Here is a 142,665-nt window from a genome sequence, read left to right as displayed (position 1 = left end):
CTCTACGTGACCCAGAGGTGGAGCGGGATAATACGCGGTGTCTTGAAGAAGAGTCTTGCAAACTCTCGAGACGCACGGCACTCACCCGGCTGTAAAGGAAAGTCTCAACAAACTGTAAAATCGATATCGATGTTATTTACTGATGCTGCTCTATATAACCCATTGAGGTATATAAATATTATAAAACTCCTTACAAGATTCGATAGCGCGTAGTTTTATTTCCTAAAAATCTCAAACTATTACTTATGTATTGTTGTATCAGTCATTTTAGTTGATTCCTAATTCAAAAAACCAAATCCTGGAAATTTTAAATAAATGATTTCATTATTCGTATATCATTATCAGCATGTATCATTTTTATATTTAATTGTTTATCCATCCATGAAAGCTGTTTAAAGAACGGAACACTGATTGCGAATATATTTTGCGCCTGCACGTCCTCCGGATCTCTTTCTTCAAAACACCCCATATACGGAGAATCCCCATATACGGAAGAGAAGCACGAGTGAATCTCGCGCGGAAACTCTTTGCACGTTGCTCCGTGGTACGGCATTATCACCAGACAGTTCCGCGATCTGCATGAGGTTGCTGCCGCGTCGGTTGGTACTCGAAATCGTCGGGAGAGCACATCCTCTCTGTCGGATTTGACGCAGGCACACGTAGCACGAACACGAGCACGGCCGCTCCCTGTGTCCCTCGGTGGTTCACCACCGCCACTATTCCTCTTCACGTAATCCGCGCTCTTATCTGCGGGGCACGAGTCGAGCATCGAGATGCTCCCCCGCGATAAAGCAATTCGAGGGAACTTTCCTGACGGACAAGTATATAAGAGCAGGATGCGCGGAAACACGGGGGTGAAGCAGAAGAGAAGGGAGCGTTAGTGCCGCTCGAATATCCAGCGTGGTCAAAGGGACGCCCGCGCCGGGGGTGCACGTCTCCCCGATATCGGAAAAGTATTTGCGGAAAATCCTCAGAGCGGTACTCGCGCAAGATTCCGATATTCCGTCATTCTTAATCTTCCCCCCTTCTGTGTTACGGATTTCTTGGGGATTTGCGCCATTAAAGGAACCGCGCGCTTTTTGCAGCGGCCGCTAAGCACAGACGGGGTGATCTTAACAAGTTCGCTCAAACTTTGCGAGTACCTTTCTTTTTTCTTCTGGTCTTTTTGCGATTCTCACGACGAACTCTTCGCTCGCGCAAACTTCAGTCCCGCGACTGTCGACCGCGAGGCGGAAAGTAACGCGTTATGTACAAAAAGTAACGTGTTCGAGTGGGAGAACGATTGTTTGTTAGTTCCATACGGTGTAAATGTAATTAAATCGCGCGTGCGACAGAGAAGCGTCAAATCTGATTCACAGTCGGCATACGCCACCTCCGGGGTTGGTGGATGCGCGTTGCGAGAAAAACATCAACGTGCAACCCAAGATGCCGCACGATGAGAGGAAAAAAAAGGAAAAATTCACTCCGTGTTGCACATGCTTCATCCGCGACCGCGGCACGGATAAACATATTTACGCGGAGAACTTTTTTATACGCGCGCTTGCGTTTCCATGTGTTCGCTACAAAGCACCTTTGATTAAAAACTTCACGGAGAGCGGAGAAAAGCGTGACGATGTCACCGTGCCCGGAGAAGAGAGATCGCCTAATGGGTAATTCATTCTCGGGCGGGAACAAACGACGGGAACGTCGCTGAAAAATATTCGAGTGGCCGACGCGATCCGGGCGGATCTACGCTTAGCGGAAGGAGGTTCGTAAGAGTCGCGGCCGGCAAATGATATCGATGTTCCCGCTCTCGATCCCTGTTCCGCGCGATCTGATCCTCTTAGGGTCGTTTGTCGGAGCCGCCGAATCGCAAATCTCGTCGAGGAAGTACGCTCGTTCTACGTGATTACTTTGGACCGGGAACGCGCTGCGCATCCAAATCGCAATTCCGTTTTCCGTGATGCTGATCGAGAGTATGCGTGATAAACGACGTTAAGTTAATTGTAGAAGAAATTGTTCGATGTCAATGAGCGCCCGTCGCGGTGCCATGTAAGTTTAACTCCTTGGATGCGGAACTTTGTGTTTCCAAAACTTATTCTTGATTTTATTACATAACAAATGCTTGAAAGCGCGTTCATCCTAAAACGAAAAAGATGTATAATGTTCAACTTGACAATTATATTGGTCATTGTTTTAGTTTTTTAGAGATTCAAACCATCGTCCTTCTAATATTTCATATTCTTTGCAGGTTGCAGGTGTTAATTAAAATAATTTACTTTATATAAACTTAATAAAAATTTCCCAAAAATATGGATTTTGCAATGAGAATAATTACCCGAAAAAATGATAATTGATTATCCCGATTTAACAAACGCATTTTACGAAAATATACATAACAGGACAACATCCAACGTAGTCGCCGAATCTTCGTATCTGACGATGTTTGAGATTACTCGTGCACGGCATCCAAAGTGTTAACAATCACGCTAATTAGCCGAAGACAAACGGAGACGCTCGAGCGCAAGCAACGATCGCGTCTCTCAGGATCGATCGTCCATCTGATTCACCACTGCCAGGGCCTGAGGAGGAAGCTCGACGAGAGAAGGCCGACGAGGGTCGTCCAAGCGGCGAGATCGAGCGCACCACGTCTGGATCCGGCCCCGCCGTTTACGCAAGTCTCTCGGATGCTGACGATCTTGAGGCCGCGACGTCCCAGCAGATTGTGAACGCCTCGTTTGTCGCTCTTCTGCAGGATGTGCTCGCGCGACAGTAGCAGCGAGTAGAGTTGGCTGTTGGGGCTCCGTGAACAGAAAGTCAACACCATGTCCGACGCGACGGCCTTCATTACGTGCACACTGCCGGTGAACTGCTTGTACTGCTTCTCCGCCAAGGTACCTGCAAATTAAATCAAGCAGCCGGGTAAAAAGCAGATACCGCGACGCGATATACAAGGGGAAATTCTCCCTATCGAATTTCCTACTCTGCTTTTCGAGCAGCGCGACATGAAAACCTCTCTCGTACATACAAAATCGTCGTGACTGCAGAAATAAATGTCCGTCGACGACAATTCTATTTTTATAGAGTGGTTTCATTTTTGCGAGGAACGTCTTCGTGTGGAATAAGAAGAGTACGGTGGAAACGACACGATCTTTCGTATGCGCAAATTTGTGTCTCGTCTAATAATATTTCGGGAGTTATAAAAGATGAAACATCTCGCAATTGCAACGGTAGAATTTGTGATTGGATTAACGTTCTCAATTTATTTCCGGAAAATATTTAATAAGCTTGTAAATGAATAATATGAATCTTTCTGGCATCTAGATATTTAAATAAGAATCGCAGGATGTAGGGACATCTTTAATCAGTTCTGAAAAATTGCATGTGTTGGTGGTAGAAGTGATAAATGAGACTCTTCGGCTCCAGCAGGCTTCTCGAAATAGGTATCTAAGATATTGTCGTGGCTAGAAGCACGACAATAAAGAAGGATCAGGTATGTAGTAAAGGCTTGACTTTCCAATTTCCTGCCTCTGTTGATACGACGAGGAGGAGGAACATTATCTAGCCTAAGTACGTACAACACATACCTATATGTATACCTATATGCGTAACGTTATATTGTAATGATACTGAAAACAGTATTATAGTGTGAGCATAAATAAGTAATAAACTTTGAGTTTTGGGATTGACAATTGTTTCAAAAAAATTACAAGGTTGTATACGTCAATATATATATATCATCATTATTTTTCTATTACATCGTTCAATAAATTCATGCTTCGTTAATTTCCTGTCCTAGCATCGAGAAAGTGATCAAGCACTTTAGATAATGAACATGAGCGTAGTAACAGAAACTGACGCGAGTGGCATGAGATTAAAAAGAAACCGAGATATTCCCTCCAGAGAGAGATTCGCGAGTGACGAGTAACAAATAGTGCACAATACCATTGTATTTAGTATCATTTATCACGAACGTGGCACTTTTATCTGAACACATTTAATGGACTAAGTCTCCGCTTTGACAAATGTAACTTTCAACCACTTCACCGGATTCCGAGATATAAATTTCAAGCTGCGCAACGTTTAATCTACGAAAATGTTTAATCCACGCGAGGTAAATAACGATGCCTGACCAGAATAAAGCAACTGGTATTCCATTCGGTACATTAGCAGGGCTTTATCTAACTTTATCTAAAATTGTTATTCACTCCTGTAAACAATTTAGAATCTCTCAGAGTTACTGCCGTTACATCACTCTGTCTTACTTTGCGATTGGCAAATGTTTCAGTATCGCGAGTCTTAATTCATGCATTATCACGTGATTAAGCCGAACCGGTCTTATTCGTATTACTCGTCTCGAGTAAAACGCTTCAGTAATTGGAGATTCAATTATGATTGCACTTGCTAGCATCGTTTGGATGGATCGACGATTGTCTACGGCGACGCGACGCACGCATCCTGTGGAAATATGTAATATTACGTCTCATTACATAGTTGAGAATGCGCTTAACGTTATGAAGTGAAATATACGGAAACGAGACGGCATGCACGTGTACAATCTATATGCAGCGTAATGCTCAGCGACCGTAAGCGACGCACATGCATTCCGTGTTCGCGGTATCATCGCAATGTCGGAAATATTTCAGCAGGGATAGCGCTTTAATGCTTGACATTTAGAAGCATCCGCGTTTCGAGGAACGGAGCGTAATCGGCTTACATCCATGGGGCAAGGCCCCATGAGGAGGATAGATCGGATCTACTTTTGCCGAATGAACCGTTAATCTTTGATAAATCTTTGATAACTCCAGAGCTCGACTTCTTCTCAGTGGAAACGCCGGAGTAAGTCGCGTGTGTGCCGCGAGCTGCTCTTCCGAGTCTTCTCGTACCTCTCAGCCGATTAAGCACGTACGTGGAGCTTTGCATGCAACTTTCTCCACGCTGCGGCCTGTGCGTGTAAATTGTCTCGCAACTGTCGCCGGATAATCATCCCTTCTCATAATCGTGACCGAACATGATCGAAACGTCATGTACGACGACGTCCCATACAGATGTGCGACGTATCGATCACTGCCACAAAGCGCACTGACAATTCATCGGAATGGCAGTTCAGTGAAACGTTCGCCGATGACATCGACTGGATTGTTCTGCCTATTAAGCGAATCGCTGGCAATGAAATTGAAAGGCGTCATGATATCCGTAATTGCGGATAATTAGATATTTATCTCGCCGCGCTCTTGCCGATCACGTTAAAGTCAGAAATTAATTGAATTAAAACAATGCAGCAATTAAATGCGCGCTCAATTGCGTATGTTGCGCACAACATGCCAGCAACGCTATTTCCGCAATCGCATCACTCGATACACTATACACTGTCGCGATTAGCATTCGAATTCGCTCCCGTGGCCTATCATTATATGTATGTATGTATATATATTATACATATTGATGGCACTATCATTATATTCATATTTTATCAATTACTGCTCCATATTATTGCTCCGAATTAAGCGACGAGTGACAACGCGCGTGTCTCCCTTTTCATGCCCGCATAAACAGTTACATACATAATAACGGTTAAACAGCATACCATGAATGAACAACGTACTATATCGTATATTAACAAGCAAACTAATTAACCGATTACCTTAACAATTACATTCGCTCTTCTCGGTTTTACTATCACGAGCTCAATTAACACTCTAGTGTTAATGATATACTCGTAAAGCTTGTAAAACTTTCTTTGTTACGAACTTTTTGTACGTAGGTATATTTCCATTTTGTAGCATCAAGTATTTTGATGCTACCTTATGCATGTAATATAATTTTCCCAGGTAAAAGATAACGTTGTCCCCGTCTGCGAATTTGGAAACTAGGTTGGCAGGATAACGATAAGAACTTTTCCGGAAAAGTTCGTAGAACGGCATTTATGACTTCAAGTGGACAGTCATCTCGCATCTCGATATATCAGCCTTGTCAGCGTCTCCTCGTTGTCTCGTCGAGCGTGGTCCACGGAACGCAAAGTACGTTGCACGAAAATTACGGATTCCATCGCGAAAAACTGCCCCAGATCTCCCTTTTTAGTGCTCAAAGTACGGCAGCTGCAGCTCTGATGAGATTCCCGGCCGAAGTCAAGGGAAGTTAAATTTGGTGAGAGGAAGATGTCGGAGGAAAGTTTTCATTCCGCCGTCTATAAAACGGCAAAAACATTCTCGCGGCGGATCCTCGCGGCGCAGTCCTAGTGCATCCGGTTCAAGGAGCGGCTAATGCACAGAATTGATTTAACTTTCCGTAATAAAGTCGCTTATGTATACGTATATACGTCGCAAAAAAGTAAACGTTCATCGCGCTCAATTTCCGATCGCGCGATTTCCGTTTTATTTATATGATGAGGCACGAATAAAGCTTATTTGGTACATAATTTTTTGAAAATTTTGTCAACTAAACTTATGATTTGATTAAAAGTCTGTTTATCAGGCATTTTGTATTTAATTTTTGTTATTTCTCTTCATTGCATACGTTCATCTTTTATTTCTGATCTCTAAATTTTATTATTTAATAATACCCATACATTTGCTTAAGAAATAGTAATTACTTTATTTGTATATCGAGCACCGAGCATAAAAGCACCGAGATAACCACTTGATTGTACACATTTATTCGCTAAAATATTTTGTAAAAAAATAGAGAGGAAGAGAATATACCCTTTCCATTCCATCTCTAATCTCTAGAAAGATATTCCTCAGGAATTTTATTATACTGGAATTTTTCTGGTGCCTCAATATTGAAATACTGTAAGTTAAAATTGATTTTAAGTTAGAGTATTACGAGAACTTCATGGCGGCAAAATATCGAAATTGAAAGAATCTTTTACAGTATCTTAACAGAACGTACTATACAATACTTGAAAATAAATATCGCAGTAACATTCACGTAAAATCACATTTATAATGAACATTGATTAGAACAATAAAATACTTTAAAGTTACTATGAACCATGGACAATTGTAATTGTTGATGTTACTAAACACACAAATGCTATGAAACTAATACAACCAGTAATTTTCGCATGGCTGAAAATGGGATAACCGACCAACAGAACTTATTTAATCTTCCTGCTTCAGAGACACATGGGAGTCGTGTCGTTCCGGTCGTGCCGCCATTTCCCCGAATGAGGAGGATTCATTCGCGAGGGGATTAATATGAGGAGCGAACTTCCGTTTCCCGATGCCGCGTCCTCCGAAGTTCCAGCGACTCCACAAACAGCGTTCGTACATCAATCGAGCATACACTCACAGATCCACGATGCGCTCGTCGGGCATATTATCCCGGAAGCCCAGATCGTTTTCGGTTTTCGGATTAGCGTGTACCGCCGGGTGGACCGAAACGAACTCCCGGAAACCTCAATCCGTATTACGTTTTCGTCCGCTCGCGCTCGCCATTATAACCGAGATCCCGTATTTGCTGTTGGCTGATAGCGAAGAATAGCGGGGGCGGGAAGGGTACACGGATCCGGATGCCGACGTGGAGAACGAGGGCGGATGGAACTTGCAGAGTCGGCCGGAAAGAAATTAAAAAGAGCAGATGGTCGCGTGACTTTTGAAAAATTATTTTCCGCGTCGTCGGGCGCGTTCTCCTCCGGGGGCCTCCTCGCGACGAATTCTCCGCGTTCCCCGTCATTTTCCGACAACCGGCATTCGTAATTGGATGCCTCGACTTTACTGGCTTACGACGGCTGAATCCTGGCTCGACTGACGGTTAACCGATAATCACACGGGCGACTCCACGAATTCATTAAGATCGTTATCCAACGCGCCTTGGGACTCTAATTACCGCTGACGAATCGCATTTTAGAGCGGCTACATTGATAATTACATTGATATTGATGCGCAAGGTACATTTCGCCGCGATGTATTCCCTTTCACGGAAGGATCACGCTGGAGAATCACGTTGGATTACGTGGAATTTGGAATTTTTGCGAGTGTTTTTATCATGTTACAACGTTACATTTCGTGATTTTCATGAATTAGCTGGAAATGACATTCTGCTCATTTTCATTTAACGGACTTTTCAATCTACATTTTTAATTTTTACGTCAGCGAACTTTACTTGCTAATTTTTTCCATTTTTAAGGTTCACTTTTTTTACGAAAATGTCAAACGAATGCAATATCATCGTACGTGTCCCTCCATTTTATTGCAAAATTGATCAAGAAATCTGTACGTGACAAGAGGCACGTTTGTTCTAGAGTGTCGCGTATATGACATTTTTTTTCTCGCGATGACAACATATTGCCTCGAACTCACAATCAATCTTTTTCCTACGCTCGGTAGCTGCGCGTTTAGAGGCTTCCCTCGAGAGTCACAAGGAATTCGCCAAGGAATACAATTCGATCGCGCTTCCTACGCGATCAAATTCCCCGCAGGTGTTTGACGATCAATTCAAAATGTGTATTAACTGTTCTAAGATCCGCCGCTTTAATGGCGCGTCCCTAATGCTGCCGTAATTCTGAACGCGATTTACTTGGCCGAATCGTTAATCCAATTTACTCTGCGAGCGATTCCCTGAATCTCCCAGAACTGCCAGACGAATGTAACATAATCGGTTACTTTGGATCGACTAATAATGATCATCCGTTAAAAAATTTTAAAGCGGGTTTGAAATTTGAACACTCCCGGTATATCCGTCTCCATTAAAGCAGATCTTTTTATGATAATTTCATTTCTATGTTATTAAATCCACTCTTAAAAAAGCCGTGTTAAATCAAATCGAAATTATTGTTGCCTCTTTTCCGCGACGCTGATTGGTTATCTCGATTCGCGTTGTGCGTTATGTTCAGTTTAGATTACCATCGCGCGGCTGTCTTTGCGTGGAGGTTAACAATTTGAGTGTGATAATTGTGCATATAATAAATAACAGATGAATATTATTATTCGAAAACATTATTAATATTGAAAAATAAAATAGCGCGCGCCTGTGTTGTACTGGTAACAATATAAATATCCCAGAACTCCTCGGAAAAAGAAAAAAATTTTAATGGCTAGAACTTTTTCATTTATTGTTTTAACGAATTTTAAATCATCGAGAACTCTAGGCAATATGCCAAATAACAATATAAATAGCACAGAACTCCTCGAAAAAAGAAAAAATTTTAATGGCTAGAACTTTTTCATTTCCGAGTTTACGGTATTTTCAATAGCAGAGAACTCTAGGCAATTTAAAAAATAATGATTTCAACAACTCAGAACTCCTCGGAAAAAGAAAAAATTTCTAAGGGTAGAACTTTTTCATTTCTGAGTTTACGGTATTTTCAATAGCAGAGAACTCTAGGCAATTTAAAAAATAATGATTTCAACAACTCAGAACTGCTCGGAAAAAGAAAAAATTTCTAAGGGTAGAACTTTTTCATTTCTGAGTTTACGGTATTTTCAATAGCAGAGAACTCTAGGCAATATAAAAAATAATGTTGTATTGCGCGCGCCTGTGTTGTACTAGTCCACTCTTAAAAAAGCCGTGTTAAATGTCTTCGCGTGGAGGTTAACAATTTGGTAGAGTGTGATAATTGTGCATATAATAAATAATAGATGAATATTGTTATTCGAAAACATTATTAATATTGAAAAATAAAATAGCGCGCGCCTGTGTTGTACTAATATATTAAAAAGATTGTTTGAATTAACAAGATTGATAGTCACTTTCCTTCTAACAAGGATCATATTCATTGGACAAATTACGTGTTGATGTACTTAATAGTAAACTGTGGTTCATGCGGTCGCTGGATTTAATTGCATCGAAATTATTGCAATAACTTGTTACAGGAAATAACTTGTTATAGTAAATACGATTTGTCCAATCAAATTAATATTTGCCCAGGAAGATTTCTTGGCAAGAGCAGTGTTGTGTTAATCTTAATAATTAATGCCATTAGATTGTATTAAAAGATATGTTTTATTCTTTTACATGTTTGCATTTAAGAAAGATGTCTTGTTTAATTGTAAATTTTTATACTTTTAAACGTGGAAGAAATATTTTTAATTAATTTGTTTAAAAGGTACGAATAATTGAAGTTTACCACGCGGATTATCCGATTATCCTACAAGAGAGTCAGTTGCTGCATGCGCGTGTTGGCCGATGTGTTTCTTTGGTTATAGGGAATGGATCAATAAAATCCAGAATACACAAGAGAGAACGGAGCAACGATGCGATGCGCAACAGCGCAACACACTTCCGTCGTAATTTGCGACAAATTGAAAAATTCTTTCGTGGGAAAAGCCGCGTTTTAATTTTGTTTACGGAACAAGCAGTAAAGAGCTATTTGAAGTGTAACAAAGTTACGGATTGCACGTTGAAAATGTTGCACACATTTCACAGGAAATGCTCGTCATCCCTTCTGCATGTTCCAAAGAGCCTTTTCACAGTATCATCTCGTTAAAGAGACACTTGGGAGAACGTAGATTGCACAGACGAGAAACGTTACTCTCGAGATTGGTTGAAAAATTAAGAATCCCGCTTTAATCACGAAACGGTTTTTAACTCAACTAAATGTGTGTAACACAGAAAATCAATCGCGATGAGCGTAACTTGCCTTATAATTGGAATCGAGGTCGCTTGGAACTTATCGTGGAGAAGAGCGATAAGAGATCCGATTAAAGTATGAAGAAGTAAGGCTTATCCTCAATCTTTAAACCTTTAATGATTTCTTAAAACGAATCATACTTGGAATTGTTATTTTCATTTCATGGGTTGCTATAACAACTAATTGTAGTTCTCATTTTGTTCCTTTTTTTATAAACTTTTCCTTTTTGCATTCGAGTAAAGCATTCCGCTTTACCCAGTTAATTAATATAGCTGTCTATGTACAAGTACAATAATAATTTGCACATCAATACAGTTTTTGATTAATACATTTGTCTCCAATATCAATTTATGCATTCCAATTAAATAATAATTATCTATTTGTTAAATAAATCGTACTATTAAATCATGTATAATTTTGATTAAAAAAAAATAAAATACAAGTATCTTTGTATTTTACTATTACCATTAATAAATTCATTTTACAGAATTAGGAAACTTGAAATCGCGAAGGAGCAATACGGAACCGCAATACAGAAATTTTAGCCACTTAAGTAAAATAACTTCGTAATAATCGTTGATATACCCTTACCATTCTGTGAAGTCATGGTTCGCCATAAGCCCTTTCTTCTGACGATATCTGGTATTCGGAAGACGTACTCCAGATTTCCAGCATCCTCGCTCCACAAGAGCCTCAAGGAAGCATGGTCTAACGGCCTCAAAGTTACAATCGGGCACGAGTCGATAATATACGAGCCGCTCATTGGTTTCAGCGGGTCGATTCTGTGCTCCAGCACCTCCACGACATACCACTTGCCCATTATCTGTAATCAAATATAAAATTACTCGTGAATGTAAATAATAAAATGTTATTTTTCCGAATGAGTTTCCCTTCAACGGAATTTCCAAGTTCAAGACTCCCCATTTTCCAGAAATTCAATATTGCGTATCGAAGAGAAAGGAGTATCGAAAAGAAAGCTTGATTAAGTCCTGGTTCGCGGAAAAGTAGCTCTGAATTGATTGGAAGGACTCGAGGAGAGAAGAAAGTGTAGAACACTCAATATATGCGCGGGATAGCCAGTCGGCGAGGTAATCCAGCAACTTTGGCGTTGGTAGGTAGGTATATGTAGATAATTCCATGAGGAGCTTAAAGCAAATTACGGGCGATTTATTGGCTGGGCGAACGTTGGTGATTAAGCCCGTGGAAATAATATCGTACGGGCTGAATAAACGCTGAATCCCGAACGGGCGCGATGCGCGAGGATTTCATTCTTTTCAGACCTATTGTTCCAATTTTATACCTCCATAAAATCTTGCTTTAATCGGATTGCTCCATATGATATCGTAAAGATTGCCCAATAATTAATCTCGTTTTCCCTTTACATGTAATTTAATCCGCGAATTTATTCTACATTATTCGAAGTGCTAAGAGACTAATCTCTCTCATTCTTTGTCTCACAGCTTTTCTTCGCGCTTTTTGCCTTATCGGTCTTGCGATAAACAGAGAGGATCTTAATCCCATAGAACGTTAGTTCTAAACATCGTCGAGGGAATAGGCAGTTCGTCAATCTTAGTCGTCGTAGTGACATTGACTAATGTGTGTTAGAAAATTCGATCAACAATATACCTATAGCGAACAGATTAACCTAAGGGTTAGTCTTACAAAAAATTTGGTTTAGCAGCTATCGGGAAAATCGAACGTCTAGAAGACCAGCTTCGATTGCCCTAATATTGTGCCACTGAAGAGTGCAGATGACAAAATTTGTCTTAATAGCATATAATTTTACATGTCAAAGAATTAAAAATCATATTAATCCCAATAATATTTCCGAAAAATGATTAAGGGAGTGATTTATAGAGACTAGAACTTGATCCATAAAAAGTTCGCAAATAATTCCCGTTGGCATTCCCAGGGAATGCAGTCTATATTTTTCGCATTATCGCGATAAAATTCACTTTAATCTCAGTTTAATCTAAATTTCAAAATTCAAAATTCTCGCATGTGCGAGTATAATTATTTTTATACAGTTTACACTTATAAGTACTCAACGTGGCACAGAATGCTAATGCATGTACTCATCGGGAGCACTTAGTTTCGAAGCTGATGTGTACCGCAGTGATGCGGATTATCAACTTGTTGAGCTCTCAGACGGCACGATACTCGGTTCTACCCGCAGGGAATGCTAAGGAGAGTTCGTTGAACAATGACCGCAATAATCCAGCTGGGGTACCGAGATCCACAGAGGCTGCTTGCTGCCTTGCTTTTACGCTGCCAATGAGTCCCCAGTCTCGCACTGGAGAACGTGTCTCCGCCGGCGCCGCTTCGGGAATATTCATGGGAAGCGCAAAGCGCGAGACGCCATTCTTCTTAGCTTCTTTATTCCTTCCGAAACCGAGTTCGCCTGGTAGTGCCTTGTTTTCAATCGTCAACTATTCAGGGGCTGCAAAGACAATGCACAGACATTCGCGCAAATTGGCCGTACCCTTAATGGATCTTTAATGAAGGCGAACTGTCGGGTGAACTTAGATTTTATTTTCTCTGTGTATGCAAACAGGCGAGATCGGAGAATCACGAATCTTGTTTTTATCGATCAGGTAGGCACGTATCCGCACGTGTATGTATATATACGTATGCACGTGCGCGCAAACCCTACCTTTATTGTACCGGAAAAGTGTCGTAAATCATTGTCGTCGAGGTACGTGATACTGGGTCACGGCATGTGGCCGGGGGATTAAAATTAACGAGATAATAAATATGGCCTTTGCCGAATGGGTTGCAAAAAATTTCAATTGCCATTTCGAGGGAGTCGCGTACCGCGAACAATCGCGCTCGTGGCTATCGCATTCAGAGCTGTGATGCTCTTTTTGTGACACGATTGCGGTTGCTTGTAAATGATGTTTAATATTAACTGGAAAAAATAAATCAGAGTGTACAGAATCGAGATAATTTTACATAATTGTAAATATAAACCTTGAAATTGTACATGTTAAGAATCAGATTATCAAAATTAATATATAATTAACAAAAATTGAAAATTTCGCAAATTCCTACATCTTCAATGATACCTATCTTTAACATTTTTAAATATATATGTATTGCGTACTACATAATGTATATCATTTTTTTATATAAAATTATGAGAGTAAGAAACAAGATTTTGGAGAACACTATGTTTTACAGCTGCTCCATATAAATAACCACTCTTGCATATCTTTATGCAGCAGAAAACTCCGACACACTCCTAATAATGAACTTTGTCAAATTGTTTTATTATTTAGTAGTCTTGCAAATAAGATATATATATAACGTCGATGTCTGTACGTTGAAATTAAGGAAAGTTTAATCACGCTGAGAAAAAGATAGAAGATTGTACTGAATGCTCGAGTCAGATAACCCGCATCATTATCGTGCTGGTTTTGTATTTTATATCATTAACAATAGCTGGATAAACACAAGCCGTCAACTCTCCCTTATTCAAGTTACGAAAGTAGTTAGAAAAGTTTAATTGATGTCCGCGAACAACGAATATTATTACGTGTAACATAATTATAACGTCAACGCATTCCTATGGACATTTCTGATTTGCCCACTGAATTACAATTGAACCTGGATTATCTTGCATGTGTTTCTATAATATCACGTGTATGAGAGTATGAGCGCAATATGAGAAGAACAGCATACGCACATTTAATATTCATTAAAAATTTTATTAAAACAGGAATACGTAAATTGTAATAACGCGCGGTGTAGTTACAAGTTCAAAAAGTCGGGTCGTGAATAACAAGTTTCAATAAAATTTTTATAAAAATAATTCACCACGTTTCTTCCGATAATTAACTAGTTAATTTACCTAACTTAATTTTTTTAATAAATTTCTCCCGGTATATTTTCATTTATTCCTTGACAACTTTATTCAATCCTACCAGATTTTTAATTTCTCTTTCATTAAAATTTTTTGGTCTTGCGTCCTTCTAATAAAGACCGTGTGGTAATGAAAAATTTCACATTATTTATGGCAAGAATTGTGTGGCATTCTGGTCTACGGGAATGTAATAAATGCACTTTTCTGCGAATTAAAAGCATCGCCGATATGAAACGATATAACAATTGCAGGACTTTAAAAGTCCCAGTGTCCCGCGAATAACCTCATATTCCTTTAGTAGATTTAACATTCATTTATTTTAACTAGCACTTTTTCACGCGGAAAGACTCTCCGCACATGAAATCGGATAAAAACCACTGCCGAGCCGCAACGATTTTAAAGGCCGACGCATTGCCAAGCTAACTCTGCGCTACTTGCGCGATTATAGATGCATCCACAAAAATAGTCGTATCGTCACTCTTTCAAAAGAGAGAATTGAGTTCATAATTAAATATATAATTAAAATAAATAAATGTATATGTATAATTAAAATATGTAGAGAATTTGTGTCCTTTGAGTTCTCTTGAGTTTTCTTTTCGTCTCATTTTTCCTCATTCTCTTAATGTTATCTTGATCAAGACCTTCATATCATAACTTTTCGAGGCTGATGTTATTAATATTAATTTAATGCAACGCATTAAACATTCTCTGCAATAATTGTACTATCCAAGGAATAGTCGATATTAACTCTGCTGACGTTGCGCAAATTCGTAGTTTATATATAATATAATTACAAACCGAATAATACACATTCGTTTTGTCTGGACGCGACGAGAAACGCGACGCCGAGCGATGGTGAACAAAATTGCTGGGGAATAAACCGGCGCGGGGGTGTCGCGCCAGAATAAATTTCCGTTTATTAGACACTGCTGCTGGACACACGCACACATGGCCAGCAGCAAACGCACCCGTGACTTATGCATTCGCCATCGTAACGAGAACGTCAGCGTTTTCGCAGGAATATTGCAGTAATTAGTAGCAGGCTAAATTATCGTACACGCGCGCTGCCTAATAGCAGGTAATTCCGAAAATAAAAAAACAAAGAGGAAGAGGTGCAAAGTATGCACCTCGCCTGTCTTTTTTTTCTCCTAGTTGCACGTCGTTTTCCGTTGCCTCATCGATCACGCAACCAGAACGACCATCCGAATACATATACGCATTCGGCTGCCCGAACTCGGTTCATAACGTTCGGTGCAACAACCCTTTGGGGAGTAAACGCCCCGCTCTCACGGCAGCGCGTGCTTTACGAGACTCGCAAGCACTTACTCGTATTCTCTTTAGGGTGCATCAGTCGGAAACAGCGTCTCTTTCACTTGCCGTAATAACACGTATTTCTGCAAATTGGTACACGCGACTCGAGGTTCAGAAGAGGTACCTTGGAGCAGGATCGGGGAGGATTCATCGCTTCTCGGTGGCTTCGAGACCGTCGTCCGACAGCTGGCAATTTTTCCGGGAGACATGCATTTGCATCTTTACGACTTTCGACCGTGCTCGCCGTCGTTCGCGTCGTGACGCCCCTCTGACACTAGAGGATGAGCGGCAAAAATTGCGCCGAGTAGGGTCGTGCAATCACTATTTGGAAGGGGAGGAAGGGAACACGAGAAGGAACACGACTCGCTTGTCGGACCCACGCGGCGCGTTATTGTATTTATGCGTTTATTAAATTCCGCTCGCGCGACGCTAGTCCCCGAAAATTCTTACAAGGCGACTCGCGATATGAAATACTTTCGACGGCATGGTAATGTTTCTCTTTCTCTCTCTCACACACATTCTTTCCTTTTCTCCTAGTGACATAATAATAAACAAAACGAGATAGTTTATTATTAACAGTGCTCGATAATGCATGATACGTGATGGCTGAACTAAACTGAAAATCTGACATTGTATTGGACAAAGTTTTATTTGTTGGTTATTTATCATTCCTTACGCGCCGTGCCATAGCCACGAGATGATTCTCGATATTAAAAAGCCAAAGCAAATACGCGGCGGTATCATACGACGCGGAAAGTAAATCGGTAGCACTACGGATGCAGTGGGTGTCGGTTTTTAAAATAAATTGTCGCGTTGCAACGCCTGCACAAAAGGAATTTAATTAAAACGCGGGAATTTGCTTCTCGATCGATTCGGCACTTCGTTGAAACGCACAATGACTCGTTATTGGTAGTAGTTTTGCGTGCGGGATACTTTAGCCCAGCCGAGCTAGCTTAGAAATTTATCGCTTCAGGATTTGCGTTTTTTTTGCGTTTTAAATTAATGAAAAGCAAGATATGCCGGAAAAATAAATCTTTTTTACATTGCACGAAATAAAAAGATATCTCGAGATGCTGTCGAGATGTCGAGAAGCAAAATATTTTTATGTTCCTAACTTGAAGTTCCACTCCGTTCTCGACAAAATAAAATTTCTTTAGTAGATTAACTGTGCGTATGCTAGAATGAGCTGTTTTTCCGTACTTTCGAAGATACTATTTTCTCCGTGTCCCCCTTTGGCCGGCCGAAAATAAATCGACTCGCGAACGTTTCTTGTATACCGAGCAAAACACAAGAAGGGTGCGAGGATACGGGCGGCTTAAGAGCGCTGGGAGGAGTACGGAGGTCTCCAGTGGAGAGAGGACAAACCTCCCTCTTTCTTCCTCTCACTCCGTTTAGACGACATCGCGGCGCAGCTTAAAAATGGGAAAAGGAAGAAGACTGTCAAGATACCGTAAGCCTCTCGTATATCTTTTCGTCGGCACATTTTTATATTTAAATCGATACTTCAATGGCGACGGTGACGCTTATCTTCTTTTTCATCTTAACTCGAAGGTCGATCGCCGGTCGTTGACTGATTTTCTAGTAGCTGTCACTTCGTCTATTTGTTAAATAAGGGGGCCGCGATAAAGTTCTCGATGAATTTATTTAACATAATAAATTTCTTACAGTAACCGCCTGCAATATATTATAAGATCATTCGATTTTACTTTAATTACTTTTCCATGAAACAATGCCGAGAGGGCTATGATTTATGGCCCTGTAAGCTTTCCATTATAAATTATAAGAGAGCAATACAACTTCCGATGTATCCTCTATTATGGATCTTTATACAGATTTATTATACTTAATCACTCGCCGACCGACTTTCTAATCAAATTTCCCGTAAAATCGGCAACTGAGTTCGGACTGTAGCATGATATTTGTTTTGTATTTTCCAACAAGCTGCTGCACGTGACCAATGCCAATACAATTCAATTATTTGCGAGTCTAACATACAATAACAAAAACAGAGTGGAATTCACCGGATGGATTGAATTCGGTAGATTCCATATATAAATTGCACAGAACGCAAATAAAGCACAGCACAAACGAAAAGTATTAAAATAATTATCGAGATTTCACGTCACATAAAACTTTCGCAGTCGATTCCGGATTATAACTCTGTCTAACGGAAAAGGTTTCGTTTTGCACCCCCTGCGCTTCTCAAGTAACAGGATTTACCGTTTCATGCTGTACGCGGTAAGCAAAGTGAGGGCGGTATTTGAACACTCGCTGTCGTTCATTCTTGTTCCGCGTCACACGTGGCCAAAATCGATTTTATTATCCTAATGAACCGGATTAGCCGGTGCGACAAGGGCGTAATTTGCAGCGGCAATTTGTACGGGAATGGTGTCACTTCCTGGTGCATCGTGATTTTCTCGAGCGTGACAAAACGCGTCGGGTCGGTCGGATCGGTGACAAAGCCCCGGGTTGCCCGCCGACAACTTGAATTAATCAAACTAATTTTACTTTGTAACAGTTTAATATGCGTTCGAGCGTGCAACCACGGTAGAACGAAACCGTTTGTTTGCCGTTATACAGGATGTCCCAGAATTACCATTTATTTCATATCGGTATTTTTTGATATCGCTGTTCCCTTTATATTGCGATTTAATTTCAGCCGTTCCTATTTTTGTCAAAATATATAAAACTTGCATGCACGCTTTAGGTCGCTGCTGACATTCCTGAATGACATGATTCTTTAAATTTTCCAATTTCATAATACGTTTTTACAGAACACGAATAAAGAACGGAAACATTTGATTTCAAGTTAATTGACGCGTTGAGTTTTGATAAAGAGTCATCGATTTTCTGTCAATTAATCTAGAATCAGATATAGGTCTAAGACACCCTGTATTTTCACGCAGTCGCGGGCTCGTAATTATATACGTTACAAAACAATGCGTTTGAGAATCTGGGCGACCAATGCGGTCGATCAAATTGAACGGCTGCGAGCGCAACACGAATTCATATGTAAGCCGGCACGTTTCAATGCTGTTTGCAGCCATAGAGATTGTTGGTATTCACGGCACGTGCCTCGCTCTAACTGATGACTGCATACTTTATTAACAGATGAATAAGAAAAATGTTATTTAAGCTGCTGAGAAAATTCAACGTTTAATGTAACATGCTGCAGTCACGTAACAGACATTCGATAGTATCTGTCACGATAATATAATGCGAAAGTCTAAGCGTAATGCTTGGCAGTTGCAGTGCCGAATTCACTAGAACGTTATAATAAAACCGGCATTAATTTGCACACATCTTACGCCGCGTTAATTCTACGGAAACTATTATCTCACGCAAGCGACGTCAGCGTCGGTTTGCCTTAGTTACACAAGTTTACTCCGAAAACGCTTATTTACTCGCTCACAGGCTCGGGATTTCGACATACGGGCAAAGCTGCGAATATCATTATCATTTTCAATTATATGTCTTCAGTAGCGCCGTTCCATTTCGAAGCGATTGTGTAGTAGCGTATAATGAGGTGGTGGGAGGAGGAAGCGGTAGTGTACCGCTGATGCAGAATTGAGCAAAACGCAATCGAATTAATTATCGCCGAGTACGACTACTGAGTGTTTAAATTAATGGTTATAATTATCTAGCAATTTGCAACGAAAACAATTAAATTTAAAACGGTCGCATCTACCGTAATTAAATTATTAATGATTAAGTAGGAAATAATGCATTTGTCATGACAATTAATCTCGTGTAAATTCAACGTTGCAAAAAGAGGCAAAGTAATATTTCACGCTCTTGGTTGTCTCTCGCGGGCATGTTTTGAAACGCGCGCGAAATTAATTGATCTCGCGCGCGCATACGCGCGTCTCTCTTCCGAGCTTCAACGCAAAATCAGTTGTCTTAATTCCCTGCCTTAAGCGGAGCACACGAACAACCCTTATTTATGCTAACTTATGCGGCACATTTGCATGTGCACTCAAGATACTCGCGAGTGAAGTGCTGACGCGTCAGGACGGATCTCGCGCTTTTCAAGGTTTGATATTAAAATCTTCTCTCATGTCGGGCGGAGGGAGGATACATCCCCGAACTTGCGAGAGCTGATTATGCTTCTCGGGGTCACAGCTTTCCTATTGTTACCAACGAACCGATCCCGCACCGCATTTTCGCGTTGCTCGATGCAAATCGGACACACCCTGGGTAAATGAAAAGGGTAAAAGGGTATGAAAATGAGAATCGCTTGCATCAAATACATTTCAACAGACCGATAGGTTTCCGAAGTTTCTCACTTTCACGTTTATGGCTTCACGCTTAGAACCTGTATGCTCGGGGGGATCGACACCGACCGGTCGCAAGTCGCAAGGGGGCTGCGAGAGGCACTCGATCCGTGACCAGCTATAAGATTTCGCGAAGTTGTACGATCGCACAATCCTCCGATGTCGTTCCTCAATTCCGTCGTGCCATTCCGTGCGGCCGACAACCCGTTTCCGAGGAAAAAGGACGAAAAAGATACCCTATGTACGAGGGAAGAAACTATTCTCAATCCCCTGCGTCTCACCTCGCGCCAGCGACCTGATTGGATTGGCGACCGCAACTAAACAGCAAGCCGGCAGTTCATCGATACCGATTCAGAGTGCTGTGGGGTGAATTACGTCGCATTCGGTACAGCCGAAGAGGCAGTTTTCCTTTCCAATTAACTCGGGCCTTTAAAGGTCGTTAATTTCACGTCCTTGAACGTTTCAACTCTGTACGTCTTATATATAATAGCGGGGAAACCGCAGATGCTCGAGGGACAAATAGAACATGCATTTTGCAGGTGTTCGGTTTGTGATGCAGTAGGTAAATTCCGCACAAAGTTCGAGAAGAAGGATTTAGCACGAATCTTTTATTCGATATTGGAAGAATACGCGTGATCCTAATTATCACCTTCAATCATATCGATGCTCGAATGAATCGCTCGTTTTTTCGCGTACATGCTCGCGCTTTGTATTCTTCCACCTAGCCTAACGGAACCATTAAACGTTTCATTAATCATCCGACTGAAACGGAACACCGGCAATCTGTGGAACCATTGAGAGTCGATTAATTGCGTTCCTTTCTTCTCTTTCAAGCGCCGCGGATTGATAAAGAAATCGATCGGAAACACTTGATGATAAACCGTCCATGGGACATATCGAACGGTTCCACATTCCGACCGTTCGTAACAATAACGAAAACTGTGCAGCAGAGCAAAAGTTTTTCAATAACCCTTAACAGCGACTCTTTTTAAAAGCAACGCGTCCGTGATGTTGTCGACGTCGATTTAACTAACAATTTAGTGTACCGCGATGTCCCTCTCGGCGAGGCTGATGCTCTCGAAATAGACAACAATAACGCGATGCATTTAAGGGCCGTAGTTAGAGTAATCCGACGCGATGGGACGAGATGAAGCAATTAAAACGGGAGACGGGTGATGGAGGAAAACTCCGACACGAGATTACGTACGCGGAAACGAGTTGTCTCAAAATGAAATTCAAAACAGGCGGCGATTAGCACATGCAAATACTGTGCTTTTCTTACGGGCGCAGTCGCGCGCGGGTGAAGAAGACGCGGCACACAACATCGAAGAGTCCATTATGCAAAATACGGCGCGTGGAAAAATTAAGTGGCCATCTGTAGACGGCGCGGCCCATTCGCGAAAGGTCGTAAAGGGTAGAGAGGCGCTGGATTAAAATTACCCCAGTATTATTTCTCTTCTTCGTCCGAACGACACGGGGATGGAGAGGCGCGGTTACGCGGCGAGATAAAAAATTGCCGAAGGGAAAAATTCGAACACTGCTCGCACGTCGCGAATTTCCGCGCTCGATTGCGCGTGCAAACGAGCGGAATTGCGGCGCGCGCGCGCACGCTCATTCGCCTAAAAGAAAACCCTCGGTGACTTCGATGTGTACAAATGCACCTTTATTTCCCTGTGACCGACCCTTCACGGCCTTTCACGGCGAAAGAAAGACCAAGAGAAAATAAAGCGATCCCGAAGTAGGCTATGTACTCCGATTGGAAGGATCAGAGAGTGGGACCAAAGCGAGACGTCCCAGGAAGTTCACCGATACCACCACGAATTGCTTCGAATCGAGTGCGGCTTGGACGATAGAGAACGATATAATTAAACGTCTGTGAACGACGTCGGAGAAAATACGAAAGCAGTGCCAATCCGATTGTCCTATTTTCTCTTGTTTAAGGAAAATCTTATTTATTCTAAAAATTTTGTCCTATCGAGATTGCTTCCTCTATTGAACCACTCAATATATTATAGATATGCTCTTTTTAAAGATGATTCGTTTACTCATTAGTTCTGAATAACGGAGCAACAATTATTTTTAAGTTGTTCTTTAATGTTTTATCAAACAAGTATTTACGTCGCTTTAAGTTGTCGAATTTTAAATGTCATCTATTTTTCTTTTCCTCCTTATCGCAGAAACTGCGCTTGTATTTTTTACATTTATTTTACGGATGCAAAGACACAAAAGATATAAAATTAAATATCCGGTGATTAAACACACCGTCATCAAATGTGAAATAAAAGTATTCCGGATAAATAAACGTATCTCTGATCAAGTCTCTGATATCTTGTACATATCTGCGCGTTTATTTCAACGGAAGTTGCCACAGCAGCGTGTTGAAATTATCTCAGCACGCCAATTAAACATTACAATTTATGTCATAATATTTAACATTGGTAATTTTATCAGGCCTGAGTACGTACGATTACGCCCGTTTCCCCGATATTAATTATCCATCTCGCTGGGGCGTTCTTCATTTGTATTGAATTTAATAGGCGCAATCACAGGAATGTATAATAATTGTCACATTGCCAGCGCATGGTGCGTATAGCGCCTGACGCGTCGCGCGTATCATGTATTGCAATTTACATAATGCAACAGCGGGGAATCAAGATTTAGTTCGTCCATGCGAGAAACGTCCTTGCAAATATTACAATTAACTGCACAACTTATTTACAATCAATAGCGACGTGTTCGCAGGATACGTCGCTCGTTTAAATGTGTATAACGCGGTGTGTACATTCATGCGTATCGATAAAATATTGTTGCAGTAACTGCAAATATTTTCCAGCCTCCACGGTACGCGCGTACCGCGCGCGGAGTCAGCCCGAGTTACCGAGAGACTCGCGTTACCATACACGAGCGTATCCGCTAAAGCTATTTACGAAGACCCGCGTGTAAAAGCGACGATACGCCGCCGACAACGGCACCGGCGCGGCGGCGCCGGCAGAGGACAAGTCCACCGCGAATTTGAATCTTATGCATACTGCAGCAACGTCGGTCGTCTCCCGGCATCGCGATATCAGCGCGCGGGTGCGTGTTCGTTAATCTCCGTGAAATCCGGGATTGGCGGGCGGTGATATCTTTTGAAATCGAGAGCTTTCGGCGTGCAACGCATCTCTCGCGCTCCGACGCCTTTAAGCCGCTCTCGCATGGAATCGGCATTGGAACATTTTTAATGCATACTCCTTCGCGCACACGTGCGCCCGATTGCTGTTTATTTGAGGGGGTGATCACCGCAAGATGTGACCATAGGATAATGCAAGGGTGGATTGTAAAATGGCGCCAACGAAGCTGCGCACAGGCCGGTTACGAGAGAATTGAAATAGCTATGGAGATCTTGGGAAGAAATATTTAAATGCAAACGCGTGGAAAAAGAAATTAAGAATGGACATGCCACGTTTATTGAATGTTGCCCTGTTATAATACTAAATTTTTCTCATGTATAATATTCTTTGTACATTTGCAATATTGATAATTTTAGTTCTGAATAATGTTTCTCGTAAATCATGAAATAATATTGCTCTATCCAGACAATGTGAGGGATGAGAATTGTGAAACAATTATAAATGATACTGATTGTACCACATCGACTAAGGTCAAAGGTTAATCTGTTGCCCGACAAATGCTGAATGTCGAAAAATATTGATTCGGTACCAGGACTGGTTGTTAAATTGACAATGTCAAGTTAATCCGCCCAGCGCAACGTTTGTCGAAATCCGACAACGAACGCATTCGTAACCACGCCGAATTGTCACCAGAATTTCCTATCGTCGCCGCTTGATCGATTAATTTTTCGATCCCGGCGATGCGAAATAACGACCAGCGGCTCCAAGTGTTTTGCGCGCGCCTAGTAATTTGCGCGACACGTTTTCGGGTCTCCCGGGGAATAATTAGACAGCGGTCATTTCGACACCGTACGCGCGTGATTAATAGCCAGATCGAAACTTGTCGATAATGAGCAAACGAAGCATCATTTTCATGACCGCATAAGTCACGAATACGTGATGAATTATTCGTTCGAGACTAAATCGCAACATATCAAAATATATTCCAAATGCATAAAATTCGATTCGCGTAAATAAATTATTTATAATTATAACATTTAAATTTCTCAATACCCTTCGATTTCCGCTTTAAGTTAAAAATCCATTTACTTCCAGGCGCAAGTTTTTCTTCTCTTTTTTATGTAAAAATTTCTGTACAGACGTTTTACTTGAAAGGAGTGTCCGTTGACGGGGATACCCTGTAAGTGCCCGAGTAGCGTAATCAATAGAGGAACTCCGTGAAAGGTGCAGTAAAAAAAGAACTTGTGCGATTGATTCAAGGTACTAGCATGCAGTAAAACGCGTACGGAAAATAGAACGAACTCTATCAGCGGGAACGCGATTGTTCCGCTCGTGCAGAAAAAAGCTTGCGAGCCGATGTTATCCATTAGCGGTCTGCTGACTGCTACGTGTGTGCCGTGTAATCCTTTAATCGCACATTATTTATCAAGGGCTTCCTGAGGGATAAGAAACCATCGGGCAGAACAGAGCTTCGTGCCCGTTGGGAATTCGGCTTAAGGGACTAGCGTTAAATTCTATTCTGCTCACAACAGTGAAAGTTCTTCGCGAAGTTGGATTAACGTGGGTTCATTATATCTTACATCCAAGTGAGATTCCGACGATCCAAGATCCACGATGTGCCCTTTTATTGCTCATAGAGGATTTTTAATAAAAGGAGCAAGGAATGAAAATTATAACTTCGGAGCGGATAGCCGTCTTTTTCGGCTTTTCGGAAATATAAAAGACCTCATTCCCCGTCGACTTTGCGAATTAACACCTTCTTCATCTTAAGAGCAATCTCGAGCAACATTTACGCGGAAGGTATCGTGCAACCGAATGGATTGTATTCCATAAGCGTGTTGGAACACGAAGTTCGAGTACTGTGTGTGAATAGGATGAATTAACGTTGAATTACCGCTGAGTTACGATACGATTGATTCGGAGCATCTCGTCTTCACAAATCGACCGGAGCTTGCACAAGCCCGGAACGTGTTCCGTTGAGGAAAGCAAATAGACAGAAATACAGAGAGAGATAGAGAGAGAGAAAGGGGGGAGGGCGGAGAAGAGAGGATGAGAAACGGTAAGACAAAGAGAGCGCGCGGCGAGATTTGCATTTAAACTTAGGCCGGTGCGGACCAAGTTTTCTATGGTGCCAGTGCACCATTAGCGCGGCTCGTGGTATTATTATATTTTGTATTTAACCAAACTTCGACGCGCTTGTTCGCTCGCGAGTTAAGGGGGGAGCCTGCTTTAGAACGTTGAAAATAAGGTATAATTTTACGAATTTTTTTGGAGAAACTATACAGCGGATCATTATAAAACTTTGATGCATTTATTAGTACATGTTTAAAGATAAAAAAAATTATTTTTTGATTTGAATATATCGCCTGTAGAGGTCGTCCTGGAGGCATCTTAGTGCAGCCGGCATTGTAAATTGGTGAGTATTCTCCTGCCTCTAAATTTCATCCAAACTGAAAAATTGAAATATTTTCTCGTTATTTATGAATTCCCATCGTCGATGAACCTTTAATATTCATAAAAACATTAAGTTAAACAATTATTTTTGCATGAAAAAGTTCAAAAACTTTGCCTAAAAATCGTACTTTTGTGTTCTAAGCTCCACCATTTTGGCACTTTTCAATTTTTTTCTTCTCTCTTTGGTTCATCGACGATGGGCATTCATAAATAACGAGAACATATTTCAATTTTTCAGTTTAGACGAAATTTGGAGGCAGGAGAATGCTCACCAATTTGCAATGCCGGCGACGCGGCTGCACTAAGATTTCTCCAGGACGACCTCTACAAGCGATATATTCAAATCAAAAAATAATTTTTTTATCTTTAAACATGTACTAATAAATGCATAAAAGTTTTATAATGATCCGCTGTATAGTTTCTCCAAAAACAATTCGTAAAATATACCTTATTTTCAGCGTTCTAAAGCAGGCTCCCCCCTTAAGCTCGCGCCATCTCGCACCGGTCCACGGGCTTCCGAGTTTTCAGCAGTCTCTTCCGCGCGTCATCATCCTCACCTTCTTGATGAGGGAAATCCGATGAAAAGGGAACGATGAAAAGACAGAGAAAGAGATTGAAAGAGAGAGAGAGAGAGAGAGGAAACGAGAGATCTTACCCTTTTTCGTTTGTTATATTCGCGCGCTTCTCTTGACCTTCGCTCAGTCTGCCGCGTGTCTCTCTGCACTCTCGACGCGACCTTTTGCTCATCGTCGAGTTGTTGGAACGACGAAAGCAGTTGAAAGTGTCTCGAACTTCTTTCATGTCCGTCGCCATTACAGCAATCTCAAAGTCGTTGCGTATAATTACGAGACTCGGGGTGTTAAACTGCGTGAATCGTCACAAGATAGCGGTCTTCGGTACTTCGCATATCGCAAATATTTGTAACGCTCTCGATGAGCTTGTGTTAACTCAAGATTAAGAAATTAAATCGTTACCTTAAGTGGAAACATTCCGGATCAAGAACATCCGAGCGCGAAAAATGCAACAGGCGCGGCGGGCGTCCATTTTTCAACTAGCTAATGAATCTCGAAGTTCGAGATTCGACGACGTTCGAGACTCGAACCCTCGAACGCTTCCGGTCATCCCGTCCGCCGTGATGTATTTTACGAGATTTAAATATCACGTAAGAATGAATCGAAAGTGCCGAAAGGCGTTATTTAGTCTTTCAATTATCATAAATTTATTAGCACGTGCGATCAAAATTAGCAGTTTTCGGTGTTTACGATCAAAGCGACAGATTAATCGCGCAAGGTTAGCGTGGAGTGAAAACTACTACGTGGTTCAAATGTCCGCGGCACGTCGTGCGAATCGCGTGGCGCGAATGTCGGGAGTGTCGTGTCGAGTGAATTTTTTCGTTCTAAGGGCATTATGCGTACGATAAACATCGAAAATACCGTGCAAAACGACGAGCGATTGTTGCATCGATTGACGCAGTAAACACAGTGCGCAATCGAAATCTCTTTGAGTTTCACAATTGAAACAACAGGTTAACCGCACGAACGACGGCGGTCGACGTTGTTCGGCATGAAGTTGACGCTGAGTGACTTGAATTCATGCATATCGTATGGACGCGTTGCGCGAATGTCGAGAGCGTTGTTTTTTGCGTTATTTTCTCAAAATCGTGTCGTGCATGCATACGATAAATACCGGGAGCGCCACGGAAATGACGGACGATCGTGGTGTCGTGTTAATCAATCGACGCGTCAGCGATCAGCGTGCGCGATCGAAGGTAACGAGGTTAACGAGGTTAACGCTTCGTCATTTCTCGGAAAACGCGTCTTCTGGTCGTCCAGAACAGCAGGAGTTCAGCAAAACAAGAGTGACGGACGAACGGAGTGGCAACAGTAAACTGCTAGGTGAGTAAGTTTACCTTCTTAAATCAATTTTAATGATATCTGTTTTTTTAATTAAAATTTAATTTTAGTGTAAAAATTGTTAATGATTAATTTAAATGTATCGATAAATTTTATACTTACAAGTAACACTACCCAAGTGCCACTCGCCGATTTTCTTGAAACTTTGCACACACGTAGTACATCGAAAAATATTAGACACGTGTCTTTTTATTTGTGCTAATAACGCATTTTAAGGTTAGAATACGCATTCGAAAATTTAACACTATAGCACAATGGTAACTAACGCTACTCCTGAGCGTTATTCTCTTACAGCTTTTACGACATTACTCTATTATGATTTCATTGTCTGAATGTTTGGCATTAATTTTACGAGATTCGGAATAGCAGATTCAAAATCGCGGACCGAAATCGCAGAATTTTCAAAAATTTTATTAGTCAGTTTCGAAGAAGTATTTTAGACCCGTGATTACGATTTTGGTAACAGTTATATCAATCTAGAGGTGGCGGATGAAAAATGGCAAATTCAATATGGTGTATCCAAAATGGCGGACCCAAATTCCAATTGTTTTAAATTAGTTTCAAAGACCATTTTTGTGGTGGTTTTCGAGGTCACATATACGCCGATTGCGCAACTATTAATAGGTGTCGGCGTATTTAGCTTCTCTAACTCGTCTGAAATAAAAAATATATACAATCATGTTATTATACAGAGTGCTTCCAGGTTAAATGACCAAACTTGAAATATGAATTTAGAACCTCAAAACAAAACAAAAATCTTTGGAAGCTCGCAAATGCTTCGCTCAAGAGACTAATTTCTAAAATTGTTAGGATGTAAGTTCTGTTAGGAATAAATAATTCTGAAATAATCTAGGTTTGTCATAATAGGCAAATTATTAGACTAGATGGTCAGTCTTAATTACTAAAGAGAATCATTTATTCAAATTCGAGTTTTCTGCACGCCTGCAATTGTAAACATACAATGTTAATAGTAGTTTGACAAAATTCCTCTAGATTGATATAACTGTTACCAAAATCGTAATCACGGGTCTGAAACACTTCTTCGAAACTGACTTTGAATAAAATTTTTGAAAATTCTGCGATTTCGGTCCGCGATTTTGAATTTGCCATTTCGAATCTCGTAAAATTAATGCCAAACATTCAGACAATGAAATCATAATAGAGTAATGTCGTAAAAACTGTAAGAGAATAACGCTCAGGAGTAGCGTTAGTTACCATTGTGCTATAAAGTGTTAAATTTTCGAATGCGTTTTCTAACCTTAAAATGCGTTGTTAGCACAAATAAAAAGACACGTGTCTAATGTTTTTCGATGTACTGCGTATGTGCAAAGTTTCAAGAAAATCGGCGAGTGGCACTTGGGTAGTGTTACTTGTTAGAATCTAAGGGCTTGTCTTTAGATTATTCTTTAAAATGTTTTATATAATAATTTTGCACGATTCGTCATCTCGCTGGTTTTATTCGCGACAATTCGATGCGAGGTACTCAACAACGAGCATAACAGTGAGAAGCATTGTCGTGACGGAACGTCTTTCGTGCCGCACATGCAGAGCGTGTTACGGCGGTTAACGTCAACGGAGAATTTGCGAAATGGCCGCGGCGTAAATTTCACGGCCGTTTCGCGGGGTCGCGATGGCTGACGCGCGCATAATTTATAATTTTAATAACCGCGGGAAGCGTGCGCTCGCGGCGCCAAAGTGTCTCCTCGGGACCGACTTTACTCATTCCGCCCTACGTGACGACAATCCACCCTGAGTAATGGCGCTAACGAGCGGGAGAAGAACTTTTAAAGAAACTCAGCCGCCATCCCGGCGTCCTCGCGTGGTTTCGACTTGTGTACGAACCTGTTAAGGTAACCAGGTTGCGGTGACGTACAAAACTTACGTCAAGTCACAAAAAGTTTTATCTGGTAGATGTACAACGACTTTAATGGCAAACTTCGAAATTCACGATATAAATGATATCAATATCCGCGAAAAAACTAATATATATATATATTATTTACATTTAGTAGTATTATACATTTCTATAACATTGTGGCGCATTTAGGTCAATGCGATTACACGCGAGGAAGAAGGAAAATTTTCGATATATCTCATTATAAAAAGCTATATGTATATAAATAGCTGTATCGAAATTATATAATATTTTTAAAAAGCTATATATATATATTATTAAAAATTACAAAAAGCTATATATAGCTACATAGCTTTTTATGATGAGATGTATTATCAATTACTAACTCGTGACAGAACATGTTACACAAAATGTTTCATGAATTTTACAATGTCACGTTGCTCGTCATCCATGCGTCTTTCGTCTTTGCTATGCGAACGCGCATAGAACAAGATCGCAAGACAGAGAGCAGTTACGAAAGTTTCATAATCTTTAGCCGCCTTTAAAAACTTTCCAGTGTCTCTGGGCGAGAAGCTTCTTGGACAGTACGATCTTATTAAAGTATCATCTTTAAGTTGTGCTATGCACGCCGGGAAACTTAAATGAAAATTTATAAGTAGCACAGTGGAAGTGTTTCATACATGTATACACACACAAGACAGGTGTTTTCCTTTAATTATTGACTTTCAGTTATCAATTCCGTTTCACCGTAAATTTTCCTCGGTTCATTTCGTGGCAAACATAGCGTAAATACTGTGACATAAATATAATCAGATTTTATTTGTAACGGATTGTAAAACGCACAATAACATCAATGTCAGTTTTGTAAATTTTCATCCGTTAATTAAATGAAACGATAAAATAACGAAATACCACATTAACATAAACAAATACTGGGGCAAACCACAATGCTTGGATGTCGACAATATGGCGACAAGTCGCTTTAGATGTTCTCTATTGGGATCTCTCTCTCCTGTTAGAGCGTCGACGAGCAATTACCTGTGGGTAAATTTGCATATCACCGACGAACTGGAAAATATCGCGGAAGACCGTAAACAATTTATAAACTCTTTGCGCTCCGGATTAATCCCTAGGGAAACGGTCCGAGATTAACTGTTACATCCACATACACATTTTTATATTTATTTTAATATTATTTATCTTGCCTCTTAAATATACTACATGTTTCACCGAACATTATCATTCGATTATCTTCTTTAATCGTCGCGATGTGAAAATACGTTTCCGACATGATTTGAATAGTTGAATACATTCCATTTGCATGTAACGTACATATAAACGCAAGAATTTAAAATACAAGCGCAAATTAACATAACATTCCGTCCGGCGGCATAATTTCATCATGACTGCCAGAATAATACTGGCAAGAAAACGTGTCATTTTCCATTTTCAGAATAAATAAAATAATATAAACGCGTTCCTTCGTGCTTTTCTCTTGCAGTTGTGCGTTTTTGTATTTATAGAATTTGTATTTATTATCCGAATTGATTTTTCCGCAAGATATTTCAATATAACAATATACGAAGAGAAAACAAGACGACGTGCGTTTCAGAAAAATACTTTCCGTAACTCCATTATTAATATCGTGTAGGTTTACGTGTATTTACGTGAGCGCGATTGTAACGCACGCAGCTCCATGAAACCTAGCCGGAGATCGAAGATTTTCCTTCTTCCTCGCGTGTAATCGCGTTGACCTAAACGCGCCACAATGTTATAGACGTGTATAATGCCACTAATACCAGCTATTGCATTTACGGAAGGGAATCAGGGCAGACGGGGAAGCGCGCGCATCGAATGTGGGTCATGGCACAGGAGTCCTTGCCTCTCTATCGATCTCTCTCTCTCCTACCCTCTCTCTGTTTCTCTTTCTCATGCACGATATGACGTATCTGTATCGGAATAAACGTTGGAGGTAGGATGGGACTCATGCTACGTAATTCGGTAATATATTACATTATTATATTATATTTGAACGTATGTATGTATTTACAAAAGAAAAACAGATTCATTCGATAACAGATAGTGTATGACATGTCTATTGAATTAAAAACCGCATCAGAAAGAGAGACAGTTTAATTGAGCATTAAATATCTACATAATTTCAAGCTAATCGGAGCTGTATCATTGTAGTCGAATGACTGGGTGTATCTTTTATTTCATAAGAAAGGATCAAGGTTTTTTATAGTACACCTACATTTCTGCACGCATTTCTACAGAACTCTCCTGTGACAACGAGCTTTCGGAAACCTTAACTGTTTTGTTAAGTTAATTTATTTTGATATATCTGAATACTCTGTTTTTCGCGGGCATACATGCGTATCGACTACATTTTATTTTTAGTGGACGACAGGCATTCTTGTTTTACGCTGCTGTAACTACGTGCAATTGCTGTAACGGCCACGGTGCAAGGTTCTTTCATAGGCACGAAATCATTATATAATCGATGCGCGCTATTTTTACCTTCGATTTACACGCTCGTCGAATTTACGGTGTAACTCGCTGTATCGGTACACGGATCGTTGTATAATTCTCCGAGGCAAATCGATTTTGTTCGAATGAAATAAAACAAACCACTCTGTTTCCATTATGGAAAATAATTAAAACCTCATTTTGTAATTATTTAGTATATGTTTAAGCGCATTAATTAAATACTAGCTAATTCGTAAATGGACATTTAACTCATTTTCTGTCACCAGTAAATTAAGGGGGGAGCCTGCTTTAGAACGCTGAAAATAAGGTATATTTTACGAATTGTTTTTGGAAAAACTATACAGCGGATCATTATAAAACTTTGATGCATTTATTAGTACATGTTTAAAGATAAAAAAATTATTTTTTGATTTGAATATATCGCCTGTAGAGGTCGTCCTGAAGAAATCTTAGTGCAGCCGCGTCGCCGGCATTGCAAATTGGTGAGCATTCTCCTGCCTCCAAATTTCGTCTAAACTGAAAAATTGAAATATATTCTCGTTATTTATGAATGCCCATCGTCGATGAACCAAAGAGAGAAGAAAAAAATTGAAAAGTGCCAAAATGGTGGAGCTTAGAACACAAAAGTACGATTTTTAGGCAAAGTTGTTGAACTTTTTCATGCAAAAGTAATTGTTTAACTTAATGTTTTTATGAATATTAAAGGTTCATCGACGATGGGAATTCATAAATAACGAGAAAATATTTCAATTTTTCAGTTTGAATGAAATTTGGAGGCAGGAGAATGCTCACCAATTTACAATGCCGGCTGCACTAAGATGCCTCCAGGATGACCTCTACAGGCGATATATTCAAATCAAAAAATAATTTTTGTTATCTTTAAACATGTACTAATAAATGCATCAAAGTTTTATAATGATCCGCTGTATAGTTTCTCCAAAAAAAATTCGTAAAATTATACCTTATTTTCAACGTTCTAAAGCAGGCTCCCCCCTTAACGGAGAATTAAATACAAGATATTTTTTCCTTATAAAAATCTTTCTTCTTCGTTATGATGTTCTTTCGTAATTAGGTTGGTACGAATTAATTTTTTATTAAGCAAAGTACAATATATTTAAAAGAAAAATGTCATATCAGGTATATATATATAATCAGGTTACATCTTGTGTTTATTGGGTTACACCCCGTACTCGAGGTTGCGGCGTGAAAGTTTAGTTTCCTAAATAGCTGCTAAAGTTATGTATTATATTATCATGCAGCTACAGACTAGTAAATTGGATAATATCAGATAATAATTAAAGAATACGACAGTATTCTTTATTATAATAAATACTAACGGATTATTATCAAATCTTTTTCCTTTCTTTCCCTGTTCTTTTTTTCTAATTCTTCTTCTGTTGAATATAATAATTCATTCCAGCATCTTTAATTAAATTGACACTTATCTCCGAATAGAACATCTTAGTTTCTCTCGTGAATATTTTACTTTATGCAAATATGACATTTCATCGTGGAATTACCTAATACGCAATATCTAATACGCAATTATTCGTGATAAACACAATGTACTAAGTCCCGTATTCCGCAAATGTACTACTACTACTATATTACAATCCAGGAGAACCATAGTTTGGTCCATAATGCAACTGTACGGATGCACGATTTCCTGGTTCTATCGTGTATGAAGTTGCTATCTAGCATCGTATTGTCTGGTACAGTCCCCGACAAATGGAAGGGCACTTGCGACACAACTAGATATCGAAAACGTTTTGAAAATAACTATTAAATTATTTTCTATTGTTTGCTTTTACATACGTGTAACAAACGTTTCGATGATTGTTGTCCTATTATATATAAAAAGCTATTCTCTTTTAAATATTAAAGCGCAAAAATAAGAATTTCGAGAAATTAGCGAGAGAATCGTAATTGAACATAATGAACAGAAAAATATATTGTGTGCATGACATTTGACCTAATTATTTAACTTTACAGATTTCATTTAAGCTTTAATTCATTAATTACTTTTAAATATATATTTTTCTTATAATAATTATCAAACACAGATTAAAACAACGATATTTTATATGTGATGACGATAATTATATAGAACAAATATTTTGACAAACAAAAACTTGAGATTACTTCTAATCAATAAGAGTACATCCCCAACATGTGCACGTGACGCAGATACGAAAGTCATGTACCTATGTCAGGTATGTAGGTCACGCGGTACGTTTTCTTGCACCCTTTGCACGGTCAGATGGACGGCTATGTGGCAGTTTCGCTTGGTTGTAATTACGCTTTGTTCGACAATACCCTCTACAACATACCAGTCTTTTTATCTCGATACATGATATGCATTAAATTATAAAAGCGTAAGCAATACCTTTGTTCCCTGCAGAATTTTAGAAATTCCAGAGAAAAAAGATATACATTTATCTATCTTTTTAATTATCATTAAAGAGCGCATAAGAATACAGCAGATTCAAATGAACTATTCGTAAACCGCCGAATCCGCGAGTCTCGCGACTGAAAATATAAGATCATCTAAGATAATGAACTTGATCCGAGCAGGATGATTAACTTAAGGTTTCCAACAACCCTAATAAATTAGTACTGAAATTTTTGCGCACTCCACGCGCGGAAGGTCGACGCAACTATAATGCAACTAATTAAAGTTGCGAAAGCTTTTCACCCGAGGCACAGGAGGGCTCCTCTCCCACTAATAATTACTGAAGTTACGTAAATGGAATTTTTTAAAATAATACGTTACGAGACAAAGGGTGTCTCGATACTGGCGGCGACTATACACCCTCATCCCCTCCGATCCGTCAGCGGCGGAGGAAGGTCTGCACGCGCGTGCACGTGTTGCAGCGGATAAATGATTCTGACTATCTAGAACTTGGTCGTTCGCGGAGTAAAGCGACGGTGGCGTTGAAAGGGAGCCTCTAGGAAAAAAAGAGATAGAATCGATATTCTCTCCACTTGGCGCGCGCGAACTTCCCTCCGGCATCCGCGTCGGCATCTCTCTCGCTGATGCACCTACGTGTACGAATTTATCCGACGCTTCCGCAGAGCTTCCCGCCGCGGCCTCCGACGTCACAATATAGAATGCATTTTCGTTCACGGCTGAGCCGTTTTGCGATCCCTTTTGTATACCGCCTTTTTCATGCCAGACTTTCGCGCTCGACCCTTTCCTTCCCCGCTCCCCCCGCTGTCCCCGCGATCGTTCATCCTTTCCTCGGCCGCTTTCATCCCCCTCACCCGCTCGCCTACTACGTTCATCCGCGGCGGGAATGTTTTACTTGGCAAAATGACGTATATCCCTCCGAATGCATTCCCGTATGCAAATCACGCCAGAGAGAGAGAGAAAGAGAGAGAAAGGAAGAGAGGTGAGACTCTGTGGCAGACTATGGGTTATCGATGAGAAACGCGAGCATTACTGGAGATACCGGCTAACAAGAGATCGCGCGTGAGAGTTTCCACGTTTCCACGTTTTTCTCGGATAGAAGTAACGTTATATATTGCCGGACTGAAATAACGCGTAGCAAATAACACTCGGTTTATCAGTTAGCTTGTAAATATGATCAGAAGCTTGAGCAGGTGCGGATTTAATGATGCATAATATATTCATTATTCTGTGTTTTCCTGTAATTAAAGTTACTTTAACTCCGGGTTTAAATAACGCGTTTTGCTAAAATTGATCACTGACTCTTGTATATTTTGTATTTCTGTAATTTAATGTACTTCCACGTTAATTTGTGTTTGATATAATGTATTACATTTACTATAAAACGTTTAAACACGTATTTCAAAGATATACGTTCAATAATATGTATCCAGAAAATTTTCTATTTATTTATTCGTATTTATTTCTATCTTTTGGATCTGGATAGGTAAATATGTACGATCGCAATCGAGAGATCATGTGACCTAGCCCGTACGCTTTTTATAAAACGTAATTGCATCGAAGCGAATAATTATTACGCAGATTTTATATACGATCTATAAGGAACTGTCATATCAGGAGCAATTTTTGCCGTGGATATTACGCAATGGCCTTTTTGCTTCCAACTACCTGCAAGGGATGTGAAGTGCCTATCAACACGGATCAAGAGGTCGCGCAAGAGAGCTTCTAAGGGAAAATTAAAGTCCGTTAAACCCGATATGGTATAATGATTCTTGAACTTTTTCGGAATTGTTGTGCGAATACCGTAATAATAGAATCTCTATTATCACAATATTCTTGTAAACCCTCGTGAACGGTAGCGTGAATGAGATATCCGATATTTCGAGATTATTTCGAATACAAGAGAGAATATTTGACGAAACTCTTCGTCAGAAATATCACAACGAAATGGCAAACGTATATTGAATATCTTTATTGCGACGCGCGATACTGTCGCGAAAGAGCGAACACCAATACATTTATACGGAATAACATGTATACCGCAATCCTCGATGAAGGATTAGTGAAGCATTAACGTCACCTGGATTGAGGACGTAGATTACTACATTCAGATATTTACCATTGCCTGATTGCATAATTAAATTTATTTCTTTCTCTTTCTCTCTCGCGTGAGCGCATGGAAAGGCAGCAAAAGCTATTCCATGCTTTAACCATTAGCTATTACCAGTGGTAAAATCCTCTTCGGATCTGCAAATGGATAGGTATCTGTTGCGTTTTATCGACGCGAATCAAATTTTCATTACATTTGAAATGTACATATTTTTTGTCACTACTCGAAACTCGAGAAGCTTTATTATGGTATGAAGAGTAACGGTATATAAATTAAGTAACGTATTACGACAACGTGATGAATTTTAGAAGTATAAATGCATTATACATTTATTGTGCATGTGTTTCGTATAGTCTAAATTCTACTGTGAAAATTTTACTATAAACTATAGCACATTCAATATAAATTGACTAGAATAAAAGATATGCAGATTATTTACTCGTAAAAGAAATTGTATAATTGATTTACGCGCAATATCATCATTGGCATCGTGATCAATAAATCGAGAACCCCCACATATTAGAAATATTTCTCCTTTATGCAGCTGCTCCTTCAATTATGATATGCAAATTTGTCTGATAACCTCGATGCAGAAAGTTTTTTTCTATTAAAACTTTTATGAAGCACATCCTTCCCTCGTTTTATTTTCATTGCGAGCATACAGGTTCTTTAGTTTAATTTATTTCGTAAGTATATATACGCATATATGCGTTATAAACTCCATAAAAATTGCGAGGCACGGAAATATTGAAAAAGCATACGAAATGGAGAATAACTCTAAAATATTCTGTCTACTTCAATCCAATATAGTATTTACGAACTTCAGTCTTTGTTGCAACGAAGTTTATAGGTTTAAGCCAGATATGTATTTGTATTATTCATCAATATCTATCATATATGCGCTTGCTTTCTCTCCCTGCGGATGGCGTCAAACTTGTGAAGCGTGAGCCTGACGGGACGTCGAAACAAGTTAGCACGAGTAACATCGTCTTACATCGCGTCTGAATATTTGACATAATATGTGTCACGATATATGACTTCCTCTAAACATGTGATATTTTAAAACTTTAAAATATATAAGCATGTTTGTTCCAGTCTACTCAATTCCGTGTACAAAAGATGTGTAAGCCAGTATTCTAGCAAAGACTAGCCAATCAGTTCCTATTTACATTAACCCTTTGACTACGAGCTTCCAAAAGCTGGACGTTCACTGTGTATGACATAGCTGATGTACAGATTGATTGTGATATGCATTATGTAATATCAACTAAATTTTCTTGATAATTTTAACAACGAGGATTGTTAAAATTATCTTTAAGTCATTGCAAGAAAGAAATCAAACGATTGTCATTGCGCGTCTAATAATTGACATTTAACGGAGTAATTCTTATAATAATTTTAATGTCATTACTAATGTAAGATAACTTATTGTTAATTAGTGTTATATGTGATAATGTGATTGCGTTAATACTCTACTTAACCGAAAGTACATTTCTATTCTTGCGACCTGGCGACCTGGTTTGCTCAGTTATGCGAATATAATACGTAGATATCGCACGCATTCAATATAGCTCATCATTCTGCCATTGTACCTCATTATGCATAATAGACAGTTTCCAGAATTCCATACAGGCGGAACTTTTTCATTTGCAGCAAACATTCTGTCATCATCATATTTCTATCTCATTTGTCACCATTACCTATGTTCTTACCATTTTTCCATTTCAGTCTTCCTTTTATAGTTTGCCTTTACAGATACGATAATAGAAAGATAATAAACAGGAAAAGAGCACAAAAAGTAACGTTTTCTTCCTTTTGAATAAATTGCATAAAACTGTTTCTTCTACGAAAAAATTCCACGTAGATATAAGTTGTACTTGCAGAAAGAAAAGTGTAATCGTATCTTGGTTACGCTTCGGAACCGACGTTGTCCTTCACATCCGTCGATAAGCGCCATCCTAGAAAGACAGCTTTAGTATCGAGTTTAACTTGCCCGTAGACATTTTACGAGTCGAATTTTATCGGACGAGTATACGTGTAAATAACAGAACAGGAACGGAAAATAGCCCGAAAAATAGCGGTCCTAAATTCGATTCCGTTTATGTCCTTAGCCTCTTGTATAAATTTCGTAAACAGCCGCTGATTGAGCAACTCGCGCAACAGATCATTGATTGCTAGCCAGTTGTTCACACATTACATATGATTTAATTAACAACGTTCCGCGTGGTACTAATAGCGGATGTAATACACCATTAAATTATCGACAGCAATTACGCGTTTGGCGAGGCGCGCGAATATACCGCGCTTCGTGCGTCTGATGAAAAAAAAACAGCTTAAATGTGTCTAACCGCAATGGAATCTGCTAACGGTTAATTTAGCACGGTTTTATTTTATAACTTCTTGCTTCAAGATGGCATGTAATGGAAAAATTCAATATTCCACGAGATTGAGCAACTATAATTTTGTTAGTATATAAGAGAGGTGAGAAAGAAAGCGCATTGCAGTCGTTATCACATTATCTACGAAGAAAGCCAAGAAGAAAATATAAAAGAAAATAGCTGTCGAGAAAATATTCGTTGTACTTACATTTATGAATCAAAACGAACAGTAATTTATGCTCGATTTATTGAAGATATCTAGCTTTCGTGTCGATAAGACATAAAAAATCATTTCTTTGACAAGAGAAGGAAAACTTTTTAATCATATGAGGAGAGAGATTCAAAGATTCAAAGCAGCAAAAAGCATAATATGACATGGCACATCGAGCTTAATGTGATCGTTTATTATCTGCCTCGTGATATTGCATTTCTGTTCATTACTCCTGACTGTGACAGATAGTAAATGCGCTCCATTTGCATGTTCGTTTATGAAACCCGCGTATCACTGCTAGTTACCACCTTAAATTGCCGATGTCATAAAAGTTGCACTCGCGATAAGGAAAAGCCATTTAAGTTGCGCGCTGCGCGATTAAATCATTTTCGTCTAAATTTCCTTCTGGCGACTCAATTTTCGAAGTTACCGTAAAATTAAAGTATACCTGTCAACATAATGACGTAAGACATGTTAAATTTATAATAAGTACGTGCTGAATACCAGAAGACACTATTATGTATTCTTATACATTACAGTACCAAGTAGCAACGTTTACATTTGATTGATTTAAAGCATCACAACTGCTTGATATCATAATTAAATTATTTAATGTAGATTCTTCTTAATAACAGAAAGTTTAACACATCAGTCTTTTTTGTGGATATAATTGAACAATTCTATTGCCAATTTAATCCAATTGCACGCTTTTTAATCTGAAGTTGTTAATGCATCTACTAGCTAACTGAAGAATTGAACACAGTTTTTTTAAAGATCCATCACGTATTCTCTTTACGAAACTAACTGTGTATGCCGTTTATTATTCGTTTTACGATAGTGCATTTTGCTTCCACGCGTTCGTTACTCGTGCAACAGTAATGCACTTCAATTACGCGATCGTTTGTGATATTCCGCGTTGTTATCGCCAATTGAAATGGTTGAAAGTCATCATAGATGAAAAAACTTTACGCTGGCAGCTCTAATAGATATGGGAATTGCAATACTTTTAAATATCGCATAAGATACAAATAATTTAAGCGTTGGGAATGATAAGACCTATGTGAGCTTTTTACTCTCAATTTAAATAAATTAAATTTTGAATACATTAAATTATTTTTACTACAAATAACTGTAAACGAAATGCTACCATTTCATGCATTTGAAACTTGAAAGTATTCAAAGCGGAATGTGAAGTATATGTAACGATAGGACCTTTTAGGATAGTTTTACTGCTTTCTCTATTTCCCTTAAAAGCGAAATAACAATATGAAAGCCGACAGAATTTATACATACATTTAGACTATTTACATCTATCCCTATTAAATAGAATGGAAAACGTAGAAGAAACGTGAAAAATTTAAAAACCATCAGCACTCGAAATGATATTATCAAATAATTATAAATAATAGTAAATAATTGTACTTGACGCAGGTATAACATTTTAGCTGCCTCACATTATTATCGTTGTACTGATGTTAATCGACTGATACCCTCAAACTTTCTTCTCTTGTAACTGTTCGAAATTTCATATCGGCGCATCGATGCATAAATGCTAACTCGACGCTCGTTGCGTTCGCGCATGCCGGCGTACATACCCGTTCGGGTAATAAAGAGCGTAACCCATCGTATATCGAAGATACATAGATAGAGTTTCGCGATATTACATAGTATACGCGCGTATGTACTGCAACGTGATGCATGCAGATTGGATTGAAGATCATAAGAGAAAAGCGCGTGCGTCGGTGATGTTAAGGTCCTACATCAGAGACGCGAGGCATCGCGACACGCGATGTCACACTACCTGCGTATTAAAACGCGCGTATAAACCGCACAAAGCGGTTAACCGCATAAAGATAAATTCTTAGTTCTATCAAAATATCGGAGTTTTACCATGCAAGAGAAGGAGCGCGAGACCGTGTGACCATTTAATTCATAAAGGGTGCGCCATCGAGGAATTCCCTCCGCGTGTCGCATTCAATAACATTCCGATTTCAAAGGTGCGTCTAGCACCGTGCCGGAAAACGATATGAATTCGCGTGGTAGCTTCGTTTCGACGTACACGTCGGCGGGGTGGTCGGGCGAAAAGTTGCCTTCTGCAAACTGGAGACTCGAAACCGCGGCGGATGCGTGGTTAAAAGCTTGTCGCTTTTCCGCGCGACCTGCAAAGCGTTCCGCGGATGCGCCACCCGAGAGGCGCGAGTTCTCCAAAACCTGCGAAATTATTCTTGCGTGAATTATTCATCTACTGCCATCAATTGTTTATTCCCGCTCCCAGCGAGTAACGTGCATACGTGCATATGTGCGTATATGTGTGTGTGTTTGCGTGCACGTAATTCGTTATTAACGTGCATGCACGAGCGCGCCAACTAAGTAATTAAGCACACTTAGTGCGGTTTGTTCCGTTCGTTGATGCATGTGGATTTTGCAGGTGTTTATCACATTTCATTAACTAATGGCGTCACATCGCTCTCGCACCTCTGAAATTTCCTCGCGATTTCTTTTACCTCTCCCGTCTGAAAACGACTCTTTTGTTATTGATTTACTCTGTATTGAAATAATTCTTTTCACATACGTATCTGTTTTATCGTAATAATCCTATCGAGATATCACATGTTGTTATAATCCGCACTATAGATTTCGAGCGCTGGTACAGTCGTAAATAAAATTGAAGACTTGCGGACATTTCCACGAGCAACAGTTTTCGGTTTGTTTACGGGAATATCTATCGTTAACTGTTTTTACCTTGAAACTAACTTATAAAAGTTTGTGAGGTGTGAAAAGCGTGGCAAATGTCACCGAGTACAAATTTAACCATGAGGATGGAGCTCTGACGATATTCAATAAAATCTATACTTCATATTACGTACGTACGTACTTCGTATTGTGTTCTGCAATACGCGCGCGCGCGTCTCTCGCGTTATGATCGACAAGCTCCAAATTCATTTCGTCGCATTTCATTCCTTTCCGCTTGACAATTTCCGCTCGAAGCGAAGCGTTCTTAGCTTGGAGCAGCGATAGAAATAGCGAAGAGCGTGCACACCCTACGAGTGTGTTAGACATGCCTTCCTTTTAAAGCACGCACAGTCAGAGAAGGGTGCCACCGATACGATTTTCACGAAACGTTCTATTATTTCCAAACCTCGGATTCCATCTGAAATTGGTCACTCCAAGAACGCGATTAATATCGCCAATAATAGATTATTACGAGATTATTTCCGTAAACGATGGCTGTGTATCGTCGAATAATTAATAATTGTTTTTATCAGATTGCAAATGTATTTCAGTGATCAAAGAGAGACGAGCCGCTTGGCACATTAGAGAACCAGGGGCTTGAAGTAGCGTTTCTGCGGGAGATACGTAAACGCTTTCATAAATAAATTAATGTTGCTGCTATGTGCGATATCATCTGTCTGTAAGAGCTCGTGATAGCACGTATTTTTTTTTCATCGTTGCGACATGGCACACGCGTGTCACAATGGTGTGCCTCCGCCTCAGAGAATACAGTCTCGCCGACGTTGTTCGCTTTGTTTTTCGGGTCAGACAACGCGGATCTTGAATACAAACGAACTCAGCAGCTTGTCTGCTGCAGAGAAGCATATTCCTTTCACCGTACGATGACGGGTAAATGTAGGAAAACTTTCTTCAAATTTCAGCGATGCGAGGAAATTCATGCATTTTGCAAATTGGACGGTTGTAATTTTACATGTGCAATTTTAGACACGAACTTACAGAGAGAAGATATAATTGCACTCATAATTATATCGCACTCACAGTCACGAACGCGCGATTAAATTTTTAGCAAGCAAACATTCGTAATTCAAACATGTTTGAGTTAACATTTTTCCTCGACACACGCATCATTTACAGTGCGTAACATTAGGTAACGTTCTAATATGGCAATATAACATTTTTGTTAACTTGCTCTCGCAAAAATTGTAACTTCCGAAAATTGACATCTCCGCCACGTAATCACGACGCCGGGGCAAATGAGAGGATTTTTACGGCCGTCTGGAAAAAGCTCACGCAACAGGAGCAACGGATTTCAATCGCTCCACACATTCGCAGTATTAAAACATCGTGCAAGCGCGCATTCTTGGGAGGACGCGTGTGCATATGAAACAGCGACTGGGTGGCACGTCCGCAGACTGTCGAGGCGTCGCGATTGCGGTCCCGGGGAATATTCCCTCGTTTTCGTACGACGTCTTCGCCGTTGTCGCGGAATCTTGAGCAGCCGCAGTGGCGGGGAAGCCCGGATTTCGCTTGTAAACGACGCGCGTGACGGAAAGTCCCCGTCGAAATTTCTTATGAGTACCTCGAGTACCGAGTATCTATGACCCAGCCGGGGGGTGGTTCTCTCGGGGATGCAATCTTGAAATGTACGTTCCACCACGAGCAGGCAGAAACGACGAAGACGGTGTTTCATCGCGAGGTATGCGACTACGCGAACGTCCGACTGCTTTATTAATGCTCGGCGCGGGCACGCGACCGTGTTATTCCGTGCTTTTGGAAGGAAACATTTGTGGAGCGCGGGCGTTCCGATTCTTATGACCCTTTTACCGTATTTCTTCTCGCGTCTCCTCAAGCCGTCATGGGATGCGGTCGAACTCCTTTCTGCGACTCGGTAAACCCGCCCGTCTGGAGCTACGTTTGTAAATGAAAGACCTTTTGATTCCGCTAAGCGAGGAAAATGAGGTAGTATAATAATGAATGCAGAATAGCGCGTACTCTTCTCGTTCTCTCCTTTTTTAACATTAAATATATGAATAAACTTTTTATCTGTCTATGTATAATATCTACATTTGTTCATTCGTTTTTATCAGAACATTTATATAGTAACAGTGATTGATAAAATTGGATTTTTGAAATTCGATTAATGCTGGCCTTATCACTGTTATCTCTTTTCTGTACGCGAAGCAGATAGCACATTATCGGATTACATCGTTAAACTCCGTGCTCACTTTTATCCGCGTAAATTTTATGCTATTACATCCGTTAATGTGTACATGCATCATGATACCGGATGGCCGCAAGAGGCTATGCCTAAGGGTATAATAAAATACTCTGTCCCTCTCTCTCTCACACACACACACACGCACACGTATATACCTCTTGGCGCGACCCGCATGAGTGAGTTAAAACGATGGAGAAACAAAAAGCAATGCCCGTTCATCTGTAGGACTTCCGGGTCGATCATGATCGATCGGGAAAGAATCGCAGGGGCTTTGCGCTACCTCGTCCCACGGAAAGCTAAGGGGTAAAAAGGGTACGTTTCTTCCTCTCCCGTAGCAACAGCAAGTTAACCGCTATCTGGAAAATGCTGAAAAACATCCTTTCTTGCGCAAAGGGAAATCCGGACGAAGCGTAGTTTGTCGGTCGCCTCTCGCGTCGCACTATCGAATCGAACCCGATCGTCAAATAAGAATGTTTGTCGCGAATTGAGTCTCGTTAGATTTTTCGCATCACTTAAGGGCTGAGACAGTGAAAGCGGATCGTAAGAAATGATAAATTCTCATAAATTTGCATATAATCGTGTCAAAAAGACGATTTATTGTATTATTTACAAGGTATTAAAATTTACGCATGTTACGCTAAATAGAGGAGATTGTAAATTATACAGTTCTAAGCTAGCTTTCCATCTTTCTGCGGAAACAAGATTTTTTCTCTTTCTTTTTCTCTTGCGAGTAATCCAAGTGAGATATCATCTTCGAACACATTCCATTTTTGTCGAGGAGGAATACGTCAAATACCTCGTGAAATCTAACAGAGCGGAAAACAGGAAGATCACTCAGTTTTACTGAAATTTTGGTATCATGCATAAATGAAACATCATTCCATCTCTTTATCGTGAAGAAGAAGACAACGAAAACTAAAATCTTAACAGAGAAGCATCTCACATATTTACAGTGAATATTAAAAATGCTACAAAATTTCAAGATCTGAGTATATCTATTCCTACAATTTTGCATTCCAAGTATATAACGGATAACTTTCAGTAGCAAAAAAAAGCAACTTGAAATTTACTGTAACCAGATTGCCGTTGAAAGAGTGGAACAAAGCACGTCTTCGTTCGCGCTGCTAGAAAATCAGATTAAAAGTTCCGTTTCGTCCGATTTGAAGTACGAGTTCATCAAACGTTAAAGTTTCTATTTTTTATCTGTTGAGTGTCGTATCTCATATTAATGAGATTTAATAATAATAACTAATTTCTTTTATGCGCACTGGTCTGCGAACTATTCAACATCCCAGCATTTATTCGCGGTGTACGCGCCGACAGTACGCTATCGAAGTGACTAATCGAGAGTTTCACGGAACATTTACCATCGTTTTTATTTGAAGTATCTTCCCGGCCTCGATTCAGCCGACAGCTGGCGATCGATCACTCATCCAGCGCATATTATGTAAGCGCTCATCAAGCTGATCAATGACGCAGACACGCCCGCTATTTCTATGAGTATCAAATAAAGAGGGGAATGAAACGTAACTATCGAGAAAATGTTCCGCTCGTATTTATCAAAAATCGATTTAACGCAAGTAGCATGTTCCCCGAGTTAATTTAAACAATTGAAACTTTTCGGGATTAATTCCGGATATTCTTAATGAACATTGCGAAACGAAGCTCATGAAATATTTCGCGATCTAATTAGAGATGTCGTATTATAAATTAGTCATTCTGCATAAAATCATTTTTGGTACCTTCGTATTATGAATTTCTGTAATTGTATGGATTATTATATAATAATGCACGAACAAGCGCGCGCGCAATCCTATTATAATAATTATTAATAATCAAATAACACAGCGCTAACGTACTTGATTATTAAATAATTAAATAACCTATGTTGCAATACGTTAAATAGTGGATTGAGTTCACTTTGACTGTTATCAATATATCACATAGATTGTTATGGTTTATTATATGATATCGAATAATACCACGTCATACTAGAAATATCAACATTGTTTGCATTCATAGCTTGTATGAAAATACAGAATCAGCAATTTTAATCACATTTTCCTCGCAACTCACGCAGTGTATAGTGAAACAAGGAATGTTCTTGGGCACTTAGGAAAAAGATCTCTCACTGATGAGGACATCACCGAAGGCGTAAATCTTCTCTGATCTCTGACGGTCATAAATCTCGGGTAGGAGCGACTTCCGGGATTTCCCTGGGCTTTAAAAGCGAATTTAAAATAGATTTCGCAGTAATCGCCTGGTATCCCGCTTTGTTCGGAGCAGATAGTTACGACGAACAGATCGTGTAATCCAGCAGTCCTTCTACGTATTGAACAATTTTAGCGAGAGAGAAAGAAAGAGAGAGAGAGTGCGGGATAATTTCTCAGGTACAGGTAATTTCTTCTAAAGTGACGTCTGCAGTGATTATTGCCTTTTTTCATTAAATTCCTTAAAAATGTGCACAACAGTTTTTACAGAACAGTATTTCCACCTGAATAATTTTCTCAATTTGATAATAATTAAATTACCGGAACGTATAAATATAATAAAATGCACAGAAGTACGATAACGATCGATAAGCCGCGTAACAGACGCGAATACAGGTATATCAGCCGCAGCAACTTATAAATCGAAATATCAAACGGCGATATGGAAATGGCGATTGCACGACCGACGTAAAAGTGTAATCGAAGAAATATTTTATATGAAATATCCCTCGCCCCGCGTCTTGACAGTCGATTCATCGCGTGCGCGCCCGTCTCTTATTCAAACGCGCAGTGAACGCGCGTCGAGACGAGATCCGAAGTCGCGAGACCGTAGGTCTTCTAATAAATCTTCCCGCAATCCCGATCGATCGTAAATCGCCGGGCTACAAAGAATAGCGGGCATTTCCGCCCGGTGGCACGGAAACATTGGATTCTTCTTCCCGGGCTTGAAAAGCGAACCTCGGCTCGGATGCGACGACGGTGGCGGGCGGTGCACCAGAGTGTTACGTCAGGGTGCAGCGTGCATCCAGGATTGCGGGGGTGGCGATAGGGAAACGCAGCATCGTCGCGATAGTTTGTGCATAAGCGCGAACACCGAGACACCGGCTCGCTTTATGCACGCCGTGTGCTTTTTAAACGGAATTTATGTTAATCCGTTCGCCCGCTCCAGGGAGATGTACCGCGAATCTATGGTACGAGAGAGGGTATTTTTGGCGAATTGGACGGGTAAACCCAGAGGATTAGTCGTGGGGTCGATATATATGAGATACAATGCCTCGATCGAGTGGATTTTGAATTTGGCCGAGGAAACGGTAATATTTTCGAAAAATTAATGACAAGCTTGAAAAATACAACTAACGAAAAAGTAAATATTAATGATATATTAGGGAATGCTTTTTCCTCAAGTACAATGTATAAAATGTGCAATATAATGTAAATTTTATATGTTCATGAAGCATTTATTACAGTTGTACAATGTATCGAGAGAACTTGATATTTTATATATCACAAAGAATATAAAATGATAAGTACTTAAAAGAATGCTTTTAATTCAATCTGCGTGCACAATTTTCAAAGAGAAAAGGTGGAATTAATGAATTCAAAAATGTTAATGTATAATCATCAATTAATGAACTATAAAAAATAAATCCGACTAATTGAGGTGCCATTACATGCTAAAACGGCTGCGGCTATAACTCACAGTAAGTTAAACAGAGAGAGCAGCTCGAGCCGCGCCCAAGTTGCAAACGCATTTAATCTGAGTTTAATTCGTAAATGAATTTGATCGGAATTTGATTTGTGGATGTGTAGCACGCTTGATGCAGCCAAGAAACAAGTTGCAGCGAATCCAGAGGACGATGTTGGGAACATCAAGTTGCCCGAACTTTCGCTGTCTTGATTTAGTAGTTCGCTAGGATGATCCAGGTACTACTCGCATTAAATTGATATATAGGATGTGTAGGATAATTCCAAACGATATTGAGAGAGAGTGAAAGCGAGCGAATAGGAAGGAGGGAGAGAGAGAGAGAGAGAGAAAGCGCACAAGAGAGGTGAACATTACGTATCTGTTAAATATCTTGGGATCTCAATCTCGAAATGAAATTCCGTTAAAATGAAATTTTTCTTAATGCTGAAGAGGTAAGCAACGAGCCATGAAGGAGTAATTCTTGCAATAAGTCTCGCAGGATTCTCACCTGCCACTAAACCATTCAGGTTCGTAAAATAACGTCACGTTACGTCCCGGTAATGCACGCGTTTAATGACACGCTAACCCATCGCAGAGACACCTCGGAGAATCTTACGAAATAGCGTCGAAGGAACAGCACACCGTTTCGCATGAAAAGAATTCCCAGGAATGTACTTACGTGCGCAGGTGGCAGGGCGCGGAAACGCAACTTTTGCGACAGCTTGCGCGTAACTTGCGGTACAACGACGTTTCCGCGTCCCGCGTGTCCAAAGTATTGATCGTAAACGGATCGTAAATGGATTATGCTAATGCTATGGAGTGCTTAAATAGTTAAAATCGTCATTCAAAGCTATTATCATCATATGTGCATCGTATGCCGCGATTTACGAGCAGAGCAGATAATAAACCGAGAAATTTGCGTACGATGTGTTTGTTTAAATCATTTGATTGAAAAACACAACAAATTGTTCTTTTAAACTGTCAGCGAGGAATTAAATGTAATATAAAATATATCAACAATTCTCACGGTTACCGTTATTATTTATGTTACGTTGACATTTTCATACGACGTAATACGGACATAACTTTATTTCTCTTTGGTGAATGCACAGTCAGTTTATTGTGTGCGTGCCTCTTTGCGCGATCATTTTCGATATCAGTAGATGCACCTTTGACGAGTGAAAACGTTGTTATAGCCAAAACTGAAAAACGATATCGCGTTGCATTTTTTGGGCGAGAAGAGAGAGAGAGAGAGAGAGAGAGAGTGAGGAAAGAGGGAGGGAGAGAGAAAGAGAGAGGTATAGAAAGAGATGGGTCGGCTTTTTCGCTTCGTGGAAAACTGCCAACGCGAGCATGATTGCAATTATGAGTGCACCGGCACGTCGTTGAAACTAATTCAACACCCGCAACAGCTTGCCCGTAACTCCAGCCGCGACAACGCGTCGCTTTGCATTCAGTTCGCGTATTTCCAACGGAATTTAATGTTAATCGGTAATAGCGGCTGAAAATTGAAAAGTCCACGATATAAAAAGAACCGGAAGAACCAGTGTTCGTTTTGTCGCGATGTTTTTTCAACCAAATCTCGTTTTCTCAGTTAAATGCGAGGAAGTGAAACGCGAGGAAACAACTTGTAGAACATTGCTCTTGGAGGATGTCTAGTGAGAAGCTTCTCAAGTCCACAGATAAATCGGAGACTCGAGATCCGACACGTTGCGCGAGCAAAGCAAGGGAAAAATGTGTCGTGAAAGCTTATTAATAATAAAAGTGACGAGGGAGTTTGATGTGTAACTAACAAGAGATTCTGCCTGTTACCATTTTCATGTGCACCACGTGACAGAGGATCGTTTATCATCGAGGAAGTGTCTTCCTTCAGAATAAACGACGCCTTTATTATACAAATAGGTCATGTCTAAATTATTGAAAACTTGATCTACTTTTCCTATTCTTGAATCTATTTCTCTCAATCGAGAAAAGAAAGATTTTCTTATAAATTATTTTAAGTAATCTCACATCAGGAAAATTGCGTGGAAAATTATGATAGAAATCTGCAGAATATATTTCGTATCTCTCTTTTTTTACACACGCGCTTACCACTTTCGCATAAGTTTTGAATACGCGACGATCCGCGGCTGCTTAAGCAGACGCACGCGGAATACGCTACGATATGGTGAAAGGAACTGCTCAAGATGGAGGATCGGATTCCGGAAGTTTGGCAGGGGCGGGATACGCGGGCCAAAAGAAAAAGTTGGCTCCTTTCTCCACCCACGGAGTGCAAATGCATGGCGTCGCAACAAAGCAAGGGTGGCAGCGTTTCGCGCTGCAACAGCTTGCCCATAAGCCGTCGACGCCGTTACCGCGTTGCTATAATTTATATTCAGCACGTAGACCCTTCGCGTAACCGGCTTACGTAGTCCGTCGTCGTTGACGGCAAAGGGTAGGCGATATGTAGGGAAGGAAGCGGCCTGGTTTCGTAGACGATACCACCTTCCTGCCCGGTAGAATGAAGGTCTTTTCAGTTTATGAAACGTTAGTCAAATTGGCCGCATGCGCAACGTCAAGAGGCAAAAGGCTTTTCCCGCCTCCTGTATGCGGCCGAGCGATGCGAGACTCGAGCAAAGTTTCAGATCCCACGGCATTAGGCAGGGATTTCCATAAATAAAGGGAAGAAGAGCGGACGCTTTATGAAATTTCTGAGGCCGCGGGAACAAGTCTGCTTCTCCCGGATATTTACCGGAGGAGCGCGAAGCTCGCGCTACGAACTCCGATGGATAAACAATTTGTCGGACTATGATTGTGCTTTGCCGGCGTAATAAATACCTTCACGTGCGCGCGAGCGAAAAGCGGATGAGCGCCGATACGTGCCTGATCGAACGGGAAATAGCGGAAGAAACAGAGGGGGCACGTTTCTCATTACCTAGGAAAAGGCGCCGATCTTCGGGAGCAACGACTTCGAATAAATGGCACGACGCGACGATTATGCTCCCCCGTTTCGTGCGCTGTGACATCGTATCATCCAATGTATGTCACGGCATTCCGCCAGGCTGTTATCAACTCGCAAGTACACTAATCCGCATTCTACTGACGTGCATCCGTCCGCTGGAGCAAGACGCAAGAGCCGGACTTGAACGTTGTTCTGAACTCGAAATCATTTTAGGAACGTAACTCCGAGAGGAGTTACGTCGCAAAATAATTACGCGCGTGTCAATTAGCAACGCTCGATACCGCATGAAGAGTGCAAAGAATAAATAAATGGATGAACGTCTCATTACAATTTCAAAATTAATTTCAATTTCAAAATTGAAAATTTAAATCCAAATGTATTGTCTTCCAATGTTTCAATATTCGTACTCGTACATTTGAAAATTATCCCTTATCGAAACAAAATCCTTTTAAGCGCGTGTAACTGTATCTCGTTATGTATAATGTGAGCATTCGCTATCTGTACAATAAATTCATGAAACCACGCAAATTGCAAGTGCGAAAAGTTTAAGGAATAATTCTGGAAATAAATTTTGATGTCGTTGGTGAATAGCCTCTCTCAATGCGCTATACAGCGGCACAATGAGAAATAGCCGTGGTTTATTGTCTGCCACGAAAACTTACACCGAAAGCCTTTTCAACGAAAAGCAGAGGAGGAAAGTTCCCTCTTTTTGCTCTTTTCTTTTTTTTACAAGCAAGATAACGCCTACCTCGCTGCCGACGTAGCTGCGATTTTGTGTGCGCCGTTACGACGCGGTTGCAAATGAAAGCGCCGCAGATGCAGTTTGCAGTTACGTTCGCTCTCAACACGTGACAGGCAAACCATTTACAGGAATAGTTTATTTCATGCTATTTCTAGAATGACAGCCAAAACGCGGACACAAGCCCGCAAATATCTTTTTGTACATGCGAGTAGCACGATCTGTCAATCTTAGAAATCATTACACTTCCCCTTTTTCAATACTAACAACTTATTTGACGCAAACCAGTCAAACTATAAATTATAAATATCGTTAATCCAGAAAGTAATAAATGTCATGAAAATAAAATATAATATGAATTATATAACTAAAAACTTGCAATTTTATAATTTAAAATTGTAACGTCAAATTTGTTCATGTCGGCTCGCTATTCGTTTAATATCAGTTATTGATTTTAAAGAACAGGGAAGTGAGAATATAATTTTCAATAGGTAAAATATATTTTTTACACAATACGTGATGTGTTTCCGAAACAATTTCAAACTTTCCTTCGAAGGAAACCCGTTTCCGTATCTACATCCTCCAGCTTCTCTCTTAGATATTATTTTCGTCCTCGTTTTCCACTTCCATAGATCGTAGACAAGCCGGGCTTTTACCCTTAGCTCATTGCGAGACTGCACAACGCAGGTCATAGACGTCCTATTGAACGACGAAAAGAGAAACGTCGAGAGCTCACTGTACGATAGACGCTTTGATAATAATGTAGCGTAAGTCCAGTTCGTGAGGAGGATATGGGAAAAGATACGAGGGAAGGTGGTCTTTCACACGTTAACTCGGCAGCATTGAAACGACGGAATGAGATAGTTTGCGAAATATATTATGAAAAATTTGTTAAAGTTCCATCCTCCATCCAAAGGAAATTACACTATGTTTTTCCGAACCGCTGATTATAAAAATTTGTCTCTGAAAAACAAACGAGGGAGAGAAAAAGCAAAATAATATATGCGCATTGAATTAAAAAATCACTGTAATTCTATGTTACAAATAATTTATGTTTCAGTTATAAAATGAAAATGTTGCTTTCATATTTATATTACTTTTTGCATAAATTTCAACCTGAATTTACTTATTCGCACTGAGTTTTTGAAAAGCTTACAAAGGTTTACCGAGTTTCCCAACTTGCAATCTTTTCTGCTTTTTATGAACAAAAATATCACTTGTCAAAATATTCCTAACAAGCTAAGCTCGAGAACAAAGTAACAATTTGATATTTTCTCGTAGCAAAAGCAATTTCCTAGAAAACTCGCGAACTACCTCTCACGTGATATTGATGAGAAATAAAATTCTGCTTTATTGAATTCAATTCATGGAGAGTGCTTTATTAAAGTTTACGATATTGCAAGATTAGTGACTTCTCAAAGAAATCCTTTCAATATTCCATCATAATACGAGTTTTCTTATACAAGTATTTAATAATAATACTGTTAATAATAATGTTGGATTATTAATCGCTACTAATGCATGAAAGACTTAGAATACGCACCACTTAGCATATTAGCACAGTGCATAATAGCACATGATTCTCTCGTTCCATTGAAATAACAAGTCTTGAACACGACGATTTAATTCATAACGACCACTTAATGCACCCCGCGTGCAACCTCTAAGCCAGCACATGACTTTGATATCTTCATACGTGTATGCGTATCGATAAATCTGTGTCATGTATCATCACGTGATAGTATGCGAATTAACAAAAGTATCGAAATGCGGATTAACATATTTATAGCTTTCTGCTTAAGTACGTTTAACTGTTTTTATCCTAGCATTACGGGCGCTATTACCGCATTACTGCGTGATGGAAAGTTAAGTACACGCGGAAAAATGGTCCGTTAATTGCGTAGGTACCTAGCTAAACCCGTGGGATTGGAATTACGCGTCTTGGATGCGATCGTTTAAATTATGACCGGCACTTAATGCACTCCGTATGTAACTATATAAGCGCCGGAGTGGCTCGACAACTTCGTACAGGCAACACGCCAGGAACTCGTAATTGTTTTGAATTAACGATACTTTAGCTTTGCCCAACCGTGAACCGTTACACGGTCCGTCCACGATTTTAGATCCAATCGGAACAGTCGCATACAACTACGTTACAAAAAAAGAGAGAAAACGAGGAACTATTAATCACAATATAAAAGTATCAAGATTTGTTAGCGACATTAAATGTTGCATTTTAACATCATCTGGAAAACCGCTTTTTATCTGACTCCAGTTGAAAGCATTATTTTTTGCGCTAAAATGCAAATTCACGCGCGACCATTAACTGGCGAAACAAATTTTGATGGTTTTTCGGTAAGGAAGAAACGGTTGACCTGCTTTTTGAGGCCGTGACACACGACGCCGTTAAGCCCGGTTTAATCAATGGACGTGCCACGTTGCAACGTACATGTATACATACAGGATAGAACATATATATTACGTATCCAAATACTAAATAAAAATGAATATTTTACAAATTTTTCAATAGTAAAAAATACGATCTTTATTTGATCTCTTATTGTATTGCATTTGCAGAATTTGAAATGTGTATCAAAATTAAAAAATCACCAATATGTCAATCATATTTAACACATTTTAAATTGTTGTTGTAATATATCAAACAGGCTCTATGATGTTTATGAATATTTTATCCTTATTTAAAATATTTATTGACGTATTAAACAAACGTCATGTCCAAATGGAAATTGACACGACAATGTAACATTGATCAAGTTTGTCTTTACTTAATATAGTACAGGGAGCAAAATAAATAAAATAATTGATTAATATGGAATAATCAATAACCGGCGTAAAATGATATTGGACGAACGTTACGCACGCTTGATAAGGACACGTATAATGGCGCATTTGCAGAATGGCGGGCATTTTTCTTTCCCAAAATGCACGAATGCCGAAAGTTATATTAAGGCAAATGTATGCCGAGCAGCCACGAGTGATGCTTATGACGCAGTGAATTATTGGCGAGCATCACGGGTAATGTTCGTGACGGGGAACATATTAAAAGCTTGATATATTATCCCCTTGCCAAGAGAGAGTCTTGCGCGTTTAATCGAAACTATCTTAAGTATCTGTAACTACTGGACACATCAGATGTCGCAAAGAATGCGGGTCTTCTTTAATTGTCTTTTCATGCGCTCGTTCAACTTGATAAGCGGGTTCAAATTTAATCCGAAACACAAATGAAACAAGAAATTTTATGCACTATATAGACGCATTATTATAATTACAACATTGTATAATACAATATATAATTATAGAAAGTACACGTATTCTATTATCGTATTCGTGCGGCGGAGCAGGGACGGACGATGGTAACGAGAACGCACGTACCTTGTCGAGGTCGAGGTCTTCTTGAGAATTGAGTTCCGGGCAGTTGAAAATGTCCGTATTGATGGCGTTATCGCCCTTACTCAGACCAGCGAACACCAACACAAGCACGCACCACTTCATCGTTCACGTTGACCCGAACTAATTAAGCGCGATCCTTACAAACCCCAATTACGACGGGCAATTAATGCGGTGGCTCCCAGCCTCGCGAGGATGTCAAAATTTCAACTTTCGTACTCGTATGTATCACTCTAGGACGTTAATTTTCCACGCAGGTATGCATCCGTTCGGCCGTATCCGCTACCATCGGCTCTGCTATATGTTAAGAAAATCCCTACGAGTATTTGTCAATTATACGTGCCTTCCCACAGTCAACATCCCCTCTTCGAGTGCTATTTCAAGCTGGTCCAGTTGGTTTTCTCATGCGCGTATATACGTGACGTCCCAGTTTTCTATGAAGATAATAAAACGCTTCTTCGCAGCAGCATCGCGATATTTGTCGTAATATTTCCAAATCAATCGAGTCACGCGACTCCACGCCGTCTCTGTCTTGCTCTCTTTTCCCTCTCTCTTTTACTCGTCCTAGTGCTATTATTATCTGACCGTTCCGCACTCGATGCTGAAACGATTTAATTGAAGGCGTCCAGCGCGCCTGGACCGTACCCACTTCTGGTCCGTGATGCCTCTTCAGCGCATCGTGCCCAATCGCTACGATTTTTCACGATTTTTCAGTGTACTTTCGATGTCGCTTTTCCGCGTGATTACCAGCAATAATCAGAGTATCACGCGCTCAAAAACGGTGCCCACGTGGGAAATCTACGAGCGCCGCTTCTCCCAGGTGTCCATCCTAGATCCTCGGAGGATCTATCGATCTCTCGCTTTTTACTCGAACGAGAACTGCGAAATACACTGTGTCACGATAGATCCCTGCTACTGCGTGATTGATTAACGAGCGAGCAATGCGACGATCACTGCCGACGATTCTTTTTCTCTCCTGCAAACACTCGTGGAAGGGGAGACTGAAAAAGACGCGACTGTCCGAGGACTATCTTCTGCGGCACTCAGTAGTAGAATCTCCGATAGTCAGACCGGATGTCTCTGCCAACGAATCCTGGAGGATAATTCCCGAGAAGCGGGCAGAAACTCGGTGATGATATAATCGAGGGAAGCCGGGAGCTCGCCTCGCCGACGAGAATTCCGCACAATTCCGCGCGAGATGAAGTTCGGAGTGTCTCTCGGTCCCGGCTCGCGTCGTCGTTTTCAATTTCCGTTTTGCTCTTCGTGGCGAGTTGCGAGTCGTGAGTTCCCTCGGACGGACACAGAGACACAATCGCGCTCACGAACGAGAGACGCAGCGTTGCTTCCGATGCGCGAAATCGTGAAACTCGATTCGCGATGATAACTCGCGCTGATGACTCGCGATGACGACTCGCGATTGCGTTCGCGATCGAGCAGGCAGGAGGGATGCGTACGCGACGAAGTCGGAGGGCACTCTGACGTTCCCAGTCTGCTGCGCTGGTCCTCGTTCGGCACGGCCGTCCGTCCGTCCTCCGTCGCGACGCTAGAACGAACGGAGAGAAACGGAGAGGGACATAGTGGGGATAACGGGGGATAACGACGGAGGGCGAAAGAGCGACGGAGGAGAGTACCGTGCTGGATCGCGAGGGAATCTGAAAACGGAGACAATATGGGACGGTTGACAGGTTGTTATTTCTCGTTCGCCATGGCACGATCATCGTCTCCTGGATTCTTGCGGCGGATAAAGACGTTGTGGCCACAAATAAACAATTACGCGAGAATACGTATGAAAAGAACGAGGGTTACGAAATAAGCCTCGTGAATAATGCACGTAATTCTCGCGCTGTAAGATCTTATTTCCGGATTTACTTGAAAGGAATATTATTTGATGTTACCTCAAGAGTATAATCTTAAAGACTCTTGATGGAGTTTAAAGACGCGAATGGCAGGTATATTTTATAAACAAAGATTACTTCTGTAAGTTATTTTAAAGATAGAAAAAGTGAGAACTCTTTTCTGTAAAGCAGAGAATTTCTGTGTGATATTTTTTTGCGTTAATAAAAAACGCAATTTTAACGCACAAAGAGAATGTTCGTAAATTACATGAATTAGCAGGATATTAAAAATCTTTTCATTTTGCACGAAATTCTTAGCTTTATTGCCAGGTAAGTGATAACAACAGGTGATAAAAGAGCGAAAGTGAATAGACAAATTACGAGATAAAGTACAAAGTTTCGAGCGTACTTGGAACTTTTCCGAGGAGCAGACGGCAGAAAGACGCAAGAGCATAAGAAAGAAAAAAAAGAAGAAAAATTACATATGAGAAGGAAACTTTACGAATACCGCTTTCAAAAATCGGAAGTGTTTCGAGCTTCAGTTTCCGTGGCGAAACTCGCTCCCCGAGCTTTCAACGACGTCATCAGGATCACATCGACCGCGCCAAACGTCCTATATCCTGAATCGTGCTCGTAGAGCCACAATGGCCGAATCGGGATTCTCTGCCGCAGACAAGATGGTGCATTCGCGCGCGGTTGCCCGACGATATCTTAATATATCTCACGCCTCGTTACACACCGTCGCCGTCGTCCCGAAAAGGCGTACAAACCACTGCAAGTTTCGAATTTCGAGGATTGCATCGTGCAAATGCGACGAGTACTCGCGCTACCAATCAGCGTAATTACGCGGTATTGTAATACAGAGCAGCGGAAGGACAGGAAGTATCTCTCTCCGGCAGATGTAGTCGTTAAACCGACAATTTCACTAGCGCATAATCCCGAGATGCAAACGGCGACAAAAAGGCGGGAAACTGCTGAAACGACAAAGCGAGCCTACGAGAGGGATGAGCGCGCGAAGTGCGAGCAACAACGGAAAATACGAGAGAGAGGAAGAGAACGTTTTATCGAGAATAACGACAAGCGAGAGACAGAGAGATAGAAAGAGACAGAGGGAGCACAGGGCTGCAAAAGGGCGCAAATCAAGACAATAAGACGCGAGAGGAAAGAGGAATGGATCGCCGGAGGGACGAGCGGTAGTGTCCCTCGTGGACCGCATCGGTACAATGAAAGTTTAATTCGTTCATTCAATCCACCGTACAGCGGTTGTAGCCCGTTGCTGCCGTTGCTGATAAACGAAGAGCGGAGAAGCGTGGAGAGAGGACGGGCAGCAACACGCTACGCAAGCCAAGATGTGTAAGATCTGGAAAGATAGTCGAGACTGACAGGTCGTATAGAGGATCGGAATGAAAACAAGTTGATCACAACAGTAGGAGTATTGGCCGTACAGCCTAAGACCTAGGCGTGTGAACCAGGGATCCCGGAGAGTTCGAGTTCAAATCTAAGACAGTCTCCTAGTTATTTTTCGCCTCTTACAATTCAGAAGTGGGATAGAATCCGCTACCCCTCGAAGACAGTTGAGATTCATCCGCTACCCCTCGGAGAGGAGGGAGTTGAGAAGCAGCTGGCCGGTAGTGAAGCCTGAACATGGGGGTCGGGAAGGACTCAGAGGAGTGAACCAACATGGAGATTGGGAAGGACTCAGAGGAGTGAACCAACATGGAGATTGGGAAAGACTCAGAGGAGTGAACCAACATGGAGGTTGGGAGGGACTCAGAAGAGTGAACCAAAAATGGATGTTGGGAGGGACTCAGAAGAGTGAACCAAAAATGGATGTTGGGAGGGACTCGAGTGGAGTGAACCGACGATTTGGAGACATTCGGGGACGAATGTAATGTCAGGCTGGCCGAGCTGTAAGATCTGGAAAGATAGTCGAGACTGACAGGTCGTATAGAGAATCGGAATGAAAACAAGTTGATCACAACAGTAGGAGTATTGGCCGTACAGCCTAAGACCTAGGCGTGTGAACCAGGGATCCCGGAGAGTTCGAGTTCAAATCTAAGGCAGTCTCCTAGTTATTTTTCGCCTCTTACAATTCAGAAGTGGGATAGAATCCGCTACCCCTCGAAGACAGTTGAGATTCATCCGCTACCCCTCGGAGAGGAGGGAGTTGAGAAGCAGCTGGCCGGTAGTGAAGCCTGAACATGGGGGTCGGGAAGGACTCAGAGGAGTGAACCAACATGGAGATTGGGAAGGACTCAGAGGAGTGAACCAACATGGAGATTGGGAAAGACTCAGAGGAGTGAACCAACATGGAGGTTGGGAGAGACTCAGAAGAGTGAACCAAAAATGGATGTTGGGAGGGACTCAGAAGAGTGAACCAAAAATGGATGTTGGGAGGGACTCAGAAGAGTGAACCAAAAATGGATGTTGGGAGGGACTCAGAAGAGTGAACCAAAAATGGATGTTGGGAGGGACTCAGAAGAGTGAACCAAAAATGGATGTTGGGAGGGACTCAAGTGGAGTGAACCGACGATTTGGAGACATTCGGGGACGAATGTAATGTCAGGCTGGCCGAGCTGTAAGATCTGGAAAGATAGTCGAGACTGACAGGTCGTATAGAGAATCGGAATGAAAACAAGTTGATCACAACAGTAGGAGTATTGGCCGTACAGCCTAAGATCTAGGCGTGTGAACCAGGGATCCCGGAGAGTTCGAGTTCAAATCTAAGGCAGTCTCCTAGTTATTTTTCGCCTCTTACAATTCAGAAGTGGGATAAAATCCGCTACCCCTCGAAGACAGTTGAGATTCATCCGCTACCCCTCGGAGAGGAGGGAGTTGAGAAGCAGCTGGCCGGTAGTGAAGCCTGAACATGGAGGTCGGGACGGACTCAGAGGAGTGAACCAACATGGAGATTGGGAAGGACTCAGAGGAGTGAACCAACATGGAGATTGGGAAAGACTCAGAGGAGTGAACCAACATGGAGGTTGGGAGGGACTCAGAAGAGTGAACCAAAAATGGATGTTGGGAGGGACTCGAGTGGAGTGAACCGACGATTTGGAGACATTCGGGGACGAATTTAATGTCAGGCTGGCCGAGCTGTAAGATCTGGAAAGATAGTCGAGACTGACAGGTCGTATAAAGGATCGGAATGAAAACAAGTTGGTCACAACAGTAGGAGTATTGGCCGTACAGCCTAAGACCTAGGCGTGTGAACCAGGGATCCCGGAGAGTTCGAGTTCAAATCTAAGGCAGTCTCCTAGTTATTTTTCGCCTCTTACAGATGTTCGGTACGGCGCGGAAATACGGAGGCCGGACCATACGGATGCTGCGGATGCCGATGAAAAGTATCCGAGCGCTTGTATCTATATTTCTCTTGCAGCAACTTCGCGTACCTAAGGACCAAAGATTAAATGCCTTCTTTAGACCGGCATCGCTAGTAATTTGCATATACGTACATGTAGAAAGAATATACCACTTATTGTGTTGCACTTATTTATGCATTTATACGATACTCTTCATATTCGATACGTCTCTATGAATTTTCTGCATATTGCAATATTCACGGTAACTTTGACTTGAAAAGGCAACTATCGCTAGTACCGTAGTAATAAAAAGCATTATTTTGCAATTTAAACATGCAATTTGAACAGGTAATTAATATGCGTGCTCGCGGAATACAGCAATGCAGCGATTCCCTGCCTGAATTTTCCGTGTGAAAGAGTACGGAGAAGTCGAAGCGCAGTATCATCCTAATTTCTCTACCATTCAGCTTATGGCATTATTAATTCTCCTCACCTCAGACGTCACGGATTCCCGACGGAGAACTATACCCAGGAATTGTTACTCCGTACTTACGGGAATGACGTGCTGTCAGGTTTGCTCTCTGGAGAAATCGATTGTTAACTCGGCCGTTCGCGGCTCGTTCGTTTTTGCAGGTCGACCGGGTTTTCTTAAGCGTACGAACATAAATGCCAGTCGATATTGCGAGGCAGCCGCGTGATTTGTAAAATTTATTTTGCGCATCACGCAACAGCAATCAACGGTGCCAGGCTGCCAGCGCGCAGTCCGATCTTGCGTTCATTTTTCACAATCCTCATCATCCGCTTTTAATTTTTTAATTTAATGATTTTTTATAAATATACGTATAAATTCCAATTGCATTTTCTGCTTAATGATAATAACTGCAAACACGTTATTTAAATTGAACTATGTGTTCGAGCATATTAACCGACTATCTTATCGCAGCGCGTTTTACGAGAGAATTCATCTAAAATATAAATAAAAAATTGAGAGGCAAACGTGCTGTTTGGACGATGAAATTTTTTCACATCGATTTATTTTGTTACGTGTTAAATATTTATATCTACACGCTCAGTGCAGTCAAACACGAAGCATATTTGCTAATGATGTTCGATGAATACAAAGCACCTGTATTAATCGATACCGAATTACACTCAAATATCAAATGCTACGTGCTTGTTATTCACTTCAACGTAAATATTTATGCGGCGATTGCAACTTTTATATTTATCTATTTCATGCGAGACAGAAATTACAAACTTTTATGGGATAATTAAAGGACGCGTTTCATGTATTGGGTCGTCCGGAAAGTTCGTGCCGATTTTTAATAGATGGCGTTGGAACATGTCTGAATATATCAATGTTATTGAAAACATACGATTTATATACATATGCTTAAAGGTGACATTTCAACGCATCTTTAGGAAAAAAGTTGTTTGAGATAAATTGATTCGTGTCAGTTTTGTACTCTTTTGAAGATGGAAGAAAACAAAGAACATTTTAGACACTTGATGCTTTTCTATTACCGGAAAGGCAAAAATGCCTCACAAGCAACAAATTCGATATGTTCTGTTTACGGAGAAGGCGCTTTAGCTGAAAGAACCGTACGTAAGTGGTTCGCTAAGTTTAGAGCTGGTGATTTTAACCTTAAAGACCAAGAACGCTCGGGCAGACCCTCTACTACTGATGATGACCAAATCAAGACACTGATCGAGAATAACCCGCGCTACACGACACGTGAATTAGCAGAGATACTGAAAATATCGAAAACCACTGTCCACGATCATGTAGTGAAGCTTGGTTACGTAAGTCGCTATGATGTATGGGTTCCGCATAATTTGGCCGAAAAAATTTAATGGATCGCATTTCCATTGCGACTCGCTGTACAAACGCAACGAAAACGTACCATTTTTGAAGCAATTAGTGACGGGTGACGAAAAATGGATCATTTACAATAATGTAGAACGAAAAAGATCCTGGGGTAAGCGAAATGAACCAGCATTAACCACTCCGAAAGCCGGCCTTCATCCAAAAAAAGTCATGCTCTGTGTCTGGTGGGATTGGAAAGGAATCCTATATTATGAGCTCCTACCACACAACCAAATGATAAATGCAGATAAGTACTGCTCGCAACTGGACGAATTAAAGACAGCGATTCAGGAAAAACGTCCAGAATTAGCTAATAGGAAGGACGTCGTGTTCCATCAGGACAATGCCAGACCTCATGTTTCTTTGACTATCCGACAAAAATTGTTGGAGTTTGGCTGGGATGTGCTACCTCACCCACCGTATTCACCAGACATTGCACCTTCAGACTTTCACTTATTTAGGTCTTTGCAAAATTCTCTTAGCGGCAAGAACTTTAACTCTTTTATCGACATAAAAAACCACCTTGAGGAGTTTTTCGCCGAGAAACCTAAGAAGTTCTGGGAGAATGGAATCTTCCAGTTACGTGAAAGATGGACAAAGGTTGTGAAACAAAACGGTGCATACATAAGTCAATAAATATTTATCGACATAAAAAAATGTTGCCTTTGAATTTTCCTTCAAAATCGGCACGAACTTTCCGGACGACCCAATACATACAATTTTCTTTGACTACTGCTCGTTTCGAAATAAACTTTCCGCTGCGTCCGGCTGCCTCCTCATCACCGTTATCGTTGATAATAATTGAGTATGAAATTTATAATGATCGCGAGCACGCAACATCGCAAAACGCATTGTTGAGTGTATCGAAATCACAGCGGCGAGTTTATAAAAGGCACGAAACTGCGATAAGCTCGTTACGTGCCCCTCGGATCTGGCGCACGCTTGCCGATCTCGTCAAAATGCACTTCTTGCCTGCATTTCGCACAAGTGGATTAATTAAAGCAGGAGGAGATTATCAACTGCGCCGAGTACTGTTAGAGCAGTTTAAAAACTGGGAATGTGCAAGCATTAGCGAGCCGATTCGCGCGGGAGAGACGCGGCGGGGACACGCTAATTTTCCCAGAGTATTCTCTTTTTCGGTGGGCCGTTTCAGTGACCTGATGAGCCGAGGGGTAAGATATATGCGTCTAATTTTCATATTCAAATCCCGTAATCGCACGTGCGAACGTTATAAATAATTAAATTTATAGTTCTGACTGGCGGAGCGAGAGAGCGACGTCTGCAGAGAGTAGCGATCGAAAATTCCGCTCGGCTCGTTTATTTGTTCGGTGCCGCGGACCGCTTATCCGACTGTCAGAATTTTATCAAATGCGTCCGGATATCATGCACGAGGATACCAATTAACTGCTGAACACGAGCGCACGCGATATTCCCCTTACCTACGTTAATGAACATTCGCGATATGTAACGGGCGAGTTATTGTTACATTTAGTTTAAAAATTGTACCTGCCAGTTAAATATTTGCTTTCACACGGAAAACCTATTTAACTTGTGAAATCGAGACGCATACATTCTTCATTTACTTCATTTAATGGAAGTTTAAATTTTTTCTGACAATATACGCGGAATTGTTTATCTCATATTTCTCATTACATAAGCCTGTTATGACTCCGCGCATTTTCGTGAGAGCTACGTTGAACGAGATGCTCGCTGCACTTGCAAAACATGGTTCCTGCATTCTGCTTCTTGTACCTATACGTTTGGCAATAATTTTATCAACGCGACGAACTATACGAGCCCGTATTAATTAATATCATATCCGAGAACAAAGCTCGATGTATGTCGCTCGATGCATCACGTAATATCATGAATATTCGTCTCCATTGCCCAGCAGCAAACCCTCATCCTATGAAATTGCGTATTGCCTCTCATTTCGTGAATGAATACGGATCGCGGGGCAAGATCCACCCATTCCCGATCTTTCTGAGACACACATGTGCTAAACCCGCGCTAACCATAAATTGCTCCTTCTGCTGACAAAGTTTTCCGAGCCAAAATGGATTAGTGTTACCGAAAACCCTGAATTCTTTTTCCAACTTCTTCCTTTTCTGTAAATATGCAAATACGCACGCGCGGTATCCTAAACCGGGAGATCTCGCAAAGGTGAGCTGATCAATCACTTTAATAAACCGCAACTATGGAAAACAGGAAGGGGGAGGGATTGAATTCCATGCGATTACGCGCGAGAGGAGATTTCCGATCACGAGGGAAACAACGGTTAAGCCGACTTTGCTCGTTCACCAGCTGCAGAAGCCTGCCGAGCGCAATTTATGCGTATCGATAGTAAGCGAGAACGTGCGCCGGAAGAGGATGATGATTATTTCCCCGTAAGTGCGCAGCATAAGTCCGCAACGACGAGGACGATGTGAAACAAGAAGATCGCAGTAACTATTTGCTGAAACGTGCCGCATCGACGTTGCAGCAAGTGGTACGGCTCGACGACTGGTCTGCCCATTACTACCAGAAGACGGGTGGAATAACGACGGCGCCAGTGGATCGACGAACCGTCCTTTTGCCTAAATTAAACCCGACGATATCTTCGACCTCGCCGCGTGTTCGCTTTTCAATTTCCACAACACATTGAACTGCCGAATTGCGACTGCGGCGAACGGTTAACGAATGCGAGCCGAATCGGCTCATTCCGTGAATGACTATGGAACAGCCCGGCGTTTCAGCAAACGCGAGAAAGTGGATGTATCGCGAAATTGAGGAAGGATTATTTCGCGGCGCTTAAGTACTCACACGTAATCCGGAATAGATCTCGACCGACAATGAAACGCTCAAACTGTTGCACGAAATTTATAATTGCGTGATCTCGGAAGCGAGATCATTTATTATATTTGTACAGCATTCCTGTTGCAGAATTTTAATCCAAGATTCGATCGTTAAAATGTCCGGCGATACGAATCGAGAAGGTTTAATAAGTGATGGACTTTCTCAGTTTTTTCTTAGAAAAACCTATCATTTGTGCAAAGAAAGCGATATTAAAACACGATACGAAACGCAAAGAAACGAAACGCTCCATGCGTCTCTCGCTCAATGTCGGACTTTCATGGACATTGTATTTTCTTGGCGCAATACCCTAATTATTCCGAAATAAATTACTCGCCGATGTAATAATTTTGAAGCGGAGTATTGCTCTGCAGAATTCGAATCGGGAATTCCCAGATTCGTGGAAATATCGATCGGCCCAGCGCGGCGTTCCACCAACTCCATGAATAAATTTACATCCATCGAACCGGCAAATCTCCACTTTTCTAATTGCAATTCCGCTTATTTGCCCGACACGTCGTGCTTCTAGCGTATCGAGGGGATGGCACGAAGCAGGGGAGCGTACACGCGTACGTTCGCTAATATTTTAATAGTCATGACGGTAGCGGGGGACCACCATTGTCGATGACGAGGAGAATTTTATCGACGTGTTGACTTTACCACCATTTCACCGGGCTGCCGACTGCCAGGTCAATCGCACTGTGAAAATCGGATATGACGTTTGCTCTGCCCGCTATCGCGGGTGTTCCCGGCAGCCAATCAGACTCATATTACATGAAAGTTCGTACGCGGAAGCACGGCATTCGGCGAAGCGCAGGCTGCATTTGTGCTCACAATAGCTCTTTTTTTGCAAAGTTATGGAAAAATGTAAGACGACGAAAGTTCTCGACTAAGTTTTTTCCCCTGTAAGCCGCGGAAAATGTAAAATTGTCTGGATCCACCTGGTTCTCCATGTTAATTTGTTTTAAACGACCTTCTTTCAGGCACAGAGTTTGGAAACGAATTTAGTGTGAAAATTATTTTTGAATATGAAATTTTAGATTAATTTCAACTCATTCATCTCTTTTTTCCACACGCATTTTGAAAATATTCTCTCTGATTCGGCGTTTAATTTAATATTTCTTGTATTATTTTAAGTGATTTACCCCCATTATTCTCTACTTAAAAATTTGTAATAATTTTCCAGAACATCGCAGTTTGCCTTCGATAACTCCGGTCGTGAGTGCAACTCGCGGTTAGAACATTGTAAAACGTTGAAGCTGGCAAAGAAATTACATTAGACCCAACAAATACGAACGCTGCTCCAGAGATACGTTGTTTAACCCAAATCCGCGCGCGAAACGGATGGAGGTATCTCCCCGATTTTCCAGCAGTCTGACTCCTTAAATTTTCCGCACACAATAGTCTCTTAGGGGAGTCGATAAATTTGCTTTTCCATTTAACTTTGGCAACGCTAGACATAAACCAGGTTTTATGCCGTTGTAAGAAAGGACGACGGTTGTGCGAGAGAGAGTGTCAATAGCCAGTGCGCAAATACCCGGACAAACAGCCTGACGACGGGAAAGCATTTTCGGCAGCGTTGTAGCTCGTCCAGGAAGCTCTCCGTGAGCCGTCCTCCAACGGCAAACACGATCCTCGTCCGTCAAGTACGGTATCCCCACGGGAGATAAGCCGGGAAATACGACGCGCCCTTAACGCGCCGCGCCAGAGATACCACGACTCGGCATGAAAAACTGATGTATTATGTATTTATTTATTTATTTATTTATTATATTTCGCTGTTGCACGCGGCCAGGCGCGCAGTGATGAATTATGCATCTTGATAAGATTCCGCGAGCCACGCATACGCAGACATATGCGGAAACGTCTGCTCGTGATCAGAAGATGAATGCGGAGGTGCCCGGTCGTGTGCGAAAGGCGTCATGTCGAATACCATCATCCGCTTATTGTAACAGAGAGAAGCAGATTTACTCGTAAATCTCTGTACCTCGAGATTTTGAGTTCATTATTTTGGCCCTTCGATCCGGATAACGTAAATCACACCGTTGGACATTTATACGTCAGATACGAAGCGACGGGGCTCGGATTCCGATCAGGAAAGATCGGTTGTCTTTCGCTCGGGAACGAGATTCAATAAGGTGCGCCGGGCGTGCACGTAACGTCGTCGCGCGGCAGGTTTACGTAACGGGGGTGGAAAAAGAGAAAAAGAAAAAAACAGAGAAACGGGCGGCACGTGGGCAGGAAGGGCGCGCAGATTCGCGCTCGCGAAACTGGGTCACCCGACAGTCGCGAAAGCTACCACCTTCGCTCCCGGCTGATAGATCGGACGGGCCGATGTACCGGAGCAAACGCGGTAATTAATATCAGTTTAGCGGCAACTTGGAGGATGCAATAAGTTAATAAGCGGCGGAGCCGCGCGAAGTTTCGTGCCTGCGAACGGAGCATCTCCGGCCGAGTGCCGTGGGTCTGAGTGCGCCTTCAACCACTTACACCCAAGTCTCACCCCTATGCACGCTGATCCCAATCACGACGGCAGTTAAGGGCGTTGCAGTACCGTAACTACGGAAAGGAAGCGTCTTGCGATCTCGCGGTTCAGATCACATCGGACACGAGGATCGAAACTCGAAGAACTACGCGTTGCCCTTTCCTTTCGCCCTTTTCGCGAGAACTCGAAGTATCTGAGGGGTTGCGTTGTTCGCCGCTGAAATCGAAATTTTCGGAATTTCGAACATGCCGGCCCTTCATCAGGGTTCTTTCTCACCTCCGTGAGACGTGCACCTCGTTATTAGCTAGTCACGGCATTGCGCGAGTGCGGGGTGGCTGCGCTGGGGCACAGGGCGCACTCGCGCAGCCAGGAATCTCCACTTCGGTCGAGCCACCCCGCAGGCATGCTTATCTGCCTCACGGGTTTCTGCCAAACTATTGCTCCCATCCTCCGTAGTCGATATCCCCTTCTCTTTACCCGCCCCCCTCTTTATCTGTCCGTCTGTCTACCCACTTATCTATCTTGCTACTTCTCTCTTGCTCGATTAGCGCCGTAGTATTGATCAGAATGCTCGCAGAAGATCTTACTTTGTCGCTGTTGAACTTACTCATGATACCTTTTAGGTACGAGATGGTACATCTGCGATGTTCTCGGTTTATAAGATTAATTCTCGTTTCTTCTTATTTAAGGTGGAAAATATTTTTGTATACTTTTATTTTTTCTTGCTCGATATTGAATTTTGTACAATTTTATTTATTCTTGTGCAATATTGAATTTTGTATACTTTTATACTATTACATCCGGTTAGGTTATTATGATTATGTCTTTATACCTTGCATACTTATACACTGTTACATGCGGCTAGGTTATTGTGATTATGTCTTTATGCCTTGCGTTTGTATCAGGGTTTGTATTTACTTTAGCTTATTTTTATTTTGCATACGTTGCGTTCGTATTTGCATCTGTCTTGCCTTAATGTTGTATTGCGTTCTTGGACTTTTTTACTTGCTATATGCGTTTATTAAGTTTAAGTTACATGCGCTTAATTAATTTTATTAGGCTGTATCTTTATTCTTTGTGTGCAATTGAATTTAGTATTTTTATTCTTTGTGTGCAATTGAATTTAGTTGTCTTGATATGCGTTTATTAAGTTTAAGTTACATGCGTTTAATTACTTTTATTAGGCTGTATTTTTATTCTTTGTGTGCAATGGAATTTATTTGTCTTTTTTAACGACTTTAATCAGAATATTTGGTTGGCATAATGCCTTTTTTCTTTATCCTGCTTTCACTCGATTTTGAACTTTTCGGTTCTGGAGTTTGCGATTTGGATTATTGTATTGCTTATTTGATTATTTACGTTCATTGTTATCCTGCTCTGATCTTTTGTGACACTAGAGGGTAATTTCCCGTTCATTAAATAAATTTAAATTAAATTGAAAATAGTGAACCGTTTTTTGCAGTATATAATTACAAATCGCTGCACATCTCGAGACAATGTATTTTGGTCACGTTGTTGGCTTACTTTTAAAATTTTGATATCATATTTTATATCAGAATTCCGATTATCCACTTGGACTGCATTACGAAAACGATTAAGCTGTTGGCTTGGACTGCGTTGAAATAGTACGTGATAACACACAGGTACACGCATTAGAAAAGCATCTAAGCATCTAAGCGTGACGTTGACGTAGACGGATATGCAAAGGTGCAAACTGCAAGCAGAGAACAATCACGAAGCTTGTCGGCTGTACCGTCGTCACCGACGACATGTCGCTAATAGGTAAACACACGTGCATAAACACACCCTTAGCCGAAGATGCATGCGCGCTTAGAACATGCCTGCATGCTCAAACCAGCCCGAATAAACCAAAATTATGTTGAGGAAACGCGCAACTTCCGCAGAAGCTTCAGATTAAAACCAACAATGTCATATTTATGTAACATATGTGAGTATAAAGCGAAAAACAAATCCAAGCAACGTGATAGATCAATATTTTATTTAAAATGTGAAACCGATTGGGTAATAAAAGTTAAATGGTTTTATTGCCCGTGATTGTTTTAATGATTTGGAATCTTTGTTCAATTATCGCGCGCTGATAATTTATTAAGCAGATTCATTTAATTACAGATTCGTCCGTGCGATGCTCCCTTTTTACGAGTGAAAACTTAATCTCTCTCTTCATCTTGATCCACCCCGATCTCATCTCGGCTCTCACCCTCGCTTTATTTTGATCGCTTTTTCCGTTCGGAAGCATCCATTATGCTCGGTTCTGCTAGTGACTTGATACTAATGGACCAGCCTGTCATGTTTCGTACAATAGCATCATTAAGATTCGATTAAAAATAAATATTCATAAAGTAGCAAGCAATAATCAAAATCATTTCATTTTGTGAGTTTTAATAATTTTAGAAAAACTTGGTCGTGCGTCTTTCATTTTACAGAAAAGAGTGAAATCAGAGAGAGATAGGGAGAGAGAAAAACTGAAATGATGTACTGGTTCAATCAAAGAGTTGATATTTCATCGATACTCGTCTGCTTCGTGTTGCGCATCTCCCAGGTACAGATAGTCCATGCGTCGATGTATGTGTCCATCGATGATTAACTCACGTCCTATCATGATGGCAATGGACGACAAAGACACTGGCGAGGATTTGCAACCTTCAATGCGTGACACGTGATGGGACGTGAAAAGGAAGGATTTAATTGAAGCGATCGTACCGAAATGTCAGGACGCGTCTGTACGTACCTACGTGTATTCGAGTAATACCTTGTGGCGAAGAGACTGAATCAGGAAACCCGCAATTAGTTACGTCAATTTCTGTTTTGTTTAATTGTATCAGTACGACAGTGCGTCGTGCGCCAATAACAACGCAACGAGAAATTCTGTCCAACGAATTCTAACTTACCGTTGCTGTACCGAATGCTGAGGAATTATAAATGGCTTGCTGACAATTTTACACAAGAGGAGATTTCCGTAGTAGGATATAATCAAATGCTTCTATGATTTTCTACGAAGAAAGATATACACGAAAAAAGCAATTACAAATCATTCAAGATAGAGTATTGATTTTTGAGATAAAATTTTAAACAGATACAAGCGAAACTGATATTTCGGAAATGTATTACGCGGGACAAAACCGTTTCTATTCGGTAGAATGTTAAAACAACATGTCAGGCTGATTTCATTTCAGGAGCTTCTCTCCGACTTCTTGTCGCGGAGTAGGAAGAGAGAGATGACTCCGTTACTACTAAATGTTAACCGTAACATTTATTAAAATTTATGATTGTCTATTGGGACACTCAAAAGACACTTGTGTAAGAGGCTGCTAAAGAGAAACTATATTTTGCAGAAAGAGATAAATTTTTTAATAACGTTTTCTAACTGGTTATTTGCTGGTGTGACCAATTTAACACAATAAACGCAAGCTCGGGCGTATCGACGGTTTTGGAATCGTGCGATCAAGACTCGCCATCGAAAACGTCGCAGTCATTAAAATCGACTAAAGAAAGGACGACAAAACCTCAGTTGCACAATAGCCTTCGCGGCTGGCAAACTCTATATAGGGACGCGTCGAAGTTCGTAGAAGGACTCGTCGGAAGGAAGTCAGGGAGAGGGAAAGCGATAACAAACCGTCCATTCAATGCGGTGGCTTCTGGGACAAGACTCTGAGAACGCCATCATCGAAATAGAGGGTATCTCGAGTCGGTGGGATGGTCTCACGCCACGTTCATACTTGGACGCGACAGGACCCATGGTTTGATGGTATATGGGGTGGATCGTGAGACATGAGACTTCGTAATACCGCTGCAGGTCCATTAGAAATCATTATTTATCACATTTTATGTAAATTCGACATTTCAAGATGGAAAATTAAATCTTCATATCAAAGCAAGGTAAGATCAGAAAATCAAAGTTTTATTATTTATGATCATCTCTATTAAAACTTAATCGAATAAAATCTTTTGATAATTAATTGCTTTGTAATCAAGTATCCGGAACGTATACGAAAAAAAGTCGATCGCGTATACGTCAAAAACTGTGCACGCTCGATTTCCATATTTGACGATACACCCTGTATAATCGAACTGCGTACGTGTATTCAACTTTGCTAAAGGAGATTCGGTTGGGAACGAATACCGTTTAATGCTTTCAAGCGCCTTCTCCTTGAGCTTTGACTTTTAGATACGCGGAGTCGGAGAGAATAGGTGCCCGGATTAAATCTCTACCGACAATCGGAGCTTGGTCTCGAAACATCGCCGAAACTTCACAGAATAGATCGTTGCATATCTGTCAGACACATCTCTTACACTATCAAAAAATCTGTCTGTAATAATTCCAGTAACTTTTCCTATATATCATATTTCTGAATTTGAAAGGAACACCTCGCGATAAAAGACATCGATAAAGAGTTATTTTATTTAAATTACTTTCATGATGAATAAAAGACTATTGAATAAAGAAGTATTTAACGCGGAATAGGATTGAAGGCAATTCGGATCTGTGAATACGTATTAACAGAAATTAAAAGAAAAAGGGAAAAGCATTAAACGACTAAAAAGGAGTATGTTTTATCATGAAGTGAGCTTTTTTCTTTGCTTTAAATAATGGATTTTTAAGTTTCAGGAGCCTATAATAACTTTTAGATTTTTAGATAAATTCGTAAGAAACTCTTAACAACTTTAAAATGCATAAAACTCTTTTAAAAACTCTTAGTATCTTAATTTTGTTAAGGAAGCAGTTATTCTAAGTTTACTGGAAAGTCAAGATTGGTAAGCTTGCCGTCATTTAAATTAAAATTATAAATTGTGATTAACTCATACAATTTTTTTTATTAGAACAAAACGGTGCGCAAGACACGCAAATTTTTACCGAGAAGATCTTTTATTCTGTGACAAATCAGATATTTCGTGTGTGCGCGCGAAAGAGAACTACAGAATCAATATTATTAAATCATATGTATATAATCGGATTTTATTATTTATATCTTGGTATTTTTAAGCTTTATAAAGGGATAAAAAATATAAATGCATATTGCACTATAATAAAAGTATTTTTTGAATTTTATGTGAATTTAATAGAGCTCCTCTTTTCGTACATATTTTGTTAATCTTCGGTACATATTACTCGAACACACATATATAATTGCTCTCGTAATTGCTTCATAAATCCTCAAAAATTATTTATAAAAATAAAAATGTAAAATTAAAAACTGCCATACATTAATATGACAAGAAGTATAAGTTCTCTTTCATTATAACAAAAAATGATGTGTCATGTAGCTGTTGCACGTATTATATTACTCTTACTAAACTATTACGCAATTAACAGCAGAATACTTGTCGATGATGATAATTAATTGGCAATAATAACTTGTATTTGGCTCATTTTTCTTTCTTCATTACATTGCCTCATTACAGAGAACTGCCTTCCCGTCGCGGCAACAAATAGGCTGTGCACTCTCCAAACCGGTAAATTTCCAAGGCTCCATATTACATATTTTCAGATATACCTATAAAAAGCAAAGAAACGCTATATAACATTGTTACTACAAAATTATCATTTTGCTTACCTTCAACTTCTCGACGCGCGTATTTAATTTCTCGCAAATTATCATTGGCGCCTTATGGTGAGAACTATAAGCCTAAAATATTAACAATTGTATAAGTTAATCACAATTTATAATTTTAATTTAAATGACAGCAAGCTTTCCAGCCTTGACTTTCCAGTAAGCTTAGAATAACTGATTTTTTAACAAAATTAAGCTACTAAGAGTTTTTAATATGCATTTAAAAGTTGTTAAGAGTTTCTTACGAATTTAACAATGCTATAGACATGTACTCACCAAAGCATTACACAATTCTTGACATTTCATAGTACCTTCCTCATTGCAACTTACGTTATACTGGAGCGTTTCTTCCACCACCGGGTCTGTTCCCGGAACGGTGAACAACGCGCAACCGCACGCACCTTCTGCGACTTCCTTTTGCCTTGAAGAGCGCAATTCTTTTATAAAGTCGTCTCTTAAAAATTGCATTAATTATGACAAACGCGTCAGCATTACTTTTTACATACTACAACCCGTCATGATCATGAGACTTCACCATACTTCACCATATACTCATTTACAAGCATACTATGATCTTACAGCGTAAAAGGTAACGTTATGATCAGTATGACGAAATACACCATCACCAATTTCCCCATCGCGCCCCGTTGCACCTTGAACCGGCTACACGTTGAATGAAATCGTCCGGAGTAATAAATCCTTACCGCGATCATATCGCGGATGTGCGAACCGAACGGTTAGCGTATATATAGACCCACGTAATCACGCCTACCTCTGCAAGTGCACGCAGCATGGAATGCACGCATAATCACGTGATACCATTGTTAATCATTAACATCCTCTTTGCGGCGTGTCGAATTTTACATCGATCCGTACCGCATTCCCACAGAGATATAATTACCACCGTCGCGGTGTAACGCGAGAATACGCGTTGAACGTGCCGCCCGCGCCGCTCGCGTATGTTTGCGACGTGCAATGCATCAGCTTTGGCGAAAAACATACGCGATATTCCCATTAACATGGACACCGTTAAACACCGTGCACCTGACACGTTGTTTTGACATTCTATCGAATAGAAATGGTTCTGTCCCGCATAATATATTTCCGAAATACCAGTTTCGTTTGCATCTGTATTTAAAATTTCATCTTAAAAATCGATACTCCATTCTGAATTACTTTTAACTGTTTGAGATATTTTCGTGTATATCTTTCTTCGTAGAAATCAAATTATAGAAGCATTTAATTATGTGTAAGAGGAAATAGAGAGCATATATGTTTGGCTGACACGTGTCTCATTTAAATGAACAGAAATATATTCATTTATCCATTTCTGCTTTCAATGCATTTTTTATATGTACCCATACAGCACGAAAAGATTGCATATATATTGCAGGAATCTTCCACCGCAACGTAGCAACATTGCAAATTCACTGCGAAATGTTTCTGCAGCATTGCTATGGGATTGCAGGAATGTGAAAATGTCCGCTTTTCGGAACATTGCAACGAAACGTCATAATAATATTGCAATGTAATGAATTTGCAATAATTATAATTATTCATTATTATATACTTTAAATATTTTTATTTATATAACTTCAATATTTTTATTTATTACCATAAATAGACAATTATATGTAATATAACAATAGTAATAAAAAATGAAATAAACATTTTCTCTATTTTTCTTATAAAAAAGTAACTGTTCTTTATAAAAAAAAACTTAAAAATCCTCTTCTTGAGATATTATTTTTCCTTTAATTATGTTAAAATATTTTTCCTTTAATTAAATAATTGAATCTTCTTCGTTTTTGTTTGTATGTTGCCTGTAAAAATAAAATAGGAATTAAAATTCATATATTAGCATAAAATTACATAAAAATATACATACTGCAAGTATGTATAGAATTATATGTAAAATGACATACTTTGATCTCTCAATCCTAACCGGAGCTTGAGCAAGCCACTTGGAAATGCATTCAGCAATTTCTGCATCAGTGGCATGATTGTGTATTTCACGAACAGCTTCTATAACAGAAAAAGTTATTAAAAATATTACAACTATTAATATGCAGTTTTCTAATGAATTTCCATAATTTTGAGGTTATAGTAATATAAACTGTGAGATAGGCAAATAGAGTGATTCTCTATTATAATTAATAGATACAAGATTAACAGCACACAAGTGCTATAATTAGACATAATATTATAAAAAAGTACTTACTTTTTTCTTTTACGTAACTACTTTCTTTTAGAATGATGCTCGCGTCGTACAACCAACATGTTCTTTAGATAGTCGAAAGAGACAAACACCGCATGCACATATATATTACCGAGCTCAGATTCTGGTCATCGCACATCATTGGTCGAATAGATTTGGACGAATCTCGTTAGGATAGGAAGACTCCAATGTTTTAATAAAATGAATTATTAATATTAATTAATTACAAAATTTGATTATGCAATGTTTCCGAAATATTAATGTCATGTTGCTACAAGTGTGCTGGTATTTTGCGGATATATATCTCTGCAATGTCTTTGTACTGTTGCATTGCAATTTGCAACGTTGCAACGTCGCTGCAATGTTGGTGCAAGCTTCTGTGCTGTATGGGTACTGTTCAATTAACTTCAGGAGAAAAACGTACATACTTAATTTGTCACTATTTCAATAATAATAACACAGGCCGACATTTTTAGACTTTTTGTCTGCTGTTTGAATATGAAATATCATTTTCGATGTATTTTTTCACGCTGAACACGAATCCGGCCGCGAAATTGCTCTATAACGTCAGGTTTTTGAGAAAAATGAGGTTAAAAGTGTCAAAAGTGACGTTTTTTGCCATTTTTATGAATTTTTCGCTGGTAAAATAAATTTTATTTTTTACTTTCGTTTACGCCATCTTAAAGTGCCAACTTTTATCTTTAAACTCGATTTTTCGAAACTCCGTAGGATTTTTTTCGCCGAGTTAACCACTCCGCTGTCAGACGAACATTTCGGCCTCCGTAGCACTCGATTTTAAGTATTTATGATATTAAGTTATTAAGTTTATATGTGCCTATGTACTTATATAATATCTTTTTAATGATTTAAAAATAAAAAAATGAAATTATAAAAAATGATTAAAAAAATGAAAATTAAAATGATAAAAAATGATAAAACAATTTAAAAACAACAAAGCTAAAAACATTTTTAAAAAATCAAAAGAGTGTGATGTAGGCTGCCTCCACGTGGTGCACTCTGGTAAACGTAGGTTTGTAAAATCGCTCCTACTGCGGCTAAACGGTCTACGAACAAAGAACATGGTGCAGGATACTGTGTTTGCATCAGTAAGGTATAGTTAATTTTTGCTCGTGTAAAGTACATTATACACAGAAGATTAAAAATGCCAGAATCTCATTTGGGGAAGCGAAATGTAACCCACCCAGAAGTAAAAAAACAGTATATACCAAATTTTATTGAAATTCTAATAGTTTTACAAATTTTGGTCCGCCATATTGGATCGGCCATTTTGAATTTTTAAAATCTTATTTCAGAATTGGATTCAGCGACCTCAAAAACCTTCATATTAAAATCATTATTATCCAGTTCTGAAGTTTTGTTCTCCAAGTACATTTTTGGCACGAAATGTTCGTCTGACAGCGGAGTGGTTAACTCGGCCAAAAAAAATCCTACGGAGTTTCGAAAAATCGAGTTTAAAGATAAAAGTTGGCACTTTAAGATGGCGAAAACGAAAGTAAAAAATAAAATTTATTTTACCAGCGAAAAAATCATAAAAATGGCAAAAAACGTCACTTTTGACACTTTTAACCTCATTTTTCTCAAAAACCTTACGTCATAGAGCAATTTCGTGGCTGAATTCGTGTTCAGCGTGAAAAAATACATCGAAAATGATATCTTATATTCAAACAGCAAAAACCATGTCGGCCTGTGTAATTATTATTATTGATGTCTATTGGAAGCACTTTTAGTAAATACAGAAACATATTATTTTTCGCATTGCATATTTATTTTTCGATAATCCTGATATTTTTTATTAAGATTTATTAAAGAGTAGCCTTAAAAGATATCTTTACATACTCAAGAAATTATTATTGATAACAATAATAATAAATTATCGTTCTTGAAGTAAGACCTGCGACATCCTGCACCTGCAGCGATGCAACCAGTCGTACGCTAGTCATGTGACGCATGACACAGGCGTGTTACCATCCGGCGATGCATCGTACGTTTCCACCGACACGACATGGCGTCTATAATAAAAGGTGCGGCAAACATTGCACGATTATGATTTAATGCAACGCGCAAATCCGACTGACAACATTCTACCATTAAGTATTACTGCAAATTCTTGTATCATACGCGATCACGTTTTCGCAGACACGGGCGAAGTCTGGAGCAGATTGTTCGACCATCGTCCGTTCGTCCAAGGTGAAATCACGTTCTTCTTGCGAGAATTTGAGGTGAGCGCGCCGACAGCCAGCACCCGTGACAACATTATCTCGATAGTAACGTCACGATGCCAATTAGACGGACCTAATCAGATTTAATCGGAGATTTGCGGATCTAGGCGCGCGAACATAACCTAGTTACGTCGAATATTTCAGGTGTAACTTGTAAACAAAGCTATCAATGGAGGCTGCAATTGTTACCTGCATCGTTATTCAATTTGCTTCGCAAAAATTCTATACTTGAGCTTCAGCGTTCAATTCTTCGTTCAACAAACGTATTTACGTGGTTACATCCATTTCAGGAAAAAAGGGCTGACAAAGAAAAGAGAGTTGACAGAGAAGTGGAACGTCTCTTTAAAATACTAGAATACACGACGGAACTGAAGGACGAGTTGGATCGTACCGAGCAGCTTGGCGATTGTCACTTGCCCAGTCTCAAAGCGAACGCGGATGTCGCGCTGAGTATGTGCAATCGCGTTTTGCAAAGAGAAGAAAATTTCGACAGCGTACGTGCAGTTTTATATTTTCAAAGAGATTGTTCGTTTCGCAGGAAACGGATTTGCAATGCTTCGATTTTACAGGACAGCGTATTGAGCAAAAACAGATCGCTCAGGCGGAAGGAATGGGAAAGATTTATAAATGACATAAGCGACAAGTGCCAGAAGGTGGATCAAACTTTTCAGGAGAAGGAAACCGAGATACGCGAGTTTTACGTTGATCTGGAGAAGAAGCTACACATTACGTCATAAGATAACACGATCTTCGCTTCGACACATACGTTGATATTTAATTGAAGAAAAGAAAGAGCCATATTTTATACATAATTCCCTTGAGAATAGAAAGAAGCGCGTACATAGAATTTTTATAAACATGCCACTAGAGTCAATCGCGGATCCCACCATAAGAATAAAGCCTTCCTCAAAGATGATCAATTTTATCTCGTGCAACGCGAGAGACAGCGATGCACCGGCTAATATCAGATCCTTATACAAATCGAAGAGATCCAAGGAGGAGAAGATCGCTAAGAGTGCCGCGTTGACACTCGCGGATCTTAGGTGGCTGAATGATTTTTTGATAAAGTATAGAAAAACTGCTACGAAAAGGATCTACCTTCACGAGCTTCTCGTCGATTCCGACGTGATATTGCCAGCGCCGAGGGAGACACCGCGGAATCCGGAGTTGGAGGCGAGAATACAGAAATTAACGGCGCAGCAAAATGCGAGGGAGTATCAGGCGATGACGAAGAGTATCGACTCGGTGCGGAAATTCTTGCCGGAAGATACCATCGCGTATCAAAGTAAACGAAATATTTTTGTGTGTGTTGTATGACATGAATTATTTTCTCCCATTCTCTTGCTACTTCTTCTAGTACGTCGATAAAAACTAATTTAATCTATCCTTTTTAATATTATTCTACTTTTCAGTGAAACAGATTAACAAACAACTCATCGCCGTCGTGCAATTTCTATTCTCCGTGTTAGCTGCCTTCGCCTTTGGATTCATCGGAGTCGAGTACATAGTCGGAAATCTAGACTTCGGATTTCGATTGCTCCTCGGTATAATATGCGCGTTAATCGTCGCGTTAGCAGAGATCTATTTTCTGGCTCTGAAATTAAACGAGGATATCGATGTTACTCCAAAATCGACAAAATTACATGAGGATTAGTATTCAAATCGTGTGTACTACTTCAATTACCTTGAATCTGTGTGTATGTGTGTGTGTATGCATGTAACAAACAGAAACGATCAGTTTAGATAATATCGTACAAGCTAATCTCTGTGTTAGCTTCGTGTTACTTATTTCGTATATTTAACTACGTGAAGGAACGCATAAATGAAAGAAGAATAACTACATGGTTTATAACGTAAATAAAAAAGTTAAATAAAACGAAAGATGTTAGGATGCCATTATCCATTTATTTTTCTTATGCATGAAAACCATATTTCCATGCTCTAATTCATAATGATACTAAATAAATAAAGTAATCAATAAAATTCTCTACTCTCCATGTAGAGATCGACGTTGGAATTGATTGGTGAATATCGTCTGATATGTATGTACAAAAATGAGTGGAAAAATATCTATGATGAAATACTCATTGTAAAAAGGATCTCGTATACATTTATATGTATATCATAGATATATCAAAATAGCATCTGTTCCTCTAGAGAGAGACAATTTTTTCTCATATAGGCCGATATTCATAGTCGAATCTTATATTTAAGACCGTCTTAAGTGTATCTTCAGATACTCCATAGCCAATGAAATGATCCATACAGCATCTTCAGATAAACTTAAAACGGTCTTAAATATAAGATCCGACTATGAATACCGGCCATTGCCTTTCGCAAACTCTGAACGCTCGTTACATCTATCTATTCTATGCTTGAACTGATACATTGACGAAACAATTTGATTGTTGATGCTTCATGCTGACAAATCTGCTAGGTTCGATCCACGGGACACTCACTCTCATCAACGAGATACTAACGAGTGCCCTCATCTTTTATTGTCGTCGTCACTGTCACTCTTCACACTGCTCTCACTTTTGTCACTGGCCGAATGGCAAGCACCGTTCTCCTTAGCAGCATCACTCTCTTGCTCATCACTGCCCGACTCGGAGTTCCCATTCTCCGCTTTAGTTTCATCACTGTCCGAACAGGAGCCCGTATCCGAGTCGCTGTCGCTGTCCGAGTCGGAGCTGCTGTCGGAGGAACTACTGTGGGACGCGTTCTTCGCCGCCATCATTTCCTTGAACTGCCTGACCGTGATCTTCCTGGGCATTATCTCGCGGAGGAACTCCAGCGTGTCGTTGGTCTGCACCACCTCCGCCAAGTGCTTGTAATCCAGGGAAGAACCTTTGTTGCTGCGCGTGTGTGCCTCTTCGGTTAAATAATGTATAAAGTGTTCCTGCACGAAACATAGCCAATTCACATTAACTATAATAATTAATTTCAGCCAGTACGCTAAGTTAATACCGAGCTGAGCGCTTGGATTAATTTACAATTTATTGCAAGAAATTTATATCCTACTGATAAAAATGACGAACATATTTTTATACAACTGATCTCAGTCATCGTTTTGCATTCACTGAAAATCGTCCCTACCGTAGCTTTTGTAACCAAATACAATCCATCCTGGCCGACGGTGTCAACGGAGGGAGAACTCTTCATAATCGTTTTCACTCTGGATATCGGCAGGCGCAATTCCTTCATCTTCGCCGAGGAGGATTGCGCCGAGGAAGCCATCGTGGTGCAATTTTGATAGATCGCGCAAACGGATCGAGTATAAATAAAATTGAAACCAAACCGCGATCGAGGAGCGAGCCGCAACCGGAGCAGACAGTCCCGCGATTTGAAGTGTGTGCTACACACTGTGTAGTAGTTCGCCTAACTCATTTATTGGTTTCAGAGGGCGCTGATGACACTGCGAGATTCCAATACTTCAACCGAAGAAACGGTATTAGAGCGTTTGAAAGGCACAAAATGAGAGCGACTATTGCGTGTATTACTGAAGGATCATGTTTATTTTAAGGGGAAGCTGGAGTTGCTAGTGAACTATTTTTTCACTATAGCGATGGTAATTGCAGTTTCGAAAATTCTCTTTATTGCTTGTGCAGAATAAAAAATCCTTTTCCACAAATGAAGTATAGATAGAAAGAAAGCCCGCTCTACAGGACTTTATATTCAAAATGGAAAAAAGTTAAAAACTTGCATTTGTCTTTTCTAACTTTTTTCCATTTTGAATATAAAGTCCTGTAGAGCGGACTTTCTTCTATCTATATTTCATTTGTGGAAAAGGATTTTTTATTCTGCACAAGCAATAAAGAGAATTTTCGAAACTGCAATTACCATCGCTATAGTGAAAAAATAGTTCACTAGCAACTTCAGCTTCCCCTTAAGGGGAAAAAAGTTAGAAAAGACAAATGCAAGTTTTTAACTTTTTTCCATTTTGAGTATAAAGTCCTGTAGAGCGGCTTTCTTCTATCTATACTTCATTTGTGGAAAAGGATTTTTTATTCTGCACAAGCAATAAAGAGAATTTTCGAAACTGCAATTACCATCGCTATAGTGAAAAAATAGTTCACTAGCAACTCCAGCTTCCCCTTAAGGGGAAAAAAGTTAGAAAAGACAAATGCAAGTTTTTAACTTTTTTCCATTTTGAGTATAAAGTCCTGTAGAGCGGGCTTTCTTCTATCTATACTTCATTTGTGGAAAAGGATTTTTTATTCTGCACAAGCAATAAAGAGAATTTTCGAAACTGCAATTACCATCGCTATAGTGAAAAAATAGTTCACTAGCAACTCCAGCTTCCCCTTAAGGGGAAAAAAGTTAGAAAAGACAAATGCAAGTTTTTAACTTTTTTCCATTTTAAGTGTAAAGTCCTGTAGAGCGGGCTTTCTTTCTATCTATACTTCATTTGTGGAAAAGGATTTTTTATTCTGCACAAGCAATAAAGAGAATTTTCGAAACTGCAATTACCATCGCTATAGTGAAAAAATAGTTTACTAGCAACTCCAGCTTCCCCTTAAGGGGAAAAAAGTTAGAAAAGACAAATGCAAGTTTTTAACTTTTTTCCATTTTGAGTGTAAAGTCCTGTAGAGCGGACTTTCTTTCTATCTATACTTCATTTGTGGAAAAGGATTTTTTATTCTGCACAAGCAATAAAGAGAATTTTCGAAACTGCAATTACCATCGCTATAGTGAAAAAATAGTTCACTAGCAACTCCAGCTTCCCCTTAAGGGGAAAAAAGTTAGAAAAGACAAATGCAAGTTTTTAACTTTTTTCCATTTTGAGTATAAAGTCCTGTAGAGCGGGCTTTCTTCTATCTATACTTCATTTGTGGAAAAGGATTTTTTATTCTGCACAAGCAATAAAGAGAATTTTCGAAACTGCAATTACCATCGCTATAGTGAAAAAATAGTTCACTAGCAACTCCAGCTTCCCCTTAAGGGGAAAAAAGTTAGAAAAGACAAATGCAAGTTTTTAACTTTTTTCCATTTTAAGTGTAAAGTCCTGTAGAGCGGGCTTTCTTTCTATCTATACTTCATTTGTGGAAAAGGATTTTTTATTCTGCACAAGCAATAAAGAGAATTTTCGAAACTGCAATTACCATCGCTATGGTGAAAAAATAGTTTACTAGCAACTCCAGCTTCCCCTTAAGGGGAAAAAAGTTAGAAAAGACAAATGCAAGTTTTTAACTTTTTTCCATTTTGAGTATAAAGTCCTGTAGAGCGGGCTTTCTTTCTATCTATACTTCATTTGTGGAAAAGGATTTTTTATTCTGCACAAGCAATAAAGAGAATTTTCGAAACTGCAATTACCATCGCTATAGTGAAAAAATAGTTCACTAGCAACTCCAGCTTCCCCTTAAGGTACTTTTTTGTACTTTGTTCTTCTCTCACCTTTTTATTAATACCTATACGCAAATAGATCGCATCGCAGTTCTACCTTACCACGAGATCGCCAAGAGGGCGTTAGTGCACACGAAATTAGTCAAATTATCCGGTGAACCGAAATTTGAAACTTTAAAATTTATTTAAATCTTTCTACTTAGTTACTTAATTTTGTTATGTTTTGAAATAAAATTTCGTCAAAAAAGTTTCTATAAAGATTTTCTCTCTGTGCAAAAGATATTCTATGCAAAGCATGAAAAATCAAAGATTTATTAATATAAAAAAATAGAGCATTGTTTTTAATTATATGTTTTTATCAAAGCAGGTATTCTGTTCAACAGTGTATAATCTATACAACAATACAACGTTTACGTTTCTTCCTGGCAGTAAAATATACCTCTTGCCACTGAAACAAATTATAATCGTGATTGAAGTAACACTCGTGGTTTTAGATTTACAAAAGAGTATAATAAAATTGTTAAAGGAAGAAGAATAACAGATAACGAACAAGAAAACTTGATAACTTTACTTCTTAGAACCCACTTTACATTTCAAACGACGCGCATGAAACAAATTACTTGCAGATATTGCACATATGTAAAACTACACGAGAAAAGAGGAGGAGGAGGAGGAGGAAAAGACAAGCAGGAGAGAGACGGGAAAGAGGAGGAGGAGAAGAGACAGAGAGGCATGTACAGGGAAAAGGAGGAAAGACAGAGTTCGATAGAACGAAGAGCGCAAGAATCGTCCATCGTGATTGAAGCTGCGATCGGATACATGTCGCGTAAAACGTTGAAGAGATGAGATTATGAGGGGGCGGAGGGCGGCAAGAGGACTAACCGACGGTAGCAGTGGTAGCAGTAGCAGCAGCAGCGACCACAACGGTGACTGCCATCTTGAGCGTGACGCGCAACTCAGAGGTCGTGGGCTCCACCAGTGACGAAGCCACTGGAGTTTTGACGTGGCTGCTACGTACCTGCCCGACTGCCCACTCCGATTGCAGCAAACTTGGTGACGAGAAATACGTAACTGGTAAGTACCCCAGCTGGAGAATAATAACAACCGGGCATGTGGACCAGCGCGCGCTCGCGACTCTCACACGCTCGGCGAAGCGATCCGCGAGGCAGATCCGCGGCAGTGCGTTTCCGTTTTGCTCCGCGACGTGCCCGCGCGACGACTCTACGCGTTTACGTCTGCTGTGCTTTTACGATGCCGTGAAATATGGCGCCCCGACGTGCGAGAAACGCGCACGTATCTCTCGCCGCGAGGCTAATGGGGGTTACGCGAGAACTCTGACATACGTTCTCGCGCGTACGGGAGACCACCGTGGGATCCCGATTCCGAATCACCGAGTACGTCAGGTTGTGCGAACTCGTCGCGCTTTTACCCCCGTTCGCCGTTCTCGCCGTTCCGCTCGCCACACCGACCAGTATATCTCGAGTGTTTATTGCTCCTCCGTAGTATTTTTAGATCCGCTTATGTAAATGACGCAGTAGCACCGTCCGACTTATTGGCGGGAAGTTCGAACGCGCGGACGGTTCGCGCCCCGTATCTCCTTGCCGCTTTGCGAAAAGACACATGCGAGCATTTAGGTCGGAACTTGTTTCTCTTAATTATATCTTCAGTAAAAATGTTATATGTGTGTACTACATATATATATATATATATATAAATGTCAAAGGCACATGACAGCTCGTTACACATGTATTTCTGATTACACACAAGTAGAGCTTACTTTTGCAATATTGCGTCATTAGATTGTGTCGGATACGAGTGGTACAATGTGTTGTGTGTTCGTAGGGCTCGCGAGGCAGACGGGCTATGGAAAGTATGGTCGAGGAAAATGGATCTGCCGTCGATCCGTTGTCCCAGGGTTCCCAGAGCAGTGACGCAGCACCAGCGATCGCAACTTCGGTACAATCTATCAATAGAACGCATCAGCAGCAAACTCATCATCTGGTAGCTTCTACCAGCATTGTGCAACTGACACTACCTTCGTCAGGAACAACACAGGTATACAGGAGGCTCTCCTGTGTATCTATGTCCGAATAATTTTGCTTTCTCTTTATTTCGAAGCATGTCGTATACATCATTTATTTGTCCTTTTAACTGTGATTATTTCTCTAAGTACAATTTAGGTACCTGATCTTGCATAATGCTGGTTACACCTTAGGAATATATGTAAAGTTTCCTCTCAAAAAAAGAGATTACTTTCATTCTTAGATTATAGGATATGTTGGAGTACTTTCTATGAATGTAAACGTTGCAAAAGGTATATACATTATGCATACATATCTGAGATGTGTTACCCAAAACGAGTTTCGATTCTTTTCACGATACCGTTTACGAATGACACGTGCATTATTCCTTTGTGTTATGGCGCAAATTATTATATACCAAGGGGATACTCGAAGCGTGCAATTTTTACATATTATATATATATATGCATCTTGTGTTTGCGTGTATGTATATTTTTATACACAAGGAATAGTGAGACCATATGTGTATGTATATTTGCAACTCGATAGCTTAAATAACGTAGCCTGTACGTGGTGACCTTCTCTGTAACATATTTCACGTTTTCGCATCCTTGTACAGGTACAATCAGTCATACAACCCAATCAACAGTCTGTAATACAGACTGCGACGAACATACAACCTGTCGCCATTTCCAAAGGAAACGTTATTCTGGTTAGCAAACCCAATTCCGTAATACAAACTGCGCAAGGCAGTTTACAGACCCTTCAGGTAAACTCCATTACGTACTGCATCTTTTTTAATACTTTGTAACATCTCTGTAATACGTGTGTGACTTTTTGTAATACTTTTTATATGTCGGAGACATATGTATATATACATATCATACATTCGGATAATTTTTATTAATATCACGTATTATATTTACGTAACAAAATATTATACCGTGCATATATATATATCTACACATTTTGAGTATATCAAAGTTGCATTTAAAATTTAAATAAGTCTGTTATCTGTTAAAGGTGGTAGAAACTGGTAGTGACGATAGTTTCTCAGATGATGACTCACCTAAAAAGAGGAGAGATATCCTTACCAGACGACCATCTTACAGAAAGATTCTCAATGATTTAGGCGGTGGAGAAATTACAGGTAAGATAACGCGTATATAATAATATTCTTTTTTAAAAGGATATTTATTTCCCGTAACACGTCCATAAAGGTTGCTGTGTAATTTACGCTATTTAAAATGTGATTAATGATATCGTTTCTGCGATCTAGTAAATGAAACTGTAACAGCCGCATAATTTGCCTGACAATCTGTCGTAAATGCACATTGCACAAGAAATGTTGAAGATATAATCCTGTCGTCCATTTTATTCGAGACATTTAAGTGCATGTCAGTTCATACAAATAGATAAATATCGGTATAAGAAACAAGCGCAATAAAGAGTGTAGCGGTTACATTTGCTTATGTACACCTTAACTCTTATAAATTTGAAATCGATCATAAAATTACTTAATATACTGTTTTTAATTTTTACATAATCATATATGTTGATATACTTTATTTACTACATATCATTGATGATAGATAGGAATGATAAATATTCAACGTGCTATTAAGGCGTAATCAGTTTTAGCGCGTGATCAAGTAAAGATGTGATATACTACTTATCCTTTATGCTTTGCGTTGCATGAGAAAAGTATGCCATACCAAGCTCGTATTATATAATATTGCGAAACGAAAAATTATTACTGTTAAACACAAAGATCCTTAAAAGTCAAGATTTATCAAGATTTTTTGAGAGGATTATTTATACAAATTGCTTCTCTGATTATTAACCTTAACGCTATATTAAACAACAACTAATTGCAAAATAATCAGATAAACGAGAATCCGAAGTTAGCACACACTTGATTCGAGAAAGACGATTTACGAAGCTCACAGCGAATACACTCATGTCCACTGTGACACACTATGGGGAGCACCAAATTGCAAACCTCAGCTTATGTCAAATTCAATATGTTGTTTAAATTGGTCTTTATATATATACAATATATAGTGTATAACAAAAGGTAAGATTACTATACGCAGTACTACTATTCACTTTGCTCTGATACATCTTTTCTCTTGTATATATTCGTATCGTATTCTCGAAAACAGAAATGATTAAAAAATAATTATTTGATTTGAAATGTATCACTTTCACAAAATACGCTTTATGGATCATTGATTTATGAACATAGAATGATCATTGTCATTTATATCAATCGGTTGCTATCTCTGTACAATTTTTTGTTTTTCATATTTTAATATTCAGAAGCTAGTTATTCGTAACGAGTACTTTTAAGTATCATTTACTATTTCCTTTTTGTATGAGCTGACTGCACGCAGCGCAACGATAAATATTATACCTATATTAATCAACAGCCAGGAAGGAAATAGTTCGACGAGATCTTTTGTTGTTCTTTTCTTTTACGTCACCTAAGACTTGAACTTTCTGGAGGCAGAACAAACTCGAGAACAAACGTGAAGCACGTATCTCTCTAATGCAAGTTCTATTTAATGAAACATACAAACCTCAATTTGGCGCTCTCAATTAAAAAAAAAAGAGAAATCCCGATACGTTACGCGCACACACGTAAGCGATACCGGTTACGAGCTAATTGTAATGGGGGATTGGGTTGATTCGGTGTTACAGACGGTCGTTTGCCCCCCTTAGAATCATCTTCCGAGTGTGATTCTAACGTGGACAGTGAAGTGTCTTCCCATTCGCTTCATTACCAAACAGGTTGGTTACTTTATCTTCCTTTTACGTATCTCTCTGGCTATATTGCATTCCGCAGACTGTCCAGGCACACAGTTTTTTTGTATTCCACGTGCCTAAGGGAATGTGTGTTAAATGAATACTTGGAAAAAAAAAGAGAAAAAAAATAACGAAATCTAAAAATCACATTCACATTTACAATTGTTTTTCATCCCTGTGTGTACTGTCTAGCGTGATATCTCGTTTCTCTTGGTATTCGCTTGGTGTGGCATTCTTGCTTATGGGATATCGATCTATTTATCATTCGAGAATCATTCGGCACACGGTGAAAAAGCGCTCATACTCTTAGAAGATCATGTCTCACGTATGAGGCAGTATAAAAAAAACATGCAAGCACAAGTATCATCACGTCACAAAGATAAAAGTCTTCTCAACGCAAGCATATCATCGTCCTCGGTGCATTATTGGTGCACGGCACATCATTAGTTAGAAATTAATGATTAATTTAAGGACTTAACCGATATAATCTTGATATAATTTGCTTTACAGTGATTCCTGCCGGTACCATACAAATTGCAACGCAAGGGGAAGGAGTTCCGGGACTTCACACGCTAACTATGAGTAATGCAGCGACAGCAGGCGGAGCCATAGTGCAATATGCACAGGGCCAAGACACTCAATTTTTTGTCCCAGGTATGCTTTTGTATCATTTTGTTGAGATGACCAGAAAGCCTTTTTTCACTTTTCAATTATTATTTTTATCAAATTATGTACATGTTGTTTTATTAGAATAATTATTACATAAATATTATATGATTCTTTTTTAACATTATCATATATAAGTCATGTTATTTCAGTAATTTAGTGTACCTTTTAAATTGTTCATTCTTTTATTAAATACGATCACAACTTTTTGTTGAACAAAATTAAATAAACTGCTAATAAGAAGATGTAGAATACTGTAGAATTCTGACCTGCAACGTAAATATTTGGAAAGTACAGTCTCTTACAATGTTCCAGCCTATACAGGTGGAGTTGTAGCGGAGGACGCAGCGCGAAAGAGAGAGTTGAGGTTGATGAAGAATAGGTAAGTGGATAACGTTCTCATGCGTAAACAAAAACGCATACTCTTTATATCACACTTTTATACTTTTGCCAGAAAGAATATTTTCACCAATAATCTTTAATGCGCGCAGGGAGGCGGCACGTGAGTGCAGAAGAAAAAAGAAGGAGTACATAAAGTGCTTAGAAAATCGTGTCGCGGTGTTGGAGAACAGGAATCAGACGCTAATTGACGAACTGAAATCGTTAAAGGAACTGTATCAACAGAAAACCGACTGAGACTGGTGTTTCGAACCTGTGCGACAGTGTAACAAAGCTGCTATCCAGTCGGAGAATCTGTACATGTCTTGTTTGTGTACATTATCCTAAATGTTGCTAGGGGTAAGCGATGGTGATGTACATGCATTCTTATAGATAAGCGTTTCTCTGTAACATACTGTATTTAAATACGAATATGAAGGCTTGTGAAACTTGCTGTTACTAAAGCGGGAAGCCAAAGGTACATGCGACACGGGGGGGGGGGGGGCAACGGAAAGCACATAGGAAATATTCTGGTGTATCGGTCTATATTTTCGCTAATATAGCGCGATAATCGAAAGCACCACGTAGCTACGTTTCAGCGAATTGTGAAAAACCGTTTCTGTATATTTGAAAGAGCTCCGACCTCGACCTCGAACATTAGTAGATCACAGTTGGTAACTTAGAGATGAGATATGTCCGGTATTCGTGTTTGTTTAGTGTCATCTTCTGTCGCCCATTCGCACTAGGCGAAGGCATATCTCGCCTCGCTTCGCCGCGCGACACGCCACACAGTTTAGCCTTTTTCTTGTATGTATATCGTGTGTGAGGAACGCGTCTTACTTCATCAGGTACTTCAGCCGATGTGTAAGCATGAGTCTCTTAGATAAAAAAGTATTTGTCTCACGTCATTCTCTCACCGTACGTAAGAATTTTCAAGAGAAGTCAGAGCGATGAAAGAATCAGATTCTTCATCTTCTTTTAAACTAGCATATCTCCATCGCAATGTTATTCTATCGTTGTTACATATTATGATCGTTGTATATAAATATCTGTCAGATAAGACAAGAGCATGTTTTCAGCATGATACAATGAAATTTTGTTATATAGATCATTGTCGCAGTTAGCGCATTTAATAGACACGATAAATAAGAAATCAAGTAAAGATCTTTTATTTAATTAAAAAATATAGGTACGAATGTCAATATACAAACGTTTATCGAAACCGTGATGAAGTAGGACGAAATTCATCGTTCTTCTGTAAATGGGCGCCTTCTACGTCTTAAAATAGGAAAAAAAGTAACGATACCATATATGTCCTTATTTCACAAACGATTAAGGGAGATGCCATGCAATGCTAAAACGCTCCGCCTCGGGCGGAGAGGAATATGCTTATATATATAATAAAATTCGCTTTAAAATTGAATATTCTTCTACAAGACAATTTTGGCATCGTGTAAGTAGACAATTGTAAAAGTAGTTCTGTGATAATGACGTTCGAGCAGCATAGAAAAACGAAAAGGATGCATCTCTGATTTCTATAATGCCTGCATATAATGCTTTTCCGTTCGTTGTAAAAATACGCATTACGCATTGGGCGATACATTGTGTATGTCGCCCTTAGAAATACGGTGTTTTACGTCTCGTCAAAATGCCCCGTTCATTAAATGCTGAACAACACAATTTGTAAAATATGAATGTAATATACATCAGGAGTGCCTTGAAGAATTTATGTATACTTGTGGTATGCATATACATATGTGTGGATATGAAAGAAGGGAAGAAATATAGAGACCACATATGCATATGTATGTATATACGTATGAAGGAAATTATGTTCTAAGTAAAGAATATGGGTAGATATGATATTTTTAAAGTATATTATATTAATATAGTTTTATGTACTTGACACACACGCAACTATATCACGAGAATTGTATTATTTTTGGGGGACTCGTGTTCCCGCGTAATCTCATCATGGTCGAATCGAAACCAGTACTGATACATAATCGGAATTTCGCGTAATGTATTGTGAATAATAATGCGTGGTTTACCATGAGGAAGTAACATTAAAGACCCAAATAAAGAGCATAATTTTTTTAACAAAAACTTGCAGCTCGTGCATTGTGAGTTTTACTTCATTACTTTACTCCGCATGAACGATTCTAATTCTAAAAAATTGTTGGACAACGATGTACTTTATTATCTATCATGAGGGATACATTACCAATGTGTTTCACGACACGTGCAATAACACTGAAATTATTTATATCAGCATGTATATCAAAATTCACATTTTGCCGATATTTCGAATTTTGTATTTTATTGATCCGTCTTAAATATTCATAATTTTGTAATACCAAGAGCATAACAAACATTGTCAATTTATGAAACATTGTTTTAAAAAAAAAAAAAAGAAAAACCGATTGAAAGAAACTACTAGAGATAATAAATGTGCCGTATCCTTTAAACGTGCATTTTATTGCTGCCATTATATAATAGATTTGTTATACTTATTAAACTTTTATTTGTTGTCTCAGTTAAAATTTCTATTTCTCATTTATGATTTTTAAAAACATTTTGTTCCTGTTTTATTTTATTATTTCTACTGATTCTCTTTATTAAAGTATTTCTCATTTTTATTGTAGGAATATTTATTAAGCTATAAACATATTCAGTTATAATATAAATTTCTACTTGCTTGCTTCTTTAAAATTTGACAAAATTGTATTAATTATCGAATTTATATTTATATCTAACTTTAAAATATCTTGGTTAACCAAGAGTGTGTCTTATTCCTCGCATAATAAAAATTATTTTTTAATAGTTTATATTTAAATAAATACAAATACACCTTTTCACAATCCATTCTTAAATAAATTATAATAAATATAGAGTATAATATTTAATAAATATATGCTAACAGATATGAAGTATTAATAGTATCTATCTTGATATCACTGTTCTCTACTTAAGATTATGTCAATCTTGATAGTGCTGGAAAAAAAAGAATAGTACAATTAATTTATAAACTTTCAAATTTCATCTTGAAAAAATAAAACTTAATATAAAATGCTTCAGTTGGTAGTGCATGTATATGTAATCACGACTTCATATACTCAATAAAGTAACATTCAAATTTACGCTTAATATATAAATTGTATAAAAAGCAGCTACATAATATATAAAATATGATTCAAATTAAATTATCAACATTCATAACAGAATAAAATATATATAATATATACATAGCGAATTTTACCTTCTATATCCTACATAAGTATCAATCTTGATATCACAGTACTGGAAAAAACAAATAGTATAATTAATTTATGTTCAAACTTTAGCTTGGAAAAACAAAAATTAATATGAAATGCTTCAGATGGTAGTGCATGTATGTATAATCACGACTTCATACATTCGTAAAGTAACATCATTCAAATTTTTGCATAAAAACTTATATATAAATTGTATAAAAAGTAGCTGCACAAAAATACATGAGTATCATACTATGAATCTAGTAATTTGAACTAAAACTAAATTATCAATACTTCTACCAGAATTATATATATATGTAACGATTCTTACCTCTTGCATCCTGGAATTCCTGGATATAGTATCTATCTTGCTATCACAGTTCTAAAACAACAGATTAATACAATTAATTTATTTTTCAAACTTCAACTTGAAAAAACAAAAATTAATATAAAAAGCTTCAGATGGTAGTGCATGTATGTATAATCACGACTTCATACATTCGTAAAGTATCATCATTCAAATTTATGCTTAAAAATATATAAATTAAAATATAAAAAGCAGTTGTATAATATATAAAATATGAATCTAGTAATTTGAACTAAAATTACATTATCAGCATTCGTATCAGAATAATCAACGATTGCATAGATCCACGTGAACAAGCTACCATACTCATAAATACGAGTGAACACGTGGTCACTCCAAGAAATTTCTATTCCCTTGTATTTTCTCCTCTCTATTTAAAACAATTATATCACTATTAGAAAAACGTATATGAAAAATAAAAATTCATATTAATGTATCGGTCAAATCGATGTTCTTCAATTTTATTACCTTTCCATTTATCTCTAACGAACGGTTTAACGATTACGAGATCGTGGAGCCCGACATACAGATCCTCACACTTCGCCATGCTTCGTCGAACTTGGCCAACTTGGCTCATCAGCCCATGGAATTTCGTTACACGACAAACAAATTTCACGCATGCGCAATAGTAAGACAAAAACATTATGGTAGATTTATATGTATCCAATATTCGAAAGATTCGATATGAGAAGTTGTTTTTTTAGAACGATATATTCATAGTCTGTTTTTATATTAAGATAATGTTAAATAGCAGTTTGATCTTGTTATAAGAATTAATTATAATTTTCACCCAAAGAATCGATGGCGATATATGTAACTAGAATTCCAAGGGCGGTATTCCATTCTTATATGAGATAGCTTTAATATATTTTCTAGATACCAATACAGCTATCTGATTGGCTAACAAATATCTTAAGAACACACTAATCCAATCATGATATAAAAACTAAATACGTAAATATGTACCGTCTTTAAAAAGCTTTTTCCTGTTGGACGTTAGACATAAAATATAGAAATTGAATACTTTATTAATAAAAAAAATAGAAAAAGTGTAAATAAAACAAATAAACCAAATCCAGTCAGATTCGCTCAAGTTGCACTCTCTGCACGCAGATTCTAGTGAGTTTTCCCGTAATGTAGAAAGTGCAGTGATTCATTTCTTATTACTCGTAATGAGCGATAAAATGCGAGAAAGCATAACGTCATGAGACTGATTCATTTCCAAGTCATTCAATGATTGATTCCCCATAACGTTGATCGTTATTAAGAATATAATAACTTTACGATGTTTTGTTAACAAGTACTGAGCAAATCGTATTTTTCCTATTATTATTATTTGTGATACCAAAAATTTTCACAGATTTTCCCCGAAACGGTCGTGCCCGAGTAGTGATCATGATATATCTCGTGACAATTGCATTCAGTGCAAAAATGCGGAGCAATACGGACAGTTAATTTATTATTATTATTTTATACACATGTCAAATGAAAACTCGATCGAAATCAGTGTGAACGAACGTCTTGTTGCGGGATTTCTGGTCAAAAATCTGTTTTTGGAAAGTTTACATAACCAAGTAGCACTCGCGTTACTTTTGTAATTTGTATCTTACGTGCCAATAGTTGTCACATGCAATGGGACAAAGAGACGTTTCTCTCTGAAGGTAGTAGTAACATGTCTACATTCAGCTTTCGTGCAATTAAAACAAAGCATTTGACAATTTTGAATATATTCATTCTTGATGCAGCATTCTTGTCAAAATTATATCAAGTGCATGAGTCTGAACATTTACTTTTGCCAGATCTGCTAATATTCGTCATTGATGTAAGAATTTATAAATATTCCAGTTTGTTGAAATCATATTTGTTATTTAATCTAATGTCTTTTATAGATAAAAGTAGTTATTTACATTATTTATTATTTCCTGATCCAACTTGGCATCTTGTTAGTTCAGAATTATAACAATTGAAAGTCTGCTGTATTATAAATATTCTGTAAAACATTGCACGAGAGTAGTAATTTCTATGATTTTGTAACATTAATATATTATTGTATCATTAAGAAACTCATACATGTTGGATTCTGTATCTGAAATAAATATTCAACATTTATGTGCTGTATTTGCGAATGTAATTGAAAAGATTTCCTTGGAGAGACGTAAAATGAATGTTCATACAGATATACCTACACGTCTATTTCTGATTAAATATTTAAATTGAAATTTTATTTGAGTTACTCTTTATATCTTATGTTATTCAAACATTATTATTTTCTTCTGTTTTTTTAACTACTTAGTTTAGCACAATAATTTCAAACTTATTAATGCAAAATTTATCAAATTTATTGGTTGGTTTTTTGTTATATGTTTCTTTTTCTTTATTACAGCTAGTTCAAAATAAATACAATGCCTCAAACGACTACTATTGAAACGCTTACTATAACCAGACCACTTAAGGTAAGTCAAGATTTAATTAACATATGCATCTCTCTTTATTAAAAAGAAATTTTATTTGACTGTTATGCATTCAATAATTTTTGTAATTTATATTACATTATCTAAAACGAATTTTATGTACATGTAATTGTATGCCAATTTGATTTTCTTTTGCATGTTGTTATTATGCAAGCATAAAATATCGTAAAGGATGAAAGAATTAAAGAATCATAGAGATCGCAATGTACATAAAGTATCAATGTGAAGCAAGACCTTGCAACTTTTCTCTCTTTTATATTTATTACAGACTTAATTTAAAAGATATATATTATCATTATTTGCGATATACAATTGAGGAATTATTACATCCAGAAGCGATATTGTTAGAAGTAAGTAGGAAAATCGAAAAGACGGGGAAAGGGGGGCGAAAGAAAAAGACGGAGAGAACAAGAGAGAACATTCAGATATTGAAAGGAAAGAGCGAAGAAGGCGGCAGAGCGCAAAGATTGGCACTCGCGCGCATTGCGCCGCGACCTTTAATGGGCGCTGATGGGCGCAGCCTCCCTGGAACCTGGAATCCGATCGCTTCCTCCCAATCCCAGTCGCGGATAGTCCGTTCTCCCGCTCGACGCGCCGTTCTCTTTGTCTCCCCTTTCTTTCTTTCTTTGCTTTGCGCGCGCGTCGCGATCCCTTTAGATTCGCCCGTAAACTCCGTACGTCGGCGACCCAAGCACTGCCATTGATCCGTGATCCGTCCGCTCGGGGGAAAAAACTAGTTCGCGGCGCAAGTACGCGGGGGTTGCTCGCGCGCGTCCCGACCAGCGTCGCGGCCCCAGCTAGCGCGGATCGGAGCCGTTGACCCGCGGCTTTAATCAACCCCTCCACTATGCGAAATCACGACCGTCGTGCAAGACCCTCGACGACGCCGCTGTACGTCGTTTCGCGACGCGCGTAACCCCGTGCCGCCTAAGGAGCCCTCCGGATTGACCCCGCCAGCGCACGCCGCGTAGATAGATCGCGGGTGGAAGCAAGTGGACGATGCCTGGCGACCGCTCCTCCGTCGCGATACCGAAGAGAGCGTCGTCGGTCGTTCGCCTCTGAGACGCGACGGGCGGCAGCTTCCCGTTCCGCTCGAGATCGTCCCTTCTCAGCGTCTCGCAGCTCTCTTTTTACCGCTGCCTCTCCACTGCCGTCGTGCGCGCGCGTCCCTACCGTCGGTTCTCTCGTCCACGCTCGCCAGCGAAATGATCATGTACACGGTAGCCGAGGATCGCATAGGCGACAACGAGATCGCGCAGGTATCGTCCGCACGAGAGATCTGTTTTTGTCCGACGAAACTTCTCGGGATTTCGTCGTGGAGCCGCGCGATCGCGACCACGTTCGACGTCGATGTATCACGGTGTGATACTTGAATAATCGACAATCAAAAATTAACAATCATTATTAATATAATTATAATAATAATATGAATCTAATTGGATAATAACAATCACAGTTAATTGTTTGCATTACGTTGAGTGCTGGTGATCCTCACAGGTGATCGCATTCATATGCGGTATCATAGTGGTGCTGCTGATGATAATGGGCCTGGCGTCCACCGACTGGTTAATGGCACTGGGATGGAGGCAGGGCCTGTTCGCTCACTGCATCGAGGAAGGCGCGCCGACACCTCTTCCCTTCAATATGCCTGATCCTCCGGGATGTTATCCAGCGAGAGACAGCGGTACTTCAATCATCTTACTGTTAAATTCAAAATGCGATCAATGGATCCATGATATTATATTTTGTTCCAGCAGCTTATATAAAAGCGGCTGCTGCCCTGTGCGTGGTGTGTCTCCTAACGGACATCGCTGCAACGATTCTCACTGGTCTGGGTCTGCGCACGCAGGACCACCGAGTCAAACACAAATATTATAGATTCGCGGTATTTTGTATGGCAATTGCACGTAAGTGTCATGCGAACGTTCGTTCTCCTCTTTTGCCGTTTCTCTTTGTTTCCATCATTTGTGTGTCTATTTTGTGTTTCAGTGGTGTCCCTCTTGATAGCGCTGATTATATACCCCATATGTTTCGCAGCAGAGTTGAACCTCGGTAAGAGAGAGATTTTTATTTGTTGTTGGAATTACATTCGATTATGTCGATTAGATTGAACAGAGAAATATTGTGGATACCTTTTTCTTTCTGTCTCTCTCTCTTTTTCTTACGTGCTTTGTACATGAAAAAGCCATAAACTGCATCATTACTTGCAGGAAATCGGACTAATTGGGAATTTGGCTGGGCGTATGGCGTCGGCTGGGGCGCGGTGATCTTTCTGGTTGGAGGGGCGGTATTGCTGTTGTGCGAAAAGGAAAGCGAGGAGATTTATTACAAGGAGAAGAAGACTGTTCGTGACGACATAGGTGGTGGTTCGATGATGGGACATCACGCCGGACGAAGTGGAACGCAGCTAGCCTAGTGGCATTGCTCCCTGCCCGATGTTGTTCTCTAGGTGATTTATTTCAATATTTCTTCTGTTCTTACAGTTCGACATATGCGCATACGAGAAGATAGACAAGCTCATAAGAATGGTTTTCGACAGAATGTTTCTGGTTAACGCAAACAAAACTATCCTCACAGATCCTTTGACCAATCTAATTTGTACCTTAATTCAAATATCTCGTCAGTTTTGTTAGTTACACGAGAACAAAAGATTGCTTTCCTCAATTAACACCAACATTAAATACCTCTTGATAACAGTTTTAATTTAGAAAATTTGATTCTTTTACTAGATTTTTTTTTAATTAAAATTATTATCAGGAGACATTGAATGTTGCGGATTGAAATAAAAAAAGAGATGAAATATTTATCGAAAAGCATTTGACTCGAAATTAGTCAAAGAATCTGTAAGTGAATTTTCGTTGTCGTTTGGAATTATCTAGAGTAGATATAATTTGTTCGTTAGATGGGTGTCTCTTTTTGAGTTATCAGTATTTGATAAGATATATATATATATAATGCTTCTCTCTCGTTGAAGAAGTAACAAGCATTTCTTCTTATTTTTAACTACTTCTTATTTAGCAATTACAACTTTTATACTGACAATTTTGGGACCATTATTAGCTTGATTCTGTTGTTACATTTCCTACAATTTGCATAATCTCTCTCTCTCGTGGATAATTTTATATACATATATATATATAAATAATTTTTTTAAATTGGAAAGTTTACCTCCATTATATAATATGACGACACTGCATTCATTCTTCGCAGACTAAGTTAATAAGCGTAAATTAAAAATTTTTTTTACTTAAATGATAACACGCGTATATGAACAACTCCATATTTAATTAATGAAATTTAATTATATTTCGTCTCTTGCGTCATAACCGTTTGATATATAATATAATTAAAAGCAGCCACTAAACACGTATATACGCACATGCAGATCCTTTAATATAGTTTTTTTAATAACTTTAATATAAAAAATTTATTTTATATTAAATACAAAATAAAACTTTTTTTATTATTTACATTTGCTCTTTGAGATTATTCATTTAAATATCTTGAAATATATTCTTTCATCATCTTTAACATCAAGTTTTTGCCAAATTTTGTGTAAATTCTGTATATACTATAGATGCTAGTAATTTATTATATTAATTTCTATGCACATGCGCACTCTTCCCTTCGTTTCTTCCCTGCCTTCCTCCCTTATATTTCCTTTTTTTCTCTTTATCTAATAATCTACATACATATTACTAATATATACATATATATATATATATATATATATATATATATTTATACTGAAATCTGCTAATTTTATTGCATGTCATAAATTTTCGATATGCGCAGTGTGAGGGCACACATCATAAGAAGCTAATAATTTATTTAATATATACAATTTGATATGAACTTATTCTAAAGAGCCCCATAGTTAATAACGTTTATTTTGTAATTTTATTATCACAAAGATTGTAAATTCCTTTTTTTTGTGACTTACAATTCATCCTAAGGAGGTGAGCTTTATTGCAAATTACAATTCCTTTTTTAAGTAATTTTTAAACGTTAAAACGCGTATAGCGTACGACTGAGATAATGTACAAGTCTTGTTTGGATCCTACCATTCAGCCGTTCGTGAATGTTTCGTTAGCCGTTAATTAAGAAAGGTGAATTTTAAAAAACAAATGGCTTAAATAAAACCTACCGTTGCTCAGTTATTGCGTGCTATATGGTATGTCGGTATAGTAGTCGTCATTCGTTTTCGTTCTACATTATTTAACATTGATTGCGAACCTTATGGAAAAGACTGTAGTAGTATGTGTATCAGGAAATATGCAGACCCCTCGTGCAGCATAAAAGCGATCAGAGTCTCCTTATCGAATGCTTGAAAGCGAAATGTTCATTGCGAAGTAAAAAAAAAAAAGCGTAGAGCGATAGCCAGCCATCGTTTGTAACGAATCGTGAACTTGTTACCTCATGTATTCCTTAAGTTCAATTCCGAAGCACAAAACGTTTAAGTGCGGGATGTAACAGAGGCAGCTCGGGCAGACGTTATTTATTGCGTTATTTGCATTTAGATACGTGTATACGTATACGTGTATATATAGATATAATATTTTATAAGTACATGTAGTTATTAGCGTTACACACTCGCAGACGTAATAGTGTCCGATGCAACGTACGTACGTACGTACGTTTGCAGTTTATACGGTATACGACGAGAACCGGTCTACGTTTTAAAGAACGTTTCATGAATTCTTCAGCGGAGATAATAATATCGAGTTGCAATTATTGCGGTACCACTTTTCCACGTGCTTCAACGGGAGCGAGATAATAACGCGTGCGAGAACACGTTTGTTAAATTTTTAAAAAGATACTTTCGGATCAACGTAACTGAAGGAGATGACAACTCGAGAGACTATTGAGAATCGAGTACAATATTATTACATTATATTCTCGCTTGTACGGTAGATTTTCTATTCTTTAACTGCTTAAACGTTTACAGCGTAGTACTTTATTAAAATAACAACAAGTATCGCGATATAAGTGAATTAGTAAGAAAATACGAGATGTATGTAAGAAATTCATAATTTCTATGTATCATGTGCACATAACGTATAAGACAATCTGTTGTGTCAGTCTTGTGTACGCTGACTTATACGTAATTTTGTCGTCTATTTGCAAAAGAGAACGGAAACGGGAACGTCTGATATAATAATTTCTTAAAGTAGAAATGTTCGCATTGAAACATATCCAAGCGCATCCTTTTTTAATGTAGAATTTAGAAAGAAACACAATAAATAAATTAAGTATTGAAGATTTACAAGGTAAATTTCTTATATTTATTAATATATAACGATAATACGTAAGTTTACGCGTGTTGATTCACGTCTCGGTGTTTGCAAATTGACAACAGAATAAGAATCGCTACATAGCCATCAGCTTTGCCACAATTTTTCTATCCCATTACCAGATTTTTGGTCGGATAGAACAAACTACGCAACAATCCATATAATGAACGAAAGACAAAGTATATCATTAACTGTATCATTAATTGTATTACTCGATTATTTAGGCATGCATTCAGCGGCAGCACTTTGTATAGTGTATTTTAAAGTACATACATATCGCACTTTACATAAGTATACCATTATATATAAGTATTAATCATATAAATTGTCACATTATTTGTGCGCCATATTCTGATGTTAACGTATTGTATTGTACAAAGAACAAAATATAACGTTAAAGCTATAAGTATATATGATACTTATACATATGTATACATGTTTGTTACGACAGGTTTTAGCTTGCAGTTGATGATAATTTAATTAGTCTACTTTAAACAATTTATTTCTTCCATCTTATTTAAATTCTATTACTCAAAAATTTATATTTATTTATTTAAATAATTATGGTAAATATAAACTAAATTCACACGAAATGCTTCTATTTTCTAAACTAAAGTTCGCGGCATTTGGCGAACCGCTGCAGCCGATGCAGCTATCGGCGGTGCGTCATTTGTCAGCTCCAGATCTCGCGCTGACGCCAAAAAACGCAAAAGGCGCGTATTTTGTATCTTGCTTTTAAGAAATTGCCATTTTTTTTGTAGTTACTGTGCGAGTTTAATAATTATTTAACAAAAGTAGTCGCGTAATCAGGAATGCGAGGAAACGGTCGAGCGTGCGTCTCGGCGATACCAAGTTCGAATGATTACTCTTGTGATGTCTTCGCAAGACAATCGCCCACGTGTGTGAAGTTAGCCCCGCACTTTTTGAATTTCATCTTTTTCTTGATTGTGCTGAATTGTGCTACGTTTGTGCCATATTGTGCCGCAAACCGCAGTTCAATATCTCAAACCGTTTTCGAAAAAAAATAAAAAACGAAAAATTTGGTAGCCCCGCACTTTTCGAATTTTGCTGACTTTTTTTATCAATTTCTTTCCATTTTACCTACTACTTTCGACAGTCGTTCATTTTTCTTGATTAGCATAATTCAGCACAATTTACTAAATTCGATTATGTACCATGGTTTGGACGGTATGGAGTTTTGCATTTTTCTATTCCTAAACCCTAAGTTCCTATCAGCGACTGTTTTGCAAAATCCAGTAATCTGACGAAATTGTGTCATTAGAAAAAGTTGTTGTGCTCGTCGATCGCAATCTGGTACAACCGAAAAAATTCGAAAATGTCAAATTTTTTATTCACCCCCACCCCTTTTTCATTAATAATTATCGACTCTCAAATTAATTTCCGATTTTTATGCATGTCTCTCGTAGAGAATGAGTAGTACAACTCAGCACAACTCGCAGAAATTATATATTTGCCTTGCAATGTGATTTTATATGTTTTTTAATCTATCTTTATGAATTTTTTTATCGAAACGGAATGAAATATTCAAATTTTTCCAACGGCACAACACGGCACAAGTCAACGCCAATTTGGGAAAAAATTTGAGCTTAATTGCGAAAAAGTGCGGGGCTACCAAATTTTTCATTTTATTTTTTTTTCGAAAACGGTTTGAGATATTTAACTGCGGTTTGCGGCACAATACAGCACAAACTGAGCACAATGCAGCACAATTAATGAAAATTCAAAATTCGAAAAGTGCGGGGCTACCAAATTTTTCGTTTTTTATTTTTTTTTTCGAAAACGGTTTGAGATATTGAACTGCGGTTTGCGGCACAATATGGCACAAACGTAGCACAATTCAGCACAATCAAGAAAAAGATGAAATTCAAAAAGTGCGGGGCTAACTTCACACACGTCAATCACCCACATATATGGATCTGAGACGTCCAATGTTATCATATACACATATACAGGGTGTCCCGGGTTTTAACCGACAAACTGCGGGAGCATATTCTACTAGTGGAAATAAGAAAAAATTCTTATATCGAGTTTGCTTAGAAATGCTTTATTACAAAGTTATAAATCAATATTGAAAAGAAATATCAGATAAGTAACAACGGAACATAGTGTAGAATTTGGAAGGTCGAAGATGTTTATGTTATGTGTATTCACATGTATTCATGTTCACTATGTTGAAACGATTCAGTATGATTGTTACTTTCACAACAGTAGCTGTTAGATTTCAATCGTCGTGTCAACTAGCAATTACTATCAGAATGCCAAAAGTGTTTTCAAATGAGGAATACACTGATATTCATTTCGTGTACGGATTCTGTGACGGAAATGCACGAGCTGCCGTACGAGAGTATCAACGTAGATTTCCTAACAGGAGAGTACCAGATAGATTTAAAGCAACGAGTTACTAATTCAGTCACTGAGATGCAACAAAATTTTCAGGAATGTCGTACCGTAACAAATTCTGTACTACGTCGATGTCTAGCTTGTATCGATGTGCAAGGACAACATTTTGAAATGCGTCACTAAATCATTGCGTAGATAATTTTTATTTTTGTGAAAAAATCCGTTGTTACTTATCTGATATTTCTTTTGAATATTGGTTTATAACTTTGTAATAAAGCATTTCTAAGCAAACTCGATATAAGAATTTTTTCTTATTTCCACTAGTAGAATATGCTCCCGCAGTTTGTCGGTTAAAACCCGGGACACCCTGTATATGGATCTGAGACGTCCGATGTTATCATATACACATATATAGCAAGCATTGATCATCAATCGAAATAAATGGGCACGGGGATGAGTATCTGAGGAAAAGGCACGTTCAGGGCCTGCAACTTATGCCTTTATAGTGGTCAGCTATAAGCTGCTAAATAATAAATATACGCGTGAGTCGCCATTACAGTGCACATTGCTGCCATTTAGGCTGCAGTCCAGTTAGCACTGCGAATGCTTCAAAACACTTTCTATCCTTTTCCTTCTTTCAAATAAAAAGGATAGAAAGCGTTTCGAAGCATTTGTAGCGCGAAGTGGATCGCACCGCAGTAACCTAGTTACAATTTTGATGGAATCGATCTTCGGACTTTGGTCACGTTAAGAGGAAGCTGGAGGTGCTAGTGAACTATTTTTTCACTATAGCGATGGTAATTGCAGTTTCGAAAATTCTCTTTATTGCTTGTGCAGAATAAAAAATCCTTTTCCACAAATGAAGTATAGATAGAAAGAAAGTCCGCTCTACAGGACTTTATACTCAAAATGGAAAAAAGTTAAAAACTTGCATTTGTCTTTTCTAACTTTGTTCCATTTTTAATATAAAGTCCTGTAGAGCGGACTTTCTTTCTATCTATACTTCATTTGTGGAAAAGGATATTTTATTCTGCACAAGCAATAAAGAGAATTTTCGAAACTACAATTACCATCGCTATAGTGAAAAAATAGTTCACTAGCAACTGCAGCTTCCCCTTAAGGGGAAAAAAGTTAGAAAAGACAAATGCAAGTTTTTAACTTTTTTCCATTTTGAGTATAAAGTCCTGTAGAGCGGACTTTCTTTCTATCTATACTTCATTTGTGGAAAAGGATTTTTTATTCTGCACAAGCAATAAAGAGAATTTTCGAAACTGCAATTACCATCGCTATAGTGAAAAAATAGTTCACTAGCAACTCCAGCTTCCCCTTAATCGAGTTTCCAGCGATTCATAATTTATTATCGTCATTCAATTTATTTATTATCTGCACTCCCGAAGAGTTTTTTCAGAATACATAATTGTTCGAACTTGTAAGCGGCGCCGCTTGTTTGAACTTTAGTTCGCCGGATAAGCGTCATCGGTATCGGGGGCGCCACAATAAACGCTGGCCACATTGAAATGCACGGGATATTGGTGGCCCTGGACGTGGAGCATCCGTGCGTGTCCGATCGCGAGCGGTTGAGCCGTTAGAATCGTGTTGTTTCAGCAGGTTTCGCGATCGCTCGTGAGACAAAATGTCGGTGGACACGCTGAGCGACTCCGAGCTACGAACGAAGTTGATGGAGTATGGCTACCCGGTGGGACCGGTGACACAGACGACTCGTAAGATACTCGTTAAGAAACTGAAGCACCTCATCGAGACCCGCGGCACCGGCGGGTCCCGGCATTCGTTGGCCGCGAGGTGAGCGTTTTCCTCTTCGAACGAGATTCCGGACTTTTCACTCGATATTGCGTGCTTTCTATACCGAGAGCGAGATAAATACACATTTAGGATAGAGGGAGAGAGAGCAGGCGAGAGTGAGAAGTTGCAGGCGATAATCGAAATTGGTATAAATTCCGCTGATCTTGCATTCGCGTGCCCCGGTACGCGATAATGGTCCTTATGTTTACTCGCGAATAAAGATGTGATGTAAGGTTCTTTCTCTAATGCACTGTAAGCGGAACTCGTGCAAGTTATGTGGATTTTAATTTCGAATGTGAAGAAAATGTGTCTAGGGAACGCAAATATTTCTTTTTTTTTTAACAATGTGCAATACAATGATGGCAAGTTTGTCACCTTAATGGCTTATTTACAATCATTTATTCAGATTTATTTTTATTCTGAAAAGCGTGTAATAATGATCAATCTTTTAAGTAAATGCAAACGTCTACGTCGGAAAATCAGCAAAAATCATCTCGATTATGTTAACACGGTGGATTGTTATCCAGGCTACTCTTTATCGGCATCTTAATACGATGTTTTCTTTACCTGTGCATTAGATACAGCAGCGACGACACAGATGACGATTCAAGCACAAATGTCGTTAAGAAGAAGAAGAGTGCATCAAACTTGCGCCGGCAGACAATGGCGAATCCTATGCCACCACCGTCGATTATTCCACCTGACGCTACCAGTGTAATAAAGAATCCAGCAAAGGATTCATCACCGTTGCATCCAGAATTCAAAGATCCAAATTTGACTGATTTTGATGGCTCAGCTGTATCTTCTTCTACCCGAACAACTTCGAAAACCACGCAGAACAAATACGTCAAGACCCAAAGGACGTCCTATGTGTCTGACGGCTTGGAGACTGGATCGGATTCGGACATGGCCGAAGACACCGCAAGCATGTACGCGCGTTCGAAGTATCTGTCCAATCTGTCCAGTCCAACTAACAGATTGTACGATCGAATGCATGATCGTGGTGTGCTTGATCACGATCAGACATCGAAAATTGGATCTATCCATATGACGAAGGATAACAAGTACAACGTGAAACCCAGTGTCTCTACGATTCAATCTGCGAAGGAAGATGCGAGTGGAAAAGACAATACGAGAGATCTTCTTGCAAATTATGAGACCCCATTCCTCTCAGAATTTACGAGAAGACTCAGTTCGCGATCGTTACATACAATTGCATCGCCATCAATATCGCCCAATTTGAAAAGTAAGTGCATCGTTTTATAATACATAAAAAAATCTGTCGTATCTTAAAGCACTTTTATTTTAGACTCAAATTTTAGAATTTTTATATTACCATTTATGCACATTTTATTTTACGCAAAGTAAAGTTTTTTCCTTCCTTTAATAATTTTGCATTTAGGTCCGACATTGCGTCATACTTTATCATCTGGCTTACCAGAGGTGAAGGAAAGGGATTCGAATGGCCATTTTTCTTCCTTAAGAGCCATGTATTCGTCATCGAATCAGCCGAGGTATATAGATTTGACTTAAAATATTATTTTGCATTATTATTATTTTATATTTGTATTGTTATATGTGATATAACATGGAGAAACGTTATTTAGCTCAAGGCACAGTATATCATCCGCCGACAGAATACGGGACATCAATAGAACGACTTACAAGCCGTCGACGAACAGGGAAGATGTGCGAAACAATCAGAACATGGTGTCAATGGGGCTCTTGGCGATTCTTGCTTTATTCTTTGTAGCACTTGCGATAATGTATCTGGGACTTGGTGGGAAAACCGAGACACTTCCAACGCTTTCATCGGGTAGGTATGCAGAGACATAATTATTTCAAAGTGAAAATTCGATGTATGTTTTACGTGATGATGGTTATTATAGTTAACAATGCTCAATGCACTATATATATATATATATATATGTGCATATATGCTCTTTTCATATTAACCTTAATTGACAAATATAATCGAGTTGTACATTCATTATAAAGCATTAACATCCTATATCTCTTATATTTTTATGAAATCAAAATTTGTGGAATTAAAATAATAATAATTATAAAGCATAAGACATGCAGAGTGTGTATTTCTCTTTCGCTATATATTCATGTAATAATAAATGTCACGTTTATCTTGAACATTAGTTTGAATATTTTATTTCCTTTTCCCGTTCTTTATACATTTATTCTATATATATATATTTTAGTCGATAATCGTGTGGTACGCATCTCGTACAATTTAATTCACTGTATAATGTATAATATACGCATGTGCGCGTATGATACGTAAGAACATTTGATCGAAACTCGGAAAAATTATCGTTTCAATTAAATAATCGCTCGATATCTTCAAATATCTATGAGAAAAATTATATTCGTAAAACTGTGTGTGTTCAAAACTTCCTTTTTGTCTCTGTACTCTGTGTAACGTGTTATGTATATACCAATTATCTTGATTTTATAGTGTCTGTCATATACCTGTATTTGTAGATAACAACATACCGCAATGTTTCCTCGATGGAGCGCCCGATCTTAAAGTACCTGGAGTAAATTGCGTAATGAAGGAAAACATAGAATCTGTGTTGCAACTGTTAAAACGTCTGCAACCGATTTTAACGAGAAAGGCGGTGTCTAAAATATGCGAAAATTCAAGCGAGAAACCGTACTTGACCGATGCGGACATCGTCAAGATGTTCACGAGCGATAAAGTGGTGGGTCGAGAGCAGAATCGAAAGTTAATTGCGTTTAGCGATGTTAGAGCCTGGATATTATTATAGATAATGCTCAGTGCACAATATATATATATATATTCTCTTTTCATATTAATCTTGATTGACAATATAATCGAGTTGTACATTCATCATAAATCATTAATCTCTTTACTCTGCCTCCAGACGAGCCTCGAGGTAAAAGAGGATCTGCATAGCGCGCAGTTCCTGATTATTAAGAATTCCAAATGGGGTATCTCGCTTATCGATATAAACGACGACGATGACGATGCACCTGTCGAAGTGCTGGACACTCTGGTAAATATACGTGAAATAAATATATGCACATACGTATACGTGTGTAAATCAATGTAAATGCAGCGCAAACGTGCTTTCTCATCGAAGTAAAGCATCCGATCGTTACAGGATAAATTATTTTCCGCTCGTTTAAGTGGAAAAGTTGGAGTGACGATCCTGAATCCCGAACTGCCGACGCAGTGTCTGATCAAGAACAAGCTCTTTACCATCTTTTCGTCTCTCCTTATAGTGGCAATCGGTAAAGTTCTAACAGATTGTTTATTCGAGAAAGTTTGTTGAATCTTCTTATCGCACGTTTCGATGCTGTTAATAAAATTACTGCTCATTGTCATTCGTAACGCTATACGCTATGTTTTAATTTAAAGTAGTTGCATTTTAAAGCGCGTTCTCTGTCGCAACGTAATTTTCTCTCTCTGAAATATTATGACCTGCAATTGCATGATTATGAGAAATTACTTTGCAACGACGTGTTTCTTTTTTTAAATTGCAAAACCGCACAAGCATGTTACGCGATCTCTTGGCATTTATCAAGATTCGGAATGTAACGATTAACTTTTTCAGTAAATAATGCTTCCTGCTTGAAAGTTATTCGTGTTGCCGAAAAACAACACTCGCGTTTTACTGCGTTACAGCAGTGTATAGCAATATTATTAGATAGAATAAGTAGAAATATAATTCTCTAATGAAAGGTTTGTAATGGTGGCTATGCATCTTCAGTTTCATTAACAGGTATTGGAACTTATAAATTATATCTTTGGTATCTAAGATACAAGAAATCTACCGAGCGAGAGATATTTAAACTTGTTAGCGACATTATAAATATCGTTGAGACGCACCATCAAAATGCGTTTGCGCAACCCGGTTGCACGCAAGAGAGCTTTCTCGCTATAAATCACGTACGGGACAATCTTATTCCACCGAAGGATCGCAAGCGAATGTCTGGTCTCTGGGAGAAGGCGGTGAGATTTTTGGACGAGAACGAATCCAGGTAGGACAACTTTCTGCGCGCCATCCTGTACTTGGGTATTCTCACGGGACGTGCGGGGGAAAATAAGCATGTGACTTTAATCTGCAGAATTCGAAGGGAGGTGCAACAAGTGGCGGGAGAGGAATTCCACGTGTGGCGATGGCTGCCGAATAACAGTCTGAACAAATCTCCTGTGCAAAATACAACAAGCTCTGGCAAGAAACCGAAGGTTTGGCAAGGACAGGCGTTCGAAACGATGGAGGGATCGGTTAACAGCTTGACTTGTTCGCCGACACCCTGCTTGAAAATCAGACACATGTTTGATCCAGACATGTAAGTTGCAAATTGTGCGAACAAGTCAGTTACTTGGAATCCAATAACGGATGTCTCATTCTTCCTCCTTAGAGAGACTGAAGACGATTGGGAAACGAGGGTGCAGGACGCGATTTTAGAGAAATGTGGGGAGGGCGTGAAGATACTCCATATTCGAGTGGACATCGGTAGTCGCGAGGGTTGCGTTTACATGAAGTGTTTGTCGCAGGAGGATGCTGGGAAAGCTTACAGGGCGTTACACGGATGTTGGTTTGATGGTACGTTGTAATCTAAAATAAAAAAATTTTTTTCCACACATTAGTATATATGTAATATTACATAATTATAATCTAACATATATACAACAAACATTTTTTATAAAATTTGAAATTAAATAATTTTAAAGATACAAGTCACATGCGTTGTATTTAAATGAAATACGATTTTTTATATTCGAGTTTGATATTGATATTGTGCACATTATATATTTAATATTATAGCAGTATTCAGATGGACGTGTTGATAATAGACGTCAAGTATCGTATTTCCCTACCAGAGCTTTCTCTGTTTCAGGTAACTTAGTGACTGTGAAGTACCTGAGATTAGAGCGCTACCACGAGCGATTTCCTGATGCTGTCCGTTGTGTAACGCCTCTCAAACCGAGTAACAATCAACGGCTGTCCATGCAAGCGCATTACTGGCAAAGTCCCGCGGAGGCGAATTAACAACTTTCTTTTTAAACTTTCTTTCGACATTTAAAAAGACGTGAGCTTTCGATTTTAACAACACATAATTATCTGCTGACTTGTGAAACTCCATGTTTTTTGTTTTGACATAAAATATATCTCTGTTGCAGCAGTATAAGTATATTCTAAACATAAAGTTGCGTGTAACGGTGTGATAAAAATTTAAGACATTGCTTTTTTATAAACATATTCTTTTAACTTTATTATTAACTTAATTTGTGTATCATATTGTACTTTGTGTCTTTTTATTGAGCGGAGGGAGGAAGCACAGAGGTATTTTTAATAGCTGATTAAGATAATAATAAGAATCAGAAATAATAGTAATATTAATAATTAAATATATTACTGAAATATTGTATAAAAACACTTTGAGTTTCATAGTATTTTTAAGAGTAGCGATACACGTAAGCATAACTCGCATCGCATTCTCTGTAGGCCTATGCAGACTGATCTGTATCAGCTGTACAAAATCTTTGCAGAGAGATATTATGTCAATCATGCATCTAATAATATGTAAAATTGCAGTAATATGATTACTTTGATGTTAGACTCGCATGATTGTCGGAACTTCTATTCACGCAGTTACATAGTCATTGATAAAACATGTTTAATAATTTAAGATTTTAACAATTAACACATTCTAATAATATAAATTATTTTCTACGATGTATTATAGAAGTGTAAAATAAAATAAAATTAAATCTCTTTGTAAAAAAATGAATTAATGAACGGGAATTGGACAAATTAATTTTGTGCAAAGGGTAATAAATGAAAAAAAAAAAACATTTTGGGGTTAGTTTAATAACATTGGTTATTCTTGAAATATTTCTGTTCTCCGTTTTATTTCGGAACGTGTAACAAAAAAATATGGACTTACTCATTTTATTTCATATCTCGAAAAAAAAGGGAAATTCATCAGTTATGTAACACCCTATTCCCTAGCGTTCTCTAGGCACTAGAGCTCCTTGTTTTTCCGCATGGTGAAATTTCTCTCGTAAGATGGCCACCCTGGGAGGAAATCTAGTAATATGCACAATAGGATGTAAACTAACAAATCCGTATAACGATATAACCTAATATAACGCGGTACTCCCGCGCAACTTTGTGTTCTGAGGAAAATGAAAATTATTTATAACATATATATCGTCTGTATTTTTATCCACTCTTAAAAAAGCCGTGTTAAATCAAATCGAAATCATTGTTGCCTCTTTTCCGCGACGCTGATTTGTTATCTCGATTCGCGTTGTGCGTTATGTTCAGTTTAAATTACCATCGCGCGGCCGTCTTCGCGTGGAGGATAACAATTTGGTAGAGTGTGATAATTGTGCATATAATAAATAATAGATATAAGATATTATTAACCAAATTTCTTTATTCTTGACCAAAACTGGCTTGTTAAATAGCACAGAACTCCTTGGAAAAAAAAATTTTAATGATTAGAACTTTTTCATTTATTGTTTTAACGAATTTTAAATAATCGAAAACTCTAGGCAATATGCCAAATAACAATATAAATAGCACAGAACTCCTCGGAAAAGAAAAAAATTTTAATGACTAGAACTTTTTCATTTATTGTTTTAACGAATTTTAAATAATCGAAAACTCTAGGCAATATGCCAAATAACAATATAAATAGCACAGAACTCCTCGGAAAAGAAAAAAATTTTAATGACTAGAACTTTTTCATTTATTGTTTTAACGAATTTTAGATAATCGAGAACTCTAGGCAATATGCCAAATAACAATATAAATAGCACAGAACTCCTCGGAAAAGAAAAAAATTTTAATGACTAGAACTTTTTCATTTATTGTTTTAACGAATTTTAAATCATCGAGAACTCTAGGCAATATGCCAAATAACAATATAAATAGCACAGAACTCCTTGGAAAAAGAAAAAAATTTTAATGGCTAGAACTTTTTCATTTATTCTGGGGATCTAAAGGATTATTTAAGATATTATTATTCGAAAACATTATTAATATTGAAAAACAAAATAGCGCGCGCCTGTGTTCTACTAGTTTAATTAAAATTCTCGAAGTAAAATCAATACGCAAAGTACAGTCATAGGCACAGAAGTTGCGACACTTTTTTTTTAACTGAGTTTATGAACACGCAATCAAATTCAGGATGCGAATCACTGTGACGCGCGCCTACTCGATGAACGATCATGAAGTTGTCAAATTTGCGTATACATGTGTAACACAGTTACATGTGCGCGTCACAGTGATTCGCATCCTGAATTTGATTGCGCGTTCATAAACTCAGTTAAAAAAAAGGGTCGCAACCTCTGTGCCTATGACTGTACATACTCCAAGTGAAACAAACACAACCAGAAGCAGGGTTGGGCATGTATTATGCCAGAGAGAAACCTGAGAGCGGCCACCAGCCTCCTGACGTTTGGCGCCGCCTGACAAAGTGTACGTGAACTAGTTCACGCTTCCCACCACAGCCACCACAGACAACAGCACACGGCGGCAACCCATCCGAGCGCTCACCGTGCCCAACGTTGCTTGACTTCAGTGATCGACGGGAACTGGTGTTTTGCAACGTGGCGCGGCCGTTGTCAGCTCGTTAAGCCTATTACACCATGCAAAGGAACAGGCAACGGGAACAGGGAATAGCCAATCGCGTTGCTCCATTTGGTCATCCGTACTCAAATCATGTAACGCGATTGGTTATTCCCTGTTCCTGTTGCCTGTTCCTTTGCATTGTGTAATAGGCTTTAGATGTAATTTCTCCGAAACCAAGGCTCATACACCCAAACCCTATTTTTACTTCCCTTTCGAACGCACTACGACTCGTTCGAAAGTAGAGTTTACATGGGAAAGCTTCCTTGTGAGTAGTTTGGACACGAATCATGTATCATTACCGAGCGTAACGACCTAGTTCACGTCCACTTTGTCAGGCGGCGCGTCAAACGTCAGGAAATGTGCCCGTGGAGGCTGGTGGCCGCTCTCAGGTTTCTCTCTATAATCAGAGAGAAGTCTGAGAGCGGTCACGCTCGCGTTTTAACTGTAACGCCTCAAACGTGGACATTGAAGTGATTGAAGTGATTCTGTCTTTATTGCTCATTGAATATTGAATAAAGATAGAATGACGCCGCGAGCGTTGGGAGCGTCAAGTGGAACGCACATGTCCACGTTTGAGGCGTTACAGTTAAAACGCGAGCGTGACCGCTCTCAGGCTTCTCTCTGCTATAATTGTGGCGGCATCTAAGGAGTACAAGGCAGAACTAGCCCGACCAATGAGAGGGCAGCACGAATACCGAGATGGAGAGCCTTGGAAGGAATCAGAGAACAAGGAGAAGCTAATTGCTCGCGCTTTAAGTCACACGTGCATTAAGTAATCAGTTCTAGTCTGTATTAAATAAAGTCAGCATCTTTATATATTTTCACCTAAACCGAAATGTTGTAATAGTTCCTCGTGCGTTAAAACTGCCTTAAATGTAGCATAATAATCAAATAAATAATACGCTCGCTACATAATACGTAAAGTGGCGCCACCATATGCATTTGGTGATATTTCTTCCTGTCGTGAGAGTCTGAACCAGTGTTGTTAGCTGAGCCGCCTTTTCGCGCATGCGCACTGCTGTATCAGCGAAATCCAGTAACGTACGTACGTTATAAAAGATGGATACTAGTACCAACGGACAGGAGCGATAGAAGTCGGATAAAATGTAAGTACAATTTTATTATTTATTAAACAGTTAAAATTTGTGCAATATTTTGTGCATTATAGATTCCATAATACACAAAATTTATATTCATAATTAATTTTATGATTTTTTTTGTTTATTAAATTTTTATCTTAATTTGTTTCTGTTTTCAAGAATATTTATTTCAGTATTAATATATATATTTATTTGTTTGTTTGTTTATAATTATTTATGTTTATTCATTATTTTATTTTAATTTGATAAATAAGTGTCTAATCGAGTTTTTCTTTTATATATACTAGTCACACAGTATTACTAATTACTTTTTTGTGCTGAGTTTTATTTGTTTCAGATTAGTGCCTCAAATGCAGTGCAATATCATAACAAGTATAATATTATATAATGTTAAAATGTTTTATTTTATTACGTATTATATTTATTAAATACATAGTTATTGTATATTTTTAAATCAAATATTTATATAAAAGAATGTACTTTTGTTTTCTGAATACTGGTAAGGTTTTAGTAGTTTTCCTTACCCTTGCAACGAATGTTGGTATTCTTTCAGTTCTGCCAAATAAAATATTTTAAAATATTTTATTTAATCAGTTATTTCAGAATCCTACCATTTTAATATATTTTTAACCTCTATATAAATTATTTCATATATAAGTTTTTATTATTTTATTATTTTATATTATTTTACTTAGCTTTACAATTTTCTTATGAATTCCAAAAATTTTAATATAATTTTTATAGAAGTATCACAATAGGGCCCTTACGGGATCTATATAACCAGAGAGAAGCCTGAGAGCGGTCACGCTCGCGTTTTAACTGTAACGCTCAAACGTGGACATGTGCGTTCCACTTGACGCTCCCAACGCTCGCGGCGTCATTCTATCTTTATTCAATATTCAGTGAGCAACAAAGACAGAATCACTTCAATCACTTCAATGTCCACGTTTGAGGCGTTACAGTTAAAACGCGAGCGTGACCGCTCTCAGGCTTCTCTCTGATATAACTCAGGACGTAATACTATACTGGCGCTAATACTTAATGCGCATGCGCGAAAAGGCGGCTCAGCTAACAACACTGGTCTGAACTGCTTCTAACGTGATTTGCGGACAAATTTATTAAATCTACCTTTTTCAATTCTCGTCCATTCCGAAGGGGATAGTCGTCAGGTGCACAACGATTGTCCCGAGTTCTTTTTTCAACTTGTTATTTCGTATTTCGTATTTAACTCACTTTTGCAATTGGCTATATCGAACCTGAAAGGGATCGAGTACCATTAAACACTAAGAAGTTCAATTCTCGTCCTACGCCGGGCCTCTCCGGGGCCTGAGGCTTTTCCAAATCTTCCGACATTTTCGCAGCGTTCAATTTCAAATCGGTGGTATATTTTGTTGTTTGTGTAATCTAACCATAAATGGCCGCTGATGTGGCTTGCGTTTTATACATGTTCTAACCGTATTATACGTTTTTATACGTAGGAAATGTAGAAAAGTGCTCGCAGCGCCAAAATGCCCAACCCTGACCAGAAGTGGACTACTTTGGAGCTTACTGGACTCGTAGAAGATGAGGATTCCCATGTGTGCTTTCAAAGGACCACCAAACACCTCGCGTTACATCCATATCATTTTAATGATGTACAAAAAGCTTTGAACAGCATTTTAGATTCCTTTCGGAATACATACGACAGAGAGTGCGTAATATCATGCATTTATCTCTTGTACTTTATTCATAAACCATGCAGAGAATTTAAAAACTAACTATTTTAATTATTATTAATGTAAATATCTTATAACCTTCAGGAATATGTTTCATTTTTCTTATCGATTTGTTATTTGTATATGTACATCGGCTGAAATGAAATTTTATAAGATAATTCTTTACATTTTTCTAATTATAATTGTCTATATTTTTAGTTTGGAAGGCTTTGTGCTCGACTTCAAAAAGCCCAAGTTGCTTAGCAATCTAGGACATACATTTTATGATTCCCCCTTCATTCATGTTGATGTGGAAGCAGACTTTTATTTATTCCGACCAACAGTTGGGTGTATTTTAAAAGGTAAATTATATTTTCGTTGATTATTACTATTTGCTGTAAATAAATTAGATCTTGACTAGCTTCTGATTTACAGGTATAGTGAATAAAACAGGTGTGGATCATGTTATAATGCTGGTACATAAAATGTTTACTGTATCTATTCCAAAACAATACAACATGGAAGAATGGCCAGGTGATAAGGTAGAAGTTGGCCAGCAAATTAGATGCCACCTAACAGAAATAAATAAATGGAGTAAGCTTCCTTTTATTTGTGGTACTCTGAAGTCGGACTACTTAGAAGGCTGTAGATTGTCAGAGAGTATGATTTATCCTGACAATGTGATTGCTGCCGATTTAGATACAGCTTCTGTATCTAGAGTCAATGAAAATGGAGAGAACACAATCAATAATTTTCCTTGTGAAAGTTCTGATGAAGAACGAAAACTAAGTCCAAAGAAACGCGCGAGAATATCCAATAACTCTGCAAAACTTAAAATTAAAAAGGAAAAAGGTACTACAAGCGTCGTCAAAACTAGTCCTATTAAGGAAATTGAAAAAACTCTGAAGAAAAATATAAAAAGTTCTGGCAACGAAAAGAAAAATATTTCAACGAAACATACAAAATCTAGAGACTCATATTTGAAATCTGCATGGATTAAAAAGGAAGAGGATGTCAGTGATGTAAATAATAGTCCTGGGAAAGAAAGAAGAAGGAAACCAAAGGACCATGAAAGAATGTCTACAGACTTTAATAGGCTTGGAATTAAAATTAAAAAAGAAGAGGGTGTCAGTGATGTAAATGATAGTCCTGGGAAAGAAAGAAGAAGGAAACCAAAGGACCATGAAAGAACGTCTACAGACTTTAATACGCTTGGAATTAAAATTAAAAAAGAAGAAACACCGTCATAACACACACATACAAATCAATTTTGTTTTTTTAATTAATTCTTAATAAGGGTAAAAATAAAACGATGTACAATTTCAATTTTTATAAGTAAGTTGTAAAACAAATTAGTGTATAAGATATTTTAATGATAAGACTAAATAGATATTGTACATAATAGATAACACTGATTAAAACTGATATCTATATGTATATTACATACTTGTGTAATATACATTACACACATACATATTAACATATATATATTTTTCTCTCGATAAACATAAATGTATTCTGCCATGTTACAATTTTTTCGAATACTGTACATTTGAAACTGTGAAACCTCACTTTTACTATTAGCAGAGAGGAACCTGAGAGCGGCCAGGCCGCCGTTTACGCCCATATTTTTGCATTGAGAAATTTGAGAAATACAACACCGAATGTGAACTTACATTCCATTTAACGAGAGAGAAAGGTAATTTCATAATGAAAAAAGATCATGTGCATGTTAAATGGAACGTAAGTTCACATTCGGTGTTGTATTTCTCAAAGCAAAAATATGGGCGTAAACGGCGGCCTGGCCGCTCTCGGGTTCCTCTCTGCTATTAGCTAATAGCAATACAATTTAACCAAACTTAAATGTGTTCACACTACTACGTTTAATAATTTTAACACATTTTAATAATATAAATTAATTTCTGTTAGACTATGAAAGTAAAATTAAATAAAATTAGATCACTTGATAAAAAAATGTATCTGAAGTGGTGGATAGGAACTAGAATAATTAATTGCGTGTAAAGTACGATAAATAATAAAAAGATAATATGTAGGATAATTTAATAACTATTAACAACATTTATTTTTCAGACAGATTTTCCTTTTTCTCATTTTATTTCGAGCGCTTTGCAGGAATACAGAGAACCAATCATTTATTTCGTATCTGTATTTCTAGAGAAGCAGAAAGTTGATTGACTATTTCCTCTAGTCACGTATTATTCCCTAGTGTTGCCGTGCTCTCTATGGTAGAACCTTTACGTCAATTTACGGTAAAATCGTCGGCTTTGTCGTAACGTAACCTAAAATTGTGAATGACAGTATAACAATTGTGTCATTTATTCCTTGAAGACTTGAGCATACTTGTATATTCCAAATTTTGAGCGATAATGGCGAAAGCAACACAAATCTTAGTTTGAGCATTAAGTCTTTAAGTTCGTATTATTCTCTTGTACTGTAGCTTACGACCCTTTTCAAATAATTGTTATTGTATCGCAAAACTTTGCAAATATTTGTTAATTTCTTGTTACCTTTCATTAAAAAATGTTTTGTTTGTCTTTTGTACTTTTTTTATAATATACATAATTTTATGTATTATTTTAGAGTGATGTAATATAGACTGTATATAAAGAAAGATAAAAAAATGAAATATTCTACTTCGCCATCGACGAGTCGATGTCACTCGCCTGTTCCAACCGAATTCTCAACTTCATTGCCAATGCCGATCGTTTACAGGTAACCACTTGGATAATAATGTGTATCTTGCTTTAAATCTAATGGTACTAATTTAAACAATGATGCATTGCGTTACAGACACAATTGCATGGGTGCTGCAACAAAGTGTTACAAATATTTAAGAAAATTGCTGAAATTTGAACAAATGGATTTTGAATTTGCTATTTGGCAAATGATTTTTCTATTTATAGCACCGCAGAAAGTATACAGAAACTTCCAAAATAGAAAACGTATGTTATATTCAATGATACGTTAAATATGTATTAGTCGCATTCTACTTTTGTCTGATATTTAGTCATTTATTTAATGCAGCAAAGGAATATACATTTATGATATTTTGCAGAAACAAAATCACAATTTGCGAGAGATGATCCTGCATTTTTGGTACTGGTTACATTTTGTCTCTGCATATCGACCATTGGGTTCGCCATAGTATTGGGCTTACGATTCTTCCAATTTGTAAAACTGCTATTTTATATGGTTTTTATCGACTACATAGCTGCTGGCTTATTAATAGCAACGATATTTTGGTAAGCATGTCCAGGATATTTGTAGTCAATCATTTTAATGAGTTTTAATTAATTTTAGAATGACTTTGGTGAGTTCTAAAAATTCGTACAAATTGTAAGAATTCTTTTCAGGTTTATAACCAATCGATATCTCAGGATAGATAAGACGCAAGATGTTGAATGGGGTTACACATTCGACATCCATCTGAACGCAGTGTTTCCTCCTTTAATTATACTTCATATCTTGCAATTATTCCTTTATAATGGTGAGATACTTGGTATATGTAGATTTATCTGTTGCCAAGTAATCCTTAATTGAACGTAATTGTTTCTTTTCTAGCTTTGATAAACAACAATACGTTCTTGGGCCGATTTATTGGAAATACTTTCTGGTTTGTAGCTGTCGGTTATTACATTTACATCACATTTCTTGGTTACGCAAGTGAGTATGTTAAGGACATAAAGTATACGTTTATTTTATTATTTCATTATCAATTTATACTTGTAAGAAAACAGTGCATGTATTTATGAAAATAGTGTAATGTAATAGTAGATAAAATTTGATTTTATTGTTTTGCAGATATTGAAATACTTCATAAAACACATTTAATACTATCCGCATTACCAATAATATTACTGATTTATATTACTACATTATGCGCGGGTATCAATGTCAGTTATTTAGTGATGGAATTTTATCGTTATCGGGCCCTGTAAACCTACTGCTTCATGCGATTGCAATATGAGTCGTAATGTACATTATAGATTTGTATCAAGTCTCATATATTAATATTGCAGTAGCAGGTAGAGTATTTAAATATTATTTTAATATTAACATTTATTTTATGCGTTAGAAAATATTTCTAATACTTTGTTTTTCGTATTTCTCGAAGAATTACAAGATACAATATTCGAAATATAGTTTGTATAACATCAAAAATAAATTTTTATGTGTATATTCTTTATTGTGATACTGTATAGTCTGTATATAATCGATTCACTATTGTTCATAATAATAAAGTAAAATAAAATCGAAGACTGTCTCACAATAACATTCGTTATATAAAATTAAGGAAGGGGAAAAATTCATAAAAATCGTGACATAGGTTTTTACATTTCTACGGTTTTATGTAGAGAATATATTTACATTTTCACATATATGTAATATTGTACATCAGGTTTATATATATCTCAAGAGAACAGTCTAATAAACAAAATACAAAGATTTGGAATACATGTAAAAAAATTCGGTATTAGCTCACTTGCGATGTAACACATACATAATATATATCACATAACGATGAATACTCTTTAGATATAAATTTTATATTACGATAAACTTATTGTGCAATCCATTATTGTATTGTACTCTGGCCCGCTTCTACCAGTGCCGTTTAACTCGCTCTTCGTCCTTTTCTAACTACCTGCCTTAGAAAGAGACGAAGATTGAGTTAATCGACGATTAAATTAACTGCACTTTGGTCGAAGTGGCCCTCTGTCGAATTAACTTGTTACATGTTACTATACACGAATCTATATAATTACATTTGTTTACGTTAGCATATATACAGGTTTAAGTCTTTTGTTTCTTACTACTCGGTCCACTTTCCTGATCGTCGGTTTGAAAGATCGTTTTCGGTTGCGTCTTCTTATAGGCGGGCGCGATCCAGTACGGTTCTTCCTCCGCAATCTTTGCATATTTCAGGATAGCTTCCCTAGGATCCTGATCGTCCTCTATCCGCTTGCTCAGTCCAAGATTTCGTATGACGTACGAACTAAGCGTTCCTCCGGAGGATGCCACTCTGCCGCCCTGTCCAGAAGTAATAGGCAGATCGGGACGTCTCGACTTGACTGGATCCAGTCTATCTTTCTCCATTTGCTTGCGGACTGACTTGGGCCTGTCCTGACGAAACAGGGGAAGAGCATGGGGCGTTATAATCTGCTGAGTGGACATTACTTCGATATGCTTCTGCTTCATGTGTGTTTTAACAACACATAGTTTAGCGCCTCTCATGCTCTTGTTAGGATCGTAATACACGTTGACGATACCGTTGCCGCAACCGACGAACACCTGATTCAGTTTTGGATGCCACAAGGTCTTGATCACGTGCGAGTTCGTCACAGGAATCTCCTTGACCAAGTCGAACGTCTTGCTATCGTAGAACAGCACTCTACCAGTTGATTTACCTTTATTCAGGGATTCACCCGTGACGATCATCGAGTCATCTGGACTAAACATGCAGTCTGTCGTGTCGTAGCGTGAGAACAGGCCTTTCATCTCGTGAATTGGTGTTTTGAACGACCGCAGGTCCCACATCTTCAAGGTGTCGTCGCAAGCTCTACTCGCCAGCATCTGCCCGAGGTACGAGAAACTCAGACTCGAGATTTCGTTGCCCTGTGCGTGAGCACCTCTCAGAATGAGAGACGGATTGACAAAGTTCTTCCTACGGTCCCACATTTGTATCGAGCCATCCACGCAGCCACACGCGACTGCCGCACCTTCTCGACTGTAAGCACAAGTAGTGGGCACGGTCTTCACGCCGTTCTGCGCTCTGCATTTGATCAGGCTCTTATGGGCGCGCGGCCTGTACAAGTTCCATACCCTGCAAGTGCTGTCTTGAGAGCAGGTCAGGTATTCTTCCTTGGTGAAGGGATGCCAGCAGCCACAGTTGAGACTAGCGGTGTGACCCTTGGTACGCGCCATATCCGTGATGTACTGGTCGCCCTTCACAGTTTCGCACTTCTCAAAGCCGTCCCGGTCCAGGACCTTCGCCTGCGCTGCACCTGATATCACCAGTATCATATCGCCAGTAGTGGAATACTGCAAGCACTTGATAGGATGGTTCTCGCAAGGCTGCAGAGTCCGGAAACTCCTCATGGACGAGTCCATGCCAGCGAAATCCCAGAAGCAGACGTCGTAGTCGACGGAACCGGACGCCAGTCGCGCTCCAGACGGATCCGCAGCGATCGCGATCACCGCCTTCGTGCCATGGGTCATCGTAACTTCGTGAGTACAAGGAATCCTCTCACTCAGTGTCATTTCTTCCTCGGCATCGGATGCTTGTTCGTTATTGTCATCATCGTCATCGTTGTCATCGCTGTCATCGGTGTTCCTCTTCTTCCCTGCTGCGTTCCTAACCTCTTCTTTATCGGAAGTCAGCTCCGGTGGTATTGGTGGGCCAATAAAGTCGTCATCGTCGCTGTCATCGTTATTGTCATGGTGATCATTATTATCTCCGTCATTATCATCGTCCTTTTTAGATTCCACGCTGTCATCGGAAGATTTTTCCCTCTCAAGCGCAGCCGCTTTATTGATATTGATGGTCTTGGTAATATTTTCCATCATTTCCTGTATGTCAAAGGATTTCGCTACTTTGCCGAAACCTGAAATGCCCATCAACTTCTTGATGTTTTGGCTCTCCTCCTCATCCTCCGGCTTGATCTCAGCCATCTGCGTCACGTTCGTCTCCTCGCGTTTCTTGCCAAACTTGCCGAATCCTGAATTGGAGGTCTCGGCGACAGCTTCCGAGGATGTACTCGAGGCATCCTTGTTCAAATTCGCGCTGATCTTACCGAAGGTGATGGTCTTTTTCCAATTCATGTTGTCACACGAATTATTTTGGTTGAGCTTTGTAAACTCCTTCACCACGTATATAGTTTACACTTTGCTTCGCAAAACCGAGCACACGCGACTAATGGCTACTGCACACTGGACGCGTAAAGGTGCTTTTTCATGTTGACGCTCGACGCTCATTTTTAGCGTCAAAACAGGTCACGTGATCAAATCACGCCAATAGTGCGCCAATAGATTCAGCGTCGAATTTCCAGCGTCGACGTTCCAGCGTCGACCATGGATGTAAGAATTACTGGATGGAGTGTAAAGTACTGTTGTAGACGAGGGGAATGAATCCTGAAGAGTGAGGGGAAATCGCTATTGTGGCCATCTTGGTTGTTCATATATATATATATATATATACAGGGTGTCCCGGGTTTTAACCGACAAACTGCGGGAGCATATTCTACTAGTGGAAATAAGAAAAAATTCTTATATCGAGTTTGCTTAGAAATGCTTTATTACAAAGTTATAAACCAATATTCAAAAGAAATATCAGATAAGTAACAACGGATTTTTTCACAAAAATAAAAATTATCTACGCAATGATTTAGTGACGCATTTCAAAATGTTGTCCTTGCACATCGATACAAGCTAGACATCGACGTAGTACAGAATTTGTTACGGTACGACATTCCTGAAAATTTTGTTGCATCTCAGTGACTGAATTAGTAATTCGTTGCTTTAAATCTATCTGGTACTCTCCTGTTAGGAAATCTACGTCGATACTCTCGTACGGCAGCTCGTGCATTTCCGTCACAGAATCCGTACACGAAATGAATATCGGTGTATTCCTAATTTGAAAACACTTTTGGCATTCTGATAGTAATTGCTAGTTGACACGACGATTGAAATCTAACGGCTACTGTTGTGAAAGTAACAATCATACTGAATCGTTTCAACATAGTGAACATGAATACATGTGAATACACGTAACATAAACATCTTCGACCTTCCAAATTCTACACTATGTTCCGTTGTTACTTATCTCATATTTCTTTTCAATATTGGTTTATAACTTTGTAATAAAGCATTTCTAAGCAAACTCGATATAAGAATTTTTTCTTATTTCCACTAGTAGAATATACTCCCGCAGTTTGTCGGTTAAAACCCGGGACACCCTGTGTATATATATATATATATATATATACAGGGTGTCTCAGACCTACCGTATCACCGGTTAATGGTAGATTCCTGAGGTGATTCTGAGACGAATGTTCCTCTTGCAAAATGTCGAGGGTGGCGTAGTTTCGGCGCTACGAAGGGTTGTAGTTATCCTATCCTTGTGTAGAATTTTCCCGCGTTCAGTGACGGTGGGTCGAAGGGGTCCCGCGCATCGCGCACGCTTCAATTTGAACAGCCGCGAAAAATTAAGGTCAAATCGAAGCGTGCGCGATGCGCGGGACCCCTTCGACCCACCGTCATTGAACGCGGGAAAATTCTACACAGGGATAGAATAACTACAACCCTTCGTAGCGCCGAAACTACGTCATCCTCGACATTTTGCAAGAGGAACATTCGTCTCAGAATCACCTCAGGAATCTACCATTAACCGGTGATACGGTAGGTCTGGGACACCTTGTATAGCACGTAATACATCTATTTTCACGTCCTATCGTGATTTAAGACATCGCGTGGAGAATTCTAAATTGTAGTAGTGAAAAGTAAACCTACACATGCCGGATTGCGTACAAATATACAAATATACCGTGATATTAACCGTCATCGCCATCTTGGTTGTTCATACCCTCTCTGCCCCTCTGGCTTCACCCCCGCGGACATACACTCCATCCAGTTATTCTCACATCCATAGTTTACACTTTGCTCCGCAAAACACGATCGTACGCGACTAATGGCTACTGCACACTGGACGCGTAAAGGTGCTTTTTCATGCTGACGCTCGACGCTCATTTTTAGCGTCAAAACAGGTCACGTGATCAAATCGCGCCAACAGTGCGCCAATAGATTCAGCGTCGAATTTCCAGCGTCGACGTTCCAGCGTCGACCATGGATGTAAGAATTACTGGATGGAGTGTAAAGTACTGTTGTAGACAAGGGGAATAAATCCTGAAGAGGGAGGGGAAATCGCTATTGTGGCCATCTTTGTTGTTCATATATATATATATATATATACGGTAGGTCTGGGACACCCTGTATATATATATATATATATATATACAGGGTGTCCCAGACCTACCGTATCACCGGTTAATGGTAGATTCCTGAGGTGATTCTGAGACGAATGTTCCTCTTGCAAAATGTCGAGGGTGGCGTAGTTTCGGCGCTACGAAGGGTTGTAGTTATCCTATCCTTGTGTAGAATTTTCCCGCGTTCAGTGACGGTGGGTCGAAGGGGTCCCGCGCATCGCGCACGCTTCAATTTGAACAGCCGCGAAAAATTAAGGTCAAATCGAAGCGTGCGCGATGCGCGGGACCCCTTCGACCCACCGTCATTGAACGCGGGAAAATTCTACACAGGGATAGAATAACTACAACCCTTCGTAGCGCCGAAACTACGTCATCCTCGACATTTTGCAAGAGGAACATTCGTCTCAGAATCACCTCAGGAATCTACCATTAACCGGTGATACGGTAGGTCTGGGACACCTTGTATAGCACGTAATACATCTATTTTCACGTCCTATCGTGATTTAAGACATCGCGTGGAGAATTCTAAATTGTAGTAGTGAAAAGTAAAAACCTACACATGCCGGATTGCGTACAAATATACAAATATACCGTGATATTAACCGTCATCGCCATCTTGGTTGTTCATACCCTCTCTGCCCCTCTGGCTTCACCCCCGCGGACATACACTCCATCCAGTTATTCTCACATCCATAGTTTACACTTTGCTCCGCAAAACACGATCGTACGCGACTAATGGCTACTGCACACTGGACGCGTAAAGATGCTTTTTCATGCTGACGCTCGACGCTCATTTTTAGCGTCAAAACAGGTCACGTGATCAAATCGCGCCAACAGTGCGCCAATAGATTCAGCGTCGAATTTCCAGCGTCGACGTTCCAGCGTCGACCATGGATGTAAGAATTACTGGATGGAGTGTAAAGTACTGTTGTAGACAAGGGGAATAAATCCTGAAGAGGGAGGGGAAATCGCTATTGTGGCCATCTTTGTTGTTCATATATATATATATATATATACGGTAGGTCTGGGACACCCTGTATATATATATATATATATATACAGGGTGTCCCAGACCTACCGTATCACCGGTTAATGGTAGATTCCTGAGGTGATTCTGAGACGAATGTTTCTCTTGCAAAATGTCGAGGGTGGCGTAGTTTCGGCGCTACGAAGGGTTGTAGTTATCCTATCCTTGTGTAGAATTTTCCCGCGTTCAGTGACGGTGGGTCGAAGGGGTCCCGCGCATCGCGCACGCTTCAATTTGAACAGCCGCGAAAAATTAAGGTCAAATCGAAGCGTGCGCGATGCGCGGGACCCCTTCGACCCACCGTCATTGAACGCGGGAAAATTCTACACAGGGATAGAATAACTACAACCCTTCGTAGCGCCGAAACTACGTCATCCTCGACATTTTGCAAGAGGAACATTCGTCTCAGAATCACCTCAGGAATCTACCATTAACCGGTGATACGGTAGGTCTGGGACACCTTGTATAGCACGTAATACATCTATTTTCACGTCCTATCGTGATTTAAGACATCGCGTGGAGAATTCTAAATTGTAGTAGTGAAAAGTAAACCTACACATGCCGGATTGCGTACAAATATACAAATATACCGTGATATTAACCGTCATCGCCATCTTGGTTGTTCATACCCTCTCTGCCCCTCTGGCTTCACCCCCGCGGACATACACTCCATCCAGTTATTCTCACATCCATGGTTTACACTTTGCTCCGCAAAACACGATCGTACGCGACTAATGGCTACTGCACACTGGACGCGTAAAGGTGCTTTTTCATGCTGACGCTCGACGCTCATTTTTAGCGTCAAAACAGGTCACGTGATCAAATCGCGCCAACAGTGCGCCAATAGATTCAGCGTCGAATTTCCAGCGTCGACGTCCAGCGTCGACGTTCAACGCTGCTTTTCAGCGTCACATTAGCACGTGAATGTTAGGTTACAGTATTTACTGGTATATTTCTTAACACACTCATTAGAACTGAATTATTGTGTATAATATCATTTTCGTAATAAACATATCGTTTTTGATAATTAATAATGAACATTTTTTATCTTTTCCATATTTCTTTCACTTTCGTTTTAATCAAGTGACGCTGTTTTTTCTGCTACCTTGACGCTTGAAGCTGAAATCATTCGACTTCTTTTCTCTGACGCTAGCGTCAATGTGATGTCACGTGACGACGCTCGACGCTGCTTTTCAGCGTCTCATGAATTAGCACCTTAATGGAGCATTCATAGTGCCTTCAAGAATCTTGAATCAAGATAGCTTTAGATATTAATACAGCTATCTGATTGGCTGACAAAAATCTCCTGTTAGTCAATCGGATATCAGGTTAGCGAGGAACCCCGCTACTGGGATTGGCTGGAACGCATGTACGTATTTTGTATTACGTACTCATCGCTGTGATTTAAAACGTTTATTTCGATTATTACTGCGGAATCCTACTTTTAAATAAAACATATATATTCTGGAATGTCATTTAACAAACAAGATATCTTCTTATACATTTATCAAGATAAAAAGTTTATTTTCGAGACAGTTTATATTTATAATTGTTGTTTGCGTTTTATTTTGGCAATTGTTGAAAAATGGCAAGCATTGGCAATTAAATAGTAATCGTCCAAAGGTCATCGTATTTTAGAAATTATAAATTTCGAGAGACTCGGCAATTATTTCCGTCTTCGCTCAGCTGCATGTTATCCGAGCAATAAAAAATATTGAACACTTCTAGTTACCATTCTTAACGATCATTATTCACATCGGTATTTTCGGCGACATTCTAAAGCGATACAATGCAAAATAATGAGCTTGTTGAGATTACTACATGCGTGACAAGCGCCTTAGTTGACAAAATATTTTGCATGATTACAGGAAAAAATATCGTTTTGTAATCCTCCTCTCTTCAATCTGGAATATTTATACATATAAATGTATACGCATATCAAGGTACAAACGTTCATCTCGCGTATTCGCCTTTTACAATATGACACGCAAATCACTCTTTCCGGATTTAATAGTGATTTCACATTCCTGCGGCATGCATCGCGATGCATGAAAACACACACAGGCGTTTCGTTCAGTCAAGCGAGTCAGTAGCGACTGAACGTCACAATATGTACGCCTTTTCTCAATCCCTGAAAGTCCTTCGCAAGGTAGCTTTATACTCTTATAATTTAATTAGGTACACTTAAACATCACATCACGTGCGCGCGTGCATCGTACACGCACGTTTACGTATTTGCACATACAACGTCAACTCGTCACTGAACTATATTTAGTCGTTCGCACCACGTTTCATCCGCAACGTTGTTCCGCACCACTGTGTGTCCTTTCATCAACGTTCACTCGTCTTTTTCTCTCTGAACACGATTATCCGAGCGCGTCTTCCCCGCAAGCACAAGGATAGCTACACATGTACACGTAGTTTTACAAATTTACGGAATCTTTTGTTAAAACGATCAGAGCGGATAATTCCACTTAGAAGCCACGTTCCGCTCGATTTGAAGAGATCGAAGCACCAATTCAGCACCGAGTCCTGTTCCGATCATCGCGAGCGTCTCGTTAGGGCCCGGCTAGGAGGCGTCGTTACCCAACCTTGAGAATTGCAGGTCCGTAAAACGCGCTACGGCAACGGCCAGGGCAATCCGGAAAAGTCCACGGGATCGCCCAAGCCCGCGTCCGCCTCCAGCAGGCTCATGATGACAGCCATCGCTGCCTCGTCGTTGCCGTCGGACGGGATCGGATTTGGCGATTCGTTAATACCGGTGCCGCCGATCATGTCCATCACGTCCTCGTCTGATGACGCTCCTGAAAGGAGGTGGATGTTACGTTGTGCGTGATATCACTAATATCGCTGACAATAACGCGTCTACGCTCGTTATCGATAATGAGAATCGCACGGTACGCTCTTCGGTAATGTCGTCGCGCGAGGGAAAAGAAAATCTCGTTAAAGCTCATGAAATCTTTGTTGCACGTCGGTTTAAATTCTTGCGAGCCTCCTTCCTTCTCTTCTTCTCTCTCTCTGTATCTTTATCTTTCTTCCCTGAGAATTTCAGAGATTTCGCGCAACGAAGAAACGACTCCTTAGAGACAGTAATAGCTATGACCTTGGTCGTTCGCGATGTTGTTGAGCTGCACGTTGTTTACCACGTGGTTGAACGTCGACGTCGGATTGCTGCCGCTGTTGTCGCTACCAATGCCACCCGCTGGTTGGGACACGTCGGCGGGTGTCCTATCCGGCGACGCCGCCGCCGTGATCTGTGACTTTAATGAGAAAACGAAATATTAAAATGTATCTTCAGCCAATTGGTCTCGATCTCGATATCGCACTTACATCGGTATCCAGCAAGCCGGGGTCCATCATGGGACCAGGGCTACTACCCGTGGACGAGTCTTCGCCGCGTCTCTGTAAATCCAGGACTTCTTCTGCTATCTGTCGACCGGTCTTACTTACCTCCACGTGGCTCGAGATCAGTCTCTCCAGTCCACCGTTACCTATGTGAGAAATCAAGCAGATCAGTTGCATTTCAATATTTGCACATCATGGTTCGATTGTCGTGCGATGAAGAATGATCCTTTCGAGTTGCACTCACTCTGCGTGAAGTAATCGTAATTGCCCTGCACGCTCGAGTCCTCGGTTCCGTTGTTTCCACCCGAACGCGAGTCGCAGCTGAAAAAGCAATAAATAGGCTCTTAATTAGGCATCGCATCACCAGGTATTTTGTTTTGTAACGTATCACTTACAAGATAGCGGAATTCTTGGCGATTAGGTACTCGATGTCTTTGGTCCACGGATTCCTGAAGGACTTCCACTCGGACTGTAGCCTCACGAAATTCGCGCCTTTGCTTCTAAACCTGTAGACCTGTAAAGGCGATAATGATCTCATCAATATGCAAGATATTCGATCACAAACAGTTTTCAATTTAACAACGAGACTGAAGCCGCCCGCACATCGTGTATTTAGCGATGCTTGAGGCGCGGATGCTGCATGGATATTGGCGATTCGAGTTAGAGGCGTAGAGGCGTGATCGCGAACGAACAATGACGACGATCGATGTCAATTACCTGAGTGGCGACACGCTCGGAGGTCTGCAACGCGGCTTTGTGCGACTCCGCCAGGTGAGGAATGTCGTCGTGATGATAGTACTCGTACATACTGGTGCCCAATAGTTCTTGAGGTAAAAAGCCCAATACGGGAGTGGCTCTATGTAAAAAGGATTATTCTTTCGTTTCGATGTGCTTGTGAGACGCGATAAGTGACGATGCGTGGAATGACAAAACCAACCAACCAGATGTACCGACCTTTGGTCGACGAAAAGAAATTTGCCGTCCATCGCGTGTCGCGAGACGAATTGTATCGGTCTTAGATGGGGTTTCCTCGACGACAACACGGCCGTTGATATCGCTGTTTGGAGCCGGCCAACCGCGACCAAACAGGACAAATTACAAGCTTCACCGTCGGCCTCACCTTCCTGCTCCTCGAGGCCGATCTTTGCGGGCGCCCAGGACTTTAGATAACCGGTGCATTGGATCACGCAATATTTCCAGTCTGAAACGTTAATGATTCATATATCTAAAGAGATTTACCAATGGAAAACGTTATTATAATTAATTGCGTTACCAAGATCAATATTGGTCGAAAAGTTACATTTTGTATCGCATTATTATGTTACATAAAAGACATAAAACATATTGTGAGAAGAAAGTAGCCAGAGCTTTTGATGACTGCTGACGTATATTTAAGTATATATGTATCGGCGATCCTTTCACCGGACACTGCGATGCCATATGAATCTCTTTTCGCCTTTGACGAGCCACGCGGCAAAGATTCGCGCCGTGTCTCCAATCGTGCGTGCAATTTCTCAGCGCTCAAAAGACGCGTTTGCATTCCCATTTCGCAAGCGCCCCCCAAATCGTTGCGCGCATATCTTTCCGGAAGTTTCTCGGAAGTAGCTTTGCCTTTTAAAAGCGAGATTGAATCCATCATTGGAGAAAGAACGAGTGAGAATTATCTTCTTTCCGAAAAGATATTGCGTCATACAACATCGATAAAAAGACACACATGCAATAGTCACGGATTAAATATCCGAATTAAATTTAATTTTTTGAAAAAGAAAAAGATTTAATGATTAACAATCGCAAGAACTTTTATTTGTTAAAAGCTTTGTCTTATTTTTCAATGGATTTTGCAATGACGATTCGTTTTAAGATTAATCTTTTCCTATGTGATTAGGTCAGGAGAATTTTACTTCTCGTGAAATACATCAGACCTTGTCGAGGGCTCAATAATCAGCGCACTCACCTACGTTTTGTTGTTTCTTCCGCCTGTGGCAGCCGGTAGTGGCGTCAGCTTCCTCTTTCACTTGCGTCTCACCGCAGCGGACGGCATCGACTTTACGCTTCATCCGACAGAAGAAGGACCTTCGCGCGCCGGGGCAGAGTCGTGAAACGTCTTGGGGAACGTCGGTTTTCACCGGTAACATGGCTGAAACAATCGTGATGACAGCAACGGTCTACTATCGGTCGTTCGTTCCATCCTTCGCGTTTCCTTATCTTATATTGCATCTCATATATATTAGGAGTGTGATTTAGTTTTGAGGGTTTTGCAACAGATGGCTGTAGTGTCAGTTTGTTCCAATAGCTGTTTCCGATAACTGTTCTTTCTTACAGTCTTGACATTATCCATCACATTTAGTAGCATTATAGCAATAGATGCAATAACAGTCGTGTTTATATCATCGTAAAAATGCAACTTCCGAAACAGCGTTTTCGACATGCGTTGCTTTTGTTTTTTAATCAAAAGAAAACTGCGGCTGACGGTTATAGAATTCTTGTGGAAACTTGTGGTGATTCTGCCCCATCAATTAAGACGTGTGAATACTGGTTTAGACGCTTTAAAAGTGGTGATACTGATGTGAAGGACAAAGAACGCTCGGGACAACCAAGAAAGCTTGAAAATGCAGATTTGCAAGAATTATTGCACGAAAATCCAACACAATCCACTTCAGAACTTGCCAGAGCATTAAATGTTGATCGTACAACAGTTACGAAACATTTACATGAAATGGGAAAAATTCAGAAAGAAGGGAAATGGGTTCGACATGAATTATCGGAAAGTGCCATTGCGAACCGGTTGAACATTTGCACTTCGTTGATCGCCAGGCAAAAAAAGAAGAGTCTTTTGTCTCGGATTGTTACTGGGGATGAAAAGTGGATCTATTTTGATAATCCGAAACGCAGAAAATCATGGGTGGATCCAGGCGAACCATCAACATCCACTCCGAGACGCAATATTCACGGTTGAAAAGTAATGCTCCGTATTTGGTGGGATAGTGTACTATGAGCTGTTAAATCCGCACGAGACTGTCACGGCTGATCGTTATCGACACCAATTGTACAAGTTGAAGCAAGCATTGGACCAAAAACGACCAGCGATTGCGAGTAAACGACGGAAAGTGATTCTTCTTCGTGACAACGCTCGACCTGACGTTGCGTTATCAGTGAAAGAAACACTATTAGAGCTTGAATGGCAAGTCTTCTCCGGACATTGCTCCATGCGATTATTATTTGTTCCGGTGGATGCAACACGCTTTAGAGGATACACACTTTCATAATTTGGAAGAAGTGCGAAAATTCGTCGACGAATGGATCAACTGAAAAGAAGAGTGATTTTATCGTGGTGGAATCCGTCTCTTGCCAGAAAGATGGGAAAAAGTTCTAGAAAACGAAGGAAAATATTTTGATTAAGGTATTCATTCATTATCATATTTAAATACATGCGTTTTTGAGCAAAAAAAACCCTCAAAACTAAATCACACCCCTAATAGTATCGTATCTCTCTCTTTCTTCAGCGCGGATTTACTGCGCGACGTTAATGTTGCAATTACTGGCGTTTTAAATGCACTCCGGCGATGGAAATGCTTCGCATGCAGATCGCATCGCAATGTAATGTCCGAGGAATTCTGACATTAGACCCGTTTGGCGACTCCTCGTCTCCTTTCCTCATTCGGCGTCAAGACTTTCGCAATGCTCTTATCTAGGCACGCCAATTCAGAGATGTTTGTCGATGGGCTTACGCGAGAGGAGCAAATGCTGCCGAGCGACTGACATTTATCAGGTGAAGGTGGAAGAGATGCCGCGGCGGCATACGGCGAATAATTTGCACTCGCATGATCGACGCGCCGGGTATGAGGTAACGTCTCTCGAAAGCTATCCTATAATTAATGGCTTCGAAAGTCTGCAAACAACCGGGGAAATTATTGCTCGCGCGCAGCCCCGTTTGATTAATCGAAAACCAGAGATGCGGCAAAACATATGTGAGATTAGTAGCGTATGGATAGCACTGAGAGTACAATTGACACCTACTTTTCGCGTCGATCAGTCGCTCCCTCGGGCTGAGATCGGACGACGAGAGCTGCTCCTTTACCTTGGCGACATCCTTGGGATGCAGAATGTCGAACCAGCTTTGACCCAACAGATCACCCTGCGAGGACACAAGCATTCTCAATACTGTCGAGCGACAGTTTGTGATCCGGAATGATCCGGATTGCTTCGAGATTTGCATAAGTGAAGATAGATCTCGATGAGCGACGAAAGAGAGAATCGCGAGAGTTAAGTCGAACCGCAATCTCGTACCTGAGAATAATTGAGAGTCTGCGAGACGGACTCGGACACGTAGAGAATCCTCCCACGATCGCAGCCCACCACGAAGACGAAGCCCTCTGCGGCCTGAAACAAGACAAGCTGCTTTTCGTTACGCTGCGCGACAATTACGGCCGGAAAGCCTATTATTTTATCAAACAGGTTTAGATTTAAAAAGCAAACGTACATTGCGCGTTCGTGAGCTTATTAACTATTTGTAATATATAATTTCTCTATTAAAAAGATTAAATTTAAATTAAATTCTAATAAAAAGATTAAATTTTAATAAGGTGGTCTGACAAAACTGAATATTATTGACATGTATTTTATATTAACAATTCAAGCCTTTATCAACGATTTGGGGACACAGTTAATTGCGAAAGAAGAGCAAAAGATGTGCAATTATCTTTTACAAAATGTAAATTTCCAATAGTTTAATCATTTGAATCGAACGTATATATTCTGAAATGCGCCATAGCAGGTGCTCAGAAATTGAACTGACTTTTTGGCTTGAGGCATTTACTCAGTCGAGTAATCGCTGGATGCCGGCGATTCCGCGGGCATAGCATGATCGCCGTGATATCGCGCGCGAGCGCATATCATTTATCGTGCACCAGCCAGACACTTAATAGCGCTCGCATTGCGTAACCATCGCGGTGCGTTCATGGGGTTCGGCATATCGTCGATCGCATGTAACATTCATTAATGTCAATGCACTTCTACGCGCGATTATAAATGCCGTCACCGTCGCGGTGCGACGTGAACAAGCGCGCGCCCGGGTTTCGCGTTTGCTTCTTTACGGCCGTTATCCGCACCGTACGTTTCTCCACTGTAAAGCTTAAGGGGGTATTCTAGTGTAGCATGTCAGAAAAATCGAATTTTTTTTTGGCATATTTTGCAAGTATATGGTATGGAAAATATGTCTGCGAGAAGATTTAGCCCGATTCGCAAAATTAACAAAGTAATAGCACCTAATAGAAAATAACCTCTGGCGCGCGCTCGGCGGTTGGACCGCGCGGCACACAACAGAGCATTGTGTTAGTATTTTAGGTAGGATCGGAAGATCGTTATTTTTTGAAGGTCGTACATTTGAATTGGAGCCTTTGTATAGTACAGGTTGTATAGTACAATGAATCTCTAAATTCATTGATTTGGACTTTTGCTCCAAAACATCTCCATGCTGGCGTGAAAGTTGTTGAAATAGCAACATTCTTGGCAGTTATAATTTTCAATAAAGGATTTATGCCAATTTTCAAACTTATGAACGTGATGGGAGTTAGTATTGGTTAGCAAGCGGTGATGTACGCAAACTCCCGGAACGAAGCTCGTATCACCCGCTCGGAGCGGCGCTCCACTAACTTCTCTCGAGATCAGAGAATGAATCGCAGGGAAGAGAGATCAGCTCTGCAGGACTTCTACGAACAAGAGGAATGTCCCCTGTATGGCCCTGGACTAGCCGATTGATCGTAAGTAACATTATCTCTATGTAATCAGTATGAAAAACTTTAAACGTGTTTTTCTCGAAACCATGTTTTTCAAATTGGTTCCCATGATATCTCAAAAACCAGTTAATCAATTGACTCAGGCTTTTGCACACATCTTCAGTATATGTGTGGCTATAGCCCCTACCACAATCAAGTCGAAATATTGTTTTTTGGAATTTCTACAGCCCTTCAATGGTGAAAAAAATGGCACAAATCGAAACTTAATTTTCTCAATGAAGTCATGTTTTAAATTTTCAACATTTTTTTTCATTCTGGTACCTGCTATAGCCACACTCATACTAATTAAGAATCTCTTTGGTTTTTTTGTTTCAGATGAGCAGAACAGCTGAAATCATGGGAACCATGGACCAACTTTTTTTTCATGTTCTTATTTAATATCATGTGCAGCGCTTATTTATAGTTATTGTCTAATACAAAAATTTGGAAACATACACCAAATATGTATGAATAAGCAGGGAAAACCCTGCCTCAAAAAACCTTATACTTTTTTCCAAAAAAATTCACCAAAATAGCATACAAATTCCGCTTTTATACTAGAATACCCCCTTAACCGCGGAAATGTCGACACCCTATCGCCCGAAAGTGCTCGCTTAGGTGTCTCGATATCGACGGACGTGATAAACGTGTATGTACGTCGCGGCGAGTTTCGTGGATTTAAGTATCTCGTAACGATCTTGGTAACGATCGTTCCGATCCTTTGCTGCAACGCGTAACGGGCGAGAGACTTAACGTTATTCTGGGGCCCGGCACAAGCCGGATCTCGCCGGTAATAAACGTACCGATTCACAATAGAAAGCTTTATGCCGCAATTATGCGCGTTTAGAGCCACGGCGTGGAGCCGGGGTCCGAGTCGGTATGCCGGGCGTGGTCATTCGCTTGCGGATATTTTCCTACGGCGAGACCCGAACGAACGGGAAAGCCCTGATAAAAGATAAACGGGTGCGCGTGTACACATGACAATGAGAAATGTCTGGGACGGACACCAGCGCGCGCGACTCCGCGCGTTTAAATGTAACGCAAACGTGTTCCCCAGGGTGGATAAAAATTGTCGATTGTTGAACATCGTTGTCCTCGCGTCGTGCGATCTCCTGCCGAGATAGAACAGAGATTTTAATGCCAATTTCATATATCAGCTTCATGAGATAAAGGTGATCGATTTGTCTCGATTTGCTTCGCATTGCCCGCTTGTAAAAAATTGAATTCGCCGGAACTGTAGAGATGCAATGACTTTTGATTGTTTTGCTCAGGACAATTCAAGAGAACTCTTTACTTTTAATCGAAAAGTATTTACTATTGTACGTACATGCAGTAAATTATTTAAAAATCCTAAATGTTGTATGTCATAAATTACCATAGCGAGCTCAAGAGACTTACTTTTTAAGTGCAAAGAAGGACTCGGAAGAGTATGCTAGCTCATTATCGTTCACCGTCGTTTATGAACCCACGAAGACGGAAGACATAAATGCGGACTCGTTTACGACGGGAGAAAATATTCTGACTAGAGTGACGCACGTTCTCTACTACCTGGAACCTCTTTCACGCTAATTGGTTCGGAATTAAAGGCGTAGGTGATTCGAGCGCCTCGACTCTAGGATACTATTAGCGCGATACTATAAATCTACATGCTTCAAACCGTTCCTTTCGCCGGCACGAGACCAAGTCGAATAAAAATCAGCAGCACGCGGGAGAAAGGGAGTTACCCGCCAGTTTCGCTCCGCTCGATCTCGTGCAAAAGGATTACAAAAGATACCAACTACCTCTTATGGGCCGAGCAAAAATCTATGTCATAAATGAATTTCCAGTTAGCGATACAAGAAACTACGGTCTGACGAATTGTCCGATCCCACGATCGTTTAGTTCGCACAACTTTCGCGCCTAAACTGTCGTAATAACTTAGAAGTATTATACCTAAAATTAAATGGAAGATGAACGCGAAAGATGAAGCAAACGTAACTTGCCGTCTTGTTATAATTTATGGAGAAGAATGTATCGATATAAAAATTTAAGCCTCGTCGAACTTGCAATCGTCAAGGAATATCATTATATTATGAGATAATAAAAGAGTTAAGTATTTATCGATTTTTTAAAGTTACGTATTGCAGGAATTAATAATATCCTTTCTTTCTCAGCCTCTCTAGGATACCATTTACATATATTACGCGAGTAAATATTACTTAAGCTTTACTCACTTGAAGTATGAGCGTCTTAAGTTCCTGGTCGCTGAGAAACGCAGGCTTATAGTGACCTTCCGTGTATGAGGTAACCGCACCGAGGATAGTCTTGAGGTGCTGTACCGCCATCCGCAGCACAGTCAACTTATCCAGCTTCCGCGACATCGCGTGACACATCGGTACCATTGCCGACAGCTCGGTGATGTACGTATTCATCTTGTCTCTCCTGCGCTTCTCGATCTCGCTGTGGTTTTGCCTGGAAATACAGAAACATATCAGTCATCAGAGCTCGTCGTGCGCACGATAGAGGCACGAATGTATGATCTATTGCACTTGTGGCTGACCCAACAAACCTCCAGAAATAGACGGCGCTCATAAAACTAAACGAGCATAAAAGCTCGATCCATAAAATTACAAGATTTGTAGCACTAGACAGTGGCTGGGAAATACCTGATCTATACCACGCGTGAATGTATAGTTATTCATAAATTTGCTAACGGTAGTTACATAGAATTAAAAGTCTCGATGGTTCACTCACGATAAGTCGGAATTAAAATCGATTCGTAGGACCATTTTTTCTCCCAGTTACGCTGTCTAACGTAACAATCTTAGCTGCATACGGCGTACACGTGGGAATTTTACGCGCACATTCTCCAGTGATATAAATAATATGTTGCCATTATAAATTGAATATATTTTTATATTCTCCCACGAAAAGAGCTCGAGCGATATATCTCGATATCTTAAATTATTATTTCCTCCCCGATAACCCCGCCTTCGCTCGTGCTCAGTGTTTCGCTGAAATAAATTCAAGAATTTAAATGTCCACGTGGCGTTTCGTTAATCTCAGCGGATTCAATCGCCGACTCGCGTAAACAAGAAACGCAAACAAGATCGGAATGTGTCGAGTTTCCGAACGACATAGTAGCGATAGTAAACGTACTGCCGATCTCAGCGGATTTTGCGAGCGCAGGTTTGGATGCACATGAACTGCTCGTGCGCTTTAAATCGCGGGTCTGCTGACTTTCTCATGAAGCCTCAGCGGGTTCCGGATCGGTCGCGTGCCTCACCGGCGTCCGGCGACACAACGAGGCCGTGTGACAATCGTAGTAACGTGGGGCGATTCAACCCGCGTGAGCGCGACGCTCTTTTCAGAGCGCGCGCTGATCTGTCCGCCAGGAATTCGCATTCATATCGCGCGCGGGGATAAATTGCCCGGTGGAAATCCTTACGGCGGTGAAAACTGGTTTCGGCCCGATTATGTCGGACTATACTCGCGATACAATTATATCCTGATCCGCGCGGGATATATCGTAACACCGATTCTATCGTAATATCCGCCGCTGGATTTTTACTCGACGGATCTATTGGAAACGCGTGGCGAACGAGAGCGACAGCTAATAAAAAGCTCTAAGACTGCTCCTTTATCGATCTGCCACCGAGTACACATCACGAGATAACGTAACGTGTATCTCGCATAATATATATATATATATACAGGGTGTCCCGGGTTTTAACCGACAAACTGCGGGAGCATATTCTACTAGTGGAAATAAAAAAAAATTCTTATATCGGGTTTGCTTAGAAATGCTTTATTACAAAGTTATAAACCAATATTGAAAAGAAATATGAGATAAGTAACAACGGAACATAGTGTAGAATTTGGAAGGTCGAAGATGTTATGTTACGTGTATTCACATGTATTCATGTTCACTATGTTGAAACGATTCAGTATGATTGTTACTTTCACAACAGTAGCCGTTAGATTTCAATCGTCGTGTCAACTAGCAATTACTATCAGAATGCCAAAAGTGTTTTCAAATGAGGAATACACTGATATTCATTTCGTGTACGGATTCTGTGACGGAAATGCACGAGCTGCCGTACGAGAGTATCAACGTAGATTTCCTAACAGGAGAGTACCAGATAGTTCTGTGTTTAGTAATACCCATTTGCAATTACGTAATTTGGGTTCATTTCGACCTATGAATGAATATGATGATGTTCGTAGACACCGACGACGCTCGGAAAGAATCTTAAATCTTTTTGATAATACTCCTACACAAAGTGTTCGACGTGCTTCAGCTCAACTGCAGATATCACGAAACACTATTTGGAGAACATTGCGTGCTGATGACAGATTCGCATATCATTACACACCTGTACAAGAATTACTTCCAATCGATTATCAGAAACGAGTCGAATTTTGTAACTGGTATGTGAATGCAGTAGAAAGGGACAATCTTTTCTCATCAATGATATTATGGACAGATGAAGCGACCTTTACAAGACGAGGCATATTCAATTCTCATAATAGCCATGTATGGGCTCATAATAATCCACATACTACCAGACGAAGAAACTTTCAACACGAATTTCGATGGAATGTTTGGATGGGTATGCTTCATGAATTTTCAGGAATGTCGTACCGTAACAAATTCTGTACTACGTCGATGTCTAGCTTGTATCGATGTGCAAGGACAACATTTTGAAATGCGTCACTAAATCATTGCGTAGATAATTTTTATTTTTGTGAAAAAATCCGTTGTTACTTATCTGATATTTCTTTTCAATATTGGTTTATAACTTTGTAATAAAGCATTTCTAAGCAAACTCGATATAAGAATTTTTTCTTATTTCCACTAGTAGAATATGCTCCCGCAGTTTGTCGGTTAAAACCCGGGACACCCTGTATAATAAAATGTACATATTAATTTGTATTTATATGTATGTGTATACATATTACTATGCGTATTATATCATACATAACATATATTCGCAAAGGATGCAAAACTTCTCAGGTATCTCAAAAATGTTCAAAGTTTCTCCAGAAGATTTGGAATACTTTTTTGACATTTGGAAAATCTGACATTTTTCGATTCTTATTTCATTCGATTAACTGCTTATACTATAGGGATGCATATAAGTGTTGCGAGGCATAACAGCTCGCTCGAACGCTCAACGATCGGACAGTTGTGCGAAGCGATTTGCATCGTATAACAGCAGGTACATTACATCGGATTAGTGACGTCGCTGATGAAGCCGGAGCAAAGAATCGCGGTAGGTCAAGGTGGCACTCACCTTGGCAATATCTGACATAATACTATGTAATCGTTGACAGTCATATTGCATCAAAAGTTCGAGTCAATGGTGCTAGATTTATTTCGTGCGTTTGGACATTGCGATTGTTTTTCGATACTTTTTCTTTTTCTCTCGAGAATCTCTGTGATACATTCACTTACTTTTTGCTGTCATCATTTGTGCGAACGGATTTGGCGTCGTCTCCCAAATCATCCAGAAGATCGCTACCAACACTGAAACAAAAACGCAAAACGTAAGTATGAGGTGATGAAAATAAAACAATATATATAATATAATGTATAAATAAAAATAATTAAGTGAATAAGATAATAAAACATTAAGAGATAATTTTTGCCATCTTCCTTTGCAAAATTAATAAATTGGAATTACAAATTAATGAGTTAATATTATGTGCGTATATTTGCGTCACATGAATCGCGAATCGATTATACTTTGAATACTTGGACAGTTAAATCCACGCCATGATTCCATCCCCATCCTGTTCTGCAAGATACAATCTCGCTGATTTACACGCGCGCGGTAATCTAAGCACGTAATTGGCACGAAATCCCACTGCGGCGACTAAATTCGGTCGAAACATCACAGGGAAACAATTTCTTTGGCATGCGACCAGAGAGGGTATTAACCCTTTGATGGTTGAATTTCGCGAAGTTTCCACCCGCGTAGAGCTTCCTCGGTTTCTTTTGTGTCGCGAGCCCGAGAAGTCGCGCGCGGGTTTCTCGCTCGCATGCGGAAACATTTCGTCGGCACAATTCTCTTCGTCGCGCAAGATTCGATGGTAAACGAAAAATACGTGTAAATATCTGAGAAAGAAAGGAGAAAAGAAAGAAACTCGCGCGTGCACTTTCATCTCGTTTAACGCTTTGACGATGAAATCGTTCTTAGATCAGAGCGTATTGTCTCTTCGGCATGATCGCATATCTGCAAATTATCGCGAAAAAATTACCTTACATGAATAATTATAAACTATTTTATCCTCAATTAATTTCTGAGGCAAAATAATGAGGACAAAAACTTAGCAAATGTAATACAAACTGGATACCGAGAGAAGGTTTGTCCGAACTATAATATGCGTTTCCGTGAAGAAAAGTCACGATTTTTTTACAACAACGCACGTGGAGTCGAAAATATCTCGGACGAGTAACAGAGATAATTGTCGAGGGCAATTTCAATCGTGTGGTCGAGGTCGTGTGGTCTCGGGGGAGAGAAAGAGGAAGAGGCAGAGATCTTCCGTTCTATCAATGATTAAGTTAGCCCTTTGACTGCGTACCCGACAGTCTTGATTGGGTAATTACTCGGGACCGCCGCGCGTTTCGCGCTAAACATCTCGCAACCACGTAGCAGCCGCATACGAATATCAAGAGGGTGGCTGAAGAAGAGAGCAGCTTGAGTTCGCTCGCGAGTTGTTCGCGGTCGGCTCGCGCGAGACTCCGGACTTGGCGGAATGCATTTGCCGGGTTTCGCTTCGCGCGACACGCGTCAAGCTAATGTGTAATATTCCGATACGACTTCCACCTGCGGAAGACGGCGAATCGGCTTCACACAACCGATCGGAAAACGGAGCGATTGTTGCCACTATCGCCGCCGAATTCTTAGCTGCGAAATGCGCGATGGACGTTGCTTTCCACGTGGAACAAGGTACGAATGTACGAAAATAAGATTGTTGTTCGTAGCAACAATTCACTCTTGTTTCAGAATCGCGACAACGCACTTGCGGTCGATATCATCCAGCTTCTATGGACTCGATGCATGTTAAATTGACGAATTCTTTCAAGATTTATGATTTGCATGCATTAGAAAAAATGTTATCTTCAAAAATATTTTTAAATCGTAAGTATATTCTTTTACGATTTCAATGTCTTAAATTTATTACTACAATTTACGTGTTTACACAAAAGACTGAACTTACTGGCAAGAAAGTTTTCGTTTCCTGGAGACTGGCGCGAACTCATCCGTGGTATCGGTCGTCGGTCCGTGGCTTGGTGTCGTGGATATGCTACGATGATGCCGATGATGATGATGATGATGATGATGGTGATGGTGATAATGATGGCCGGAGGCGGGTGCCTGGTCGGGGACCATCGTCGGGGGTGTCTCCATGTGCCGGGGCGGTTCAGCCCCCGTTGCAACTTGTGGGATGGTGACGGTGCTGCTGGTAGAGGTGGTAGAGGTGGTTGTAGTGGTCGTGCTTGGGCTGCTGGGGGTGGTGGTGGTGGTATTGGCGCTGTTGCTGCTGCTGCTGGCGGGGGTTGGAGTCGGGGCGAGACCTTCGCCACCACCCCCCGCCGAGGCGGCGGTTAGCTCTCCCACCCCGGAACCCGTGCTTATCTCGCCAAAATAGACCGTGGGGCACGAACTTCTGGAAGCAGGTTTGCGAAACGGTAAACGGTCAGATGCGACGTGTCAAATGTTATCGAAAAGCGACGATTACGGAGAACCAGATCAATGCACGGATTGATCGTGCACGGATCGATCGGCGTTAAGCTGAGTAAACGCAAACAAAAGATATCTATAGCGTATCGAATCGTATGAACAAAAAAGTTTCTATGCAACATGTATTCGAACTCTGATTATTATTGTAAGGAGAAGTAATTACATAACCAAGGGAGAAATTTAATTGTCGCGCAATATTCCACGCTGTCATTAAAATTTCTAATCGTTATCTTCTGAATGAGCCACTTGATTATTGACAGCTAGATTTATGTATTTTTAAGACTCGAAGGAATGAGGAAAGTTACGATTGCACGGGAATGCATAACGTTTTGTACATAGCTAATCATATACGGGGCGTGTAATGCATAGTTGCGGTAGCTTAGGTCCGGGAGTATTGAACTATCATCGATCTTACGATCTATGCACCCGCGATTCCGATCCAATCTCCCGATTTGTCTTGCCCGCTTGATCGTGAATAAAACTTCTCGCTGCGCATTGATTAAATCTTGATTGCTTTATCGCCTTGCCTATCTCATTTAAATGCATAAGGATATAGCAAGTTTAATATATAATTAGCTGATCGATTGGTATTTGGATGTTTTCGACTCACAAACGTAATTATTATACATAAATTTAAATAATATTTAAGAGTCGATCTTTCACAGGGAAGATTGATCCACTATTTCTGTAAAAAGAAAGAGCAAGCATAAATTTCGAGTTTTGAATTTCACTCTTCCAGCTGTTTTCTGTCTTTGAGAAAACGGCCGCGCGCACGATGTGCGACAATGAGACGGATGCGTTTTATGTCTCTCCGCAGAAAACGGGGGATCAAGGTCTGCCAGTTATCTCGCAATCAGCGCAACGGCAGATAGTTCCGTGTATTATGATGTAATGCAGCCGATTAGCGTAATTCTATTTATTCGTAGATACAACGTAGCGCATGCGGCGCGGCGATAGTAACGGCGATGACATGTCGCATGCAACGCGATAGGTGGAAGCTCTTGGCATGTCGTCGATGCATCACCCGATCTCCTTGGATGACTGTGAATCGCGAAACCAAATCAATTCTGTGAACGCAGATCGTCCCCTGGATATTTTTTCCCTTCAGTTCGTTAACTCTTTTAATTTTTGTATTCCTTTTTTAAAACCTATAGCATCATAAATCAACGAGATGTAACATGATTCATGTGACAATGATGATGATTTTTTTATCTCATATCGACGAGCAAAATTTCTAAATAATGTCCGCACATCTCGTCTCGACAGTTACGTAATAATGATGGGCACAACGATGATCTCTGTCCAGCCAGGAGGAATATGCAATAAAGATGATGGACGTCGATGACTGCGAAATTACGGACGATTGCCGTTGTCACTCTCCAGACGCAGGTACTTAAATCGACGAGTTCCGCGCTAACTTCCTTCAGTTTGTAATTTCGGGAAGAAAACAATCGAACAAATTCCAAATTGTAATTAATGTACTAAAACGTACGGGAGTTTCTTTGGCCCACCAGATTGCAGAAACGAAACTGGACTTCGCAGGCGTCGGCGTCGCCAGGCAAACGAGAAAGCGCATCGATCGAGTGGCTGATACACAGCGTAGCATGCA

General features: G+C 39.5%; 12 protein-coding genes and 1 non-coding gene across 36 annotated transcripts in view; 7 read left to right on the top strand and 6 right to left on the bottom strand.

Moving 5' to 3' along the window:
- The window catches only part of LOC105281242, a 59,369-nt gene extending 3,213 nt beyond the window's left edge, over positions 1 to 56,156 (bottom strand). The window contains exons 1-3 of the mRNA XM_011342332.3: positions 54,630 to 56,156; positions 11,144 to 11,375; positions 1 to 2,877 (exon numbers count right to left, since the gene is read on the bottom strand). The exon at positions 1 to 2,877 is cut by the window's left edge and continues 3,213 nt beyond it. Of these exons, the coding sequence (XP_011340634.1) occupies positions 2,546 to 2,877; positions 11,144 to 11,375; positions 54,630 to 54,749 (684 nt within the window). The 5' untranslated portion in view covers positions 54,750 to 56,156 and the 3' untranslated portion in view covers positions 1 to 2,545. The remainder of the gene's footprint in view (positions 2,878 to 11,143; positions 11,376 to 54,629) is intronic.
- Positions 56,157 to 67,749: 11,593 nt separating this feature from the next.
- Positions 67,750 to 73,893, bottom strand: LOC105281235. Its single transcript, XR_003406604.1, has 2 exons — positions 72,812 to 73,893; positions 67,750 to 72,610 (listed from the first exon to the last, which is right to left on the bottom strand). It is a non-coding gene; the product is annotated as an uncharacterized LOC105281235 (transcript).
- Positions 73,894 to 76,564: 2,671 nt separating this feature from the next.
- Positions 76,565 to 77,776, top strand: LOC105284047 (biogenesis of lysosome-related organelles complex 1 subunit 5). Of its 2 annotated transcripts, XM_011347253.3 has the most exons (4): positions 76,569 to 76,795; positions 76,911 to 76,993; positions 77,284 to 77,487; positions 77,563 to 77,776. In XM_011347253.3, exons 1-4 carry the CDS (start codon positions 76,777 to 76,779, stop codon positions 77,728 to 77,730), a joined length of 474 nt encoding a protein of 157 aa, XP_011345555.1. In that variant the 5' UTR covers positions 76,569 to 76,776; the 3' UTR covers positions 77,731 to 77,776. The 2 variants fall into 2 exon arrangements, with proteins under 2 accessions (XP_011345554.1, XP_011345555.1); XM_011347252.3 differs by having other exon boundaries at positions 76,565 to 76,993.
- A 44-nt stretch (positions 77,777 to 77,820) lies between these two features.
- LOC105284046 (transmembrane protein 199) lies at positions 77,821 to 78,847 on the top strand. Its single transcript, XM_011347250.3, has 2 exons — positions 77,821 to 78,278; positions 78,406 to 78,847. The coding sequence occupies exons 1-2, from the start codon at positions 77,852 to 77,854 to the stop codon at positions 78,645 to 78,647; spliced, it is 669 nt and encodes a 222-aa protein (XP_011345552.1). The 5' UTR covers positions 77,821 to 77,851; the 3' UTR covers positions 78,648 to 78,847.
- A 31-nt stretch (positions 78,848 to 78,878) lies between these two features.
- On the bottom strand, positions 78,879 to 83,466 carry LOC105284050 (chromatin accessibility complex protein 1). 3 transcript variants are annotated; one of them, XM_011347267.3, is made up of 4 exons: positions 83,219 to 83,274; positions 82,776 to 82,784; positions 80,090 to 80,424; positions 78,879 to 79,892 (listed from the first exon to the last, which is right to left on the bottom strand). In XM_011347267.3, the coding sequence occupies exons 3-4, from the start codon at positions 80,228 to 80,230 to the stop codon at positions 79,482 to 79,484; spliced, it is 552 nt and encodes a 183-aa protein (XP_011345569.1). In that variant the 5' UTR covers positions 80,231 to 80,424; positions 82,776 to 82,784; positions 83,219 to 83,274; the 3' UTR covers positions 78,879 to 79,481. The 3 variants fall into 3 exon arrangements, with proteins under 3 accessions (XP_011345569.1, XP_026825872.1, XP_011345568.1); XM_026970071.1 differs by lacking the exons at positions 82,776 to 82,784; positions 83,219 to 83,274 and adding an exon at positions 83,355 to 83,466; XM_011347266.2 differs by lacking the exon at positions 82,776 to 82,784 and having other exon boundaries at positions 83,219 to 83,343.
- On the top strand, positions 83,272 to 90,677 carry LOC105284048 (cyclic AMP-responsive element-binding protein 1). 12 transcript variants are annotated; one of them, XM_020033204.2, is made up of 8 exons: positions 83,272 to 83,410; positions 84,179 to 84,292; positions 84,977 to 85,126; positions 85,381 to 85,507; positions 87,061 to 87,150; positions 87,676 to 87,819; positions 88,147 to 88,213; positions 88,323 to 90,677. In XM_020033204.2, the coding sequence occupies exons 2-8, from the start codon at positions 84,200 to 84,202 to the stop codon at positions 88,465 to 88,467; spliced, it is 816 nt and encodes a 271-aa protein (XP_019888763.1). In that variant the 5' UTR covers positions 83,272 to 83,410; positions 84,179 to 84,199; the 3' UTR covers positions 88,468 to 90,677. The 12 variants fall into 12 exon arrangements, with proteins under 12 accessions (XP_019888763.1, XP_011345557.1, XP_026825871.1 ...); XM_011347255.2 differs by having other exon boundaries at positions 84,179 to 84,391; XM_026970070.1 differs by lacking the exon at positions 83,272 to 83,410 and adding an exon at positions 83,599 to 83,730.
- A 165-nt stretch (positions 90,678 to 90,842) lies between these two features.
- On the bottom strand, positions 90,843 to 92,442 carry LOC105284051. Its single transcript, XM_026970295.1, has 5 exons — positions 92,299 to 92,442; positions 92,073 to 92,200; positions 91,795 to 91,845; positions 91,469 to 91,509; positions 90,843 to 91,203 (listed from the first exon to the last, which is right to left on the bottom strand). The coding sequence occupies exons 1-5, from the start codon at positions 92,405 to 92,407 to the stop codon at positions 91,164 to 91,166; spliced, it is 369 nt and encodes a 122-aa protein (XP_026826096.1). The 5' UTR covers positions 92,408 to 92,442; the 3' UTR covers positions 90,843 to 91,163.
- A 485-nt stretch (positions 92,443 to 92,927) lies between these two features.
- Positions 92,928 to 100,006, top strand: LOC105284052 (transmembrane protein 47). 5 transcript variants are annotated; one of them, XM_011347272.3, is made up of 6 exons: positions 92,928 to 93,494; positions 94,214 to 94,283; positions 95,799 to 95,985; positions 96,056 to 96,208; positions 96,291 to 96,353; positions 96,512 to 100,006. In XM_011347272.3, exons 2-6 carry the CDS (start codon positions 94,233 to 94,235, stop codon positions 96,715 to 96,717), a joined length of 660 nt encoding a protein of 219 aa, XP_011345574.1. In that variant the 5' UTR covers positions 92,928 to 93,494; positions 94,214 to 94,232; the 3' UTR covers positions 96,718 to 100,006. The 5 variants fall into 5 exon arrangements, with proteins under 5 accessions (XP_011345574.1, XP_011345573.1, XP_011345575.1 ...); XM_011347271.3 differs by having other exon boundaries at positions 92,929 to 93,491; XM_011347273.3 differs by having other exon boundaries at positions 92,938 to 93,491; positions 96,059 to 96,208.
- A 3,467-nt stretch (positions 100,007 to 103,473) lies between these two features.
- Positions 103,474 to 109,479, top strand: LOC105284053 (inner nuclear membrane protein Man1). Of its 2 annotated transcripts, none has more exons than XM_011347275.3 (11): positions 103,474 to 103,756; positions 104,335 to 105,002; positions 105,159 to 105,270; positions 105,364 to 105,572; positions 106,253 to 106,473; positions 106,657 to 106,788; positions 106,897 to 107,026; positions 107,518 to 107,776; positions 107,864 to 108,088; positions 108,161 to 108,345; positions 108,641 to 109,479. In XM_011347275.3, exons 1-11 carry the CDS (start codon positions 103,590 to 103,592, stop codon positions 108,790 to 108,792), a joined length of 2,460 nt encoding a protein of 819 aa, XP_011345577.1. In that variant the 5' UTR covers positions 103,474 to 103,589; the 3' UTR covers positions 108,793 to 109,479. The 2 variants fall into 2 exon arrangements, with proteins under 2 accessions (XP_011345577.1, XP_011345576.1); XM_011347274.3 differs by having other exon boundaries at positions 103,475 to 103,756; positions 107,506 to 107,776.
- A 4,028-nt stretch (positions 109,480 to 113,507) lies between these two features.
- On the top strand, positions 113,508 to 115,733 carry LOC105284055 (DNA-directed RNA polymerase I subunit RPA43). 3 transcript variants are annotated; one of them, XM_026970176.1, is made up of 4 exons: positions 113,508 to 113,653; positions 113,963 to 114,174; positions 114,398 to 114,540; positions 114,614 to 115,733. In XM_026970176.1, the coding sequence occupies exons 2-4, from the start codon at positions 113,993 to 113,995 to the stop codon at positions 115,426 to 115,428; spliced, it is 1,140 nt and encodes a 379-aa protein (XP_026825977.1). In that variant the 5' UTR covers positions 113,508 to 113,653; positions 113,963 to 113,992; the 3' UTR covers positions 115,429 to 115,733. The 3 variants fall into 3 exon arrangements, with proteins under 3 accessions (XP_026825977.1, XP_011345580.2, XP_011345579.2); XM_011347278.3 differs by having other exon boundaries at positions 113,513 to 113,862; XM_011347277.3 differs by having other exon boundaries at positions 113,513 to 113,865.
- A 721-nt stretch (positions 115,734 to 116,454) lies between these two features.
- LOC105284056 (protein unc-50 homolog) lies at positions 116,455 to 118,451 on the top strand. Its single transcript, XM_011347280.2, has 7 exons — positions 116,455 to 116,610; positions 116,780 to 116,911; positions 116,990 to 117,141; positions 117,255 to 117,441; positions 117,553 to 117,686; positions 117,761 to 117,862; positions 118,001 to 118,451. Exons 2-7 carry the CDS (start codon positions 116,820 to 116,822, stop codon positions 118,135 to 118,137), a joined length of 804 nt encoding a protein of 267 aa, XP_011345582.1. The 5' UTR covers positions 116,455 to 116,610; positions 116,780 to 116,819; the 3' UTR covers positions 118,138 to 118,451.
- Positions 118,452 to 118,525: 74 nt separating this feature from the next.
- LOC105284057 (gastrulation defective protein 1 homolog) lies at positions 118,526 to 121,224 on the bottom strand. Its single transcript, XM_011347282.3, has one exon. It carries the CDS (start codon positions 121,019 to 121,021, stop codon positions 118,994 to 118,996), a length of 2,028 nt encoding a protein of 675 aa, XP_011345584.1. The 5' UTR covers positions 121,022 to 121,224; the 3' UTR covers positions 118,526 to 118,993.
- Positions 121,225 to 125,706: 4,482 nt separating this feature from the next.
- On the bottom strand, positions 125,707 to 140,747 carry LOC105284058 (protein cycle). 3 transcript variants are annotated; one of them, XM_026970302.1, is made up of 13 exons: positions 140,533 to 140,747; positions 138,764 to 138,835; positions 135,540 to 135,777; positions 131,840 to 131,947; positions 131,570 to 131,687; positions 129,507 to 129,689; positions 128,507 to 128,753; positions 128,270 to 128,408; positions 127,948 to 128,066; positions 127,797 to 127,873; positions 127,538 to 127,698; positions 127,311 to 127,467; positions 125,707 to 127,011 (listed from the first exon to the last, which is right to left on the bottom strand). In XM_026970302.1, exons 1-13 carry the CDS (start codon positions 140,721 to 140,723, stop codon positions 126,827 to 126,829), a joined length of 1,995 nt encoding a protein of 664 aa, XP_026826103.1. In that variant the 5' UTR covers positions 140,724 to 140,747; the 3' UTR covers positions 125,707 to 126,826. The 3 variants fall into 3 exon arrangements, with proteins under 3 accessions (XP_026826103.1, XP_026826104.1, XP_026826105.1); XM_026970303.1 differs by having other exon boundaries at positions 131,840 to 131,932; XM_026970304.1 differs by lacking the exons at positions 125,707 to 127,011; positions 127,311 to 127,467; positions 127,538 to 127,698; positions 127,797 to 127,873 and having other exon boundaries at positions 127,944 to 128,066; positions 131,840 to 131,932.
- Between the last annotated feature and the right edge of the window lie 1,918 nt (positions 140,748 to 142,665).

This window comes from Ooceraea biroi, chromosome 6 (assembly GCF_003672135.1).
Source record: "Ooceraea biroi isolate clonal line C1 chromosome 6, Obir_v5.4, whole genome shotgun sequence".
Taxonomy (NCBI): Eukaryota; Metazoa; Arthropoda; class Insecta; order Hymenoptera; family Formicidae; genus Ooceraea; species Ooceraea biroi.
This window is presented reverse-complemented; position numbering and strand designations above follow the sequence as displayed.

What these genes read in the sequence shown, in the direction of transcription:
- LOC105284047 (XM_011347252.3), top strand. Translation starts at nt 76,826, where the DNA reads ATGCAACGCGCAAATCCGACTGACAACATTCTACCATTAAGTATTACT. An exon ending in TCTTCTTGCGAGAATTTGAG is followed by an intron (nt 76,994 to 77,283) that starts GTGAGCGCGCCG and finishes CATCCATTTCAG; the next exon opens with GAAAAAAGGGCTGACAAAGA. An exon ending in GAGAAGAAAATTTCGACAGC is followed by an intron (nt 77,488 to 77,562) that starts GTACGTGCAGTT and finishes TCGATTTTACAG; the next exon opens with GACAGCGTATTGAGCAAAAA.
- LOC105284046 (XM_011347250.3), top strand. Translation starts at nt 77,852, where the DNA reads ATGCCACTAGAGTCAATCGCGGATCCCACCATAAGAATAAAGCCTTCC. An exon ending in AGATACCATCGCGTATCAAA is followed by an intron (nt 78,279 to 78,405) that starts GTAAACGAAATA and finishes TCTACTTTTCAG; the next exon opens with TGAAACAGATTAACAAACAA.
- LOC105284050 (XM_026970071.1), bottom strand. Translation starts at nt 80,230, where the DNA reads ATGGCTTCCTCGGCGCAATCCTCCTCGGCGAAGATGAAGGAATTGCGC. An exon ending in ATTTGGTTACAAAAGCTACG is followed by an intron (nt 79,893 to 80,089) that starts GTAGGGACGATT and finishes TGTTTCGTGCAG; the next exon opens with GAACACTTTATACATTATTT.
- LOC105284048 (XM_011347255.2), top strand. Translation starts at nt 84,200, where the DNA reads ATGGAAAGTATGGTCGAGGAAAATGGATCTGCCGTCGATCCGTTGTCC. An exon ending in AGGCGGTGGAGAAATTACAG is followed by an intron (nt 85,508 to 87,060) that starts GTAAGATAACGC and finishes TCGGTGTTACAG; the next exon opens with ACGGTCGTTTGCCCCCCTTA. An exon ending in CACTCAATTTTTTGTCCCAG is followed by an intron (nt 87,820 to 88,146) that starts GTATGCTTTTGT and finishes ACAATGTTCCAG; the next exon opens with CCTATACAGGTGGAGTTGTA.
- LOC105284051 (XM_026970295.1), bottom strand. Translation starts at nt 92,407, where the DNA reads ATGAGCCAAGTTGGCCAAGTTCGACGAAGCATGGCGAAGTGTGAGGAT. An exon ending in GGAATTCCAGGATGCAAGAG is followed by an intron (nt 91,510 to 91,794) that starts GTAAGAATCGTT and finishes TGTTTTTTCCAG; the next exon opens with TACTGTGATATCAAGATTGA. An exon ending in ACTTATGTAGGATATAGAAG is followed by an intron (nt 91,204 to 91,468) that starts GTAAAATTCGCT and finishes TTTTTTTTCCAG; the next exon opens with CACTATCAAGATTGACATAA.
- LOC105284052 (XM_011347269.2), top strand. Translation starts at nt 95,507, where the DNA reads ATGATCATGTACACGGTAGCCGAGGATCGCATAGGCGACAACGAGATC. An exon ending in TTATCCAGCGAGAGACAGCG is followed by an intron (nt 95,986 to 96,055) that starts GTACTTCAATCA and finishes ATTTTGTTCCAG; the next exon opens with CAGCTTATATAAAAGCGGCT. An exon ending in ATTTTGTATGGCAATTGCAC is followed by an intron (nt 96,209 to 96,290) that starts GTAAGTGTCATG and finishes TTTGTGTTTCAG; the next exon opens with TGGTGTCCCTCTTGATAGCG.
- LOC105284053 (XM_011347274.3), top strand. Translation starts at nt 103,590, where the DNA reads ATGTCGGTGGACACGCTGAGCGACTCCGAGCTACGAACGAAGTTGATG. An exon ending in ACTTCCAACGCTTTCATCGG is followed by an intron (nt 105,573 to 106,252) that starts GTAGGTATGCAG and finishes CTGTATTTGTAG; the next exon opens with ATAACAACATACCGCAATGT. An exon ending in TGTTCACGAGCGATAAAGTG is followed by an intron (nt 106,474 to 106,656) that starts GTGGGTCGAGAG and finishes CTCTGCCTCCAG; the next exon opens with ACGAGCCTCGAGGTAAAAGA.
- LOC105284055 (XM_026970176.1), top strand. Translation starts at nt 113,993, where the DNA reads ATGCCCAACCCTGACCAGAAGTGGACTACTTTGGAGCTTACTGGACTC. An exon ending in CGGAATACATACGACAGAGA is followed by an intron (nt 114,175 to 114,397) that starts GTGCGTAATATC and finishes CTATATTTTTAG; the next exon opens with TTTGGAAGGCTTTGTGCTCG. An exon ending in AGTTGGGTGTATTTTAAAAG is followed by an intron (nt 114,541 to 114,613) that starts GTAAATTATATT and finishes TCTGATTTACAG; the next exon opens with GTATAGTGAATAAAACAGGT.
- LOC105284056 (XM_011347280.2), top strand. Translation starts at nt 116,820, where the DNA reads ATGAAATATTCTACTTCGCCATCGACGAGTCGATGTCACTCGCCTGTT. An exon ending in GCAATTATTCCTTTATAATG is followed by an intron (nt 117,687 to 117,760) that starts GTGAGATACTTG and finishes TTTCTTTTCTAG; the next exon opens with CTTTGATAAACAACAATACG. An exon ending in CACATTTCTTGGTTACGCAA is followed by an intron (nt 117,863 to 118,000) that starts GTGAGTATGTTA and finishes ATTGTTTTGCAG; the next exon opens with ATATTGAAATACTTCATAAA.
- LOC105284057 (XM_011347282.3), bottom strand. Translation starts at nt 121,021, where the DNA reads ATGAATTGGAAAAAGACCATCACCTTCGGTAAGATCAGCGCGAATTTG.
- LOC105284058 (XM_026970302.1), bottom strand. Translation starts at nt 140,723, where the DNA reads ATGGAGACACCCCCGACGATGGTCCCCGACCAGGCACCCGCCTCCGGC. An exon ending in AGACTCTCAATTATTCTCAG is followed by an intron (nt 131,688 to 131,839) that starts GTACGAGATTGC and finishes GTGTCCTCGCAG; the next exon opens with GGTGATCTGTTGGGTCAAAG. An exon ending in CAACATCGCGAACGACCAAG is followed by an intron (nt 127,012 to 127,310) that starts GTCATAGCTATT and finishes ACCTCCTTTCAG; the next exon opens with GAGCGTCATCAGACGAGGAC.